This window comes from Adelges cooleyi, unplaced genomic scaffold (genome assembly GCF_023614345.1).
Source record: "Adelges cooleyi isolate 19-005CV unplaced genomic scaffold, UGA_ACOO_1.1 ACOO_flye_CR_arks_rails_tigmint_CR_PRNA_446, whole genome shotgun sequence".
NCBI lineage: Eukaryota > Metazoa > Arthropoda > Insecta > Hemiptera > Adelgidae > Adelges > Adelges cooleyi.
In genome coordinates this window covers 834,753-971,356 of record NW_026096129.1, presented here as the reverse complement: position 1 = coordinate 971,356, position 136,604 = coordinate 834,753, and the positions used below count along the sequence as shown (strand labels likewise).

Here is a 136,604-nt window from a genome sequence, read left to right as displayed (position 1 = left end):
ACCGAAATTATATGTATAGGTATTATTATTATAATAATATTTTCTGTTGTGTACAACACCATATTATGACCGTATAGATATTTGGAAAAAAAAACCTTGGCATTTTATTAGTATTGTTGGAGGGACTTGATGGAATTTTTTTTTGGGGGGGGGGGGGCAACAGTTGGCCACACTTCTGTCGCATTTAATTTGGCCAGTGTTGCCAAAATTATAATATATATTGGTCGAGTTAAATTACATCTCTTTTTTTTTTTCACTCTGTTCCTTCCAATCGTCCTGGAACGACCAAGAAGGGCGAGAGGGAGAATTCTAATTTGGAAAAGAAAAATCATTTAACCCCCCCCCCCCCGGCTGTCTGGCCGAGTGATATTGTTTTTTGTATAATATATTTTTCCATCCCTGAAATTGTATAAAAAGTGTAAAGAAACTCATTCATTCACTCGAGGACACTCGATGAGGTTGTTCTGAGGGGAGGCATCCATATATATATATATGGACTATGGAAGTCTTTGGAACGCTTCTTGGGATTTAAGAATTAGAGAAAACGAAGCATTGGTGGTTGACAACAGCTCGACCCAGTTAAACCCTTATTTTTGCGGTTAAACGTTTTGTACAACACATTATTCTGGTAAAAAAATACTGTGTAAAATTGTTAGTTATTCAAATCGACATTCAACGTGGCGGCGGCGGCGGCATTGGACGTATTAAAAATAATCAAGAAAGTATACTTTTATTATTGTACCCTGCGCCTCGTCAATTAAAACTGTAAACCGACTTACCAGCTCAATCAACTGTTCCCCCTTCCACGAAACAGATGTCAAGGATCAAGGATTTCCCGGTGTTGTCCATAAAGAAACCCACGGTTAAACAGTAATTAAACTTTGTCAGCGTTGTTATGCCTGGAAATTAAATGGACATATAAAATGTGAATTCAACATTTTGCTGCCTTCGATAGCAGCTGAGAAAGTGCTGTTTCGACAGTGACTTGAAAAGAGTTCATCCCTTCGTGGCAGAAGGTGTGACCTAGAATGGGACAAAAAAAAAAAAAAAGGGGGAAAATTACACTGCCCTTAGCCACTTTCTATTAGACTGTCATGTGTGAGCGAATCGTCAAGCAGTCAACAGGTATTCGAAAATGTTTTCATTATGTTGTCAACCAAGACATACGGGCTATAAATTATCATAGACAGGCGGATCAACCCTATATATAACCGTATCCACCATAAACACATTTTTAAGCGCGTTATTGGTGTCGGATACAACGCTTTTCAGTCAGACATTTGCCAATGCTACCATTACAGATTGCCAATTGATTGGCTCATCCCCAGTAGGCATATTGTGTTAATATAATCATGTTATTAAGTGTCTTGTGTGACAATTTTTAAAGGGGTACTCGACTATAGAGTAGAAGGATTGTCAACTTTCTAAACAGATCCGGTGGTTAATAAGACGGTGTCTTGAGTGTAGACGAACCCAAAATCAGAACTAGCAATTAGTTCAGATCAGCTCGGTTACCACCGGAAAACTTCTTTGGAAGAAATCTTCCATCTGATAGTTACTCGAGTGTTGTACTTGAGCGCGAATCTAGTTGGTTTTATTTTGATATTACTTATGTCATTTTAGGAATAAAGTATAGCAGCCATACTATACAAGTATCGAATGTAAATCTAAATTCGTTCAGCACAAACTATATTGTAGCATCCATAAAGTATGATCAAAACAAAAATTAATGAACAAAATGTGTACACGTTAATAAACGAGTCATCGAATAAACAATAGTTTATTCAGTGTTGTATCTATTAGTTTAATTATAGAAATGAAAATGAAAGAAAAAACACAGAAAAGCACTCAACGGATTGCTTTACAAATATATTGTGCTCGTAGCAAATCCTGTAGTGAGCTCGTCAGGCGTTGAAAATTAATAATTTTAAAACTGGACGTTAAAAAATTCAAACAAGCTGATCTCAGTTGAAATAAGCCGTATAAATTGACTGCCATTGATCTTGCTATGTCAAACCATAATGTCGGCACTAAATTCATGTTTCTCACACACACAGACAAATGGGAGAAAACAAATCCTGTATATCTGCACAATACGTCTCTCAACATCTCCGAATCTAATTATTCTTTAGGCATAATAGTATAATCTTTGTTAGACGGAATAGCCGTTATTTGAGACATTTTGACGGTGACTGTACGATTGTCATCAGCTTCTAAAGCGTTGTCGTTGTTGCCATTCGTGGTGCTTCTTGATTTCTTGGTAACGGGTAAAACCCATCAGATGGAAGATTTCAGGTTAACCGAGCTGACCTATAAGTGCCCACGGGAAGGGGAGGTGTTAACCTAACACAGGTTTCAATTTTGAGATCAATATTTTGGACGGAAAATAATCGTTTTGGCGAATCAGCAAACGTTTTTTTTAGGTTATACCCAAATGGATTGCCTTCTCTTTTGCACGATTCAAGAACTTAATACTTGGTGGTTATTTACCTTTCCACGATGATGGCCGATTGTGTCTAAGCAGATATCCAATTAGCCTTCTTTTTTTTTCTTTGCATTAATCTATGCATTCATTCACCTTTTGCGTTCGTCATTGTTCTGCTCTCAATGACTTTGCCCAGCACTGCTTGTGTTCAAGTTCAGCTTGTTCCTGTCTCATTCTTCTCCATCGCCTCCAGTCCGTCTCTTTCGTACCTCCCACGTTTCACAACCCTGAAGAACCCTTTAGATACATTTCTTATTGTATTACAAATAATTTCTTTATTGTTAATTTGTAAATTTCACAACAATGACTTGTGAAAGGCTTTGGCGAAAACCGATGCCGGATTAGGATTGCCCGCCCTTATTGAAACCACTCTCAAACTTAGCTGTCTTGCCGGGCTAGTGTATAGTTTTCATATTTCAATATCATCATTGCCGTCGAACAATTTGCATAATATTATCTAACCGACTGCTGGTGCTGGTGAAAAAAAAAATAAATTAAAAAAATTGAATTTTCCACCAGACGCTTTGCTTAGTGGGGGGTTGAGTGTTGTGTGTCCTCGCCTTTTGGCCATTTGGACGGGGGTAATTACTTATTATGGTAATAACTTGCTAAAAAAAACTTAATACTCGAGTCGGCCGTTTTTTTTTTTTATTCTTTAAGTGCAGGCAGCGAGGCGTCGCCCTTTTAATAATGAAAAAAAAGCTCAATGTTTTTAGAAAAAAAAAAAAAGGAAGATTGAAATCCAAATTTGTCTTGCCACGTTTTTGTGTAATGTCGATACATATTATTATTATTATTTATTTTTGTTAGAATTTACGTCAAAAAACTCAATACGACGATGGTAATCGAATTTTGTAAAAGAGTTTTCTCGTATCGTTTTTCGTTTTTTTATTATTGAAAATGAGCAAAAAACTGTTTGTCGATAAAAAAAACTTACCCTTTGGATACGAATAACAGCTGTTGTGTAAAGTGCTCTTAAGATTATCTGGGAATTTTGAAAAAAAAAAAATGATTTTGTGCTATAAATAAATACATGCATTAGAATATACATTATTTTTCTTGTAGAGATTTCATAGTTATTATTTTAAAAATTATAAAAAAAACCCTGTAAACGGATATATTGAACACTTGCATCGACTATTCCCCCTCCACTTTTTTTTGAAAACGATAATTTGTAATTTTAATTTTTCTATTCAAGTTGGAAGTTTACAAAACCTACAGAATTTAGTAATTACTTTATTAATACTAGATTGGTAATTTAAATGGACTAATAATTTGCCCAGATCTTTGCACAGCTGTACCTTTGCTAAGTGCATGGAGTGTGTAGAAATACAGTAAGTCATATGTAATTGTGTACAATTTCATTATAAATGAAGCTAACTTTTGTGTGCGGTTTAACAAAAATATTTTAGGATTTTTTTAATATTTTTGTTTTGCAATTACAAACACTTGCCCAGCCTGAACCTATCTATTGAAACGCTAATATTGGAAATCAATGGTTCAGATTTTCGCTACTAGAGGTCACGCTGACGGTATGACGTTCAACGCCTTCATACTTTGTCCTTGTAAAGTTATGTGATTGAGAATTTTTGTAATAAAAAACAAATTGCAGGTTTAAATTAAAAAAAAAAAAAATACAAAATTCACATTACATTGTCTGAACAGGGGAAAATGTGTGAAATAATTTTGAAATTGTTCAAGGCAACCGTTTACAAATACTCAAAAATATTTGTAATTTTTTTGAGGAATATGTTGTTGAGAAAATTAAATGAAAAACAAGCTGTATACCTATTTGGAAAAATTATTAATATTATAATGTACTGTACCGTGGATTTGTGTTGCTACAGCCTGTATGGAACACATTTAACTCCTTTTCTGTCCGTTATGGAAAAAAAATTCCTAAAACAGATGAGCAAATTATAAACGTTTACAAAATTAAATGTTTTATAATTCGGTCTGGTCGTTTGCGTCACGTTCGGTATTTATTTATTTATTTTTTTTTAAAAAGTTAAAATTTAAAAAATTGCCCACAAAACGTCAACTAATACACAGTCGACCCAATTTAATTTTTTTTTGGAAATTTTTTGTGTGTATGTAGGTAGATAATTAGATCACCTCCCCCCCTCCAATCTTAGACTTGGGTTATATATTTTTTAATTAAAGGGGGGGTAGAACGACCGTCGGGCAAAAAGGGTCAAAAACAAAATATGTGTAATTACATTTGGACTTACAAAACCGTCGATGCCGAAATAATGTTATGTAAATTTAACCGACAAAATCCTTATTTTTCTTTTTTTTTTGGAACACCTTTTTCAGCGCCAATCACATTATCAACAATATCATTATCTATTTAAATTTGAATCGTCGATGTTAATGTTTTTTTATTATTTATTTATTTTTTTTTTTTGTCAAATGTGGTATAAGAATTTAGTTTTAGAATTTTTCAACACTCGAGTTTGAGTTTAGCGTTTTAAATGTATAACCAAAAATGCCAAAATGTTAAAATATTACAATTTACGGGTTAAATTGGGGATGCTAACTGCTAATAACCCTCCTAATTGCGTTCCTAAGTTTGAATATTTATTTAATTGAGTCAAATTTTTTGTAAATCTCTGTAATGTGTATACAATATAATATTATATATTTTTTAAAACCTCGTTGATATTAATTTGCGCGGTAAAAAATTTCATTTCATGCCATAAATTGGTAGGTGTATTATAATATCGCTCTGTAAGTACACACGGTCGGTCAGGTGTGCACTTATATATATATATATATATATATATATAGGAAGAAGCACCAGTATACAATAATTATTATTACCGTTCTTCCGGCGAGTTGATGGCCGGTGTTTTTTTTTTTTTTTTTTTAATTTTCTTAAGAACCCGTCGCTTTTCTACTTATGTCTTATAATACAATAAATATATATATGTATACATATATCGTTTTTATTATTTATTTTCGAAAACTCCCAACAGTAATTTAAAGGGGGGGAGGGGGTGGCGAGGAGGGCGAGGGAAAAAAGAAACGATAGAGGGGGGACACGACGGATAAAAACCGTTCTGATGTATAATATATATTGTGTGTGTGCCACATCGAGAGACGGCGGCGGCGGCGGCAAAAATGCCATAGCGGCCAATCATCCGGCTCTCGTCGTGTACAGCGCCGCGATATTGGCTACACTGTTTTTAATAATAATAATATAATATAATATTTTACTGGTACACGACGGCGGCGGCGGCGGCAACCACTACGTTCGGGGGCTTTGTTCATCGCGGCCTGGTATGCCGTTGGAAACCGTGCGACGGCGGCGGCGTACCGTCGACGTCGTCGTTTTTCTCCATGTCCCCTTCCCCCCCTCCACCACGCACACACACCTCGCCGTGCCACCCGTCCGTACACACCGCACCGTCCACACACACCCGGTCCCTCTTGCCGCCGTTGCTTCATCGTCATCATCATCTAACCTACTACCAGCGCCGCACACCCGCCGCCGCCGTAGTTTCTTTATGTACGTATATAATAATATGTATATATATATATATATGTGTGTGCGCGCACACCGTAGAGTAGGACGACACGGCGGTGTGCAGCTGCCTGCCTGCCGACCGTAGGGGCCGGGCGGCGGCGGCTGCGGCGCGCGGGGCGGCCTATAGGACCGCGGCGTCCCGGCCGCGTTCACATTATACGGTCGGGACGGTGCGGGGGAGGGGGTACCATTTGCGGGCTATAGGACCGAACGTGGCCGCCGCAGCCGCGGTGTTGCTACCGCTACGCGTGTCGTTTACGACGGTGCCGTCTTCTGGCGGCCGCCGCCGCCGCCGCCGTCCCTTTTCCACCGGCAGGACAGGCGGTCCGCCAAAAAGGGTCGGTCTCCTCGAGCGACGGCGCGCCACCGGGCCGCCGCCGCCGCCGCATACCTCCGCGTCTTCGTCGTCGTCCACATGGTCGACGGGCGTCCCGCGTCCGCGACGGGTCCGGGGAATAACCCGGGTCGGATTTTTTCTGGGTACGCGGCAAACCCGTACATCGCTGTGGGGAAATACCAAACGTATGTTGGGTTTTTTCCAAAGAGATATTAGATTATTCAAAGTAATTCCTCGAGAGCCAACATTTTTTGTACTTGGTCTTCTTCTTCTTCTTCTTCTAAGTCTTTCCGTGATGGTCGCCGCGGCTTGAGAATTATTATTATTGTTCTTACATACTAGGTATTCTTGTTCTTGTGATTACGGCCACGGCGGCGGCGGCGGCGGCGGTGGTGGTTGTGTGACGACGGCGATGCTGTTTTGTGAAAGCCACTGCCGTCGCCGGTCAGTGACCGGACGCCCTCGCTCTCTCCGGCACCTAAATAACTGCAATGTTCAATATACATGTATATATATTTTATACATGTAACTAGTTGGCAACGGTTGCACGGTCGAGGCGGTATTACCATAATTTTTTTTTTACTTTTTTTCCTACCAAATCCGCAACAGTGGTAAAAAAAAAAATCAAATTAAAAAAAAAAAAAAAAATACCCACAGAGGTTCTTCCTGTATAGGTAGTATAATAGGTGCGCGCCCACCTGGCCCACAAAAGGGAGCGATGTGGCACTAGGTAGAGAGGACCCAATTTGTGTAATCCCCGACCAAAAGTCGGATAAACGTCGTGGAAGTCAAGAAGGAATTTTGCAATTTGAATAGATGAAATCCGGCCTTTGCCCGTATTATCAGTGATAATAATGATAATATGTAGGTATTATGTATGTATATTATTATTATTATTACAGTCTTAGCCCGATGGCCGATGGCTTTGTGTAGAGCGCAAAAAAATGTACATAATGTGTGTATAATATAAAAAAAAAAAAAATGATTATATCCTCAGCCTCAGAGACTCGACGACCTTCGTGATATTATTATTATCCGCTCACCCTCTCATTACCTTGACAACACCACCGCAAGAACAACGTTGAAGCCGTTCGTTTAATTTCCTCGTTTGATGTACGCAATTCGTACACGTTACATTACATTATACAGGGTGATGGGTTTTTTTTTTTTTTTTAAGTGATAGCCATTAACAATACCGAAATTATTGATAATAATTGAATTGTTTTTTTTTAACAAAGTGATGTAGGTTTTCCACAAAATTTTCCCCTACCAAACTGATATTTTTCTATAACGACTTGTGTTCTTGGTGAATACAATTTCAAGTTGGTTTAATTTCCGCCGTTGTTGTTTTTTGGTTGTGAAAAAAAAAACGATAACACATTTTGCTATTGTTGGTAAAACTGTAAACGGACATTTCTCTATCCATACTCTTTTCTGATATTATCAAAGTATAATGTAATTTCGTTTAATTCTTCAAATAACCTAATTTTTTTATCTATATTTTTTTCCTGTAAAGCCAGTGGGATAATTTTTATGCATTTTGTTTGCCCTCTGACTTGCCTATCTCAACACAGTTAAGCTGTAATAAATATTTTAAATTAAAAAGCTAACCTCTTCGGATTTAGTAGAAAGTTTTCTTTTTCGGTTCATCACAGCTCGTTTTAGACAATTTCGTTGAAATCAATTCAAAATTGATTAAAGTTGTTAAACTTTGCTTTAAACTAGTAAGACCTACAAAATCACTACATGTGTTGTAACTACACAGGACAAGTTTTTTTTTACATAAAAAATATTACATTTAACTTAGTTATTATTTAAATCCGTTGATTTTTAATTGAAAAAAAAAGTCAATTTCACAAATTTATTCATTTTACAAGACTATAATTCGACTTGAGGTTAGGTTATTACCTAATCTTCTAGAAAAAGGAAATTTAATTATAGCTGAGTTTATTTTCTAATAATAATATCGAATTTACAATGATGTGTTTTTATAAAATGTGATTTCGATTTTCCACACATTTTTACTTCCAAAATAAGTATTTAAATAAATATCAACTTTTGAAATATAAACGGCAGCGCATATATTTCATTAACTTGATAACCAGTTTTGAAAAAACTACATCATTTTGAAGTTATTGAAGTTTCTAGTTTAAGGCAGGAGGAAAGGTTGGGTGTAGTGTTGGGTTTATCTGCACACACTTCCCCTGCCTTCTTAACTTTAAGACTCTTATAACTTTCAAAATAGTCGTTAAAAACTGGTTGTCCACAAGTCAAAATTTTTAGTACATTATTCTCAATATTTAAACATTTTAATTAAATACAATATACGTTACCTTTTAAAAGTCCATCTAAAAATAATTAGTTTGGTAAATTATTTACCATATATACTTATATATACATTTAATAAACTAACTTTTGTTAAACTTTATCTTTTGTTAAATTGGCATGTGTTAAATTTTCAAGTCTTGCCCAAACGTTGTTTTATATTCAGGTTATCCACAGTACACTGGTTAGTGGTTATCGAATAAATGGTTACAACAGTAGCAGATTGTATGTTCTTATCACACAGGGTCTTATCAACGATAAACTGATAACGCGCATTTCTATTATCACCACTTTATTGCAAAACATTGATAAGAAAATTTAACTATACAAACATTTTTGCACAGCGATAAATGACCCTGTAATTAAATTACGGGGTATAAAGTACATGTTTAACGACAGATAAAATTTAAAACGTGGTTTATGCAACATAATTTATTTCAACTCCAGTGAAACGAGTTTATCTCTGTGAAAATATTCGGTGCAACCCGGCACGCTATAGGTATGTATTGTTGTTTTATACCTATTCGTGTTAGTTAAACAATTTTTTTTTTTTAACCGTCAAAGTTAATCGAATAAATTCGACGACTTATTTATTTTTTACAGCAGTCTCTCTCTCTCATTCCCTCTCATTTGATTTGCCACCAGCATTAGCAGTGCCCCCGTAATAGCGTTGCCCGACTATTGTGGAATAAGAAAAAATGTGTATACTAATGGCAGGAGGGGACTTAACCCTCCAGGGTTGCGAGACCGTCCCCTACGCGTTATTATAATAAGCGCGAGGGTAGTGGCAGGCGGCTGCCAGCACAACCGTCCTTTGTGCGTCCCCTGGTCTCCATCCTGCACAGTTTTAAATTTTAATTTTTCAAATCAAGTTCTCCGCTTGGATTCGCCGTGGGTAAATTTCAATTTGAGAAACGCTGTTTTTTGAAAGAAAAAAAAATGTCCATGGAAAAGGTTTATTCATTATCTTCTTAGTGTAAAAAAAACAATATGGCGTACAGGGCTCTACAGGGTGTTTTTTTTTTTCAATTATGGGTCACTCAACATCTCACTGGGACTTATCAGTAATTGAATTTTTCTTTTGCATAGTGTTTTCAAAACAATGTATATATATATATATATTACATCCAATAGTATATATTGTATTATTTACAGGTCCTAAGCAATGCGGTTTGATAGTTTAAAACGCAGAATAAACATAAGGGAATCTCAGAGTTTATCAAAAAAAGGATCAGACCTATTGAGATTTAGCCAGTGATGCCAGAACTCAGATATTTCCTTTTCTTCTATGATTCGTGGCTACACTGTTAATTTATTGAAATATATCGTACATCGACACACAGATATATATATATATAGTAAACTAGATTGTTAAGCATACATGCCGCCAGTAGAGATAATAATTGAAGTTACCATTTTCCGACATCTTTGTGGGAATTGGAAACTTATCACATGAAAATACGTTTACAACAATTATTATTCTAAAAAATAGAATTTCCCTACACCTAACAACAATGTTCATTAAGCCCATGTCAACATTTTATAGTTTCTTTTCTGTTTATTCTGTGGTTTAAAACGCGGTTTAGATAAAACGTTGACTTAGTGTGACCATATTCCGGATATCAAAATTATGAATTTTTTTTTTAACCGGTGGTCACTCTGAGTTGAGGAGGAATTTGTTTTGCTTATATCTTCAGCAATTCCGTTACTTCGATAGGAGAGTGCACCATCTGGTTTTATCTATTCTGTGGTTTAAATTTTAATAGCTTTTAGTATTAAAAGTTATTGTGTAAAAAACACTATATTCACACCTGTCTACCAAATTATTATCCGTTTTTATTTATAAAATATTTCTTTTTTTTTTTCTTAGACACTCACTTTGGGCAATATTATTTTATTTCATAATTTTCGCGGTAAGTACTTCGTAATAACATGTAGTTACCGCCATTTGTTTTAGTATCGAATGTGTATAATTTATTCAAAATCATTTGTTTTTCGCCTAATTAGTAATAATTCATCTTTGCGAAGATTTCGTACGCGTTTGCAGAAAATACATTTGAATCGTTGTACCTACTCTTAATTGTCTTTGAACAATTCCAAGATGAATACACAACACGACTGAACACAACGTAAACTCGTCGAAACGGTTATTATTTTTAAGCCTAAGAAAAATAAATATGGCAATAAATATTCATTGGAGAAGATCACCGAACTTCATGAAGAAGCTGGCGACGCAGCTAAAAGGTATGGAAATTGAATAGGACTGTTGACCACACATTGAGGAAATGTGCTGCAAAGCTTTAAAAATGTTGGATTTTGTCCAGAGAGCCGCAAACTTAAGCTTTTAAAGCCTCTGAAAAGTCTCTACTGTTACCTGGTTCACTCAATTTTAGGATGTTCCTAATATCTGGAGAGGTAGTAAAAATACTTGATTTGTAAATGTCTTATAATGGAAATCATAAATGTGCTCTGGGGATAGGCTAGGGAAATTCAGATTCTTCAAAACCCTTCAGACATCCACAGAATTTGAAAAAAAAAAATTAAATCCTCAATTTCTGAACTTCCCTAACCCACTATTGCATTACTTGTCATTTACTCAAACGCATTTCTCCACTTAAAATTATACACATCATCATATCACATATTTGTAATAATTTTATGACAAATATTTTCACTTGTAGCTACTTAAAATTTTAGCTACCTACACATACAAATGAATCTATAAAGCCAGAGTTGTGTAACATGTACTTTATATGGTATTTGCACCTTTTGCTGCGCCTCTCAGCTTATGGAGTCAGTTCCTAATCGCAATATGTAACACAATTTTACCTTATATTTTCACATTGCATTTGCATTGTTAATGGTAACATAGTTTAGCTTAAGTCATTACTAAAAGATAGTTTTACCTTCATATTCTATGATCAAGAACCGAACATCCATATTACTAAAATCAAAGGAAAATAATAGAATAACACTTAACGAAAAATAATTAAGAGTTGTACATTTTTAGTCTCTCAGTGAACATGCTTATTTTATGGATAATTTAATTTGAAAATAATTATAATTCTTGTTCTTAAATTTAAAAATTTGTTTTGCTTTAATTGTATGTAATCAAAAAACTAACAAATAAAAACAACGTTTATGTTTTCCAAAAATCTAAGGAATCAGTTGTGTACACAAAAAGAAAACTATTAAACAACATTGATGGAAGTATAAAAAAGCCAGTTAAGTCTAAAAAAGTAGGTGCAGTATAAAATAATTATTTTTGACTTAACAACAAGTAAATGAAATAGTTGTGTAAAATAAATACACGTCCTAATATTAGTTATATTATATTATTGTTTCAATTTTGTTGGTAGCCAACGGATATAGTGAAAATTAAAAAAAAATGTTCATTGAACTTGCTAAGTTATTAGCAAGTATTGTGTCAGCTTGATGAATAAATTCAAGTTAGATTAATCCTCGCCGTCATTGTTCTTTGTTAATAAAAAATAATAATACCAAATTTTTCTAAAAAAATGATAGTAATAAGATATGTATTATTGAACTAAAAATTAAGTTTCTTAATATGTTAATAGAACGTTATCTCTTTTGGTTTTTTGTTTTGGCGGAAATCAAATAAAAATTAGAAGTTCATGATCATGATCTATATGTATATAGATTATTACATATGTATTTATTACACAGTAAAGTCCAACGTTGATTAATCATGAAAGTATTTTAAAAAAATGGCGTTTAACTGAATTTTTATTCGAATCCGTTGGTTTTTAAATTAAAAAAAAAAGTATATATTTTTTTTCTCAAATATATTCATTGTACAAGACTATAGTATGATTAGGTAGGAGTATTTCCTTATCTTCTAGGAAAAGGGAATTGAATTGGAGTTTATTTTTTACTAAAGATATTACAATGATGTATTTTTTTTGTGTGTGCCTGTTCTGCTCTGTAACTTCAGAACGTCTGGACCGTTACTGCTCGAGTAGTCCATCAATCGATAAAACACATCTTCTTCTATCTGTAATCTGGTGTTGGTACTTTAACGAGAGGAGGAGGTGGCAAAGTTGAATAAGTTCACTCAATTTTTGTACATTTTCGAACAGGGTGAATACGAACGCGTTTATTATTATTGAAAATAACCGACTTTGCTTTATTGAACTGTACAGTGCACTAATAATGATTAAAGACATTCGTCTTGAAAAGATTCATTTGTGTAAAATGTATATATTTTCTTTTAAAAAATTAGACCGTTTCGCTCTTCGAAGGTTAAGTAAGCTAGTAGCAAGTGTAAGACAGTTGTTTCAGTCGGTTTAATGACTCGGGGGCGTTTTACCCGAAGCGCTCTAAAAATATGATTAGGGCTGAAAGTTTATTTTAATGGTTATACCTGCTACCTACAGCTCGCCGGCCGTAGTATTTATTACTGTATACCTTTTGGAAAAATGTATAAATTTGCATAAATTAATTTCGTTCGCTTCGTGCCGATGTATAAATTATTATATGAAATATTAGAGTTTTCGGTGTAATTAAAAACTATCGCGAATTTTCCACCGTTGTACATATTTTATCGTGTACAATGACAAAAAAAGGATAAGTCATTTTTTTTGGTTGTTGTTAGCAAAACAAAAATCTATACCGCGAAGAAAGTGTTAATCTACTGCTTTGAAACAGTAATAATATGTATGTATAATCAGAGTGACAAACGGTTTAAATATTTTTTTTTGGTTAACAAATAAACATTTATACTTAGGCACGGTACGTTTCTCATTTGAACTTTTTTTTTTTATTATTAGTAAAATATACAACCTGTACAGTTAAAAAATAGTACAATAAGCGTAATATGCGGTATTACAATAATTTATTAGCTGTGTATGGGCTTGTTTAAAGATACCGTCCAATGATGGAACTCCAATGGCTGGAAGGGTGGTGTTAGTATTATTGGTGAACAGGACCGTACACCACTTGCTTATGATATTGTAATAATATTAGCATATTATAAAAACCGTCTAAAAAAATTGCAGTTGCACGTCGATGGAGAATAATATGTCTAATTGTATGGTATTGTGGCTTGATGCGTTTGGACGTGAAAACCATTAGATTTGATTTCCCAGAGGCAGCAGTGGTCTGTCCCAAGTCCGGTAAATGGCAATCACTTGGGAAACGCTATTATTAGAGTAAAGGTAGAATTGAACGGCGTGTAAACAAAAGATGTAACAAATTTTTCGAGATACGTTTAGTAAATATAATTAGCTAGAAATATATGTGGCTTTTTGCTCGTATACATGGAAATTGTTTTTGGAGCAATGTCCCAAATTCTGGCGAAAATGGAGTTAGTGTAAATCAAGCGAAGAGGGCTTTATTTAAAGGCGGTGGTACAGCCGAGAAGCGGTCATAAATAAAGACATGCAAACGTCGTATGAAGTGAATAAAGAAATTGCGACGCGGATAGCGGGATTTGAGCGCGAGAGAGAGAGAGAGAGAGATAGAGAGGATTTGGCGGGGCCATGCCATTTGTATGGGGGATAAGGTGAATAAAAAGAAGAAGAAGAAGAAGAAAAATAGAAGATTGTCCAATTTAAAAAGGTTTACGCCATTCATTATTGTCGTGCGGCGAACAACCGAATATAAAAAAAAAAAAAAAGGCAAAATACGTTTTATTACTTGATGAAAAGTAACGCTTAAGTACACAATTATAGTTATTGATCATAATAATTTATTCGGACTGTTTGTGGCAAAACGCGAACGAGTGCTAAAGTTCCTTTGGCCAACACATTAAACATTTATGCGTTTCTTTGACCGTCTGAATATTTACTTACCCGCTAATAGGGTGATCGAGTTGTCTTCAGTGTGTCAAACGCGGACTATAATAATAATATTGTACACCCAAACCTGACAACAACCCTCGTATAAAGCACTACCAAAATAGTAACACTTAAGGTTGGATCGAAATCACCCGATAGAAAATTCAATCCTTAATTATTATGCGTTTCTCCAGTTTCGCCTAAACACTGTCAAGTAATAATTTATTTTATACTAAAATATCTACTAGCGTTGTGTTTATTATAATATCTATAATAATCCTATTAATATTTTAGTTAAAATTTGATTTTACACACTTGGAACTTAATTGATGGAAACGTAATAAATCAATGTTTCGACAAAGTGTCTAAGAAACAAGACACTATATTTATTGTCAACAAGAATTGACCACCGTTGATTCCATCTTAGGTTAGCAGGTACAATTTACCAATGTGAAGTTAACGTTTGTATGTATATATATATATATATATATTTGTTTAATTAAAAAAAAGCGAAAAACGTTGTGTGGGTAAATAAAGTTCTATACCTGAACGCTGTCTTCTAAATTAAAAAAAAAAGCCCAAAAGTAAACAATCCTACGGTTCTGACTTGTGTTGAATATTATAAGTAATCATTTTTAGCTTTAACTTGATATTTTGCGAAAAATCAGCGTTAAAACATATTTTTTATTGAATTAAAAACCAAGGTAAATCTCTTGCATGATTATAAAAACAATATTGTTTTTTTTTTCGCCTTTGTTTGATATTTATGTTATAACCAACTACACATTTGCACAGAATGGTTTTATTTTTTGTAGAATAATTTTATCACTTCCAGTCATAATAATAGTTCTCGCAGTCCTGTGAAAGTTTCAACCCCACTGGCTTTTTTTTTTTTAACATTACTGTTGTATTTTATTAAAGAACAAATCTTAATTAAAAAAAAAAATCCAATTTTGCCTCTAACTTTCTCAAATGAAAAAAAAACTTTGCAATTAAAGTTGACTGCATAGAAAATTGATGAATTTCACGTTTCGTATAAATGTTTTAGTTAATTAAGGATTTTTTTAATAAACTAAAGAATAAATATTTAAGTATTCTTTGAGTTCCTTATGAAGTGTTGTGCGATCCGAAATTACTATTTTTTATATTATTGATAATTTTCTTAGAAATTTCGATTTAATATTTATTTGTATTTTGTTTTAAAAAAGGTATTTTAAACATTGATCGAGTTTTTTGAGTTTGATATTTTCTTAATGAACATATTGTTAAAATAAAATGTAATTTGTGTGTGTTAATTTAACTATTTATTTATTAAAACTAAAAATGTATTACAATTTTTAAATAAAAACTAGAGTAATACATTAATGACCTAATTAAAAAATAATAATATTATACAATTTTTGAACAATTTCTTAGGAGGTGAAAAAATTTAACTTAAAGTGTGTTCTCGAATAATGAAATTCAATATTAACTTATCTACTTGACCGTTTTTTTTTGTAAATAAAACCATTAAAAAAAAATAGTTTGTAAGTATAAGTATGTTTATACAAACGAATAATATTTATGTTCTTATAACAAAAAATTGACTTACCTTAATTACAAATTATTTTGACAAATACTTAAATTGTACAATATTATTTAATAAAACCAAACATTATTCGAGGCACTAAATAAAAAATGTATTTCAGGTTAAAAATGTTCAGGTTTTCAGAGGAACATTAATTACCTAGCCACAGTCACCGTTATGTTGCAGTGTGGCCAATATTTGAGTTTGCGCCTTCACACTGGCATCACTGCAGCGGATCCACTACAAACATATTATTATATTAAGACAATTCAGCTGTACAACGTCAAAACACAGTATCAGCTGTATTTACCATAATTTTACAGGAGAACCATTTTTGTAAAATCATTCAGTCCTTCGCCAATGTGACTGTGTTACTTTACTGTTGTGCGATAACTCCTGAAATAATTGCGTGCGTTCCAAAGAGGATATTATAGACATATATGCACCATATTTTAGTACCTAAAACTGTATAAAAAAAAAATTAAATTTTGGGTCCTGTGACGTTGTACAGCAGCTGAATTACAGTGACATAATTTCAGAAATCTTTAATTCCAAAAAAAAAAACCTTGGTCACACTGGTCGACGTTTTGTCGTGCCGTTAAATCGGACATATTACATATTATTATTATATTTAGTCGTGTGAATACTATAAAATTAATAATAGTAAAATAATAATGGCCGATTACAGATGAACCGACTGTGTGTGTGTGTGTGTGAAGTTTATGCCTCTTACTTTTGTCGTAACAGTTACCCATCGGGTTGTTATGTCTCGAAGACGATATAATAATAATAATATTTATGCATGTGCGTTTTTCACCGTAGTAAAATATAATTAACAAACCGATGGATGGACACGAGCAGGTATTTTTTTTAATATTTTTTCCAATAAAAGCAATAATAATATACCTCTATATATCTAATATTATGTACTCTTGTCACGTGAATTTCGCAGTGTCGAAATCCGTATGGATTTACTTATTATTAATACGGCCAACTGATATAAACTAGGCTCTTACATATTATAATTATTATATTTATTGGCTTTATTATTGTGCATCTCGGCCAGAGTCGTGCAAATTCTTAAACTCTTACCGTTACTCGGATAAAACGTTATTGCAATCAATTATGTGGTACTCGGATAAACGGTGTTGTGTGTTAAAAATAACTAGTTTTGGTAAAATAAAATTGAAACTTTGAGAAAAATACTTGTATTTTGAACAACTGTTACGATAAACTTAAAAACGTGTAACTAATTATTGTATAAAATATTTTTACACGGGAGAAAAAAATCAATTCATCCCTTACAGTATTATATTTAACCCCATTTTCGCAATTTTTCGACTTTTGAACCTTTTGTCCATCATTTATTCGAACGAAATTAGTTTTTTCCTATACACACTGGTTTCTCATATATATATATTTTTTAAATATATTATAATATATTTATATTGTATTTATACAAAATAAAGTTTTAAAATAACAATACTTTGGCATAAGCGCTTGGAAACTCTTTAAATAACATGTTAACAAAATTATTCGATTTAAAGAATTTGAAATGATTAAAATTTTTCGAATAAAAATATTACGTTATTCGTATTATTATGCTGGGAATTATTCGAATAGCTTTTACTTGAGTAATGTGTTGTCTAGATGATGATTATTTAGATAAAGTTTTATGACTCTGATCTCATTCTAAAAAAATGTGGGCGATTTTTCAATTGGAGAATGCGTGGGAAAAAATGTATTTTGCATAATATATTAGAGCATATTACTTTTGGATATGAGAAAATATTATTATTCCTATTTTGCATACTTTAGAATATAATATGTATTGCATACTTGTCTAGGAGAAATCTATATAAGTTCATTTCTCGGGCTTATATTAACATGTTTTTTCTTTTCTGTTTGTTATCAAAAAACATTTTTTTTTCATGTTAAATTAAAAAAAAAACCATACACAAATGTTCCAAAACTTATTTCTAATTAAATCAATCGACCCCTTGGAAACTGTGTTCCTTTAGTTGTGATTGTATTTTCCCATAGATATCTAATAATATCTATAACCTTATACTACTATAGTCCGTAACCATGTTTTCAACTAAATCTGTTATCAATTACCAATTTAGCAATGACTATAAGTACAAACTATCAATATCAATATATATGATAAAATATACAGGGGAATATGGGGTACAGATTGGGGTAGTCGGTAGATTTGAATTCCATTCATAAATTAATTATTTTCTAAGTGATATGTAAAACTATGGTTGGAAAACAGTTTTGTGTAAGAACCAAAACAAAATCAATAAAATATAAAATGTTTGTTACTAAGTTGAGCGTTAAATTTTAAGAAAAATTAGTTAAAAATCATCAAATACACCTTATTCAGTATTATATTTGCTATAAATAAAGAAGGTGGGAGGTACCCCGTGGAATATTCATAATTCTATCTTTGCTCTTCATGCAAAAAGATAATTTTATATAAAATTTGCCATGAAAAAAAATAATTAAGAAAAACAACATGATATGATCTTCATTTACAAATCTACTCCAGTCTTCCCATGCTAATAATTGGCTTCATTCAGAACGGTAAGGGGGGGGGGGGGTTTGAAAAATGTATTGATCGGAGAATTCGTTGAAAAAATATTATTTTCCGTCTTAGAGCATAATATTATCTGGGAGATAAGAAATTATTTTCAGGCATTTTTTATGAGCATGTTTATCCGTTTTTTTTTTTAATGATGGACTATTAAAGAGAATATATTAACAATATTCGTTTGTGCATGTTAAAGTCAAACTCTGAACTTTTAAAAACCTAAATCAATCAGCTTTCTTAATTTGCTAGTCTTGTATTTTGGCTTCGGTGCGACCAAAGACGGAAATAGGACACGAAATAGACTTCCAAAATGTTTTATTTTTTTTCCCCCATATAAAGGCGTTATTGAGTAAGCCGCAAGCGTAGGAGGCGATTTCATTATAAAATCTCGATGGGATACATCCCTGTGGCCGGCGGTGTGCAAGGCATATAAGTTTAACTTGAAATGCTATTTCCAGAACATAATAGGTAATCCGTCGGTACCATGTTACCTATCGTTATTAGAATGTGAGAAAGGATCCGGCTGGAGAATCCTACGGTTCCTACGGCCAATCCCAAAGGCTGGCAAAACAAATTCGATTAGACCAGGTTTTAGATTGGCTCGGGTTGGACGGTAAATTATTTTGATAATTTAATTTTAGTCCGGTGTAGAATAACATTTTGCGTTGTGAGAGAAAAGTCATTTTCGGCGCAGGGCACATACGGGATACGGCACAGCCGTTCCCCGAGGGCGGTAAAGCTCAATTGAAATAAGAATTTTAACGAATTTATCCTTCTGCCGGACTACTTGTAGGTAGGTAGGTGTTGGGTGTCAATGATTGGGTTCACAGAGCTATGATACAGCTGTGGTATACTTATTTAAAAACCCACCCCGTGTCTGTCTGGTAAGGTCGGCGGACGAGTAGGGCTTGTGTAAAAACAGAATTGTGTTAATAATTAAAAAAAAAACTGCACCAGAAAATGTGTAATTTATTTCTTGTAACACAATTACTGGGCCTCGCTGAGAAAAACAGCTCATGTCGACGCTGTGAACTATTCTTTTGAAAGTACTAACAAAGTGACTGTTTTTTTTTTTTTTTTTTTTAATAAAACTTGTACACGGTAAAAGTTCCACGGCGTCGTCATTAAATGTTTATGAACAGCGACTTTTATCGAGTAAAATAAACGATGAAAGTTAACGGCTCAAATCGATCGGGATGATCATCGTTAATATTTTTTTAGCAGCGACGCTATTGTAGCAACTTCTTACATCACAACTTTTATCTAGTTGGTACTTTGTGTGGGTGATAAAAGTTGACAAAAATTCACTTCTTCGCCAATAAAATTTGAAAAAAAAAAACCATACTAGTTTTAGAGTTGCAACTTTTACCGGCTACGACTTTGCCAAAAAATAGGTCGGATAGACTTGAAATTCATAAGAAATATTTATTTTGTATGTCCCTAAACGTCGATAGTCTCAAATTTAAATCAAACCCATTTCCCACCCTCTACCTCCCAAGTATCAGTTTTAACTCTGCACCTGATTTTAGTACTTTCTTACTGTGCTGGTATGCACTGTGTGCTTGGTTTGAACTGTACCTATGTGATCTATTATCAATTTTTTTTTCAATCAAGTGCTATTATTTTGTGTATAAAACAGCTGTTAAAAAAAAAACCATCCTTTTGTGCAGTGACGCGGTAAAAAGTTCAAGATAATATTATATAATTATTGAGTATTTTTAAGACAACTATTGTATAATAAAAACAGTGTACTAAAACAGTATTATGTAGACTTGATAATATGAATTTGTCTAGTCTACGAAATTCCAAAAACCGGTTTAAAATTCGTTTGCCAATAGTAACATATTATTATGAATAAACCGAAATGAAGAAGCACATTAATATAATATTCTTGTCCATAATGTAATGTATTATTATTATTCGTACAGGTGTATGCAATCTGTTGTTATCAATTTGGACTTTGGCCGAACATGGACGTACATAGCATAGCATAATATTCTAATCTAGCAGTTGATAAGTGTTGTGAAAAAAGGAAGGTAACATCTTACCATACACGAGTGCTTCTGACACACAAGTAGTGTATGTATATTTTTTGTACGAATTGACTAAAAAAAACCATTTTGTTTGTAGTTTCTAAAAAATTAAAACACAAAAAAATAAAAATAAATATGTATAGTAGAATTTTAAAGAAGTCAGGTTTGTTAAGAGAAAAATGTATGAAAAGAAACTAACCAAACTGTGTACACAATAATATTGTTATAATAACATAGATTATAATGAGATGGGGTTTATGCGTTGATAACGAATTCTGCGGGATTTAATTGAGTTTACTTAAGGTAAATTATTACAAAATTATAATGACGTTCTTTCAATATCTATGCTAATGTGGTTTTGAAAATGTATTTATATAACAAATGAGTCAGCGAAAGAGAGATGGAGAAAGAGCATTTTATTAAAATGATTAGAGGTATACCTACTGTTTAAAGATAATATCTTAGTTATTAATGATACATTGAAATGTCGATTATTATTATAAAAAATTAAAATTACTCATTTTTTTTAATTCCTCGATTATTTTGATTAAATCCTATTTGTGTGTAGTAATACTTTAGTATTATTAAAGATGTTGAATATGTTATTTAGCATGTGATTCTTTAACAAAAAAAAAATAAATAAATACCGAAAGGTATTACTCGAGAAAAAAGTCTTAAGATCTATTAACAAGATTTACTCGGGTTTTATTTGGGTACATTTATTTTGCAAAACGGTTTACAGCTAATTCGTTTAGTAAAGTGCTGTTAGACAAGAGATAAAAAAATGAAAAAAAAGCTTTCCAATAATAATATTGAAAAATTATTTCGTTTTGACTTGGTAATATGTATTTTGTACACAACATCACAATAATAATATTATTATATTAAATCTCTTGTGCGCACCGTTTGTTAACTTTTTTATTTATTTTTCGTTAGTTTTTTTTGCTTTTATCTCCACAGTGCACAAGTGAAGGCTCAGCGATTTGTGTGATAGCTCTGCTCGTTGGAGGTTATATTTTGCCCAAAGAAATACATATTTTCTTTTTTAGTATAATATTATTGCAATTTCTCTCTCTCTCGAAAAGAATAATAAAATAAATGACTAGGTACATCGATTATTATTCCTAATCTTCCCAATTTAAAATGCATATATATATATATATATATATTTACACATTATTGTCACCTGTTTAAAAATGAGATAATAGCATACACTTAACAGAACTTTGGATTTACTCGTTCCAAACTAAACGTTATTTAATGGAACAAATGAACAAGTACAACCAGAATATATATAATTTACCAAAGAACTTTTTGATAAGAGTTCTGTTAATATAAGTACTTGCCAAAACCATAGGTGCGATTTCAATAAAGAATTTGAGAATGCTTAAGCTCTTCATTTCTGAGGTATTTAAATTTGAATTTGAATTAATGAGGTTAATACTTTTTTTTTTTTGAGCAAGGAAGTTGTAAAACAATTTACAGGTATTTTACAAATAAGAGTTATTCGCTTTGCTTGTTCTGTAAGTGTGTCAATAACTTTGTTTATGTTAATATTAAAATTGTCATTTATTTTTCTATTTATATAATATATTGGGAAATCTGCAAGTCTGTCCAGACTTGCTTAAGACTCATTCAAAAACTATGGGCCAAATATTTATTTTTCTTAAAGCAGAAAACGAACGTTGAAAAGATGCAAAACTAATGGGAAGTGTGAAAGGCCATTTGCAATTGATAAATAATAATAATACTGTTAACAACGCTGCAAAAAAATTTAAAAAAAAAAGTCCTGGCCAAAAAGTTCTGAAGTAAACTTTCTCAAAAGAAGTATACATACAATAATAAAAAGTCTAATAAAATAGTAAGTCCTTGCATAAACTGTTTCAAACAAAAGTATAAGTTAGAACAAGAATGTTTTCAAAATAAAAGTACACAGTTATTTTAAAACCCTAAGCAAAAAAAATGTACAAAAAGATTATCAACCAAGTGTTTGGTCTGCTTGAATTTAAATTGGCCGTTTAAGTTATTTTCCAAGCTTTTTCACGAAAATTGTCGCCGAATTCCTGTAATTATATGAAAAATCACGTGAACATACAAAAATACAGCCCGCAACTATTAGGACTTTTTATTATTATAATTATTATATTCTTACACTAGTGTTATGATAATATATGTATTTTTAATTTATACGCCTCGTATTCGGTGTAATAATATGTTTAATTATACACCTTAGGTTGTTTTTTTTTTGTATTTAATTATACCTTACGGGTTTGTTGGACTTCTGTTTTCTAGTCCTCGACGCCCACGACCTCGGCTTTGACTGTACATCTTAATTGGCGCATAAAGATAGATAAATCATTTTATTTAGCAATTAATGACATTTACAAAAAAAAAAAAGGATTACATATTATATTGATATTGCACTGGATAGAATCCTTGTTTTGATGGAAGAGAGTCTCTAAAAATTAAAATAATAATAATCTTACTAATGAGCAGCACAATATAGTACATAGGACATAGTACATGTTTCTACAAATTATTCATCAATGATTAGAGAAAAGAGAGAAAAAATAATAATAATAATAACGCCATTAATTGCTATTGTAATGTCTTGAGGTGTTTATTTTGGGATTTATGAGATTTTCAGATCTTGTGTTGTATGGTTATAAATAGCTGTTATTAATAATAGTTATTTTGTACAAATTAATACAATTTTGTTTATAATATAATTTTTTTTATGGATATGAAGTTTAGTTTCTGAGTATAATTGGTTTATGTTCTTATAGTATTTGAAAACATTTAAAAATATAGTTTAATTATTATATTTTAATGTTAAGGTGTTGTTTGAGAACTATGTAATTATTTTTTTGAAGAGTTTACTGCTTTTTTGTATTACCGAGTACCAAGTGTCTCCGGTCACAATTAGTTCTGTATCATTTGTACTATATATATATATATATATGTATAGTTCAAAGACACATAATGTTTAGGTGTAGTTTTGGAATGGAGTAGCTAAAAATTAGACCTAAGGTAGGCCTGGCGTGAACCTGTATTACCTAACCGACTGATTTTCCAAAAATCTTGTCAATATCACAATTTAATTAAGGGCAATGAAAGCCTGACTACTGAAGATGGTCCAATTTCCACTCTGTAAAGCGGGATGAGTCCTTTGGCTACAAGTCATGTCAGAAAGGGATTTTTTGAAATTTTCTTTTTATGCAAAAAAGATGTTTTTTACTATCAAACAGTTTTAAAATTAAATTCACATTAACTGATTCTTGAAAATGAAAATCTGTTTGCTATACACAACCTTGTCTTTTTCAAAGTAAACGAAACATTTATTTTTAAAATCGACTACTACAATAACCTTAAGAAAAAGATCTAAGGACTTTTATATTTAAATTGGTTGCTCGCTCTTAAATGTTGCCCAAAAAAAAAACCTTTTACAAACTGCCCTTTTCTAACTTATTAAAAAAAAAAGAAACCAAAAAACATGCTTAAGTAGACAACATAATAAATCTACATATACCTACATACAACTTAACATATAAATATATAATATACTTGCCAATATTCACTTATTGTGATTGTTGTCAACATCAGAAGTCATTGTAATACTATTTTTTTCATGAAATTTTCCTAATCGACACTGGTGGAAATAAGTAGAAGATTATTTGAAAAATTAATAGAACCGCATTACACATACCTACGTTCAATGTTGGCACTTAAGGCTCTAAAAAATAAAATAATTAGAATTTTATACAATTATTTTTATAACATACATATGATGGCTTAGTGCATACTTGTTATAAGTTCACTTGTTGATAGAAAATTTAATAGATGGAAAATTGAATGAGCTTTTTGTTTTTATAAAAGTTCTTAAAATCTCAAATTTACAATATTTGTCGCGGTATTTACATGTTTTACAATGAAAACGTTTCAAAACAATCTTATTAAAAAAATGTAATATTCTCTCCTGAACGATATCAACATTGGGTGTGTGGTTTTTTTTTTGTTCAGCTCGTTTTAGATGTTAATTTTTTTTATGATATTTCCGTTGTTGAAATTTAACCCAAACAGAAGATCTATGCCGACATCTAGCGGGGCAAAGGAAATCCGTTTCCGATGGACGACGCCATCTGTTGATTCGGGCAAGAGGTTTTGTGTGTATGTTGAGTTGCCTACCGTTAGCCCCTTGGATGAGTACAAATTAAATGTATACAATAATGGTATAATTTATTATATTATTGTCTTTTTCTGCTGTGCGAGGAACATTCGAGTTATAGGTGTCGTGAAAAGTGTTAAAAATAGTTATAAAAAAAAATTGTTAAACAAAGTGTTGCCGGTAAAAGTATTCAGACATTTATTTCTCATACTTAAATAAGATATTTTTAAGTATTAAATTGCATAAAAACGTACCATTTTCCACCAAAAGTTAATTTTTGTTTAAGTGGAAATAGTACGTTTTGACTGTAATTTGTCTGTAACTACTTTGTTACTAAATTTGTCAGTTTTACTTTACTTTACTTTACTTTCAACTAAATTAAAATAAAAACACATTTTTTATTAAAATGTATTGTGGAAAAAATGTAGTAAATGTATATTATAAATTATTTAGTGTCTACTAATTGAATTTCTCTTTATTTCTTTGAACTTAGTAAAATAAAATATGTACTCAAAATGAACTTGACAGTACTAGTCTTTTGTGTAATAAGGTATAAATATGAACCTTATCACACATAACAAGCTGTTTTTTTGGAAATTAAAAGATCAATAAAGATTATTTTGGTCATTTTCGACGATATTTTTTAACCAGAATTATTTTCGTTTAATACTTTTCTCATAATATTATTGTGTATAATAATTTTCAAAATATATATGCTAGACAAAAATAGTTGTAGGCTAATCATATACATATTATGTGCAGTATAAGTTTGCCCATTTGAAATCTAGTCTTTGTGAATTCCTATTTGGGTATAATTCTGATTTCACAAAAAAATAATGAAAGTATGCCAAGTCATAAAAAAATAGCTTTAAACGTATTACGTTTGTTAACGATTTCGTTTATATATTTAAATATATTATATAATAATAATTATTATTATATTATGTTTTTTATTACACACAAATATTTTCCGCATTGGCATGATCACCTCACTGTTTAAGATGATTTTTACAGTAAGAATGTACTAAAAATGATTATTTACTCAAGGCTACGGTACGGACATTGGATTTGTTTTTTTTTTCTAATGCTTTCGAGAAATACTTGGCCGGCGAAAATTCAAAATCCGCAAACCTTTTTTTGGACGGGATGGATCACGTTGTTTGTCTGTCACGAATTAACGCGCAATATGTTAGGGCCTTCGGCCGTTTCTTTCGGTAGGAAACCCTCGAAAGATTGTGCGCCCATCCATTTCTTCTGTAAAAAACAAAGCAGTCGTGTTTACAATATTATTAGTATAGCTGTTGGTCGAACGCACACAGAAATGTAATATAATATAATACGATTAGCCAATTAGTTAAATTATTAACCGGTAAATTAATCGACAAGGTCGAAATGTATTAAAAAAACACTTTTTTCATACTCCCACCTAACCTAAACCTAGCCAAACCTCACCTTTTATTGATTTGAATCTAACTAATAAAACTGTCTCTTATCAGAAACCATGCCTTATCACTAGTCACAGATTAGACAAAACCAGATGCCGGGCCAGTGTTACCAAAACACGAAAAAAAAAACAATCCTTTTGTTGTACAACGTGGTTGACAATTTTTTTATCAATCATCTGTAATGTTATCACTATCGACAATAGTTAATCACTAACAATTTCTTATCAGTTATTATTGTAATATTATAGTGTGTACAATATTTTCGGCATTAAAATGTTTGGCCCCAACGCATTAAGAGTAAACCAATTATTTAAAAATCGTTATTCGAAATTCTATTGTCTTACAATAAAGTGCACTATTATGTGGTTTGTATCTAATCTGTGATGCACACAAGCGTACCCAGAGTCGGCGCACGCCCCGCGTGGGTCGAAAAGCTTAAAAAAGAAGAAGATATTCACAGGAGACATGTAAGTAGTTTGTCTGGGTAGCGGACAGACACAACTTAACTTAACTGACCTTTTCTTGATACTGGTCGACCGCTTGTTTGCAACAGTCCAAAATGTAACTAGGATTGATACCGTCTTCGGCGCCGTCTTTGCGCGATTCTTTTTTTTTAAACTCGTAAGCCCACGACTTGACCATCTTCTCGATTTCGTGCAAAGGCATGTTCTCGGTGATTTTCACCACTTGTCCGTGCAGTTTTTCCAAGTCCGACCGGTACTTGTCGTCGCAGCCGTTCAGGTACATGCCGCTGTAGTGCTTGATCATGGTCTGCCTGAGTTCCCGGTCGGGGAAAGGCACGGCCACGAAATCGTTCATCCGGTCCACGACGGACGCTTCCAGCAGGTTGTTCGCGGTCAACAGCAACATTAAACTAAAATAACAATAATAATAATGAAAACAAAATTCCACGAATTCATTACCCAACAATAGCCCTTCTTCCTGTCCAAGAAAAATAGCAACCTTCGATTGAATTTCTGCGAGGGCTGCAATCCCCCCAGTCCCTCCTCCCCTGACCCCTGAGCCATTGTTATCAGTAATAGAGATAATAAATAGCCGTTGATAAATGTAAACTAATCAAATAGGTTGTACTCTTTTTTTTCTTCTTCTAAATTGTTATTATGTTAATTATTTATTCACGCACCTGTATTATTATTTTTTAATTTGTCTGGAAATATCAAAAACAGCTTTTCAACACTTAGGTCTAGTTTTATATTATATTTACATGTATAAACACTTATACATCACAGGTTGGAAACATAACCCGTCCGGGCGGTACTTATATAAAAATCGGTTTCTAAACGAATCCAACGGCTGTGTATAATAAATGATAATATTGTTGCAATAAAATTAGAAGAAAAATAGAGGTCAATTAAAACTCTAATGGTCGGTCGATGTTGGTAATTCTAGCAAAGATACTTTAGCAGAAATCCAGTTTTTTGAGTTTTTTAGTTGTACATAAATTCAATAAAAATTAATATTTTTGCGGGTAAATTGAAAACATTGGCTGTGCTTATATAAAAAAAAAACCACTAAGTTTTTTCGACAACTCTGCAAAAAAATGTTTTATCAATTTGTAAAATCCGAGCAAAATTTGTCGAGTACAATATAAGTATTAAACAATTTTAAATTTAATATTATAACTTAAAAAGATACCGTTCGCCATAAAAATGAAAAAATTTAATAATTCAATTAATTTATTTTTGATAAATTTATTGGCTTATTTGTTTTATGTCAATAATAGTTTTTAAAAAGAAATTTCAAATTTGTGTAATCAAATAGAACTTAGAAATGTAAATTTTTTTTTTTTAAATTAATTATTTTATAAATTTAAATTTATAGATTTATACTTAGATGCCAGACTGGAATATTTTTTTATTTTAAATTTTATAGTTATACTCATACAGCCAAACTTGTTTGTTATTATATATTAATTTTATCTTATTTTATAATAATCATTACAATGTTTTTAACTGTTTTAAAATAATATTTTGTCAGAAAAATGAAAATCAATTATTAATAAAACAAACATCCCATTATAAACTCTTAACAAATATCAAAACGATTATATAATGTTTAGAAAACATTTGTAAGCCATTTGTGTTGTTAAATATGTATATTTACAATATTAAATTGTATTTAAGAAAAAAAATTATAATTATTTAAAAAAAACATAACAATTAATAAACAATTTATAATTAAAAGTATATTTTATTTATTTAAAAAGTAGAGATTTATTTTTAGATAAAAAATGGCAAACATTCATCATATTTATATGATGATTTATCATCAGTATTTATATTTAAGTGTATAATTTGTTGCATAAAGAATAATTATTAACACTGATCGCTTTATAGAAACATTTGCACAATGAAAGTGAAATGCTTTTAGCTGAATTTTTTCGCATTGTTAAGTTAATATTTTTTTTTGTTCATACACTTGTTTTACCAATATTTTTCATTTTTTATTTTTCAAGAAAGTGATGGATTAGTTCGAATCTACAATAACCGCTCGACCAGCAGACCGCTTTAAACCGATAATACGCCAAACTATCGACGTTATGCCATCCATCAGACAAGTGCAGTATGTATAAGATGGTTGAGAATTCTAAGAAAACCGAAATTCCTACATCACCCACCAGATGGACTGAACGGATAAGGTTATTCACCTTTGTCAGGAGGCTAAGTTTTGAAATGTTAAGATCTTGTCGGGGCAGGATAAGTCGCGGGTCTACAGGAATTATTCAAACTGAAAGTGATTTTCTTAAGATATCTTCAGTGACCGAATCACTTTCAAATAAACGCTTCGATGCGAATCTGTAAGATCCGGTAGAGAAACCTATCGAATAAAATCGTTGTACACCTAATGGCAATACTATGTTTTAAAATGTGCTTACAGTATTGGGGTGGATACGATTATAACCTATTCAGACATGAATTTTTTTTAAATAAATACAAATAATGTCCAAAAAGTAATAACAAAAATGCCAGTATAGTCGGGTCGGGGCATGTAAACCTCAATTAGATTGCATGAGGTCTGTTTTTAAGGAGTTTTGTATAAAATATATGTATATAATAAATAAAAATAATGTCAATAAAGTAAAAACAACAAAATTATAGTAGTCGGCATCTAAATCGCAGGACCTTCACTTTTACACTTTCTTACTGTGCTGGAACTGCTGGTGTACACTGCATTAGGTTTGGACTGTGCTTAGTTTGAACTATGTGTACTCGGTCTGGACTGTTTTTGGTTTATCGGCAGTGCCTACCGTGTCTAGAGAATATTCGATAAAAATTTGTGACTAATTGGACTGTTTTAAAAAAAAATGTACGGTGTGTGTATAATTTGTTTCAGTGTTTTTCTCGGGAAGGGATGAAATTAAAAAATCGTTTTCTCAATAAAGACGTGTCTTGCAGGTACGATTTCTTATCTACGGAGCTGCTACACGAAGAAACAGCTGCTGCTACACACACCGTTGTAAAAACAATATCTTCTCAGGTAGGTGGTTGGTACTCGTCGTTAAAGCTTTAAGTAATATTCGTTATCCGATAAAATCGAAACATTTTTATATCGATAAGGTTAAGGTTTATCGACTTGGTTAGGCTTGAGTTTTTTTTTCTTCTTATGAAAATCATGTCCGCGAGGAGAACACATCGGCGGCGGTCGTCAACGACTCGCTGCTGTAACGGCACTAAAGTAATCTCGCATTTTATATCTCGGACTAAATCTATAATACTTTCCAATTAATTAAAACACACACATACACACGCCGCAGCAGTAGATCTAGGCTGCTACGGGTTTTTCAGGCTGGTTTTATATCATATATTATATATATATATATATATAGTGTATAAAATATATAATAGTTCTCGTCTTGTGTAAGTCATAAAGTTTTACAACTCACTTGTACACACACACACACACACAAGATATGTGCGTAAGTACACTGTGTGTGCAAACCGTCGTGACTTTCGCGGTTGTGTAATTTCTTTTTTTATGTGTAATTTATTTATATACTTAATTTTTAATTGTTTTATATACCTTTCCGGTTGGCGGGCGGTGCTTCCTGTGAACACCGCGGCGGCCCCTCTGAGGTGTTTGTCCGCCTGTTTGCCCAAGAACTCTTCCGACTTTTCCACAACGAGCATCAGGGGTCTCTTGCGGCGCTTGTCGATCCACTGGAACAGCTTGAGAGTTTCCTCCGTCGCCTTATGCCCGTAAGACGACACGTCCTTGCCGTCGACCACGGCGTAGTCTAAACCGGAGTTCATGGCCAATATCTATAAGGGGAAAAATCAAAAAAACTCCAACTTACTGGACTTTACTTTACCACACCACCGTAGTCACCTGTCTTGGCGGTCGCACGCCCCACCCCGTCAAACGTTTTTCTCTATTTACAATATTGTATCTACTACTACTACTACTACTACTCTCTGCTGCATCGCCCCCTAAACCCCCCTTTAAGGTCCTCTAAGAAGATATGAATACAAAATCAACAAAACAAGTATCACGACAAAACAGAATAATATCGTAATTGATTAGGTGCAACTTTTCTTTTTCAAAACCAACTTAAAATTAGAACTACGCAAGTAATTTATGAATGAAATTCAAATCTTCTTCACTTTATAATATTATTGTTAATGTTCGATATTACATCAGATAAAACAATTATAATAAGTCAACGTTATAATGTATTATCTATATTAAAAAACTACCTGTGGGTTTTTTTATATTTGTTTTCTTCTTAGCCTCGTTCATACAACTGTTCCTTCCTATAACACTCTATAATTACCTCCCCACCCCTTCTAAACAGGTTATTGTAATAATATTAATAGTGATGATATTGTTCACACAACTACCAATATTACTAATGGGATAGCCTTCTGACGGTTTAATTTACTGAAAAAAAAAACAAAGAAGTGACTACTAAAAATAGTCACACAATTTTAATTGAAATATCTTAAATCGATTTCCATTGGGCTGAAAAATTGGTACAGAATTGAACCATCCCTAAGTAGGCCTAAGTAGTTGAAGGATTTTCTCAAATTTAAACCTTGCTATGTGTTTTGTATAACAAGATAATATCTGATATTAAAAAAAAAATCACTATAAATTATTCGTAGGATATTTCTTTTATAACCATCGTAAAGTTCTAATTTTTTTTTTTTTTTATACAAATAATTAGGTCGAAATAAAGTGCAAGTTATTTAATGATGTCTGAAAAAAAAATGTCCTTTATATAAATATAATATTTTATTATTATCAAAAAATAAAAATAAATCAGTAATTTAAACTTGTCTGTGATTAATTAACGTCCAAGGATCGATGTATAAAGCTAGTGGGAAAAAAAGGTTTAAAAAAGTAGTCACGATGACTGTTATTTGCATATTATTATTTTAAGCTGCTCTTTTTCTACTCGGTCATAATATGTAGATGACCTACTGGGTTGTGTTGAAACCAGTAATTGAGCCATAATAATAATTAGGTACTCGTCCAGTGTTCAGTATAGGTACATTGACATTCAAGACGTTCAACGTGTGATTAGTAGTGACAATTTTTCGTTGGTTTTTACTGGAAACCGAATAGAATTTAATGCGGCCCAGTACGTTTCGGCTTTCTCCGGATTTTTTTTTTTTAGGTTAAAGAGGTTGTTTTACGCTACCAAACATGGTCAATAATCGTTTTGCTTTCGGTTGAAACGAGAATGTTGTGTGTGAGTAGACTAATTAATTTATTAGAATATTAGATAGTGTACAACGAGTGGTTTTGGAGTTGTAGAGTAATGCCCGGGCAAGCGTCAACCCGGTTTGTCTTGTATCTTAGTTAAGACGATAGGTCTTAGAATATATTTTGTGAATGAGAGATACAAGAAATCATAGTAGGTAAACTCAGTTAAGAGTACCCACACCTATTATGTACGACGATAGCATAGTCTTGCTTATAATATGTTCTGGCCAAACGTTGTTTAGTAGTTTTACAATATCTGGCCTTAATCGATTCGCTGGCAACATTTATCAATATTTAACATTTCTCATAAATCAATTTCCGCGGTTCGCCTACTTAACAAATTCATATCCTAATATATCCTGCGACTTGATGTATCCGCATGAAGTGTGGATACTCTTGACTTTATTTTGATAACACAATCCCTCCACGATGGCGTCAGCACTAAGTGTCACACTTACCATGTCACAAAATGTAATTAACTTAAAATGGGGTTGTTTGTATGTGTTTGTTGTTGTCGTGTGTGAAATTAAGTGTTTTAGATACTTTGTACCCTTCGCCACCGCACCTAACACCTATAAGTGATTTTGTAATTTGCAATTATAGCGTTGGAAAACGCTAAAAATGAAAATGAAAATGTACACTCAAGAGTTGTGTACCTACTTTGGCAAACGACGATTTTCCATTTCCCGGCGGTCCGTACACCAAGACGTTTTTGAACGGTATCTTCGGATTTTTGGCGGCCGACTGCGCGTACTGCGTTATCGTCCTAAGTAGCAACGGATGCGTTTTCTTACAAAAAATAACTTTTACATTAAAAACCCATCTCTCTTACGAGCATTTCGTCCGAGTCTTTTCGGTCCACACGAACCGGTCCAAAGCGGTTTTCGACCGATTCCGCTTGTTCGCGTTGTTGGCCGTCACAATGGGTTTGCTCAGCCATTGGTAAACGGACGTGACCGATGTCTCTTTGACTATCGAAGGTATTGCTGCACATGCACAACGTATTACACAGTGTCATTAACGTGGTACAGACCTGCGAGGAGGCCGTAGACCTACCTACCGACAAGGGAGAACTTGAGCGGGCTCAAAGGCTCTCGGCAGGGTTGGGCATTATTTAGTTAATATATATTATTTTATTTTAATGAAAGTCGATTGTTCATAACCGGTCGAATGACGAATTGAATTAACTGTAAATTTGTCAATCGTGATTAACATTTTTTAACCGTGTTTGCTTTTTATGTAATACTCGTTCGATTAGGATAGTTTAATTCGTTCGTATTAATCAAGTAGTTTTATGACGCCAACAAATATTTTTCACAGTTTTTTTTTTATACATATTTTGTACATATTCCTCGAGTTTAAGTGCATAAAAAAAAAATATTTCTCAAATCAATAATTACTTTATTCGTGTGTACCAACAAAAAGGTTAAATTTTCAATCATGATTAATTTAACTATTACCCATGATTAATATAGTAGTAAGTAGTAACCGTTGTTATTCGTAGTTAATGTATCGTTTTTCTATGTTGTAATGCTCGTTTGATTAGGATAGTTTAATTAATTTGTATTAATCAAGTAGTTTTAGGGAAACAAAAAACACTCAGCATAAAAATGTCTTATTTTTAAATCTGTTATCACTGTCAATTATTTAAAACAAATTGCTGCTACAAACAAATATTTTACACACAGTTTTTTCAATATTTTTTTTTCAAACACATTTTATACAATATATTCCTTGAGTTTAAATAGATAATAAAAACGCTAGTTGCTCTTTATTTCCTTATTTAATCGTCTGCGAGAAATCATATTATATAAATGGAAACCTACAGTATGGCTACCTTTTCGACAGTGGTACAAATGTTTAAACGAGGAGGGGAGGGGGGAGGATAGGAATGTCCTGTTAAGAGCAGTAGCGACTTGTCACGCATCACAGACGTGTGTCTTACCCCATTTGTTATGCATGTACGTCTTGAGGCTTCGGACGGATTTGGTAGCCCCATAACCGGCCACGGCCAAAGAAGTAGCCGCCAAGCCCAAAATCACCGCCGTTTCTATTTGATTGACTTCGATTTGACCGTCGTTTAAGTTATAGCGAATCCTGAAATTTTGTCCTAGCTTTAATACAAGTCGAGTCGTCCAGCAAGTACTATTAGGGACAAAAATGTATATGCTTGAATAATTTATACCCATGTAAAAATCACACTTAAGTCTTGTCCATGTTCAGGTGAAAATATTATACTAAAAATTAGTTGGCTTTTCTATTTCATCGACAATATATATTTTATAAGTGATAATTATTTTTGTTTTATTGAATATTATTTATTTTATTTCAACATAACTATTATAGCTGTCGAGCCGTAATATTGTTCAATTAAGACTTATAACATTTTCTAAACAGAAATACAGTTTTACAAGGTAACTTTTAAAAGTCCAATATGTTTAATTTACCTATTGAAAACCAAATGATTTAATGCAAGTTATGCAACTTAAGGAAAATGCAAAAGTTTTTGCAAACCCTTACAATATATTATAATAATTAAAAGGTGTGAGTTTTTCCTGAATTACTATTTTTTATGGCCGTCATTTTTAATATATTTATGACCTATATAGACATAGTTAAATGATTACCTTGTATCAGCTAAGTACAAATCGTCAAACTGTTTTGATATAACATCTTAAATTTATTAAGGACATCAACATTCATCATTATGAAAATTACAAATTTTTTTTATTTGTCTATTTTTTACTGATGATTTTTCGAGTTCTTTAAAGAAAACATTATAAAAGTTTACCAATAGATTTTAAACTTAAAGAATAAACAAGTTTTGTATTTTTATAATAACAGCAAACATAAATTTAACCTAAGAATTAGCGAGCTAACCTCAATTTTTTTTTTGTATGACTTATTATATAAATATAATTACTAATCTTGTGTATAATTTAAAAAGCTGTTCTTATTAGTAAATTTTCCAAAATATATGTTATTGCGAGATTGATATTTTTAGACTTGACGCAGAACTGTTATGAATTATTATTGAATCTCTTAGCATACAAATTTATCTAAAAAAATATTTTATTTCTGTATAACATTATAAATATGGTGTATACAATATTGTATACAACATGTGACATTTTCTGTTTCTAACTAAAATACAATAATTTAACTCAGAAATAACAATTAGCTCCCTCTGTTATATAAAATAATAGTATAATACATATTAAAATGCACACGCATATTACATTGGAGCAGAGGTTGATATACATATTTTATTAAACTACTAACACTTTGTTGAACTGGGCAAATTTAGAAATTTCAGTTTAGTCAATATCAAATATACCAAGTGCCGTGTCACATTCTAGTATAGTACTAAGTATTAACTATAGTATTAAAGTATTATTATTATTAGAGGGATGTGTAATTGTCAAATAGATATTAACAATTTGACTGCCAGAGCCAATTTAATAGGATATATTAATTAGTATCTACAGTGGGTAAAAAAAGTCTCCGTACACTGTTGTCAAATTTTTTCAAAAACATAAAATGATAATTTAAAAGTTGATTAACTTCATATTTTTAACACACTTTTATTCAGAAACATATTAATATTTGTTTTTAGAAAAATAGAGCATATATATTAATTAGTTTATTTTATACATGTATATATGTACAACAACTTTGGAAAATAACAGCAAAAAAGTCTCCGTACATTTATTGATGTGTATGAATAACAGATAAAAATAGTACCGGAATAGGGAAAACCCGTATGGACTGAGAGTTCTACATATCAACGAGCATGGTATTATTGTTTTTGTAGCCATTAAGAACAATAGACATACGCTTAGTCCGTTTTATTCAATTCATATTCGTAAATTAGTAGTTAAACTAAGAGAAGATGGTAATTCTCTCAGAAATATTGCACAAACAATAAATAAATCGCACTCGACTGTACAATATATTATAAACCGATACAACGAAACTGATTCTTTTGAAGATCGAAAACGTACTGGTCGTCCCCAAAAATTGAAATCACACCAAAAGAGGGCCATTCTAAGGACAATTGTGACGGAACCAAAAACCAGTGCACCTAAACTGGCTGGTATGATTGATACTGACTATAATGTGAAAGTTGTGCCTCAGACCATTCGTAATGTTATTAGAAACGCAGGATATAAAGGTTGTGTAGCTAGGAAAAAACCCTTTATCAGTCAAATAAATAAAAGGAAACGTTTAGATTTTGCGAAGGCACACATTCATAAGGGAAATGATTTTTGGAAATCTGTATTATTTAGTGACGAAAGCAAGTTTAATATTTTTGGTTCAGATGGGCGAGTTATGGTGTGGAGAAAACCTAATAAGCAGATGGATTGCAAAAATTTGTGCCCAACGGTAAAGCATGGCGGTAATGTACTAGTTTGGGGTTGTATGAGCGCTGCAGGTGTTGGTAATTTGGTATTTATCGATGGTATTATGGATCAACATGTTTATTTAAACATTTTGAGAAATAACTTACATGCAAGTGCTGAAAAACTAAATATTGGCAATTCGTTTATATTCCAACAAGATAACGACCCAAAACATACCGCGAAAAATGTTAAAGAATGGTTGTTATACCGAGTACCAAAACAACTTAACACACCTCCACAATCATCAGACATGAACCCTATAGAACATTTATGGGAGGAAATAGGTAGACGTCTTAAAAATTACCAAACTCGAAACAAAGAACAATTAAAAAATGCAATACTAGAAGTATGGAACAGTATTGATTCTACTGTTACGACAAAATTAGTAGAATTAATGGGAAAACGAATGCACGAAGTTGTTATAGCTAGAGGAGGGCCAACTGACCATTAATAACGATAATTATTACAATATATCATGTTAAAAATATTTATGTTATTTTGTACGGAGACTTTTTTTGCTGTTATTTTCCAAAGTTGTTGTACATATATACATGTATAAAATAAACTAATTAATATATATGCTCTATTTTTCTAAAAACAAATATTAATATGTTTCTGAATAAATGTGTGTTAAAAATATGAAGTTAATCAACTTTTAAATTATCATTTTATGTTTTTGAAAAAAATTGACAACAGTGTACGGAGACTTTTTTTACCCACCGTATCTATTCACTTAGCACTTATTATTTATTTTTTAAACTGTTATCTGACGCTTTCAGCATCATATCAGGTATTCAGAGCACTCGACTATAGCTGTTAGTAGTGTATTGGAAACTTAAGTATATTGAGTGAAAAACTAGCTGTAACACTTCTCAACGGGTTGAAAATATGGTTTAAGTGTAATTTTTTTAGGAGAACATTTTATATATATTTTTTTCCCCCGCCAAAAGGGTCGTTGGCCTAATTCCATTTGGCCGGGTACCAACTTGTTTTCGAAAAAAAACAGTTTATTATTATTATTATTATTGATAATTCCTTACCGGATAAAGTCGTCGACCACCCGTTGTGGTGGCTCGCGGTCAGGGTGTTCTATGTAGGGCTCAAGTCCTTTTATAGACTCTAAGTCAATGGGGTAATTGGTGCGCAAAACGTTTTCTGAGTTTTGAAGTTTTGCCCTTTTTCCGCCGTCCCACAGGGAAGACACGTATCCGAACAGGAAAAACATATTATCTTCTCGTGTCGTTTCTTATCGTTTTTTGAAAACAAAGACAATAATATTATTAAACACCGCGCGGCCGTCACGACTACTCGTTTGGATTGCCAGCCGTTTTTTCAGCCAGCACACAACATAATATAAATATTATTATTATTATGACGGTACGGTTTGTGTGTTATTATCGAGTTCATTGTTGTTGTTTGTTCAACAGAAGAGAGCCGGGGTTTGCTAGTTTCGACGGTTTTGTTTTCTATTTTCTTACCTTGCCTACTCTACACACACACACACACTATAATATAAGAAAGATTCTCGATGAGATAAGATGAACAGGCAATAAACGAATGACAGGTATTAGCGTAACCCATTGCCGGTGTAATGTCTTTTTTGATTTAGGCGATTGGCAGTCAGTTTAAGACCAGCAAAATGCCAACACAGCGGGTCCATACAGCAATTGTTACAACTGAAAGTGATGAAATAACTTTCAAACAAACGCTTCGGTGCGAATCTTACTGGATAGTAAGAATCCAGTACAGTCCAGACCAAGTGGATATAGTCCAAACCAAGCATACAGCATACACCGGCAGTCCCAGCACAGTAAGAAAGTGTCAAAATAAAGGTCCAGCCAATTAAGATATAATTTAAGGGTAACTATGGCGATACATTGTTCTAGACAAACGATCAACCCTATAACCGTATCCACCCTAATACTGTAAACACATTTTTAAGCACATTATTGCCATTAGATGTACAACGACTTAATCGACAAGTGTCTACCATTACAAATTCGCATCGAAGCGTTTATTTGAAAGTGATTTGTAATATGCGTGTGGTTTTTAATATGTATTATACTATGATGTTATAATACCTAAGAGGACTTCAAGAAATAAATCAGTACTTCAATAATTGCATTATCATTTACATTTGTATCGTTGCGAGCATTAACGCTACAAAAATATACAAAATTACATTTACTTAACGAATTCAAATTTCGAGTCTTTGGTGGGAGGGGGGGAAAGTTGCTTACTATAATATAAACTTGAGTTGTACTGTAGGCGGGCAAGTCGAATGTCTTGTATCCAAGTGAGCAAAAGAGCTTCGCGAAGATGTTTTATTTTATTATTGTCCAATGAGAAGCCGAAAAGCTATTTTTTCTGAACTCTTAACTGAATTATACTTTCAAAACGCATAACCCTATCCCTTATGTGTTAAAAAATCTTGTGTACTAAAAGCTTTTTTAATGGTAAAGTATTATTGTATAGTATTTAACTGACGTTTTGAATTAAGAATAATTTTCTGACCGTTTTGACCTGTCGATAACCAGTTTTGGATAATATTTACTTTTAAACTTAAATAACCTTAAAAAGTAATCGTCCAAAACTGGTTATCGAGCAGTAAAAATTTGCAGCAAATTATTCTTAATTTAGCCGGGAAAAAAGCTGAGATAATATCATCATAATTCATATATTTATATAATCCAATTCATAGGGATGAGGTTATATTATTATGGTTAAAAAAATGCCAAATTTGGGCTATAATAACTAATAACCGTGTTAAAAGTATGGAACATTTAAAAAAAGTCTTAAGAGGACGTCGTACCTTTTAAAAATAATGATAAAAACATGTTCATGGAAAAGCGTGTAGTTCAAAGCGAAATGGTCATAGAAAAACAATTTTGAGACTATTAAAAAGAAAAAAACATTAGGTAGGCGCTCTTTCGTCAATTTTTAAAAAAAACTTAAATTTTACCTTGAATATAAGCACTTAAAAAAGTAAACAAAATGCCAGGATTAAAATATAAATTGTTAATATTGGGTATATATATATATAATAATACAAAAAACAAAGCCGAAGAGAGGACCTAGATAAAGTTCTCATTACTTTAAATATGTAAAAAAAAATGTTCTACGATTATCATTTAGTCAATAATAAAGATATTAAGATGAACATTTTTTTTCAATTTGCTGTCAAGTATGCTTTGATAGTCCGGACAATAAATTAACCACCAAAAAAAAAGAGCCCTAATTACTGGTAATTACACATCACAGTGTGTAACCTTTGAGCTGAGATGTTGCAACAGATTGCCTATACCTAACCTACCTTATGACGTCCCCTTCATATATTTTATTATCTTAAGATGTATCGACTGTTCCGCATAGTTCTTAGTGAATCCGGAATCACCCTGTATACAAATCGGTTTTTCGGCTTCATCCTTTCGTAGGTACATAAGCTCGATGTACAATGTGTGTGTGTTATTATATTGTTGTTGCCAATCCGAACGCCTTAAGCCGCGCGTCGTAAGTCTCTTTCTCTCGATGGGTGGAATTAGATCTAGATTGACGGTGGTCTCTCTTGCCGGCCGGCACGATCTCGCACCGCCGTCAACCCGACGGCCTCGGGCATTGCCTCGCCGCCGCCGCCGCCGCCGCCGAACGCCGTGATGCGCGAGCCGGTGACCGGCCGGCCGCGAGCCACCACCACCACCGCCGCCGCGCCGTCGCCCGCCCTTGCGGTACTCCCACCAATGCCACCGCAGCGGCCGCCGCCGCCGCCACCGTCACCACAGAAGCACAGCTCCGGGCTGTGTACTCCCGCTTTTTGCCCGTGGTTAGACATCGGTCGTCCGTCGTGCCTCCGAGCAGCCGCCGTCATTACTGCTAGTCGCGTTGCCGCCGCCGCCGTCGTCGATTTGATATTTTCACGCGTCCCGTCTAGTGCGTCCCGCCCGTGTACACACGCGAGCGTGCGAGTATTGTTGACTTACAAAAAAAAAAAAAAAAAGGCGCTAAAACTTTAATCGACATTTTTCTCCCCGCGTCGAAATCGGAATATTGAATTAAAAAAAAACAACAAATTTTGTCCCGTGCTATGCGTCAAACCGCCGCCGACCCGTCGTATCGGCGCGATTGAAACAACGTCCGACATCATTATCACCGTGATCCCTCCGCCGCCGGCCGCGGCCGCCGCTTGTGGAAGTTGCACATGCGGCGGCGGCGGCAGCGGCCGTCGCCGGCGTCCCGTCGAAGACGACACCGGTGCCTGTGACTACGACGACCGCCGCGGCCGGATGGCGGCCGCGCCGGCCGAGAACACGCAGGATAAATGGGTATGGCGGCCGCGGTGGCCAGCCCGGCTTACGGCCGGCGGCGTCCACGACGCGCTCGCCACCGGCCGACACCGCAGCCGCCGCCGCCCGGTGGCCCCGGCCACCAAGTCGCCCGCGCCGCCGTGGTTCGCGGTGGCCGTCGCCCTAGTGTTGTCGTCGCTCGTCATCAAGGTACGTGCAAAATTCTTCTCAATTTTTTTTTTGTTTTGATTTGGCCGAGAAATTTTTTTGATTTTTCGAGAAAAAAAAAAACCGACTACCGACCGCCCGTGTAAGTGACGTATACGATTTTACGGCACGCATTTACACGGTTTTTTTAATAACAATGTACACGCCAATACAATACATAATAACAGTAATAATAATTAATATTATGTTATTACATTTTGCGCGCTCATCTCTAAACGACCATAATAATAATAATAATAGTATTAATAAAAAAAAAAATTGTGTGTAGATGCTGTTTTTATTATTATTATCATCATCTCAACGTCTCATTGTAAGACGTCTTGTCCTTATGGTAGCAAGTGCACTGCGCGATAATCGTTTTGCATTGGCCACCGTGCACAGAGAGCACCGTGCGAAATTTCAATTATTATTATTGTTATTATTATTATATAGTGTTTTTTTTATATCACATATACAACTGCCATTACAACCGTTTTTTTTTTTTTTAATGTATACGATTACAATTATTATTTTTTTTTAAACGGTCGGCACGCAGCTCCCACAGGATGTAATAACGATATTATTATTATTGTTATATTCTTGTATATTATAATATATACATATATATATATATATGCGTGCGCTTATAGTAATACAAAATATAATAGCCGTGATAGGATAGAGATTAAACGAGGGAAATAAAAAAAAACCTAACCATTCGATTCGGGTAATTTCGTTAGACACCTGCGTGTGCGTGTAACGACCAATAAGTATTAAAAAAAAAAAAAATCCGTCTCATAATATAAAAAGAATAATCTTCATATAGTGTCTGTGTCTGTGTGTGTGTGTATTGATTTTGTTAATTACCCAATTATTCGTCTTGCCTTTAAACGTGGCATCTATTTAATATTTTTCTTCTGATTTTTCTCAAAAAAAAAAACTGATGACCTGATATTATAATATTTATTTATTTATTAGAGCGATCTAATGTCAAACGGCGTTTCCGGTTTTGAAATTTTTTTATTTATTACCCACTTCGATAAACAATTTCAGGGTTCTTAAGCTCTGCATTTTTCCTGTATTAAAAAATTTTAGTCAATGAGCTAATTGGCTCTATGTTAATTACAGTTTAGTTATGACGGACAGGAGGTATATGTGCCTGGCCAAAACTAATAAAAAGGTAATAGTCATTACTCATTTAAGTATTGTACTTGTTATGTATGCCTCACACACATACACACGATTGATGTGTTTATAATGTGCTGTTGCTGATGATGATATTAGTATTATGCTTGTAATCGTTTCCTGTAGGTACGTTTCCACCAAAAGGATTGATTGGGTTTTTAGATGAGGATTGGTTTTTTAAAAATTTTTGTAGGAAATTCTTGGTGAATTTTGATCGTTTGTGGTTTCTTTAAAATGTATTCCTTTGGTTTAAAAATAAATCTAATATACACAACTTGCGCAGTCCTAATTAGAATACGGTATGTGTTCGTTGGTATATATATATATATATATGTATAGTTATATATTATTTTTTTTAAAAATTAAAACGATGATCGATTCTGAATATTTAACTCTTGGTATTGTTATGCGGCCATATTGTATCGCGTGGAATATTAATTAGATCCGTTTATTATCGACTATAGTACCTATAATTATAATAATAATATTGTCCATTGAAATAATAATAAAAAACTTAAATGAGTATTTCTTTTAAATATAATTTCGAGGCTGAAATCAAATTATAACTATTATTATATATTTTTTTTTAATGTATAAAATACACTTGCTGCACTTTCCCAAAATAAATTTCAGTTAATATTCAATTCCTATTTTTAATTTTTTTTTTTTTTATTAGACTGGTGTCGTCAAATCTGTCTAAAAGGTCTAAGAATAAATGTCATCCGGAAAAGACTAAATGTATTTGAATTTTTCTTAAATATTAGAAAAGTAAATTTTTAATAGCTATTTCGCTAGTACACATTTCCTTAAGTTCAATCGGTAAAGACGTTTGGGAAATCTAAATTTGTACAAAAATACTTAGGCACAATAGTTGTGCATGTTATATTGCGTTTAAATAAAATATAATACATTTGTTGGACTTTAAATTGCTAATTTATAGTCAAAGTTAAGCGTTTTTTTTCATCAGAAAATTTTACATAGCTTTATGTTGTAAAATAACGTTTATACGATTTTTCAGTGGCTTAAATAGCGTTTTTGGATTCCAATCATTAATCAGGTTAGATTTGGATTTAATAGATTAGGTTGTGGTTAGATTTGGATTGGATAGGTTAGGTTTGGGTTAGAGTTATATTGGATCATGGATAGGTTAGGTTAGGTTATTTATGTGTTTAGATTAAATAGGTTTGTTTAGGTTAAATTTGGATTGGATAGGTTTGGTTGGGGTTAGATTTGGATCGGATCGGATAGGTTAGGATGTGGTTATTTATACATTTTATATTAAATAGGTTTGATTAGGTTAGATTTGGATTGGATAGGTTAGGTTATTTATATATTTGGACTAAATAGGTTTGATCATGTTATATTTAAATCGGTAAGGTAAGATTAGGTTACATTTGGATTAAATAGATTAGGTTGGGGTTAGTTTTGGATTAGATAGGTTAGTTTGGGGTTAATTTGGATTGGATAGGTTAGGTTGTATTTAGATTTGGATTGGATAGGTTAGGTTTCCCCCTCTTTAATTCTGGTAATCATTTGTATTATCATTATTTTTTTTACATAATTACATTTGAACGATTCCGTTCAAACGGGAAGTGACCTCTTTTCTCAGGCGCATTCCGTGTGTACAACCCAACGATTAGGTACGTTTATCACGTCTCGGCGATGGTTTTTTTTTTTTTAATAATATAAACGGCCGTTGCAAGGTACATGCATAGATATTATACACATACAGATATACAGATATACACTGTAATATTATTATTATTATTATTATTATATAGGAACCGTCGGCCACGGACGGTTCTACCGTTTGATTTTCGCGTGTGCACTTGTCAGTGTACACGACATCGTTTGTGTTAATAAGCTGTTTCTGCTGTTGCTGCTGTTTATTATTATAAGGTACACCTAACCTACCTGTGTACGGTCGGACGAGGTTTAAATAATAATCGGCCGAGTCGTGTTACGTGCGAGCGATTAGAATAAAAAAAAAAAATAAATAATAATATCCATATGGGAAATAATCGTTTATATTTTTTTTTTTTTGTTATACCCGTATTCGGCGGTATCTATGTGCGTTTTTAAAAAAAATTAATACAGCAATTATTCGCAATCTTTATTATAAAATATCATCATGGGCGAACCGACGGCGGCTTTTTTTTAGTCTTCAAGACGATTACAGAGTATATGTGTGTGTGTGTTTGAGTGCTTGCTGTAGTGGAACGCCGTCTCCGGTGAACAGCGTTTTGTGCACAAGCTCCACCCACCGGAACGAAATTGCCCGCTTTAAGCCCGGCCTACTATTCTATTACAATAATAGTGATAATAATACAATATAATATGTATATACATATGTATAATGGATTTTCACCGTAAGATAGGGGGTGGGGTCTCCCCTCTATCTATCTCTCTGCTATTCGTCTCGCCCGTCGCGTACGGCCCGGTGGTTTTTCTTTGATACAATAATAATAACAATAATACTTACATCATATTGTTATAGTACACTGTACCTACACCCTATTTATATTGGGCGGCAAACGAGTTGTGTTACTGTTTACACCGCAAAATAGGCATGTTAGTTAGGACTTGGTTGTAATAATACCTACCTAATAAGTAGACCTAATAACTACCTAATAATATTATCGTGACAACCGTAATAAGGTTTTAGAATAATGTCTTAATTATTGTGTACAGGTAGTGTTTTTGGATAAACGTTTAGCCCGATTCCGTTGAGCTTACAAACTTCACTATTTTGTCACTTGTTTAATAATGTCAAACTTAATGGCCACACACCCAACTCAACAGGTTCCTTTTAACACGATAGGTAATATAGTTAGGTTAGGTTTGGCTTGGGTTAGGTTAGGTTTAGGTTTGGTTAGGTTTGGGTTAGGTTAGGTTTAGGTTAGGTTAGGTTTGAGTTAGGTTAGGTTAGGTTGTGAACCAAATTACATTTTCAACCAAACGTTATGTTTATTCGGTAAAATCAACCAAAAAATTAGGTTTTCACATTTTAAATTTTTATATCACTTGAAAGTCGAACATGTTTTGAAATTTCAGCCGAAAAGTTTGAAATATAGTCTATTAACAAGATAGAGAGTATTAAATATTGTCTGTTAATAGAAAATAACAATCTACGTCCTAAATATATAGAAATGCATAAAAAAAAAAAATAGAAAATTTATTCGAAATATAAGAAACCTTATTCATATACGACTACCAAAAATATTTTAATCAGGTATTTAATTATTATTTAAAAACCGTAGCACCGAGTATAAACACATTGGAGGTAGTTTAGGATTGCAGCCTTAATAAGACGAAGAAAATGTGGGAGATTTAAATTATTCGAAATTCGATTTGGGTATGCAACAGCAGCGGTGTTATGGTCTGGGTTAGGTTAGGTTGGACTGTCATATTTATATATTTTGTAACTATCTTCAACACTTTGGGAGAACAGTTAAGATAATAATATTTGAGTAATAGGTATGCTGAAAAAAATAGAGACGACCAATTTTTTTTTATATAGAACTTACATTTCGTACCTATACAGATATAGAATTTATTAAATTACATATCAATTGAATTAAAATTTATATTAATACTATAAATTACCTTACACTTTAGCTCCTATTACCACATCTCAAAAAATAAATAATTCCAAATTCATAAAAGATTTATAAAATCAGATATTATGACATTTTTGTTTTAAATATACGTTAAAAAGCCAATAAAATACAATTTAACGTTACTGTTAAAGTTTTAAAAGTCTATAAAATATAAGATGAAAGTCCTATCACTGGATAGCTTCCCTACTCGTAGTAATTTCCAAGTCATTTACATTGTCAACATATTTGCTTGTTGTATATTTTTCTTTATGTACAGATTGTGAATGTTATTTAAACAGAAAAAAATAATAAGGTAAAAATATAGAACATTTTTTTAAAAATATTACAACAAATTTAGCCACAAGTTAGGTTAGGTTAGGTTGCAAGTGTTGCTCGAGTTTTTTCTAGACTTTAAATATTGTCTACTATTTCTCATCTATGTTGGTCAGTTTTTTTTGTACATTTTTTTAATTTTTGTGTACTCGTTTATTCATATTTTGTCAGGTTAGGTTATTTTGTATATTTAACTTTACCAAAAGCCGATTGCGGTTTATTAGTATAAGCGATGTATATAATACATTTATAGTAAAATAATTTGTTTGAAAATAGAAACGTTTTCAAAAAGAAAAAAACTTAGAAAATTAAAAAAAAAAAAATTATTCCAAGAGAAAACCAGCTAAAACAATCACCCTGTATACAAAAATTGCGCATTGTAGATCATCATATATTATATTATATTTTTAATCCTATTCTAGAAAGAGAGCACCGTTATCGCGCAACGCAAGGCACGGCAAAGCAATACGTTGTCGACGGCTCTTTTGTTTCTCGAGACGATTTCTCGACGACCGCGTCCGAGCGATACCGTCGCGGCGGTTTTTCGTTTTACCATACACATAGTATATACATATATACATACATACATAATAAATAAAATATAATAAATCGCGCTCAACAAGTGGTCGTGATGAACCGGCGGGACGGACACACGTGGTGGCACGCACGCCGGACCGGCGCGCACTCGTCCCGGCGGCACACGTGCACCGCGTGCAACCCGCGGTCCCCTCCCCCCCCCTCGAGGGCATCGCGCCGCCCGGTGGCACGTTTTGTGTCCGTTTTCGGTTAAACAATGTGATGCCCGGTGCTCGAGTCGATTATTGTTATTGTTATTGCTATTGTTGTTGTTGTTGTACGGCATAGATAGGTACTACATCGCCCATCATCATATTATCAGCTTTTTTATTTTACAAGTAAAAATTGAAAAATCACTTTGTCATTTATCATCGTACCTCTCTCTATCCGCGCGCGTCTTATCTCTCCGCCCAAAACAATCGACAACAATAGGTGTCGATTGTCGTCGAACGAGATGACCGAAACGACCATTAGCCGTGTACAAATTACACACCTCTCTATAATCGCCGTGGGAGACCGATACGGGACAACAGCGCCTACATTCGTGTAATAAATAACGCTGTAAATTATTATTATTATTATGACAAATTATAATATAGTGCTTGCGTTTGACGCGCGCGCGATTAGGTATCTGTCGTCGGCCGCCGCCGCCGCCGATAGGTAGGTAGGCGCGGGTATACGTATGGGTACCACCCCGCCGGTAGGCAGTAGGCGTTTAATCGACCGCGTCGACGGCCGGCCGTCGTGTACACAATACACATACGACGACGATGATAATTATGCGGCGGCCGTGTAAAGGATAATTTTGCGCTGCCTATCGTCACGACCGTCACGCGAGCACACGCACCGTCCGACAGTATTCGGTATAGTAATAATATGTACTCACGCCCGCGCGCCGGTTACACGGGCACATTTGTCTCGTTACGTAACGCGACAACGACGGCCGCCCTCGCGACGAACAGCGGTCCTTTGAGTTGGGTAAAGGCGATTTTTTATTTATTTTTTTTTTCTTCAAAATATCGACCTAATATGTAGTTATTAGGACCTAGTTTAGTCGTTTAGTCAAGTTGTTTTTTAGGACTAATTAGGTTTGGTTAGGTTAGGTTAGGTTTGGTTAGGTTTGGTTAGGTTTGGTTAGGTTAGGTCAGGTTAGGTTAGGTTAGGTCAGGTTAGGTCAGGTTAGGTTTGAGAGATCTGAGTTTTGGATGAAATGTCTGAGAAAAAACGGCTGTCTCGGCTTTCTTGCCGATTACAGATCTTGCTGGCTATTGTCTGGCGGGAGTGTTACTAGGTTATGTCGTCTGTGAAAGTATAACTTGATCGATTAAAACAAAATCCAAGATTGCTTAAAAAATTATTTTCTTTTACCTTTTTTTAAACGAAAAAAAAAAGCTTATAATTGCGATATTTAAAATAAACCGGTCGAGACGACACGGATAAAGTTTTTAACTTTCAGGTGATATATATATATATGTAACTTAACCGTAAGTCGATTTTTGCCAGAGCCGTATCGAGAAAGCCAACTCACGTTCCACGTGTATATTTTACTACATTTTTCAACACTTTCACTTCAACTAAATTGTTATTTTCATCCCTTATGCGTAAGAGAAGTGTACAGTCGGTTTTTTCAATATGTTTTTAATTCCATAAAAGTAAACAAACATTTTTAATACATTTTAGCGTTTGAAATTTTATTTTTTCTCATTCCGTTCATTTGCTATGCCTTTGGTAATGATATTACATTTCTTCCTATTTCTTAGGTTGGCAAAAAAAAATAAAACCGTAGCCGTCACCGTGTAATATTATCTCAACACGTTTCATTGGACAATGGGAACATAAATATGGATTTTATGGGCTACTGTTTTTTTCGGACTACTCAATAAATATGTGTATTATTATGTTTACAAAGTTATAGCGAAACGAACAGAACCGTGTAAATGCTTGCAACGAGAACAACTGAAAAAATTACAATTATTTTTTAAAAAAACTATGACGTTTCCTAATAATATCCTTATTGTGAATTTCAATTTTAACTATCACAAAATGTTTCACCGCAATTATAGCATAATAAATTTCAGCGAGACACATTTTTTTCGAGCCACTCTGTTAATGTTTCTTATGTGTATGTGTACCAATAATGTGGTTGTCAATAAAATTGTACCTATACCCGTCGTCTTGACTCTCATATTGACTCTACTGCGCAGACAACAACAACAGCAGCTATGTATATGCTCGTCTTGCGTTTAATTAGACCACCTACGCGGGCTCGTTAAATCGTCAATTAAACCGACTAATGAATAGAAAAAAAATCTCTCGACTATAAAAGTTGGATTTTTTTTTTCCAAATCTAATTTAATAGTTTTTTAGTTCAATACGTCTTGTGTTGAGAGTTTAAGCGCATAATATTATTACGTTGTTATCCGATTGAAAACGTCGGTAACAAAGCAGACACACAGATGCAAGATTTGATAACTGATTTATATATATTATAATATACGTATCAGTTGAAAATTAAACCTTTTGATAAGATGTAACACACACACACACACACAAACTCAGGGAGACTTTTTTCAAACTCAAGTCGTGGCTTGTATTAAACTTTAATCGGCTTGCTGCGCGTTAAAAATGAGAAGGTAGATTTTTCGGAGAAATATTTTTAATTTTATTTGTAAAAAATATGTTTATGTAGGTACACGTGTTTAATTTTTTAGCTCATTAGTGAATGAACTGTATCAGACAGGGTTTTGGTCAGATTAGGTTAGGTTGGGGAATGAAAAATGTGGCTTTAGTTGATAATTTTTTGTTTGACTGTAAAAAACCTAAATAATTTTCTAAATTAATAGTTTGTATCCTCTTTCTTATTGCCTCTTATTATGAGTACTTTTCATCACTTATAGTTTAAGAGAAAATCAAGCGTTATAAGTAGTGTTTGAACATTTCATGAAATATAAAATTATTATTATTTTTGTTTTTTCGTCTTGTAAAACATATTAAAATATATTTCACTGACGTACATTTTTTTCTCATTTTTAATTTATGATATGTCATGTTATATACAACATTTTATAATAATTTTAGAAATAATGAACATATTTCTTTCGCTATAAAATTTTGTTTTTTATTACAATCAGTCAAAATGTTTTGACGAGTGGCATTTTTTTTTACTGCACTTCAGTTGCAATAACAGCACGATTTTTTTTCAGTTTTATTATTTTTTGTTTCTTTTAAATTTCGAAACACTTTACACTATACTTAATCGAATGTAAAAGTTAATGTGGCATAGTGATTTCACGTTGAAAATTGATATTATCTATTGTTATCTAATTTTTGATATTTATTTCAACTCAACTCAATAAAGGTAACATAGCATAAACAATGGGTAGGTATCATAAATAGTTAGCGATTGATTAATATAATACAAACGGGTTGATTACCCCTCTCTTTAACTCTCTTTGAGCAAGCTTGTGTAATTATCTCCTAAATTAACAGGCAGTAGGACCAAATACAAATCCATTATTTCACAACATTCTGAAATATTTCATACTTCAAACAGTGGTTATAAGACAAGACATTCGTAACACTCTTGCTTTTTTTTCAAATTCAAATCATTATACATGGGTATATACAGGGTATGAAATCCCCATCACCTGTTTACAGTATAATAATATTATTATGTTATATTAAAGCCAAGACAAATCCATCTATCGTCTCACCGTAAGCACCGTGTGGGTGTCCTATTCGCAACCGGCAAAAGGTGAAAATTATTTTATACAAAAGGAGTCGGAGATGGAGATAGGTTAGGTTAGGTTAGGTTAGGTTAGGTTTAGTTAGGTTAGGTTTGGTTAGGTTAGGTTAGGTTAGGTTAGGTTAGGTTAGGTTACTAGTCGGAGAAGGAGATGGGCTTGCGTACGAGTCCGCGACCACTGGAGACGTTTTCACGTGTGATATAAATATAAAGATATATAGGGATATATAAGGATATATAAGGCTGTATAGGGATGTAGAAAGGATGTATAAGTATATAAGGTTGTATAAATATATGTATAAGGATATAGTGGGATATTAGGATATATATAAGGATATATTTTCGCTGGGTTTTTTTTGGTAACGCTGTATGGTAACTGTCCGGTTTGTGTGCCAAAGAAAAGACATAAAAATGTCAAAATAATTAACAAAAAAAAAAAATTGAACAATTCAATCGCATTCTGTACATTATAAATATGCATAACAATATTATGTGTGTTCTATCTTTTTTTTTTATGTATACAACACCTACTTGTCGTTAATAATATAAAAAACTTGTGCGTTTTTTTTTTTTTTTTTTGGTTTTCCCCACCACATGCAGGACGCCAGCGCGCTGGGCTTCTTCGAGCTGCAGATACTGGAAATCGAGAACTACCGCGGCCAGCTGGCCACCGGCGAGTGTTGCGGCAGCGGCGGCGCGCCGTCCCGGCCGGCCACCAACTGCATCGGCGCCGCCCAGTGCAACACGCTGTTCAGGGTGTGCTTGCGCGAATACCAAAACCGCCAGCCGCCGCCGCCGTCGTCCGGGTCGGCGGCCGCGCAACCGTCGGCCGCCGCCGCCTCAGCCGCAGCCTCAGCCGCAGCCGCCGCCGCCACCGCGGTCGTCGTGGCCGCCAACGCCCCCGCCGGTGCGGCCGCTCAGCTGCACTGCTCGTTCGGCAACACGTCCAGCCCCGTGTTGGGCGGCAACTCGTTCACGCTCACGGACTCCGATTCGTCCGACAGCCGGGGACAGCTGTCGTTGCCGTTTTCCTTTAGCTGGACGGTGAGTAAACAATAAACAACATTACATAATCGTGATTAAGTCCATATAATATATTATACATTATAATTAATTACAATAATAATAATAGTTAATTAGTTACCACCGGCCGGTAGTAACAAACAACGACGACGACGACGACGACGACAAAAGCGACCGGACCGGATAATGGTTTTTCAACCACACGCGCGTTGAGTCGGCCCAAGGTCGGTGCCGACCGGGTAAACCGCCTTTTCCAATTAAAATTAAATGAAACAAACGAATAATATATATATATTATTATCATTTTGTTTCCCCAACGAGGTCCACCGCCACATTGCGGACTGTAGATGGATGATATTTATTTAGTTATCGTGTCAACGTTTTATTATAGCAAAAAAAAAACAAGCCAGTTAGGTTAACTGTAACTGAAAGTGAAAAGCCAGTCCGCTAACGGCTGTAAGTGATATCTCAATTTAAATCTTAAATTGTAATTTGTAATTATTAGATTAGTAATAAGAATTATTTTTAGGCAGTTAATTTAGTTTTTCGACTATCGCAGTATCTTTGTCATCGATTTTAATTATTTTTTTTCATCTAAACATAGTTTTCTAATTCCAAAAACATGGCTTACTGGGTGGTTTTAGAGTAAAAAACTCATTTAAATTTATAATAAATGTTCTAGGTGAGAACTTTTTCTATGTTTTGTTGGAAACCAATTTTCGATAGTTGGTTTGGATGTGGAACAATATGGCATAAAGAAAGGGAATATTTTTAATTATTTAAATGTATTTATCTTAAAATTTAAATCGAATTCCAACAAAGCATAGTTAAAGTTCTCATCTTTCAAACAATTTATAATTTATATCCCTGCGTGCATTGTAGACTTCATACCATTGGAAACACAAAAGTACTATTTTGGTGCTATTATTTCGAGGTGCGACGTCCCCTTAACGCTATATCTATAACAGCATAAATATCTTGTAAGTTTTATGAATTAGTTTCAGTATTTTTACTGTATAATAAAAAAAAATCCTTTTGTAGGTAGAATAAAAATACCACTTTTGAAGCACAATTTTGCGCCCCTGGCGTAGGCACAGTTCGCCATACCCTTGCTACGCCACTGATTATAGCTGTAAGTGACGTTGTAACTGAAAGTGAAAAGCCAGTACACTAACTGTAAGTGACGTTATTACAACTGAAAGTGTTGAAATCACTTTCAAATAGAACGGTTCGCCGCGAATCTGCCGTTAGGTTAGGTTTAAAGCACAGTAACAGTAAGAATAATTCTACATAAGTGTGTACTGAGTAGTAGTAACACAAGGGGGCTTGGGATTTTGGAAAAAAACCTTAAAACTTCAAATTAGCGCTACGTTTATTTGTACTTCGACAAGTCTCCCGGTGAAAAATAACAATATAGGTATTTCGAAAAGCGCCAATTTTAAGTTTTAAGGTTTTTAGTATACCAAGCTCGTCCCCCTCCCCCCCCACAACCATCTACCCATGAGTAGTAAGTGAGTATCAGTGCGTTTACAGATAAAAATACAAATATCGATAAAAGCGTTGTGTCTAATGACAATAATTATGTGCTCGAAAATTAATTTTTCATTGTAGACACGATTAGGGTTGATGTATTGCCATATCTGATATCTGATCACCCGGTACACCCTCAACTATCCAATTGGCGCTCTCGATTTCAAAAGGCCTATTTCCATCACAACTACTACATTTGGCAGTTGACCCATAAAATTAGTTGAAAGTAACCTATATTTATCAATTTCGAATTTCAAGTCCAATTTCAAATTTCTAAACCGCAAAGCTCAGAAAGCGTATTAGAAAACAATTGTGGTTTTTATCTATGAAATGTATACAATATATACACAACTCTTCCTTCCTATAACTAGCGATCGTTCGACATTCCACCGCTCTGTACAATAAGGAGGACATTATATAGTTATTGTTTGCCCATAAACCGGGCAACAGCTTCGCTTATAATAATAAAAAAATACTAACGATATTATCTATAGTAATATCGTCATTAGGGATAGCCAACAACAATTAGCGTTAATAGTGTTTGATCGAGATAAGATTTCCAATTGTAATTTTGCTCGCTCTGGCCGACGGCGGTGGGCATAATTTGTTTTCTGTACTTGCTCTCCGTGCTTGGAACTGTACACTATATATTAAAATCGGCGTTGGTGGTATTTTTTTTTTTTGAAAATATTTTTGTATTCGTTTAACGTGTTACAATATTATAATTCGGTAATCGTGCGCGGTCAAACATAAAACAAACCGCGCCGATGATTTAGTAAGAGCTGTTGCTGCTGCTGCTGCTGCTGATGCCGTCGCCGTTGTTGTGGTTGTGTGTTTATAAAAAAATTAAATATAATATAATATAATATATAAAAAAGAACCGACCCGAGCTATCGTCGCCGGCAAGTCAGCAGATTTTTAAAAAACCCGTTTCATTCCGGGAATACATATTTAAATGCCTCTTTCTCCTCGTTCCGTACACGTTTCAAATGGAAGTGTATGTTAAAACGGATAATAATATTAAATTAATAATATTATAATACTACTATAAAATAATCGATACATATAATAAAAAAAAAAAACAACGCGCCGAAGCTAAAAACCGCGCGTTGGTCGGCAGAGTTGCCATTTACATATTTTATTGACATGATAATAATAATAATAACAACATAAGTGCGACCCTTGGCCGGATATTATCTATATATATAATATATGTGTGTCGTTTATTGTGAATTATCTCCTTGTAATTGAATTTTTTGAATAACGGTGGGTTTTTTTTTTGTTCACTAAATATGACTCAGTCAAGCAAAAATCAACTCAACTCAAAAGAGGTATAGTCAGAGCCAGAGGCTGTAAATGATGTGACTTTTCTTTTCAGGCTGACATTCTTGCTTGGTCACAGCATTTGTACATTGATGTGAACCTCACCCCCTTTTTCTTTTTTTGAGGAAAAGCTCACCAAAGTCGTTATTTTTGGACTTGCACACGTTGAGACCTAACCGGAAAGCTTTTTTTTTTTTGGGGGGGGGGAGCGGTCGCCCTAGACGTCCGGGCTGGCCTATTGACACTGCGCCGAACATCCTGTATATGTACGTACACGCGGACGATTGTGTGTTGTCTTTCATGTTTTTCCAGTTCGGTCCACTTAATAGAATATTATTTTTTATTATCCCGGGCACGACCGTGATCGTGTGTGCCTTCCATAATGTGTTGTTATATAACCCACATGGCCCCGTCTTTATCTTAATTAATTAGACCTCTCTCTGTCCCACTATACGATACGCCGGATTTAAATGGAAAAAAAAAAAAATAAAAAATAATACCCTTCGAATTTTCTTATCCTTTGACGTGTACCTACTTTATATATTTATTCTTTATCTATTTTTTTTTATTTTTTGTCCATTAATATAGTTAAACAGTCACGACTCTCGCGGTGGCGGCCCGTGTAATCTGTGTACCACGATTTCCACGTTGACCGGGGCTCTCCGGTATCAATCGACAACCATCTGACTTAACTCTCCTATAGTGTATACCTGTACAAGGACGCAACGACAGTATTAATAACCGACCAATCTCTTTTTTTGGTAGGTGTGGGGGGGGGGGGGGGGGGTCGTTAGCCGTGTGTGCACTAGAGATTATCAATAATAATAATAATAATAATATTGTCTTAGAAGTTAATCGATTGACGCATCGCTTACACGTCTTATAGAGAGATACACATATAGATAGTATAACATGTACACCTACCTATAGGGTTAGTAACGGCCAAGGTGATATATTATCGACGGATTTGAATAATTTTTCGATTCCTTCCACCCTCCCCCCCCGCCCTCCTATCTCGCTACAGGAACACACAAACATACCTACCACAACAATGGTCGAACCGGTGACAACAATTTATACCGATTCGATTATATATATATATATATATATATATATATATATATTAGGTGTATGTTCTTTTTTTATCCGTTTCATTTCAGTATTTATAGTGGATTCGTTTTTTTTTTTTTTATTATTATTACCTATTTTGTTTTTTACCTCTACCTATACTCGTTTATATAAATTCATATATATATATATATATATATGTGTATCGGATTTTCGTTAATTGGCTCGGATCTCACAGACACTTGGCGGCGGCAACCGGTCTGTCTCGTCTTCCACAACCGCATAAGTTTTATACTTATACCTACACACACACACACACACGCTTATATGTAGCTAATATTATACTATATACCAACACATACCTCTTACATATATTCTATATATTATGTATGGTGTAAGGCCGCCGTGTGTGTCCGTCTGTCCGTCCCCCGGTTAATCTACCACACGGGGTTGACCGCCCTTAATTAAAAACCATTCGAGGGTATAGGTGTAGGTTTTGGACACCTGCACGCACGATATATTAGATATATTATGATGATATTGTGTTTCCGGTTAAAAATTAAAAAAAGACAATAATCTTAAGAGGGAGCTTTTACATATTATTATATGGTATACCTCTACCCGTCGCGCAGCCGGTCAAAATAATTTCGTTTTGGTGTCCAATCTATTATAATAACAGTATTATCTAGAATATTCATTTCCATTGTCCGTTGTATACTTAAAGCACAGCTATATACTTGTATAATAAACTAGATTCGCCGAGTGTACCATTTTCCGCCATCTTTGTGGGAATATAAACCTTATCACATGTTTACAGCTGTTATCACTGCTTACAGTGATAGATATAATGGCGTGTATAATTTGTAGATACTTTGTTGTAATAATTGTATTTGTTATCACACTCTTATAAACCACATAACAATTAGCCATTAACAAATTTAAAAGTTATAACTTATTTAAACAAATATATATATTATAAAATACAAACCGTAATATCAACACACTGAACTGATAGTATTAAATATATAAGAAAAAGTAAGGTTAGGATAGGTTAGGTTACCCTTCTGCTTTTATCTATTCTGTGATGTCGTCACCGTCGACCATCGTTGAACAGCTACACTCGTTATCAGTGTTTCTTATCGGTTTAATAATGTTATTTTCGGCACCAAAATCGAAAATCTATTGTCACCATTACTATGATGAATAGTATTATAGTTTATTAATAGCACTAACCGGTTTCATTTGATCAAAGCTAGGGTAGCAACCTGTAGTGGTGGTGGTGGTGGAATGGTGGTGTTGTCGGTGTAGGGCAAAGACGACGATGATGGACACAAGTATTTTCGTCGTCGTCGGGCCGTTAATTGGGTCTTTTCCCGCGAGCGCGTGCTCTTTGGTTTTCTCATATTATTATTTCCTATATATTTATTTTATATAAATACCATTTATAATATATAGCACGAGACACTGGTCGTCGCATACCGCTGTGTGTCGGTTTGGCCGAGGAATTTCCTGGCGGTGGTGGTAATAGCGACAACCGCCGTCTCGGCCAACAGAGTCGACCTGAACGCGGTATTTTTCCACCGATTAATTAGTGAATTCCACCAGCGTGAGTGCCTTTCGTCTCTGACGTGTGTTCTTCCTTTTTGTATTTTTTTTTTTTTTTTGTATTTTCTTATACCGCCGCCGTCGCCATTATTATTAATTTCGTTTGGCAATTTTTTATTATTTTTTGCCACAAAGCCAAGTCTGCAACGCCTCCTACTCCTCTAAGGTCTACAGACGGTGTGTGTTCACATGAAAATCAGGACACAACCGGCGATATTATATTGTAATTCCTACCATGCGGTGTTGTTTTCGCCAAAAACTGGCGCCATGAATGTTCTATGTTCAGTAAATTGGGGGCTTTGAAATAGTTTAAAAACACTACAAGCGTGTTCAAGGTGCACCAGTCATTAGATTTTTCCCCGATTCGAATAAATATAAAGAACAAAAAAAACAATTATAATTATTTTACATATTATATATTTAATACTACAAAAAAAAAAAACAGGATTTACATGTTGATTTCAAGTGTTGTGTAACACGTGTTTTCGGCATACGTACATATTATTTATTAATTCATCAATTAGTTTTCAAAAAAAAAAAACATAATTTTTGAGATATTTTTAATAAGCGGACAAATGAGGAACAACCCAATTAGATAGGCTTAGTAGCCTGCCAGATACCATTCATTATTACTTAGAAATATCAAAAGTCAGTGGCCGCCAGTGGCTCCTGTAATATATTATGTGATTTTCCCTTTAGGCTATTTCGGTTGCAATGTAAAATATCATTAGTTTTAACTGCACCGTACTGGGTAACTGTATACTTAGGCGTCAGTGTCCTCAGGGACACCGGACAAATCCCGGTTGGCCCTTTGATCAGTAGGCACATGATAATGTTCACAAAGCCTCGGCCAATTGTCACATCTACTACTAGAGATAATAATTTAAAACATTTTCCGATTAAATAAAAGGATAAAGACAATATAAAAAAAAACAATAGCAACCAGCAATATTGGACTAGCAATTAACAGAATTTACAAGAGGAAAGAGAGTAGAACAACCTAAAAGAAAGATTAATTAAATTGTAAAGTCGGTTAGGGCTTCGGGGAAGAGAGGATTGAACCGGAACGACAGGCGAGGAACTTAAATAAGTATTCTGGATGAATGTTTTGAGAAGAGAGGAAGTTAAATCGGATCTGGGAAGAGTCTTTGGTTGCGGTCAAAGCGAGAGAAGTCGCTAGCAAATAATAACTTTATCTACACACAGAGAGGACAATACGGAGGAACATGTAGTGTTAAGTGAAAGACGAAAGGCGTGGGACGATAAGACGTTATGACCTAACCTAACCTAACCTAGGGAGAAGGAGGAGATGACATGTTTTTGTTTAAAAGGAGCTTTATGGCAGCGGTTGGTGCAATTTCTATATTACACAACTTAGTAGCCCCGTAGTCCGTCCGGCTGCTGCTGCTGCTGCTGTTGTTGATTTATATATATTATTCGTGACATTATAATATTTAGATATAGATAAATAACCGTATACGAAACAACGTCTCTCGGACCCGATCAGACGCAACAAGAATAAGAATAAGAATATAATTATTGTCTCGGCGACGTCGCAGGAGTTAATTAACACGTACAGTTACGCAGTGCAGGTATATATATATAGGTATATCGTACACTGTCTGTCTTTATATGCGGTCGGGTTTCGAAATCTTCGGGTTTAATCGAGGTAAAGACACTAAACCAAACGTCTTTGCGTGCTCTCGGAAGTCTCGGAAGAGTGTGTATACACATACAGCGGCTTTGTGGTTTGCGTGCCATCGGCGTTCGTGCAAATTTAGTCATTTATCAAACACACTCTCCTTAATCCTCCTTCTCTCTCTGTATGTGTGTGATTTTAGCGCATTTTTTTTTTTTTTTTCGAGGCCTTTGTTGTTGCGCATGCGATTCTCATTATACGCACCTAAGCACATATACATGGATAGGCGGTCACGTCAAAAAAGATAGGACGGGATAGATAGGACGTGTGTGTGTGTGTGTATCCGCGACCGAGGAATAAACGCGCGTAATTAACAGAGGTAAAAAAAAAAAAAAATGGATAGATTTTTCTTTTTTTTTTCTTTTCTCTCTTGAAATCTGCCAGACAAAATCCGATCTCGTTATTTGTGGCGTACACCAATAAGCAAGCAAGCAAGTATAGTAAGTATAGTGAGTGCCCAAGCACCGCTCGCACGTTCCCCACGGGGCTTATGTATGTAATGCTCACGATTCTTCGCGGTGTCGACCCCCGTGGACCCAAATGGGTTCTCTCTGTCTGTTGTATTGTGTACACTATAATATAATGTATACCGGACGGTAATAATGTATATAATATTTTCCAAGTCGACATCGACATATGCGGCCGGATACATGCCCTATACGACGGAGGGTAGGGGATTGGTTGGGGTGGTCGGCCCGTGGATTATGCCTATTGTTTCAACCCCCGTTGACCGCGGTTTTTTTTTCAAAGTGTCCCTCGCGTGCACTTCACGTTGTATTATATTGCCAGAAACACTTGTTAGGCTAAGGACGATAGGATGAACCGTACCGCAGGAAACAATATAGCGATAATTTCGGTCGTCCCCCGGTCATCGGTTTTTTAATCCGCCAGCTGCCAGCCAAATTTTTTTTTTTGGGGGGGTGGAGAGTAGTCTCTCTGTATATTGCGGTCATTGAGGCATCGAGGGGTTATAATTTCATAATATCTTGTGGATTGTTGCAATGAATATAGTGTGTACACACGGACGATTAATTATTATTATTTAACGCGGTCTAGTCGAGTTTGAACGTGTTTGAATTTTTTAATGTAATTTTTTTTTTTTTATTGTTTTTTACAACGGCGCAGGGGTCTTGCCGGCCACACACACATACACACACGTGGCCCGACGACCCCTTGCCGAGGTTTCGACCGAGAGGATAGCTGCTGCGGTTTTTTTTTTTTTTGTTTAACGATAGGTATTAACAAAAAAAAACCGTTCAAATCGCTACAAAATATTATTATTATAATACGGACTTCCCAAAAAAAAAAAAACGGGCGACGATGGGCAATATAATAGCCGTTTAAGAGGAGATGATGGTCTTGTATAAAGTAGTAGCGACGGGTCACATTTATACGGTTGCGGTTATTGTTACACCACTACACAGCTATATTAAGTGTTATTATTATCGTCATCATCGTCGTTTCTTATATGTATTTTTTTTACCACGTCTCGGTTTATTCAATGGCATCATCGTCGACACCGGTCAACAGAGAGCAATCGCCGCTATCACCGTTTAGAGCTGATGTTTATACAGCAACCGTTTTGCTATAAATACGCCATATATTGTAAATTCGGTGTATAATATAATATGGTTTATTTGAAGCACTCTGTGTAGTCGTGGGAACGTTCTATGGCCACCGGCGTCCGGTCTGAATTAAAAAAAAACCCGACTCGACTCTAATACTATAGTGATATATTATGCTTAATAATTTTTTTAAATGAACAAAATAGTAATATAATAATATGTTCATTGTGTATAACAACTTGGCGCGAAAAAACCATCGACAAGTGGTGAATGGACCACGTGGAACATAATATTATATTGTATACATAGGTTTTGAGGTTGCCTACAGAAGAAGACTGGGATTTTTCTCGACTAGGAAACTAGGTTGACTATTAAGACTTTTCGTTGTTCACACGGATCTGTCAATAAAAATGTACACAAAGACCTTAAAAATACACTTGACCGGTTAGTTAAATGAGTCCAAAAGACTCAAAAGAAAATTGCATATGACGATAATTATTTTCTAAATACAAGAAAACAATTTATTTTTAATTTCCTTATCAGGTGGTACTGTAATAATTGTTTACCGTCACGTTTTACTCTTTTTCATCGCATCTTCTTATTAACGTGTACAAATTGTATGGATTGTGAAGTTATACATTTTTTGTATAGTAGACAAATATGTAACGTTTGAATGGGAAATGCTTACACACACTGTGGCGTAGATCTCTTTAACTGGTTGCTATACTAATTCAAAGGTTTTGAATGCTTAAAATTGTCATTTCGCCGGGTCTTTTAATTATACATAAGCGCGACTGGACTTACATCTTTAGGTGGTGCTAAAAAAACGCATACCTGACCGAACACAATTATTCTCATCTTCAAACCATTAGATACAAAAGTAATATAGTACATTGTACATTGTTTATACTGTATGCGTACAAATTAAGGATTGGGGTTTGAATTTTTTTGGGGGGGGGTGCTAATTTCACCAATTTTGTTCGGTTGGCCGTTGTCGCAAGTAGGTTTTCTGCTTGGGCGTGCGTTCCATAGGCAGCAGCAGACTTTATTCAGAGATCCGGTATAGGTATTATTTATTATTATACGGTCTCCGCCGTGAGCTTGTAAAAAATTATTCTGAATGCTGCGGACTAGGAAGGTACACGTAGAATATTAACTCATAAACCGCCGTAAAGTAGTACTTATGTGTATATAAATAAAAAATAATAAAAATTAAACGTGGATATCGTTATTTTTTTTATTATTATATTATTGCTATTATTATTTCACTTACCCTTCGAGTACGCGTACCGAATAACGTATTTTTATCGTCCGCGACTTGTAATTGTTGTTATATATATATATAATATATTTTATTTATACTGTTTTTTTTTCTATTTAAAATTATTTTTATCGTACTTACGTCGCCAACAAGTCGGTGCAACTACTACTTACTTTTTTTTTTTTAATTACTTCCACGACCGGCCACCGACGGCACATTATTATTATTATTGCCTATACATATTAATATTGCACTAGATAAGCCTGGAGCTTGTTGTCCCCCTTGTGCGTACAATTGAACTGTCGCGTCAGAGTTTTTTTTATTTTTTTTTAATAAATTTATACGGAAAATAATAGAAGTATACTTGTATGAAAAAAAAAATTTTTCTTTTATTCATCTTACTATCCGCAGATTATATTATTATTACCGTCGTCGTCGTTGTTGGTGGCGCCAGTCTTGTGCGCTTTTTTCTCGGTATATACCTACCTATATACCTGGCATGATATATTTATTATTATTTTCCGCGTGTAACCACCGCGCTTGTAATAAATCAATCAAAATCCCCCCCGTCGCATGTATACCTACTTGGACCTATTGTCTCTTCTTCTACATGTGTGTGGTGTGTAGTACCTCTCTAAGTACGGTGCTGCCGTTCTTAATGCGTACAGACTTCTCATCATTCATCTCTCCAACGTTGCACACGATTCATCAACCGCGCGCGTTTAATTACATTCTCGGTGTACACTTAATAGGCATAATAGCCCCGTCTTGTATACCGTCTTTAGGTAGGCAGGTAGGTCTTATACCTGTACATGCGTTTGTAGGTAGTCTGTGGCTCATTAGTACCCCGGTGTACACCTATACAGCTATAGGTTTTTTATTGGAGGAGATCTCATTCAATCGTACCCCGGCCTCGTATACACGAGGTCGCGTGGCGATCATATGTTTTTTTTTTAATATTAATATTATTATTGAAAAAAAATTGTCTCCAATTTACCCTCGGGCAAATAGTATGGGTTTGTATACACATTATATACCGTTTGTATGCCGTTCGATAACGTGCAATTGACGGTGCATATTCAAACGTCACTTGTACTTATTATGTACAAGGCGAATAGTGATTATTATTATCAATTGAAACTTCTTTTTGCCGTCATCCGTCATCCGCGTGCGGTTTCCACACAGGCGCATTATATACAATATGTAATTTATGCACGAGCCACCACCACCATCCGATATTATGTTTTATACCTATACATATACATTATACTTACCTGCCTACACCTAATTGTACAGAAACCGATAAAATGTAAATAGCAGGATGACGACCACGGTAGTAGGCATAGTCTTAATAAAAAGTGTGTATATATATATATATACAGTCTTGTGGCGAAATCTTTCAAGCTATGTGGTTGTACACGGCCCGGTTGTATTATAATATATTATTATCTTCGATCACGGATTACTATTAGATACTATTTCAATGTACTTGTAAGTATTATACACATTTGTGCTGCTGCTATACATATACATACATTAATGGAACACTAGTAAAAAAAAAAAAAATAAAAAATGTCAGATGGTCACAAAGCTGTCACCACCGCGACCACCGGTGCCATCTATCTCTCTCTCTCTCTCTCTATGTCTCTATGCTTTATCTCATTTCAATATCTAAGACGGTTTATTTTAATAATACTAATATGTTATATTAACATTCTATACCAGCTGTATGGTCGAAAATTTAAAAAACACTCGACCAGTTCGTGGGTGTGGTAAATACGAGATCAATATACATATTATTATTATTATGTAAATATGTATATTATTTTATACAAAAAAAAAAAATAAAACCAATACCTTTTCGGCTAAAACATGTCCCGTTTTAGGTTTAATACATTCGGTGTATGTATATGTAAGGCATATAAGACATATTAAATTATTATTTAAGACAACGCTGTGAACGGACAAGAATATTATTAAGAATATTAATGTTGTTATTATTATTTTTTTTTATCCGTCAACGTTTGTTTGATGAGTTTCTTCGATTCGATTTAAATTTCAATTGATACCTGTTATTACCTACAATTGAAAATTATATTTTATATTATTATGATGATCTGCAGCTTCAAAAAATAGTATATTTTATTATTAATGTTAGATTTTCGCTTGAATAGTTTATTTTTAAATAAAAGAGTAAAAAAAAAATTCTGCATGGAAATCATTATCTCTTTAAACACTTTAGACCGTTTTAATAGCAATAATAATAATAATGTCTAAAGACAATGTTCTAAGAAGGAACAATCATGTTTAGGCAATAAATCATCATATTAAAAATGTTTTTTTTTTTTTATATAAAATATTATGAAATACTGTACTCAAATGTGCTGCACCGAATATAGTTTTTAATGCAAATGGTGCCCTTTATTTAGTTTTCAGACTGATAATAATAATATGTGCATTTCAAGACCAACGACTTGTTCTGCCTTATATGGATAAAAATTAAACACCATGATTCATAGTTTGGCGGTCAACTGTCCATTTTTTTTTTGGCTCTCAAAACTATTTATTTTACTGCCAATTAGTGTATTTCAAATGAAATTTTTTTTTTTGTAATTCTTTGCGAATGAGTGTACACCAACAAATGCTTTTAACTTGACAAACGAATCGAGCAATTTATTTTAAATTGGACGTAGTAGGAAAAAAAAGCAATTATATACAAAATTTAATGACATAATAATAACTTGTGTTAACAAATGTAACGCCATCAGCTAATCATTGGCGGTGTACATAACGTTATTTCGTTTGTCGTGTCATTTTCCGAATTGTGTAATAATATGAGAATATAATATTTAAAATTCAAATACTGACTTATGCCCTTCTCGGCTGTTATGGTTTATTACAATCAATAATTAGTATTCACGTTTGATAATTTATCGACCAGACACTATGTCGGACCGGACATTATTGTGTTACATTCTAATTATAAGAATAATTAACATCTAAACCGTTGGGTTAGGTTAGGCTAGGTTATTGTCGGAACAGTGACCGTGTTGTAATCGGCTAGGCCAGAGAAGGAGGCGATATTTGCATTGTATTTGCTAACATTTCAATTATAAACTGCCAAACTTATGTTAAAAATATATACTTTAGAAATAATTTACGCCCTTTCTCGCCCAGAACCTTGAACAATTGAGCCATCCGTTGAGATAATATTGACTGGCCCACGACAACCGTCTCACCCTGTATACTAAACGCTTAAGATTCGGATCCGGGATGCGTGAAAACGTTTTAGGAAAAATTCGAAATTAATTCAGCGTTCACAGACTTGGTCGGCCGAGGTTCGCGTGTAAGTGTATAATAATTATACGTGTAACGCAATTAAGCCGTTTACGTATGTATATATCAAATATACCTACCTATATTATACATCTTTAAAAAATGTTATCGTGACTTCTAGACGGTCGTGCGTGTTCGACCTATTGTTCTGGGCAACGATCGAATTAACATTAAAGATAATAGTATTGTTTTGTATTATAATAATAATTTCCAAAATTGATATAATACATAAAATTCGTTTCTTACACACAAGCTTCTTCTGTAGATCCGCTCGGGCAAGGCGACCTTAAATAATAATAATATTATAAAACGCAGGAAACGTTTTTTTTTTTTTTACCTCGTTTACACCACCTGCGAAGAATAGGTGGTTTGGTTCGGTTTAATTAATCCCCGTATTCATTCGGCCATTTCGTTTAATCCGTTAACGTCAGCCGTCAACCTAACCTAACCTAACCTCTCCGGGGGAGGAGGCGGGGGAGGCCGGGGGGTGTCACCGGTTACCCGTGAATTTAATATACAAATATACTAAATAATTATGACGTTATACGATTATTATTTTTCGGCATGTTTGTGTGTGTGCCCGTACGTCCGGCAACACGGTAATAGGTTAATACCTCTAATATAATCTCAATCTTGGACTTGGACGGCGCGGCGGCGCCTTATAAGTGTACTTACGCCTTCGAGATGTGTTATTGTGTGTGTGTGTGTGTGTGTGTTCGTGGTGGCAGCAAGTGTTATTATCGAGACCTCGGCACCTTATTATATTATTAGAAAAAAGTGATTATGTTATACATATATAGTTGTTGTTTTTTTTTTTTTTACTCGTTCGGCTGCTCGTCATCGCGTCTCGTTATGAAAAAAAAAAAAAAAAATCGACCGAACGGTTTTAAACAATCGGCCCCGTGCGTTACCCCGTTGTAAATAGTAATTATTATTATTATTATTATCGTGTACATGTGTGTATTGGGGACTTTGTATATACCTAGTAGTTTCTCTGTTGTGTCTTCTCGAGAGAGAGAGACCGACGTGATTCGGTGTGGGGGCCGCCGCGTGGGCTGTGCAGGCGCACAGGGCAATTAGGAGACCTCGGCGTGACGTAGCGGAAAAACACCGTCGCCGCCGTCGCCGCCGCCGCCGACGGTCGGTTAGGTCGTTATTATTATTATTATTATCGTTATTATCATTATCGTCATCGTGTGTCGAGTAGTCGAGGGGGTGGTCGGCGAGAACAAGTAGAAGAAGAAGAAATAAAACCGAGTACGAGACGTTGTATAGAGACGTACAGAGAACAAAATTAAGAAACGGTGCGAGGCGGTGGTTGTGGTGGTGGTGGTGGTGGCCGCCGCACGCGTCCGGACGTCTTGTCATCCGCACATTATGCTGCACACGGTGGTGACTTGGCGGAAAAACGGCCGCAGAAGAACTACACGGCTCTTGTTAATACTACGGTCGTGATTAGACGATTACCTTTGCCCCGCCGCCGGCCAGGTCCGGATAGTGAGTAATTTTCTTCTATATTGGGTTTCCACCTAAGAAGAAGACGGACGAGGTATAAGAAGGTACGGATATGGGTTGTGCGGAGCGAAATCGCGTGCGTCGTGCCCGGGTTGGAGAAAATCCGATTTATCGTTTTGTGTAATAAAACTTATATTATTATTATTATGATAATATTGTGTTTTGTCTCTCGCGTGTATGATTTATCGTCAACGGTGGTCGTCGAGCGCGCGTTCGCGACACGGTCTCTGGGATGTCAACGTCTCGGAGTCGCTAAGACAGAGACGGAGAGAGCGAGCAAGCAAAAAAAAAACCATCATAATAAAATAATATATTATAACCTACCTAACAGAGTATTTTGTGTGTGTGTGTGTATCGATAATCGTAACAACGACGATAAATATTATTATATTATTTTATATTATTTATCGCCGTAAGTATACACGCGGCCGTGTCTTACATTGACCAGATCTTTCTTATATTATACACACATTCACGTATTGCATGTACCTATTATATATACCTACCTACCTACCTACCTACATATAATATATATATATAAAATACAGTATAATATTGTACGTCGCCGGAGATCCGAACCATACGCTATTGGTTATTTTTTTATTATTATTAATCTAAGTCATGTGCATAAAGTAGAGAAAAGTAACGTTTAACCTGCGCTTTGAGGACAATCGCATAAATATGTACACTATGTTATAATATTATTATAGGTAAGCGCGTGTACATGTGACCGTCCGACGGGGTTGAACACTTAAAACAGACACGTGAAAATGTTTGCCTGTATTTTACAATGTTTTTTAACGTTTTTAATTCCCTAAATATGTGGACAAACGGTTTTAAACAACGTTACCGTTTGAATTGTATTGATTTTTTTATTAATCTGCTCGTTTGCCAAGACTCGTGTGAAGATTTTCAACTATGTTGTCAATGTTCTTTGGTATTATATTACTAGTAGCCGTCACTATATAATATTTGAACCGCTTGTCTATTACTATTTCAAAGAATCGGTTATACATATTATAATATTTAAAAATAATAATGTGTTATCGACGGGGGTCAATATTATTATTCAATGGGGCAACTCGTTGAGCTACTGTTAAATTCAAATCTTTACAAAGTCATAGCAAACGAACCGATTATTGAAAATTAAAAATTCAAACGACAATTTAATTTTTTCACTACCCATTTATCGACTTGAAACAATGGGTTCACGATGATGATAAAGTTTATAGTCTTATTGCGTATGAGAAATGGTGTTGACAATTTTCTGTATACTTAAAGTTCAAGTATAGGAAAATAATAATTTTAAAAATAATAATTTTCCTCCAGAAAACGAGTGTCTTACATCAGATGGATATGGCAATAACGATAATACATAAATCACCTCGTTTAAAATATATTTTTTTAATTTTGAAAAAACTAATTATAATAATTTCGTTGGCACTACTTTTATTAGCCACCTTATCAATTTCTAATCGGGTCTTCATCTTTTTCTGTAAACATAACCCCATATACAAGTGAGTCCAGTGAATCTTGTGACAAGGTACCTTCTCCTTGAGTATGATTTGACATGGGAATTTCAGTTTCCAGAAACCACATAATCCAGTATTCACTTTTTAAAAAAAAAATGATTTCACACAGCTCTATCAACTTTTAAAACTCAAACGGTAACAAATTTGCTGACAATTTTGACTGGTCATTAACAAGTTTTGGATAATTACTTTTAAAGTTATTTATAGGTGTATCTACCTATATCTACCTAGTTATTTATACCTATATCGAAATCCTTGAGTACCAAGGCATTGAAAATAATCGAGTTTTTAGTGTTACAAAAATAAAAAACATGCGTACACCGTCAAACCTGAAGTGAATTGCAAAATATAATATGTTTTATAATAGAACACACAACGTCGTTGTAATAATATAATATAATAATACATACATACATTAAACAAGCGAAACGAGATCTAAGTGTGCCGGTTTTTCACCAATATAGCATCACGAAAAACTAATTTTTCAAATATCAATAGCTGTATGGCCCATGACGTCGAGGACCAGTATCTCGATATTGTTTTCATTCACCCGTTTATAGGTATGTCGCAATCTTCAACGTTGTATCAATTAGATTTAAAAAACCAAAATTTTTATTTAAAAAAAAAAAAAATACCCGAAACTTAAGGTTTTCCAAGGAGTTGCATCCTAGATGCGTTCTGATAAAAAGTCACAAGACAACAAACGTTCAATAGATTTGACACTTTGATACGAGGTGCTTTTGGCGTTCAAGTGGAAGGCCAAGACGTGAGCCTTTTGCAAAGTGAAAACCGAGTAATGTTATTTCCGGTAATGAGCGCAGAAAAAAGCCTGTTCAAGCCCAGCTAGTGTTTTGTATTAACAAAAACAAAATAATCTGGTTGCCGCCAACTGTACCCACTCGAGGAACTTATATGGTCATTATTATTATTATTTTTTTTTTTTATAACAAGTCCTTTGAAATATTATTGTTGCATTGTTTGTGGGTTAGTCTGACTTTGACATGTTAATCAAAACGGATCCGGACAGATGTTCCCACGGGTGAAAATTATAGGTATATATTAATCCGATTTTATTTTATATCCGTATCCAACCGGCGCAGCATGGCTTAATATTATTGTTTTTTTGTTGTAATAATATAAGTGATTCATTTTTGTTTCGCCCTAAACATTACCAAAGTACAGCACATACACAATTGAGTAAAATAATTGTAATTAATTTATGTTCATTTTTTCTGTTACAGAGATCGTTTACGTTTATATTGCACGCCATGGACTACAACAACTACACGGGTGAGTGAATACATATTAATATATATAAATTTTTTTTTTTTTTGGGGGGGTAGTGGCCTCTAAGACCAAGTCTGAGTACTGGGCGCATCATCGTTGTATATACACCTGGACTTTTAGACATTGTGATATAGCTTAGTTTCATTTTCCCAAACCCTAGTTATAGCGGTTATTAACTAACCTTTTGTTTTTAGTCTGGTATCAATCTCTAATTTTATGTCAAAATTGTCATTAGTTATTATTGACACCAAGTAATCAAAGTGGGATATTCTCTTAAATGAAAATGCCATATCAGTAGCCACACATTGGCTCGATCAAAGTATTGAAAATTCGATCACTATTATGATAATATGTATATTATTTAAGCAAATTTATACCTTTTGAAAAATCTCTATTTAATTGTAATCTAATCTAAATAATAATTAACGTTAATAAAGTCCATCACCGTACACGATTAAATCGAGAATCTCCTAATTCTGCCGTTTTCTACTTTTATTCTTATCGGTAATTAACCTCTCGTCTATTATGTTGTATTCTGTTTTTATATTGGTTTGTAGACAGGGATTTTTCCTCAGTTTTTATGAGTTTCCACACAACACAACTTCTTCAAAGTTAGAAGGCTAACAGTTGTCTGGCCTAGCGCAAATCCTACGGTGACATTTATACATCTCTAGTAATTATCTTTGGAATTAAGTTAAAGAGAACGGGTGTTAGCTGTTGTGCTATGTAAGTGTACCTACACACATATTATCATATCTTTCGGTGGTGTGTGATGTCGTTATTGGCGTTGGTACACACGGGTAAAGCTCCACCTCCCCCCTACAAAAAAAAAACAAAAAGGGGCGTACTGACCGTAGTAGTAGTATGCCTAACTACTAATATGCTCGCTTAGTAATTATGTTATTTTTCGGTGTGTGTGTGTGTGTGTTATTAAATCGTCAATAGGGACGGCGACTCTGGGCTCTCGGCTTATTATATTACATTATATATTAAATATATATTATGTACGTGATGATGCCCGGGATAATAACGGCGGCGACACGACCCTCTCCGGCCGCATGCTCGTTTAATGAGAAATATATAGAGGCTCGTACCGCATCCTTTCGTCGCGGTAGTTACCGTGTGGTCGTCGCCGGTCGTCACGTCCAATACCATAATATACTTAAGGTGTATATATACCTATATATATACACCTACATATTATAGATGTTCACAATACTCCTTATAGTAGTGCTGTGCAATACAATTGTACGTTTTCGTTCCGATTTCCTCGTCCAATTCATTATTATTTCGTTCGGGCGTGTAGGAATGTTTTATATAATAATAATAATAATAATAATATATATATATAATTCGTCTTCTTCTTTCGGGGCTATCTTTTTTTTTTTCCAATACACCATCCGTACACGCCCGCGGGACGAACCGAATATTATATACACTTGTGACTTGTGTGTGTGTGCCGGTTGCAGTGACGACAACGACGACGATGATTCCCATTGTTGTGTCGTCATTAAAAAAAAAAAAAGGGGTTAGCTAAGGTGTTTAAAAATTCCACATTACGTTTTTTATTATTATTGTGTATACCGAATCGAATCGTTACCGCCTTGTTTTTTTTTACCATCACACACACATAATATATGTATTAAATCTTTCCGATATAAATTCGTATATGCGTTTTGATACGCTTGGCATACCTATAATCGTCATCTACCTTGGGTATAATACACAGGTACATACGTACCTATAAATACAAGTGTATATGTATATCTGTATGTGTGTCTGTCAAAAAATCATTTGTCCGTCGTCGCCTCTCCTTCCGCGCTTCTTACAACTGAAAAAAAAAATGTATAATCGAAATCATTTCTCAGAGGAAAACAAGAATGCCGCGCCACCGCCACTATAGGTGTCGTTTATTATTATCATTATCGTTATTACAATAATATCTAACAATATTAATAATATAAATCGAAATAAATACATCGGTGCACACATTGTGTAATCTTTTTGCAATAGATTATTCCAAAAGTAATATAATATTAAACGCGGTTAATTATTGGTTATAGTAATACGATGATGACGAACGTTGCGACACAGATCAAATAAAACCAAAAAGTGCACTCCATAATATAGTAAAACAATATATTTAAAAAAAACTCTAACGGTTTTTAACTTAACGCAGTAGGGCCAAATTAAAGTGCCGGAAATAATGTACACAATGTTCACAATAATAACGTAAAGTGATAAGAATTACTGATAGCAATTAGTCGGTTAACATTTCATTGACCACGCTGTAGAACAGAGCCGATAAGAAACACTGATAACGATGATTGATAGTGATAACAGGCCCCGGACACTGATAAAAATTAACACCGTAAAGATACTTATCACACGAAAACGCGTTGGCCATCTTCTAATAATTATAACATCATTACAGACGTTTGTTAGAATGTTTTTGGCCACACTGTAGAAACTTTCAATCCTTTTTTCTCTATTCGGACTTAACACACAAGTCGTTAAACGAGGCACCGTTTTAAGTTCTCCGCTTCGGACCAATCGTTAATTCACAATATTGCACGTTGGATTATCTGGTCAATCATATCCAAGTTGGAAATTAGTGTTGCATACAATGCCCAGATGTCTGGGCCGGTTCTTTTTTTTACATATCAATTATATATAAATATATAATAAGGTTAGGGTTACTACTTGCGGGGTAGGTATGTTTTTTTAATTTTTTAATTATAGCCTGCGGTACAAACGCGGACGAGTGTTCTAATTATTTGAGTCGTCGGATCCATTAGCCCGAGTCAATGGACCGAGATTTAAATCTCATTCATTATTATTATTACATAAACCCGACCGTTAATGACACAGTTACAGTGTTAGTTTTAATTAAAATCTAGTAGCGATAATTGTCGCCGAATGGGTGTTCTAATTGAATTTATTACCATCGACATACGAGAAGAACGGTTTTTTAGAATAAGCGTGTGTCGATTCCACGTCGTTGGTGTAACAGAAAAAAAAATTCTTATAAATATTTAATAGGAGAGAAGTTATAATAGGTATAAGTAGAGGACACGCCTCGTTAGGTTAGAGCTACAGCTTAAAACGTTGAAATATTAATCGGTTTTAGTCTCATAAATCTCTTATCGTCTGATTTCTCTATATCAGTATGTCTTATCAGATGACTCCCGCCATTCTGATCAGATTTGTTATCTGTTGATTTCTTCAACATTTTCACGACTGGACATTTCTTTTTCGTCTTACTCTTAGCCTAAATATTTTATTTTTGTAAAAATTAATGTAGGCATTTTGAAAAGCACCGATCTCCGTTAATGTAAGTTAGACTTACATCCTATACATAACCCCACTCGGCTGTAGTACTTTTGACACATAGGACGGCAGCTTTTTTTTATTTGACCCTTCAAGCCGGTTTGGCACCGCCGAGTTGAACTATAAGTTTTCCCTACACAATGGCCCTTAATGATTATTACTCTCCATAGTTTTATAGTGTCAAGGGTCACGGTTTTTGTAAAATCATCGCCTAATCTCCACCGTGGGGTTTCCGCGATTCGGGAATAGGGAAAACGGTTGTGGTGTTTTTTGTCTGGGGCTACTAAACTTCACATGTCCGGTCCGAGGATGATTGTGCGTTTATACTCTGGAGATAGGGTAGCTGCAAACGTGTGTGTGTGTGTGGATTAAACACAAAAGACCAATCGGTGAGCCGGAGTTAAATGAAAATTGCGGCGCAGAAGCAAATTAACCGAAAGCATCTCCAGTCATAATTGAACATTTTTACGACCGCCAACGCTTATTAGTTATTATTATTATTATTATTGTTTTTTTACAAATCGATCGTAACTCGTATTGTGTTTTTTTTTTTTTTTTTACCGCTATTCATCATTAATTCCATTACCGTTGTTGCGTTTTCACAGGAAGCCTGTCGGTCATCGAAGAGGCCACTTACTCGGGCATACTGTTGCCCGGCAACGAGTGGAAAGCCCTATCCCATCTGGGCCGCACCGCCCGAATGGCGTACCGGGTACGCGTGCAGTGCGACAGGTTCTACTACGGTCAGACTTGCACCAAGCTCTGCAAACCCCGGGACGACCGGTTCGGTCATTACACGTGTGGCGACACGGACGGCCGCAAGGAGTGCATACCCGGTTGGCAAGGCGAGAACTGCGACAAAGGTGAGTCCAAAGCAGTTTTAAATTACCCGTGAATCTTCCTGTCTCGCGAGAGAACGGTACTGCGCAGAAACCAACTCCCGTTTAGGCTTGCACATGCGTTTTGGTTTCTGCGCAGTATCGTTCCCGCGCGAGACACAGTGTTCACGAAAACACAGGTTAGAGGTGGACAACTTGAATGAAGTAATCAAGAAGGCGAGCGACAGTGTTACCACCGTGCCCAGTACCTAATTGTGAAACAATTTGCAAATATGTACTACAAAAATGTAATTCCGTTATTCCGGTCACACTGTAGCTCGCTCACTGGCTTACATAACAATATTTCACTTATTGCGACCCCTGGTATACAATCAGAGTTGTGCATTATTCGAATAAACCATGATCTATATAATCATTTGGATAACACATTATTCATATGAAGATTATTCGAATAACTCCAAACATCAATATTAGTTAGATAGCACAGGCTTCTGGAAATCTACCCTCCAACTTCTCAATTCCAAGACACTCCAATCCCAATCCAATTTAACATTCCAAGTATCCCAAATGGGTCCCCATCTCAAATCAAAAAGACAAATCCTCGATTACACCTATTTCACCCAATAACAAAATAACCATTTCCACACAAAACTCACTATGTATAAATGGCTTCTAAGACCTAACTGGCCTTGGAAATTTAAATTTGATATGGTGTATTCTGTCTGGTCTCGGAAGAAAGTATACCCAGCGTGTTTTTCCTTATATTTAACCGCATAAGAATATTTAGACCGTAGATAAAAACAAAGCAACGGACGGGACGTCATCTCGTATGGACGTAGCTCGCAGAGACAAAGGAAACAACAAATAGAGATTTACTGTGTCACACTGTTGATAAGACATAGAAAGTGCCAGCTATATGAGAAGTGGACGGGTCATGCGAACGCTTCTACCGTAAGGTTAGGTTAGGTTAGAAAATACTAGACAGTGTAGTACACACCATAGTAGTGGTTAGAGTATGGTTATAGTAAATCTTAAACGTAAGTTGTGTGTTGAAAATCAATAGACTATGGCATTTGCAAGTTGCATTGTGTTCGCAGTTAGGTTGATGATTCTTCTGTCTGTTATAAATTAGCAGATTTCAAACATTACGCTTCAGCGTGTAAGCTCGTGTCGAAAATTTGGGCACATTGCGATGGACTGCATAATCTTTCTAATAAGGCTTGAAGTATTTCGCTTACAAAGAAAATACAATATTATAGGAAGAACCCGGATAATTTCCAATGCAATTCTATTAGTTTAATAGATTTTCTTTTAATAGGATATATATTTTTTTTTTTTTAAAACGAGCCTAATTTTCCATAATTAATTTCATTCTAAGGTCTCCTCCATTCATAACGAATTTCACTGATGGTGTAATAATAATATGATAATGATGATGATGATGACATCGAGTACTGCACCAATACAACTAGTTCTTGGCATCTAATGGTATAGAACTTGTTTGCCAATTACTAATGTCATTAAAACGGGCCGATTTCGTGGGAACTGATGCGAGAAATTCGATAGTTGAAAGCCGGCGTACCTAACTACTATTTTGCATTAAATAAATTAACTAAACAACTCAAAAGTATATTCGCTAAGCAACTAGGAATTGCATTTAACTGTTAATTTATGAAGATTCGGTCGCTGAACTAGGTATTTTGGCGCGGACTCTGGCGAAGGACTACCGATCCGAAGGCTAAGATTTGGGGAATGGAGGAGAGGTTAGGAGAGGGAAACCGTCTAGTTTACCGTCTATTATAATTATTATCGGCGCACGACATATATTGGAAAAAATAACTATAATATATGGAAATTAAATTATTATAAAATCTTGCTGATAGTGTTGAAGGGGGCGGGGAGGGGGGAATCGAAATTCCCATGGAAAAGTAATTATAATAATATTTTCTACTCGTTTTGATACCGATTATATTTCATACCTATGCTGGTCTCCGTTTTTATATTCACACAACCGCGTGATCAAACCAGTTTTCTCGGTCAAAACGCATTGTCCGTATAGTATGTATATGTATATTATATTGACTGACTAGGTATATATACTTAACAGTGTGTAAAAAAAAAAAAAAAATATGCCAACACGGACGACAACACGTTTTGTGTGCACCAGGGCTACACCGTAGTATATAGCACTTGGGTGCTGCCGCGGCTACTTACTTGGGTTAAGCCTATAAGTGTAGAAATCGTGATTTATACACATATTATATGATACCGTTTGCTCGAGCGATCATTATAAAGGACTTCCTAAAAAAAAAAAAAAGTTTCCATCACGAAGCGGTACACCAATTATTTGGATTTGGATTTTGCCGCCATTCCAGGTTAGGTCGGGTCGGGTTAGGTAAGTTATAATATTATTGTATTCTCAGTGTTTGCTTTTTATTTCTGTCCACCTTTGTCGCCGCCATTAAATTGTGTCCCGCGGTAAGACCGTGTAAAAACTAAAAAATAACAATAACAATATCCGTTTCGAAAACAAGGGTAACCCCTTAAGTATATAATATTCTATAGACGTCGTAGCCATACCGTAAGACAGACGGGTGTGCTCGTCGTGTCCCGGTCGTCGTTACTTTATTTATTAGATTGACATTGATGTACTACCTTGACTACTACTGTTTGTGTGTGTGTGTGTGTGCCAATAATACTATCTCATTGTATAATGCCCATAATATTATAATATAGCCGGTAGCCACAATGCAGACTTAGGTATAATATAATAATGTGTACCTACCTATCGTTGCATACTATTATTATTATCATCCATCCACCTATAATAATAATAATAATAAATATAAGCACAGACCACTAGGCTCGTGCCTCGTCTCGAGTTTATCGTGCTCGGCATGTTTTTATTTTTTATGTAAAATAATAATACATATATATATATTATATAAATTGTCAATCAAAGTGTGTGTGTGTGTGTGTGTATGTGTGCCCTCAAGTCCCATTGAAGAAACTCAAACGAGAGCGTTTCTTCTTCAAATTATGTACATAGACCACATAAGATCCGAGTCTCTTTATTGAGAAGGATATTCGACGATTTTCCAATATATTTACTTGTACTCGGACTCGGTGCTCTACAATAATTATTGTGCACATTATACATTATATACAATTTATATACATATTTTTTTTTTATCCTGACCACTATAGCTATTAAAATATAATAACGTCACCGCCTCGACATATTTTATACGGTTAACGGCGATGCACTGCAGTACGTGCACTGTATAAATACAACGGTTACATGCGGTTAGTGTGCCTGTGCGGTGGAGACTTGGGAATTAAATTACACTTCACCATTATAGTAGTATACCTATTTATGTAAATACCTATACCAATATTATTATTAAACATTCCGACCGCGGCTGGTATGACGTTTATTTAGCATAAACGGTTGAAATTATTAACGTGATGATCGTGATGATAGCGAATGGGTTTTCGCTTTTTTTTTTTTTAAACGTATTTATATTTACATGTATAATTATTTGTAATTTTTTCCCAAAGAGTAGTTATTTTCTATATCGGTTAGGTACGCGGAAATAACCACTCGGCGGTGTACCTAACTAATTATTATTGTAGTAAAATTTCACTGCAAATATCATACACATACCATGCATATAATTATTATATTATCTAGGATTGGCCTTGAAAGCGCCACACATATTATTATTGTTACCATTATAATATACAGACCGTTCAATCGGTTCGTTGTACCGGGGCAACGTCTCGAATGATGGTTGCGTTTAAGAAGAAAGCTCTATCGCGTATCCGGTACAAATGGAAAACTTTAATTCATTCGAGATAGAGAAATGTTGATTCTTAGCTCACCGGAAAGAGCTTGTCGAGAAGATACAAAATATGAACTAAAACCATTATTAAAGTTTTTTACCGTTAAAAAAAAATTCATTAATTTTGGCTATTTTTCTTTCCACGAAGCTATTAAGTTTGAATCTAATTGACTTGTTTGTTTTTAGTTTTACAAACTGTGTGACAAAATGCTTAATAAAGTATTCTTATTTTTTGAAAAATGTCATCAGTTATTATTGGATAATCGTTAAACAATTTTTTTTTGTTGCTTTTCTACCGACTTAATAACGCTTGTCGTTTTTGAATCCCTTTTTTTTAAATATTATACCTAATCTTAGCTAAGTTTTTTCACCCTTGGCCAGTTGTGCCATCGACCGTTGTTAATCGACTACTTGTTATCAGTATTTCTTATCAGTTGACGTTATCATTGTACACGATATTTACAATAACAACGTAAACTGATAAGAAATACTGATAACAAGTAATCTATTAACGACGATCGGTAGTGATAACATTACAGATGTTTGATCAATTTTCTTCGGCCTCGCTGTACAACGGATGGATTATTTTTTTCATTTTTTGGCCACACTGACTGCTGAGACTTAATAGTCTCAGCTTGTTAATATTTTTTTTGATTTTTTCTGAGTGCACTATCTGTTTTTTTTTAATCTGTTATTATATAATACATATTATATTATATTGTCACTTCCGGGAATTCCAATCAAACGTTTTTGCTGGTAATTATCAGTAAGGTCTTGTTTTCAACATTGGTATAAAACGAAATATATGTGTATATTTTGCCGAATAAATACAAATTTAATTTAACTTATCAACGCGAGTGCCAATGTTTTATAGATATAATTTTTTATATTTTATTTAGTCAAGGTAATACTAATCAATATAGTATGATAATAGTGTATCCGACAGCTTTTATTGGTTTATATTAATTGTATATTATTGCGATTCGCTGAAAGTAATTATCTAATCTAAGTTATTCAACGAGTCTACATCATGTCGCATTTATAAACTGCACTAGGTAAGGCCGGTGACTTTTAAGTATACATATAATTTATTAGAGTTCTGTCATAGTCCGTATTGTGTTATTATTATTACTATTATAATTGAATTAATCTTTTGCTATTGTGAGTACCCGGCGCAGCGGCCATCTTGTGTAACACACGGTGTGACAATGTGATTTGGTTAATACGTTTGGTGGTCGTCACGGTCAAATTAAAAAAAAAAAACCCTTTACAATAGCATAGACTGTACCCGTGTGTAACAACAGTAGTGGGGTGATAGTAATTATTATAAGGATGAAATACAAAAAAAAAAAAATTCCTAAACGAATTAGCTCAATGTCTCAATGTATCAAATCTTAAAAAATACATATAAGATTATGTACTTTAGTGTGATATTGTAGTATAATAGGACTTGACCGATCGAAAACCCATGATGTACTAATTACAATACTAATTATTGCTATAATTAATATACTTATATTAAAACGAAATTTTTTTAAAATTTTTTTTTTCCAGCCGTTTGCAAGACAGGCTGCCATCCGGTTCACGGCAAGTGCGACTATCCCGGCGGTTGCGAGTGAGTATATTTAACTATATATATAATAGATTTATTGATATTTAGAGATAGGAATCACAGCAAAACAGCTTATGGATATGTCATTGGAATGGAAAAAAAAAATTGTTTTTCTATGTTACCTATTATAATTATTATTAATTAAAATAATGTCGCCATTACGATAGTGAACGACTGCAATTTGCTTAGCTCTCCTATAGTAGGTATACCTACTTATGTTGTGGAGGAATATTTATTACAAAAACGTTTTATCCACAATAATTTATTCCTGTTGAAACTAATTGATACCATACAAATGATACCATTTTTATTTTGCTTTAATATAAAATATATTTTAATTAGTAAATAAAATTATTGTAAACCTGTTGGATTTGTTGATACACACGGTTACGTGGCCGCAGAGTAATTTTCTAACAAGTTGTCTATTAAAATTTATCGTTCAACCTTTTTTTTTTCAATGAATTAAAATAATATATAGGTCCGGCGTGTGTTATTTTAATGGTTCCGTGCTAACAGATCGTAAATTATTATATTGCGGTAGCGTTAAAAAGTTTTAATATCATAATATACAAAATTGCAAGGCTGGCCAAGTTTAATGGTTTATGGTATTATATACGGCCGTCAGCTCCGCACAAGCGTAGAATGATATGAAATATATTTTCAAATTAATTTAACCAATAGAATGTACAACGTTATATTATTATTAATTGGTTCGTTTAGTTGCCAGTTGTAAAATATTAAATTGACACTTTCTGTAATGTAACAATATTTCTACAGGGAGATCTGAAAAGAACAAACTAAAAAAATAAAAACCCTGATAAGATATAGTAGAACGTCGTTTTTTTGTAACTATCTATATTATTTTTTAATGTAAAAAAAAAAAAAATAATCAAATTATAACCATATTATCAAGTTAAAAACACATCATAAATCATTAAAACATCATTATAAAAACAATACCATAATATTTTATTCGCATCGAAGCTGATAATTAGTTAAAATATGAATGCTTTACTGGACTTAATTCCGACATCGAAACCAGCATTTTCGATTTGATGTTTTACAGTTATAAATTAAAAAAAAAAATCGCTTCGAAAACGCTGTTCGCATACAAGAGCGATGATGTGTCAAAATTTGTACTTGGCCGACAACCAGTTTTTTGAAAAATACACTTATCGGATTATAAACGTTTAAACACACGCTCGAATGTACGACTTACCGATCTTATTACAGTCTTAACTACTTTCCTGCGCTTATAATACGCTTAAAGAATATCAATAATAATTTATAAAATACTAAATAGGTATAATATAGTATAACACAAGTGTTGAAGAATTATTTTCGTATGTCAAACGGTCGGGCTTTAATATATCATGGTAAAACATGTCGAATGCAATTTAGAAATTTTTGGTTTTTTTTTTATATACTTATGTATACTAATCCGTCCAATTTGGTAGCCGTTTGTCGGTAAGTGAAACAGCTAAATCGTTTTTGTGGTCGGTTAGGAAATATAATATACAATGTATATATACATGTATGTTATATATATAATGGTATATCTACAAGATAATATACTAACTATATAAACCAGTCAAGAATATATTAGATTTTTACCCAAAAACAGTTTACCTAATTTTGATTTATTGTGTTTGAACGTTGTTAACTTGTGCTTTTTAAATGGTAACTTTTTTTTTGAAATTGAGAATATTTTGCTGAAAATTTTCACTGGTCGATAACGGGTAGTTTTATGAATAATTACTTTTAAAACAGTTTAAGATTAAACTTTGGGACGGCAAAAAAGGATGTAGTGAAGTATTATTTGTAGGGCCAAATGGTGAAATAATTTTTCCAACAGTTCTCTCTTAGTGGGCTCTCTCGCATTAGATATACATTGATATCTCGCTCTGCGGCGCGTTGCCGTGCATCCTGTGGCATCCCAACCTAACCGGGTAATTTGTTTTGCTTATTTTTCGTTATAGTGAAAAATTAAAAATAATTTATAACAAAAAAACATCCACTCGACGGTTGATAAAAAATTCGGATCACGACCGCGAAACCCACACAGACCCGCGTGTATGCGGTGATATTATATATATATATATATATATTTTTTTTTATATTACATTATGTACCATCTGCATATTATATTATATTGCTCTGTGCTGCGGTGTGTACACTTGCTTGCCGGTGTGTTGGACTCGGGCCAGCCGCGAACCACGAGGAACTTTTCGGTTTTGTTTTCGGCCGTGGGAATAAGGAATCGCGTTCTTCTTATAATATGGTCTTGCCCCCGTCTTGTCGATTCGGCTGCTATCGCTCTCTCAAGGGGCCGGCCCGGGATACGCTGTCCGAATTTTAAACGAACCGACCGCCGGTGGAATTTCTTAGTCAGGTGCCTTATGCGCTGTGTGTGTGTGTGTGTGTACCTTACCTCTCGGCACTAAGAAGGTCCCAGGCCGGCTCTGGTCGTGTCCGCGTATACGATTCTCACGCATGTCCGCGCCGCCGGAGGAATACGAAATTTTCTGTGTGGGACACACACTTATAATAGTACACTATACCGATGAATCACACACAATTGTTGTATATTTTATATTATTGTTTTCGGTTAACCTAGCCGTCGTGGACGAGCTTGAAATTTAAATAAATCCGTGCGTATGGGACAGGCAAAACGTTTCCACCGCTTAAAAAGCTTACCAGCTAAAAGCTGGTACGATGCGGATCCGAGAAGCTATTGGTACGGTCTATTTACAACGGCGTTTTAAATTTTTGTCGCAGAACCGACTTCTTAGGCCGAAAATAAAAAAAAAAAAAAAATCACCCCTTCACCGTTTAAAATCTGGAAAAAAACCGTAAAAAAAATGTACATATTTTTCAACTTATCACAGACCGCAGATTCTATACATAAATCTGTACGATAAGCTCATGTGATAAGAGAATAAAATTGACGTACAGGCTTGTTAAGAAGTCACCACTTATTAGCAACACTTATAATTTGATTGCTTAAATTATTTTCTTATTTTTTTTTCTATTCTCTTTCAGTTATATGATAATTACTGTAGACCCGTGACCCAATCTGGTTCCCCCACTATGCCCTGACCTCACTGTATTGGTTTTTTTAAAAAAATATTAAGTAATTTTAATTGTGTTTTTATTAGCCAAGTTATATAAGTTGACCTAACCAAATCGATACAATTCTCTTTTGCTTTTTATACATTCAAAATATACAGTAAATTATAAATTATATTAATTCTACCTCTCATAGTGCCCTCCCCCGCTTGAAAAAATGTCTGAATTCAACACAAGCCGCCTTAGACGATGGTCTCGTTTAATAAGTAAACACCTATAGGTAAAAAAAATTGTCAAGTCTCCTGTGCACACACACGTTGGTCGTTTAGTCGATTACGTCCAACAAAGCTGGATTTTTTTTTTATTAAATTTTTTTTGTCTTGTACAGGTGCCGAAAGGGTTGGCAGGGAGAACTGTGCGACCAGTGTATGACCTATCCGGGATGCAAGCACGGTTACTGCAACGGCACGTCTTGGCAGTGCATCTGCGACATCAACTGGGGCGGTATATTATGCGATCAAGGTATGTGCTTTGTAACATTATTATTATTATTATTATTAAGAGTGTGCGAATAATATATTTGAACTCGAATAACGCGAATAATTTAAGATTACTTATGAATAATTCGCCAATAGAATAGTTACACTACATTTTGGTGGCCATTATTTTTTGCTCATAGTTGTTTTAGTATTTATCTATTCAAACGGATCTGAGCATCTTGTCGACTTAAGAAGGTATAATTTCAGTTTTAACTTATTGTTTCTATCTAAATACACGGTCTAGGTGTTGAACGAGACTCTTAGAGGTTTGTTTTATATTAATATAATTATTATTATTAATGTTTGATATATTTTTCTGTATTATCCTTAACGTATGCGCTTTAACGATATTACTCCAATGGAATCAGATTACAAAATGCAGGAAAAAAAAACAGATTCCAAAATGTCCCAAAACATACATATAATTGGAAACCCCCCCAAAAAATTGATTATTTTCATTATTCGTTTTGTCCGCTGTTTTAAATAACAAGTCTTTGGAATAAATACAAATTGAAGAATCTAATCAGACATGTCCGTTTTGATCAACAATTTGTTTTTTCCATGGAAACAAATAATACAAATCTCATTTTTTCCCGCCAATGGCAAACAAACGGGATGGATAATTTAATTTTGATCGGATAAAATAATTATTTACAACACAATATCGTTTTTATAGTGTTATTATATTTTAATGATATTATGAATATTTTTTTTTCTATCACAATATACAAACAATATATTATTTTACATATTTAGTGCCTTTTTTTCCACCGTCGTTTCAATATCGTTTAGCTGATATATTCGAAAAACTAAAATAGTTATTGAAATAAAAAAAAAAAAAATATCTATACCTATATAATATTATTTCCTCCGTATACAAAATAACAGCTATATTTTATCTGATAAATTCTCATATATATATATTTATAAAATGGATATTATTTATTATGACAGATCCGTTGACTTATGGTGCGGTACAATGTAGATAATGATGACGTTAACCGTGTCCGCAGACGATAATTTACTGTAATATTATGCCGAATTGGAGATTTATCATTTGTAACGTTTTCAATACGGTTGTAATTAATATGAGGTTGTAAAAGTGTAAACACCACAGTGGAAATTAGTGCTACAGTTTAGCAGTGTGCTCGTGCATAGTCGTCAAGCGGGGTCGACTAGGTAGATATATAATGCTAATTATAACCGACTAGTTGAGCGAAGGAACAATTATAGGACAGCTATAAGACTACTCTGACTAAATGTTGAAATAGTTTATATTGAACCGCCATTAATATTGAAAAAACCGCCTTGGGAAATAAACGTTTTAATAAAATTATTCATTCGATTTTTGCCAAATTGTATCTTACCAAAAAAAAAAAACTATTACCACAACACTATTTCACAGCTGTATTTTCCCAAAGTAATATAATAAACGTATTGCAGTTAATTAGCTTAGAAAAAGTAACTCGCCCGGGTCTCTCTGAATGCAATTAAATATCATATTATATACATATATATTACACATAAGTGTTAAAAATCTGTGTCCATTAGTACTTTGTGATCAATTAAGTGTTATTGCTGAGTAGAATCAAACGGCTCAGAAGTGGTCGGTGATAAAATTTAAAGTAATTGAAAATGTAATTAACTCTATTAACTTATACATTACCAGGTGTCCGTTTGAGGTTAGGTTAGGATTTTCAATATTTTTCTAACTACTAGTTTTCTTATTTTTTTTTTTTTTATGTATATTTTATTACATATTTTGATCATTTTCGAAACAGGCCAAGTTAACCGTGTACATAAAAATTAAATACAACCTTGTGAATAATAATAAATGTCATACTTGATCGTTTATAATACTTGTGATCTAACTATACACGACTTGTGTGTTTGTGTTTTGGCCATTGAAAAAATTAGCCTCGATTAAAAGGGTATTTTTGCATAAAAAAAAAAAAAAATGTAAAATATTATAATGTGATCCGAATGATTTCTAACCTAACCTATTGTTGTGTGTGATTGATCTTATTTTTTTTTTTTATCATTTACCATGTACTATTATTATGTGTACGACATGTAGTGGATAGGTACATATATACAATGTAGTAATTTTTCAAACGACCTCATATGACTAATCCATTGTCGACACCCTAATTTTATACGGATAAAAAAAAAAAAAATATTCAACCTCCTCTAACCAAACTAACCGAAGTGGCCGGTCTGTACAATTCTAGCCGTCGTTGTATATTTCAATGATATTTAATATTATTATTTGATTTTTTTCATTTGATTTCAATCGCGTTGCACGACACTTGAACGACCGCTATAGTGTAAGTCCGTATCGAATGATTCATTTGTTGTCAGTGTGTGTGTGTGTGTGTATCGTTTCGTCTGATACAGATCACATAATCATCCCCTACCGAAGGGCAACCCTTATAGGAAAAAAAAAAAAATTATCGTTCGATTGTTGTCGAATAAAAAACCTACCTATCCTTTTGAATTTTGTGAAGGGTAGCTGTAATATACACATTTATATATTATGTGTTTATTTCTATGAGCTCGACATGGACGTTACGCGTTATTATTTTTTAACACGAGGCTCAAAGAATTGTTACTAAAAAAAAAAAAAAAATGTTTTTTTAATTTTTCCATACACCGTCTCCGGTCCATTTATCGCAAAACCAAAGTCAATGTGTCTGTGTGTGTGTTGTACATAATAATAATGGATCGCAAGCACAGGGCCAACGTGTTGCATTTCACACTATCGATCATTCGGTGTTTTTTTTTTTTTTTTAGTAGGTTTTTGTGTCACAGGCCGCTTAAAGTAGTAATAAAAGGGCTGGCAAATAGGAGAGGGGAAGGGGTGTTTTTTTTATTTTAACCGGATTATGTTTCGTTTTTTTGTCAAGTTGTAAAATAAAATATATGTATTCAAATGCATTTTGTCATGTTTGTCCGTGTCTGAAATATCTGTTGTAAATTTTATCTATCAGTAACAGTAATTTTAAATCAAAAAAGCCAGACAAAATGAAATTCGAGTTCTTTGGTTACTTTACAATGTGCCATGCAGATTTTCATTTAAACATTTCAGTTTCTTGTAGCCGATACAATAAAATTAGGCAATTTTTTTACATAAAAAAAAGCAAAAAAAAGTCGGTTTCCTACACATAACCCGGTAAAGTCGCCAAAGAACTTGTGCATATAACACGCAGAAGTTAATTTATACATCTGAACGGTATGCGTAAAAAGTCTTGGACTTATACCGACCGGTCGAATGATGAAATTTATCAGCAGGTTACTTGGTCACTTTTTTTTTTTTCGATCTGATGTAGTTGTTGTAATACACGTCTTACAGGCTCCGGTCTGCGTTTAATGTGTTTACCGCGCGTTCTACATATTAATATTAATAATAACAATATTAATACCCAATATGTTAGAGCAATTAAAACGGCTAGTAAAAATAAAAAATCATTATATTATAGTGTACACGTATAACACACTATAACAACTCTCTCTCCCTCTCTCTCTCTTGACGACTTTACACACACACACGGGCATCTGATCGTGCGGTGCTACTAATTAGGAAATTGCCATAAGTATATTTTCTTGTTACATATTGGCTTGTAATAATAATAATAATAATAACGAACGGCAGTATATTATTCGTATTAAACACGGGCACGACCGGGTGTAGCGTTTTTTTTTTTTTTTTGCCCGCCCCTCAAATACAATTTATATATATATATAATGTAATATAATATAATAATCATATTCTGGGACGGTCTGATCACGATTGCCTGTCTCTCTCTTTCTACTCTTTCGCCGCCGTTGTCTTTGGTGAAAACGAGTTTTTTATAATAATAATAATAATAATAAATATAACACACAAAATATGTAACACACTGTACATCGGGTACATACACAGTGGATCCGCCGGAGACTACCTACCTACCTGGTCGGGGCGGCCTGTGCATTTTTTTTTTTTTTTTTTTTTTAATATTTATTTTTTTTTTTCTGTTATACAAACTACCGTCGTTTGTTAATAGTAATAATAACAACAACGACGACGACGATAATAACGCACACAGAAATGCATTTAATTTTCTCCAACCCTATCGGTTCGGTATCGCGTCGGCTCAGCACGATCTTCGTGTATATAATAATATTACGATGAACCTATCTATCTGTCTATATACAGATACTATATGCATTTGTGTGCACAGAAAATCAAATCACACAAACCGGGATCCCCATCCGGGCGTAGGTACACCCCGGCAGTAGAGTACCTGGTGTATGGTTATGAGATATATTCGGCGTTTCCCTATTACTTATCGCCCGGTCATTATACGGCCGGGTCGTGCCGGGCAACACCTCCCCGACAAAAGCGTATAATACGGTCGGTATGGTACCCAATGGTATATATATATATATATATATATATATAATATAGTAGGTATACACTCGAGAAGACCAGCTAACCAAGCCGCTAATTTCCACGGTTATTACCGCGATTGCCCGTGTTTTGATGTACGCGATAGACACACACACACACACTCATATAGTTACCATATATTATATTATTATTATTATTATTAGATGACTGTTATATTATTATAACGGCAGCGGTGGCAGTCGCGGATACGCAGATGGACGGAATAGATTATTATAACTTAATAGACATTTATATTAAAAAAAAACAAAATATGTCCGTTCTCACGAGCTGTGCTCTCGTATATTACCTTCTAGTAGATATATACTATCACAGATTGAAATATAAAACCAGATAGTGCACCGGACAAATGTAAACAAACTCCAATAACCTCAGGTCAGTGTGACCAAAAAAAAAAAAATACAATCCTTCTGTTAGGTAGGCACTACTGCGTCGAGTTTGAACCAATCAAAAATCGTTATTTGTGATAATCTATTGTTTTCCTATATATATATATATATATGTCTGTGTTATCGACAAATTTGCATGTGATAAGGTTCTGATTTCCACAAAGATGGCGGAAAACGGTAACTTCAATTATATATCTATTGGCGATCTAGTTTATTACATACTTCTATATCTGCGATAAACTCGGTTAACTGGAGTTAAGATTAAACTCTGTTGCATAGACCATGTTTTAAATTTTATCTGTTGTTAAAAGTATATGTATATAGTTTCAATGTTTTGCGTTAAAGCGGTGATAACGGAAATGCGCGTTATCAGTTTATCGTTGATTAGATCCTGTACGATAGTAATATCAACTCTCCTACTGCCGATACCGTTTATTCGATAACCAGTATACTGGTAATAACCCGGTTTAAACCAATCAAGACTGCGCCACAGTCTGGTTTTGTACAATCCGCGATATTGTGTTATAATCGTATCTGATTATTATTATTATTGTCACGTGTGTTAATTTTTTACCATTACATTTTTCCGTGTTCGCAGACCTGAACTACTGCGGTACTCACGAACCTTGCCTGAACGGTGGCACATGCAAGAGCACGGCGCCGGACAGGTACACGTGCACGTGTCCCGAGGGATTCAGCGGACCCAATTGCGACGTGGTGCTCAACCCTTGTGCCACAGAACCCTGCCTGAACGGCGGCAAGTGCACCACCGTCAGCCCCCCGGCAACCCTGAACCCTTCGGCCCCGGGAGGCAGCCCTTCGCTTCAACCCCTGCCCAAACAGTTCCACTGCGAGTGTCAGCCCGGCTGGACCGGCAGCACGTGCAACACCGGTAAGTCCAGAAATAGCTTCAATGATGGGCAACAGGTGTATTTATCATAATGTTATTTCACTGTTGAAAAAAAAAAACCGTTTCCGAAGAGGGTCTCGTGGCCTGTCACGTAGGACGAACAGTCCAACCGATGGTTACTAAATAGATACGTATGCGCGCCACAATACAACATATTACACTTGCACGTCAACAGCCGTCAATGTCGATAATCAGTCAAAACCGTTTACCGGGAACCACTTTGTACAGACACAATGACTAGCTTCGGAGTAACCGCACAGTCGTCTTAGGTCGCCTTAGCCCCGTTTAAATTGGCAATATTAATTATAAATTGTCTCGGCCGTAGCGGTTAACAACGACTTATGACTTGGCTTTTCGTTAAAACTATAATTCACAAAATATATACCTATGTATACAAGATTCATTCTCATCTTTCTTTGATTTTAACCGTCTTCAAGTGTAATAATAATTCACTATTCCGCTGTCTTTCCCGCATGCTATCCACACATTTTTATAAAAAAAAAAAAAAAAATAGACCGTCTTTTACTACTATACGGCGTCTTAAATGATTTACTAGCTTGTCCTAGATTAACCCCTCTGATCGTTCCAAATTCGTGCCCGTGCTTTGTCATGGAGTAAAATATATATATATATATTTTTTTTTTTTTCTGATCACGACACCGACTTTGTCTACACGCTTTCAGGAAATACCATAACAATAATAGTGTGCATAGTCGTTAGCGGGCGGATGTGTAGGTTTCACGTTGTGATAAGTACTTACTTAGCTGCGTGCAGAAAAAAATCAATAATTACACGACCATTGTTTAGCTTGGTTTTCTGTCAAATTTGTTTTTGTCATTTTAGTTAATGCTAAAGACATTGACGGTAAAATCATAATATATTATAAAGATTTCCATCATCATCAAAGCAGAGTATAAAATTATGCAAAGTTATAGCGTGTGGCCGTACTGGACTAGTGATGTGCTACTAGGAACACTGCCCTACCTCTTGGGAATATCCTTAAAAAAAAAAAAAAAAAAAAAGTTAATTTATATAAGTAAGAGGAGTGTACGGATATATTTTAATAAAATATTATAATAATGTAGTTTATTTTATTTTGGTTTTTGTTCATTTTATTTGTACATATACTTGTAAGGTATTAATTTTTTATTTTGAAAGATTCGTGACAAGTTGTAACTATGTTTTTTTATTTACTGTCTAACAGATAGACAGTGTAAATATGTATAAAAATAAAAGTAATTATTCAAAATCCAATCTTTATACCGAAGACTGACATTGGGTGTACAAGTTGAATTCGGTTTTTATCCAATATATATTTTTGGAATTACCAAAAACACTTCCTATACAATTTTTGCGCATTTAATATTTGTATATTCGAATAATTTATAAGTTTAATTAACTGTTCAAACACTGTCTTGGGAATATTCCGGGAATTTGCACACTGTACCGGCGGACATACCTATAACTATACTATACTGGACTGTGGTTTTTTTTTTCTTCTTATAATTATTAATACTCCAACCTCGTGATTGCGGATTAGATAACGCCGACCTGTCTCTGTTTGGCCGTTGGCCGTTGCCTCTGATCGATTATCATTTATCATATTATAAGTGGCGGTCGTTATTATTATTATTATTATTTATTTATGTTTTCTACTACAAGAGAGCCGTACTATAACGGTATTGCGCAAGTCCGGTGAATCGGCCGGAGACTTTAACGACCGCACACACCATCGTCGTCGTGCCAGTCGTTCAAGTGGGTACTTGTTTTTTTTTTTCATTTTCGTTTTTTGATGGCTCGCGCCATGACTTAACGATTATAAAATAATAATAAAACACAATCGTGGTTATTATTATTCAAATTTAATTTAATTCCGATTTTTGAATTATTTCATACGCATAAAGAGAAAGGACGACAAATAATAATAATAAAAAAAAAAAATGTATATAATTATATTTTTATGTGACACGCCATCAACGGTAGTGTATATGATGATGGCGGTCGTGTGTGTGCGCGTCTGTCTGGTTGATGATGTGTGTGTGTGTGTGTGTGTGTATTGTTATGGTAAACAACCGTCGTTGGGATTATTTTATCAAGTCATCGTACCTATACTTACCAAGTTGTGTGTGTGCGCGCGGCCTCTTCACATATACTTATACAAGAAGAACAAGCCTACGCACTGTACCACACGACGACGACGACGGGCGATGACAACTCACTGGCGGGTGTTTAACAACAACAATAATAATAATAATAATAATATAATATATATATAAAAAAAGAGTATTTTAATTGCGACCACAATGCGACGCATTCTCGCCGGAGACGAGGCTCTGCGGCCGTCTCAGCTCGCCGTCTTGGCGTTCCCCTCGTCCCACTTGTTTCAATGAATAAATACTATTGCTGTGATATACTAATCGACGATCTGTTTGTTGTTTTGCCCCTTCTGTACAGAAATCGACGAGTGCGCATTGATGAAACCCAGATGCCTGAACGGCGGCACGTGCGTGGACAAACTCAACGATTGGGCTTGCTTGTGCCCGGACCGCTGGCGAGGACTTCAGTGCGAAATCGGTAAGAAAACCCGCTGTTCTAATTGCATTTCAATCTAGTCGTTGCCACCAAAGTCTGTCGATATTTGACTAGTAGGCGCAAATCGCACGCACCTGGTCCTAGAACATAATATATTACATACTGTTTGAGACATTAACATTCTGGAACAGCCGTAGGCGCTGTCGTTCATGACAAATTACACAAAGAGAATATGTAGGCGCTCTGTACGTTTACAACAATAATTCCACAGCCATGGAGAGACCACATATATCTTAGGCCTGTTAACGTGGAAGGGACTAGGACGGCTGTGGCCGTTATCTTTACCGAGTGTTGGTGATCAAATCGCCGAGTTGTGTTCTCCCCCCTATAATATATTAACCGTGATTATGAAAGCGTTCCACAACCGTTTGTAAAGTAATATATTTTTGGTCGAACAGTAAATTTAGGCGTTTTATTGTGCGTTTGGGAATGCGATTAAGAAGTTATTTTTCGCAGGCATCGCCGAGTCAGGCTCTCCGGTCGTGTCAGCTATTGTTCTACACTACTATATTGTGTGTACAAACTTTGTTGTCTGTCTGCGTGTATATGTGTGTGTGTGTGTGTGTACTACTCCAATAACAACCGTGTATATACATATATATGTAGTGATGGTCGTAAGTATCTCGGTTGTGCGGGGCTCATCTCGTCGGCTTGCAATCTTTTTTTAGTGGAACCGCTCGTTTGCCCCCCCTCTGTGTGGGAGACCACCGATCACGGACACGGTATAACCCGGCGCAAACGAGAATATTACGTGCCGAGACGGATAATAATTATTATTGTTCTCTGGCGTACACAATCCACATGTACATACACAATGTGTACAGGTATACGCACACTGGATAATATGATAAACTGCCAGACCGAGGGCCGTTAAACGTTTATAATTTTTCTATATCGGAAACGACTGTGTGTGTGTCTCTCTCTCTCTCTCTCTCTCTCTCAACACACACGCGCTTGTATCTTGTGTGCAGAGGAAGTCTCCTTTGATGTGTAATATTATATCTTGGCTTGTGTGCGGCAGACGTGGACGAATGCGAAAGCCAGCAGAGGACCAACAGCAACATCAACAATCAGGCGACGTGCGGACCCAACGCTATCCAGTGCAAGACCGACCACAATAACGGCACACGGTGCGTTTGCCGCAAAGGCTGGGCCACAAACGCCGTCAACAACAACGGCAACGTGGCCTTTGGCCCTTTGGGTTGTCCGGTCAACGTCGACGATTGTGCGGCACCGGCTCTTTGCATGAACGGAGGCACTTGCGTGGACTTGGTGGCATCGTACGTTTGCACTTGTCCGGTCGGCTACACGGGTAAGACCAACGTCGCTTTTGAATATTAACCTTTGCGCGAATCGACAAAGGTCGGCGGAGGAGGGGCAGTGGGAAGAACTCTTAAACTTGTACAAACTTCCTTCCTTCGATCATAGTATGTCATCCAGAATTTAACTCTCTTTGTTTAGTTGTTAATCCTTGTATTAGTTGAGGCTCTCTGTGCTTCTCAATTGTAACCCAATTCTTTCAGGTCCTTGTATTTTTGTTTAGGTCCTCATCGTATCTTTTAATCATGTCTTTACTAAGCTTTCGTGTCTTAGCATGTGGCCTATCATCTTATCTCTTCTGGATTGAATAATTTTCCATCATAACTCTAGTGTGTTGTTAAATTATTGTGTCACAGGTCAACGGTGTCAGACTCAGATAGATCCTTGCGACAGCCTCGCGTCTGCTAACCCTTGCAAGAACGGCGGCGAGTGCGTGCGCAGTCCCGGATCTTCCAGACCTTACTCCTGTATATGTCCGCTGGGTTACTCCGGCGACGAGTGCGAGGTATGTCGTGCACGAGCCCAGCCGTTGATCGATTCTCATCCCTCTCTACCATGCTATGCTCTGTGTTTTTCAGATCAACAGGGACCACTGTGCGCCCAACCCTTGCCGGAACGGCGGACAATGTCTGAACACGCCCGACGACTATTACTGTCATTGCACCGTGGCGGCCGACGGTTCGGCGTGGCACGGCAAAAACTGTACGGCATCCCGGAAGAAGACCGGAAGTCCGGCGACCAGCACCACTAGCAGCAGTAGCAGCAGCAGCAGCAGCAGCAGCAGCTCCACCACGACCGTCCGTTTGCCGGCCGTGATCGTTCATCAACAGGACACGTTCAGAGGTGAGTCACGGGTGTATAATATTTTTTGAGGAATCCGCCGTCGATCAATCAATCGGCCGTGATCTTTGGCTCGCGGAGACGTCGGGGAAGGAAGGGAATGAGGGGTTCTTAATCCGGATTAACCGACCGACGTTAACGTGGAAACGAATGATAGGGCATAAAACGTACGCGGTTCTTAAGACACTAAAGCAGCTGCAACACGCGGTGCAATGCGCGCTAATACCGCAGTCGCATAATCCTCTGGTCACCCGTGTCCGGGCGAACCGATCCGAGGACCTTACGATAAGTGTTTGGATGCAATCTAGTCTTGACTCTGATCCAAAACAGATGCACGATAATAATATTGTTCACTAAATCTCAGCAGAGACCTCTGGTTTCGTGGACCAACGACTCGTTGGAAAAACCTGCCAGCATAAGGGCGCGTAGAGTCTATGAATCCAGCGAATTGATTCCTCAAATCGGGGATGGGGCAGTTTACTTGCGAAAAATGCGTGCCACGTTTCTTACCTGAAACACAGTGTGACTAAATGAGACGGGTTAAACAAATTGTTCCCATTCACAGATTTGTGAGATTGCTGCTTTCTGCATAACGCCGCCATTCAATTGCCAGAACCCGACCAATCCACATGTAACCTGACCTGACCTGACCTGATCTGATCAGATCTGATCCAAATCTACCTTAAAAAAAAACCTTACACTAAGCTATTTTTTTGGGAATTTCAGCAAATCGGTCAACGCAAAAGCGTATTCCGTTTGTTAACGCTGGCTGGGATTGTCTCTACCGATTTGGGTGGGGGGGGGGCAGGCCGGGTTTAGCGTTTCTCTGTTGTCCGAGGCTAGTCGAATCATTCCACACCGACTACACGTTGTGTACCGGATGCATTCCTCGTTGGTACAAGCCCCCTTCACTCGGATCTGGATTAGGAGAGACCCGCCGCCGCTGACAGACGCGTGATTCGATACAATATTATTATTATTATTGGAAAACACGGTCGGCGCTCTAAAACAAAAATAGTTTTCCTTTTTTTTTTTTTTTTTTACATGTACCCATATCGATTTTTTACGTTATTTATGGGCAAACCGAAAAATAAATACGCGTCACGCTGAGATTCCGGGCAACAGGAATCCTCTGTGAGCCGACGTCATCGCCAGCCCGGCCCGTGATGTATATTTGAATATAAATTTGAAACCTACTAATAACCAATCTCTCACGGCTTACATTGCCGTGGCTCGTGAAGAAACCGTTCACGATTTCTTCTCGGTATACACATAGTGGTGGTGCTTATACACAACCGCGCATAATATGCATATACAGCGGGGGTCTAATGGGAAATGTTGGAAGAGAAGTATTAAAAAAGAAAAAAAACAACAATCGCCGGCCACGTTGTGTTCTTGGTCTTTCGGCTCCACACAGACTAAAGGAAGAAACACATAGTCTTTTCGGCTTGGGCTTCCCGCTGACTCTGTGGTCAAATCATCGACGGCGGTGGCGGTGGTGTCGGACGGCTATTATTATTATTATTACACACACACATAATATAATAACAATTATTATTTTCATTATTATAACAACATATTCTTTTTTTTTTTTATGGATATTATTCCGGAATTATAACGATTTGATCAAACAACAAACAACAGTTTCCAACCAAAAAAAAAAAAAAAATCATACTATAATTCGGTCGTGGAGCCGTTTTTTTTTTTTCTGTACAGTTTATGTCTATGAAAAGCGCCTTTTTTTCCCTATGTTTTATCGCAATCCGGATGGTGTGGGATATCCTATGTGTATGATAGTAATACAAAATATATTGGTATAAACGATAACAGGGTATCTGGCACGGGGTCTCGCATTAATAACGTTATACCCGTTCGATAAATGTCGACAATAATAATTATTGTTGATTAAAACTTGGAAATGTTCAATCGAATCTGTTTGTAATAGTATACACACAAAATATACTAAAATATTACCAAAAAATAAATGGAAAGGATACAAATTCGCTTAAATTAGGTAAACTTGAAATTAGAATAAACTCTACATAATCAAATAGTAAGAAGTAAATTGTAGCTTAATTCACAATATGTAGAAGGCGTTGAACGTAATATGTTATAAATAATTAAACTTCACCGAAAAATAACAATACAATTTTCGGTTAGGTAACTCAACATATGGATCGCCTGTATTATATTGATGGCCGCCATTTTGTGAACAGTTAATGTTTTGTCCGTGACAGTGTATCGTGGAAGAGTAAATAGGCATTTTTACTTTCCATGAAATCTGTACACACAAAATGGCTGCCAACGGGGTTTTGACGATAATAACGGGGGGTTGTTTTTTTTCTTCAAAATCGTTCTCACATGTTCTGATATATTTTGCAGACACCGAAGACCGCGAATATTATTACTACAACAACAGTCCGCAGACTTGTGCCGACTCCAGGGTGTGCTTGAACGGGGGCACTTGCGTTTTGGGCGGTCCAGGAGGAGCTGCGGCCGGAATTGGAGTCGGTGGTCGGCGCAAAGTGCCTTCGTACCGGTGCAAATGCCCCGAAGGATACCGCGGCCGACACTGCGAATTCCGGCAAGAAGACTTAGGTAACAGACCGAGTGATAAAAATGAAAATATGTGTAAAAAAATTGACATTTTCCCCGTTTTGTTTTGCCCACACAGATTTTCCCAATCAACACGGTGGCGGTGGCGGTGGTGGTGGTAAGAGGCCAAAAGTAGAGTACGACTACGAAGAGATGGTCGACGACGACGACGACGACGACATAGCAGACAGCAATAGCAACGGTGAGCATTGTTAATAAAGTCGCATAACGAGCACTTTCACCCAGAAGGAACAGGGAGAGAACTTGCCCGAAGGCGCAACACCCTTTTTTGGAAATAATTGAACGGCGGCAAAAGAATAAAGACCGAGAGAGAGAGCCGAGTGTGTGTGTGTAGGCTGTGTTTCTTGGGTCCAATTTAATGTTGTGGAACCTTTTTCAAATAAGTTCCAGAAATAGAAAATAGAAGAAATACGAAAACTTCAAACTATGTGAACGTGGTGTTAAGTGTAATCGTTGACACACGTTTGATTGTGACATTGAAGTTTGTTCTAATCTCTTGTTAATTTGGACATTTTTTTATAAAAATAACTGACTAAACCTAACTTGAAATCCAATTCCATCTAATCTAATCAAATTGTACTAACCCAAACCACCAACCCAACAAGGCATTGAATAATGTTACAGCTGTAAATTTCATTTTATACAACTTTAAACTTAAAAAAACACAATTGTTAAGACTTGAAAATATTTTACATACAAAAACAAAAGTCTAATGTTTTTTTCTTTATTTCGGTTCAACAGACGACGCTCAACGAGCCACCACGTGCACAGCGTCCATGTTGAACAAACACTGGCCGGCGGCCGGCGCGGACCAGAGATGCAACGAGTGCCGGTGTACGACGACGGCCAGCGATGAAAATTTGGACGACGACGACGGCGACGTGGACGACACGCCGAGGGTGCGGTGCACGAACTTGTGGTGCGGTCCCAGGGATTGCATGAACTACCCTTGCGCCGCCAACCAGGTGTGTGTGCCTTTGGAGGACACCGTGGCGGACGTTTCATCGTGGAGACGTTGTCTGCGAGCGCCTTGCGCCGATGAACCGAACCGACACCATCACAAACGATTCGGCCGCTGCGTGTCCAACGGCGACGAGAGCGTCCAATCGGTGTGGCCGTCAGCCGCCCGTCACTGTTGGCCGTCCAACGGCGGCGGCGGCGTCGACCGACAGGACAACGGTTGTGGCACGCTGTCCGTGACGTTGGACGCGAAACGTCTGCGTCGCGGCACCACCACCGGTCAAGTGTGCCACAACATGCGCCGTCTTATATCGCTGTCTTGGGCGGCCGACAACAGCTACGCGGACGGCCAACACTCGGCCGCGACGTTGTACGTCATGTGCGAGCCGCTGGCCAAGACGGCCGACGAACTGAACAGCGACCGCGTTACCATACGAGTGGCGGCCGTAAGTATTGCAGATTTCCTATTCTTAAATTTATTGTATTCATCGACTTGTCGCCTGACGCTAGTGGTTTGTTTTTTTTTTTTCATTCGAACAGGCCGTCGCACAAACGCAGGAAGCCGTCAAGAGCGGTCTGGTGCAACGCGCCCTGGCCGTCCTGTACAAACAGCTGCAGAACGGCACGGCCGTGAAAAACAACCGAGAACAGGTGTCGTCGGCGTCGCTGGCCGCGGCCGTCGTCAGGGTACAACCGCCGACCAACCGGCCGCCGGCGTCCACTCAGTTCTCCGGCCAGGCCAACGGTGACTACCAGTACTACTATTGGACCGGCGTGGCCTGCGGTTCGCTGACCATCATAGCCGCGTGCCTGTTGCTCCGGTTCGGTTACCAGCAATGGAAGAAAAGAAACGGCGGCGCGGATTGCGCGGCGTCCACTTCGGCCGGCGGCAAGAGCAACGCCGCCATGTCCAACACGACGAGCAACAGCAACAACAATCTCATGTTGCTCGTCCAACGGCAAAACGAAGAAAACCTCCGCCGGTACTCGGCCGTGGCCGCCAGCACAAACAAGCTCAACGGTGGCGGCGGCGGCCTCAACCCCGCGGCCGGCGCGCTGTCCACGTCGTCGTTGAACTGTTCCCGGATCAGTATCGTCCACCCGCTGTGCCAGCAACCGGACACCGTGGCCAGCGGCGGCGGCGGCGGTCTGGAAAAATCGTCTTCGGCGGACGACAAGACGGGCGGCGTGGACAGCAACGCGATCGCCGCCGCGGCCGCCGTCGTGAAACCCGCCGCGGCAATAGTGGCCGTCGCGGCCGGTAGTCCGCAACACCATCAATTGCACAGCGCCATACCGCTGTGCAAAAAAACGCAAAACATTGAACAACAACAACAACACTACAACCACCATCAATATCACCAACAACAACAACACCACGTGCTGGTCCACCCACAACAAACGGCCGTCGTACAGCGCACCAACAACGTGGCCGGCGTCAGACCCATGGCCAATGGCCACGGCCTGAAAGACGACCAAACGTTGACGGCTTTGATTTAAACTATAAAAACGCTAAAAAATGATATTATTATTATTTATATTTCATTCACAAGCGATAAATTCTACTATAATAATGATATATCGTTATTGATTAATTATAATACTGATATATATTATTATTAATTAGTTATAATATATATATTATATTATAAAATTATAACTAATTAATTATACTATTGATATATATATTGTTATTAATTAGTTATAACGTAATATATATTATAACTAATTTACTATAATATTGATATATATTATAATTAATTAATTATAGTTATGATATATACTATTATTGGTTGATAATAATAATATATTATAAATATTGAATACACATACCTATACATATATTATAATATAATATAATAAGATAAGCGTGCAATTATTATGATATATATATACATTTTTTTTCTAGTTAAACGACGATTATTTATGTTTTATTTTTGCGAAAATTACGCCGATATAGCTTAATTTTAATTTTAATTTTTTTTAAACTTAATTTAATAAACTCACTATTGTAACAACAGAGATAATACCCTCCCTCCCTCCCTCTGGCCCAACCCCACCCCATCCCATCCCCCGTGATAAATAACCTTAAGTATAAAATATATATACATATGTATTTTCTTTTCTCGTACATCTTTTTACGGATAACGAATAGTCCTAAGCAAAACGATATAAGCATACACTAAGCCATGACATTAACATAATAATAATAATAATAGTATTACAAACAGACACGTAATCGAGATACGCTTGCCATTTTCAATATAGTTGTAACTATTTTTTTTTTTTATCACTCACTTGATTATTATTATTAATTTTTTTTTTTTTACCTTTTTTGTATACCCTTCTTGTCTTTTATAATATTGTGTTTATTGTGAAAAACCCTAATTTTTTTTCTATTATTTTTCTTGTAAATATTTAAAAACATTTATGTAAACATTAAAAAAAAAAAATAATAAAACAAAACATTTTACATATTATTTGGGGCTTAATAACATTATTTTTTTTTTTTTGTTCACTTGTCATCAAAACTCTAGAACCCCTTAACGAAATCAATGATACCTCTTAAATTACACCAATCGGTCGAGTTGCACATCTGTCGACACACACTGTCCGACTCCCTGATTATATAAACTTCCTCAAACAACAAACCATCAGATAAATTAAAGCAACACTATTAACAATAGATATCGGTAATAATAAAACAACAAGTATGTATAATAAACTTTTTCAATTTATTACTAAAAAATCAAGACATTTAAAACATTGAAATCTTAAAATAAAATTAACTGGTCAAAAGCATATTATTACACAAAAGACAATAAAAAATATCATAAGGTTTAATACAACTTTTGCTCCATATATTTTATATGAACCAACCTTGAAATATAATAAACATGTTTATCTTAAGCAAACTAATTTTTTTTCTTTGACCGCATACTGGCGTCTTTTTCGGTTCTTCACTAAGGATTTCATCTTTTTCAATGAACCTAGAATTGAGAGAAAAGTTAAAATATTAATGACATCACCTCAAAACCGTTTTATTTGTTCAATAAACAATAAAAATTCACTTACCAGAGTCTTTAAAAAGTCTGTAAAATTGCGATCCTCTGCAAAGGATTTCTCTGTTTCTTCTAAACGTTTTCAACTTGCAGCATACAATTTTATCAGCTAGGCAAAACCTTCTCCATCTTTTCGACACTTTGCAAGCGGTGTTAATGTCTTCTCCTGTTAAATAGTCACTGCAAACGAATAAATATGTGAATAACAATACTTTAAATAATTTTTAAAAATAATATTGTATCATTGATTGAAACAGGACTTACCGAAAAATCATGGTTGATATTTCCACTGGCAATTCAGATATAATATCAAAACGCATACTCGCTTCTGAAAACCACGAGCTCTTCAGGCAACTTGTAAAAAACATTTTGAAGCTTTTCGTTGTTTACGGTATCACTTTCGGCAACCAACTGAATTGGGCGATGAGCATCGCCGGTTTTATATAAGTCAAAATTCCAAAATGGCCGCCATCTTGTATAAGTATCATTGAAATAAGCTGGGGAAATGGTGTGAAATTAAGAGATTTTGATCGCCCTTTTAGAATTATTAGCATAACCAAATAATGTAGTTGAATACCAAAAATAATATTTATTATTATTTAAGTAAAAGGCGTAGGTACTAAAAATATATATCATATTAGAAGAAACGTCGATCATGGCACGTTTGTATCATATTTATACTTCCAAGTCACATCTAAATGATCATATATTTTGTTAAACTATTGCAAAATATCGATTACATAATTTGAGAGCTAATAAATATTGTGTAATGATTACATAATATGCTCCTGTTTCATTTCCAATTTAGGCAGACGTTTCGAGAAAAAAAAGGAATATGCGTCTCTAGATGGCTTATACTTAAAGTCACGGCTCTGTTACAGACATTGTCAATACAAATTAGCAAATAGCTTTTATTCGGGTAATACTTTTTTTAGGCTCGAACATGTGTAACGATATTTCCTACCTCGGACGTGGATGCAGCTCTCACGATGACTTCATCTATTTTGGGCTTTAATTTCTGACGCCAAGGAATCAGTCAACAGTCAGTAGTAAAAATTCTATATCTTGCAACCGCAAATTAAACTACTCACGGTTTGTGACTGTCTAAGTAATAGATTAGTATCATAGTTATAGCAACTAGATAGATTCCCTGGAAACTTCCACGTGAGCTTGGATCTTTTACATTATTCGTGTTCTACAATAAACCAATTTACAGCGACAAATAATACGGATAATTAAAATCAAACGTAGGTTTAGAATATACTTATACATTACTTATAGATTTATCCACTTATCTATTTCATTTCCAATTTGCAATGGCGTTTTTGAATAAGAGTGGAAAGTCACTGTTCGGTTACCGCATCAATACTGAATAGGTCGCTCGATTCTTTTCTTTGTTATAACACGTTCTTCGGTGGTTGCGATATTGTTTCTCCATCATAGGTCAAATATATGCACTTTGTCTTCTCGACTGCAGAATTTATTGTTCAGTGGTACTTAACAGGGTGTTGGTTTTTCAGTGCCGGTCAAGAAACTCCATATACGTTTTTAAAACGCGTTGCGACAATGAATAATCTAATCTCCAAACTAGATCTTCTTAATGCCTTTGTTGCAATTCTCTGGTAGTAAGTACGAACCACCACGATATTTAAAAATTGGTTAATCTGAGTAAATTAGTAATAAAAAACCACAAACCGAAGTATTTGTAAACAGTGAAGATTTGTTTATAACCTTGTGCAACCTAATTTTTTTTCTTTGACCTAATATTGGCTCCTATTTTGCTTATGATTAATGATTTAATTTATTTCAACGTCCCTAGAAAATAATGACAATAAAATAATATATGGACAACAGTTATATAGTGACACCGCTATAATTTTCTGATCAATAAAAAATATTATACAGCATAACGACACTTGTACTTGACTTTTCTTGTAACAACTCGTATGCATGTCTTAACATTAATCTATGTAGGTCACTAAACATAACATAATATCAAATTATACGGGTTTACATTAGTTTAAAAAATATCTAGTCTTCTTTATTTACATATTTTAATTGTAAAGCAATATTGTTATTTTCGCATACAAACGAATTGGTTCTAACCTAAACATGACAATATGAATTAGCACCATTATACTAGCTGGTTTGTCTGGAACGGAAATTGCATCTGCATCCACTTAGATTTTTTTAAAAATTATCATCCCACCTATTACATTGTGAAAAAATGGTTGGTAGTCTTTTTGTAAACATTTCAAAACATTATGTAAGCTTAAAACAAATAAAGCAAATCATTTTACACATTATTTGAGGCTTAATAAAATGTACTTATTCTTATTCACTTGTTATCAAACACTAGTATCTAACTTAAACGACGGACGAAATAAGTCAATCATAATTGACTGTCTCCAATTGCCTAGTCAAATGCTGTTTGTATTATTCAAGTGCGTTTGCTCATATCGTTGATAACTGAATTTAGTCTGTGAGACTTATAATCGACTATATTTGTATGCCTCCTTATGTCCAGCGATAGCTGAAAAGAATATAGTTGTTACAATACACAAAAATTGTTGTGTTCACGCAATCAAAGCGTAATTGTTACCACTAATTTGGCATTATAATATTTAACTTTTCACAGCCAATAAGGTAATAATGATTATTTTTTTTGAACATTAAATTTGTTTTTGTCATGGGCGTTTTTACCAATGGTATGGTGCGAATCACTCAGTGCATTTCTTAGAACAAACGTTTGTCTTGATATTTCTCTAATGTAGTATAAAACCAATAAATAATATTAGGCTGATTGTTGTCAAACATTACAAGATAAGTCTTATTGTAAGATTTGTCTTGGGTTAGTATTATAAAATAAAAGTTATGTATTTAAAATGTAGTTTTTAACCACATTTTATTATAATATACTACGTTTGAAAAAGTTTTGTTTCACATAGGAACACCATACCAGACAATTAGCAGGCTGATATTTAGACATTTCTTTCGGTTTTAAACCATTGCATACTAGTCTTTGAAGTAAGGAGCACCAGATACTAATTTTTTTAAATTTCATTCGAATTTTAAAAAAAATATGTTCTTTAAGCAAGAAGCACACTCGCTTTTTTAGTAGGACGTTTAATTTAATACCACTAAGAATGGTCTTGAGTTAATAATTATAAAAGATTAGATGTGTATTAAAAAAGAAGTATTTAACAGAAGTTTTTTTATTCTCTAAAATACAATTTTAACATTTATTGTATTTTGTCTATGGATTAAACAGTAAATTACTATTTAGAAATTTTAGCTTGCATCATAACAATGGTTCTAATAATAATTATTAATTTCTATAATTATAATTTATATATAACATATTTTAGTTTTCTTATTTTTAACCAAAACAGTAACATGAAAACTCATCAACGCTTGCACACTAGTGAGACACCACACAAATGTAGTGTCTTTGCAAAATCTTTTTTTTTTTAAATGTAATGTCTGCAAGAAAAGTTTTCACCATAGAACTTACCCGGAATCACAATAAGTTATTTACACATTTGAAAATCAAATAGAAGATTTTATATTTTATTAGACAGTTTACACCACTTTGTTTCCATTCATATGCCAGGATTTCAGACAAACTATTGCATTTCATTTTTATGTCAAATCACGTGAACCAATTCACACCGTGGAGACATTGTGCAATTAATGTAGCGTTTGCGAACAAGTTCTTTACCATTTCTGATAGGTAGAAAATATATTCTACTTCACTACATTTAGACAAGGTTTTATTATTAATTTCGGTACAACTATACGTTATAATATAACAATTATTAGAAAAACTGTCACTATACTATAGATATAATGATATGAACTTCTTTTTGAAACAATATATTGAATATCATTTAACAATTTAATAAGACAACTCTAATTGTAAGTCATTTTTATCTTAAAATCTAAATACAAAGTATAAGTGTATCGAAGCACAAAATTCAACATACTAACAAGGGAAGATCACAGTGAAAGAATGACGGATTTTCTTCAAATTCCGAATGAATGTTAATTATGAAAAATAAAAAAACCTGTGAGCGTTTGTGGCAATGGGTTCTAGTTCCAGAGATAATCGACTGAAATTTTCTTAAAACGTTGGCTACCAAGCCATTTTTCATAACACTCTTTCAGTGTACCATGAGGGCAGTCGGGTTTTCTCAGTATATTTTGTCTTTAATGCAATACTGACGCCGTCTACTTTTATAAAATTGTACCAAATACCGTTAAAGCGTCTTGAATACACATTATCTACCTGTGATAACCGTGGGAGTGCTCGGGTTCTCTCAAAAAACAAGAAATTTGATATTTCATAAAACTGTGGCGGCCACAGTATATGTATAGTATTTCTTACTTTACTAGTTTTACCCTTAATAAAAATGATATAAAATGTACCGTCGTCGGTCTCAGATCCCTTTATCACTATAATAATTACACAAAAAAAAAAAAAATTAAATACATCTACATTGATAACCTATTATTTTTTAGAGGAACTCACAAAAATATAATATTATTTTTGTAATACTACATAAATTAATACAAATTTATTTTATCATTTAGATTTCTATAATCATTTTTTAAAACTGCAACTTATCTGATTTTTATACTAGGTCGTAACATTGACAACCTGCTGAGCAATTTACATTAATAAACACATTCTATTTTTTTTATCTATTAGTTGTCAACCAAATAAATGTAGTTGTCGAATAACGTTTTTCAGTTTCTAAAACATTATCCAACAAACTGTAACCATGTCAACGAACGCGCATATATATCAAACAAAATTTCAACATCTTTTTTTTAATATTCTAGTACAAATTGTAAGTACAAAATATTATGCAACGCTGACTTTCTCATCTTCTCCTTCTGATGTGGTCTTCTCAAGATGGTAATACAACGAATCGAAAGTCGCAGGCTCTCCCAATGTAAAACCATCATCCCGAAGTCCCATATCGCCAGCTGCCGGTTCACCTAAAGTCCGAGGAACTTGGCCAGGTGAAGTTGACGTCAATTTGACACGGGCTGTGGATGCATCGCCGAACGGTGGTTTATCGAACAGCCATTTCATGACGGATTCCTATTCTATGCTCAATACATCCGAAGTGAAAATGCCAGAAACGACGATCGATTGCTTTTCAGGCATCTGGAATAGTTTGTTCAGCAAAATCTGTCAAAATCTGTCTGTAGCGTGTAGAGAAAATTGTGCGTAGTGTAATGGTAGCAGGTAAATGACAATTAAACGTATTTAAACGGCGAAATTCGTAAAAAGTTGAGCAGCGATATCCGAGTAGCACCGACTTGAAATGGCAAAGGCAAAAAACATCTAACCCGACGGACCAGGGATATGAAGAAGCGCCTGAAACTTCCCAGATTTCCCGTCGGGAGTCGTTATGGAAGCGAGGTATGAGAGCCGCACACAGACGATAAACTTCGCTTAGCAAATGCGTTTCTCATTTTCTTCTCACCCTTGTACGGATGTATATTTGTTAATTATGATATTTAGTTTTATTGTTCTCTTCATTTTTAGTTATTACTATTTTTTCAATTCAATTTTCCCATAAAACTGTCGGTTTTTTTCGTTTGTTATAAATGTTTACTAAACTTTAAAATTCTTGTAATCATTTATTTGATTTTAATATATTGTTTATTTTTGTATATAATTTCGTAATACAGGTTCATATATGAATACATTTTTGATAATTAATTCACAAGGTTTATTATTTACCATTTTTTTGGCTAGTTTTTTTTTTTTAATATTTGTATGTTGGTATTTTATTTTGTTCTTTGTATTATTTTTTGTTCATCTCAATATTTACAAATAACGTTATTTTTGCATATATCTTTATTATATACATATTTCTTCTGTCCGTGTGTAAGTATGCAAACTCCTCCTAAACGGCTGGACAGATATTTATGAAATATTGTGTGCGCGAAAGGTTTAGATTCACAATTTGATCCGATAGAACATGTTTTTAAATATTAAATAATTAAAATGATTAATTATGATTACCAATAGTATCAATAGTTACCTATACATCTCTACGGTTTTTCATACCACAGGGATACAGTGATCCGATCAGCCGATTGTGTGTCTATTCTTATAAAATAATTTCAAATAGACGATTTTGAGTAGGCTACTTGATCTAGTTATGAATTTCTTTTTGGTATTTCTACGGTTTACTTTCCGCACCGGCCCCGCCCGACTGCACCACACCTAGTTTTCGCTGGCGGCCGTAAATCAGGTAAATTTAAGATAAAGAGTTATTTTCAAAGTCGATTATCTCTGGGACTAGAACGCATTGGCACAAGCGCTCGAATACAAGTCTTTTTATATTTCATAAATAAAATTTGTTCGGAATTTTAAGAAAAACCGTCACTCATTCACTGTGACCTCCCCTTGTTAGTGAAATCGCGAAGAAAACCACAGCCCGAAATATGTATAATCAAACTTATTATTAAAGGGTAAGACAATTTATGCGTTGATAAACTTGTATTTATAAATATAACAAAATACATAGACTTTTCTTGTAACAACATGTGTACATGCCTAATTAATCGATGTTGGTCATCTAACAAACATAATATCAAGTCATATGGTTTTACAGTTGTTTAAAAAATTTCTAGTCTTTCTTTTTTTTTACATGTTTTTAATTGTAAAGCAATATTGTTATTTTTGCATACAAACGAATTGGTTTTTACCTAATCATGACAAAATCAATTAGCACCATAAAACCAGCTGGTTTGTCTGGAACGGAAATCTGCATCTACTTAGATTTTTTTTTTAAATTATCAGCCCTCCTTTCACATCATGAAAAAATGGTTGGTAGTTTTCTTGTAAATATTTCATAACATTATGTAATCATGTAAAACAAATACATTTTACATAATATTTGAGGCTTAATACATTGTACTTATTTGTATTTACTTGTTATCAAACACTAGTACCTACCTTAAATTACGGACGAAGTTAGTCAATGCGAATGCACTCACTGCTTTTTTTAGAACATACGTTGGTTTTGATATTTCTCTAATGTAGTATAAAACCAATAAATAATATTAGGCTGATTGTTGTCAAACATTAGAAGCTAAGTCTTAGTAAAATCGAAAAGAAAACAACAGCCCGAATCATGTATAATCAATTTTTTTTATTATTATTAAAGGATAAGACAATTTATGCGTTTATAAACTTGTATAGCTTAACATTAATTATTTACATATAATACAATCCATAAACATAGTAAAGACTGGTTTATAGTCTGAAGCAACAAACTTTTTTTTCTTTGACCGCATACTGACGTCTTTTTCGTTTCTTCACTAAAGATTTCATTTTTTTCAACGAACCTGGAATTGAATGAAATTGAAATATTAATAACATTACCTTAAAATCGTTAAATTTAATTATTATAAATTAGTAAATTCACTTACCAGAGTCTTTAAAAAGTCTGTAAAATTGCGATCCTCTGCAAAGGATTTCTTTGTTTCTTCTAAACGTTTTCAACTTGCAGCATACAATTTTATCTGCAAGGCAAAACCCTCTCCATCTTTTCGACACTTTGCAAGCAGTGTTAATGTCTTCTCCTGTTAAATAGTCACTGCAAAACGAATAAATATGTTTATAACAATATTTTGAGTAATTTGTGAATAATATTGTATCATTGATTGAAACAGGACTTACCGAAAAATCATGGTTGATATTTCCACTGGCAATTCAGATATAATATCAAAACGCATACTCGCTTCTGAAAACCACGTGCTCTTCAGGCAACTTTTAAGAAACATTTTTGAAGTTTTTTGTTGTTTACGGTATCACTTTCGACAAGCAACTGAATTAGGCGGTGAACATCGCCGGTTTTATATAAGCCAAAACTCTAAAATGGCCGCCATCTTGTATAAGTATCATTGAAATAAGCTGAGATGGGGCGAAATAAAGAGATTTTAGTCGTCCTTTTAGATAAATTAGCATAACCAAATAATTTAGTTGGATACCAATAATAGTATTAATTATTATTCAAGTATAAGCGTTGATACTAAAAATAAATATCAAATTAGAAAAAACGTCATTCATACCACGTTTATGTCATGTTTTTCTACTAAGTCAAATTTAAATGGTCATTAATTTTGTTATACTATTGTAATATATCGATTACTTAATTTAAAGTCTACTTAATGATGTATAATATGTACCTGTTTCATTTCCAATTTTGTTAACGTTTCAAGAAAAAAAATTAATTGGTATAAACCTTTAGAAGACTTATACCAAGTCACGGCTCTGTTACAGACATTGTCAATACAATTTAGCAAGTTGTTTTTTATCAAGTAATACTTTTGTTTTAGGTTTGAACATGTGTAACAGTTTTACTTACCTGGGACTTTGATGTAGCCTTGATGTCTTCATCTATTTTGGGCCGTAATTTCTGACGCCAGAAAATTTGCAATCGTCAATAATAAAATCACTATTTCTTGCTATTTTAATGTGAGATAAAACGTTTAAGCAAATTAAACTACTTACGGCTTTTGACTGTCTAATGATTATATCGGTATCGAATAGAACAGATTATTAAAATAAAACGCATGTTTAGAATATATATATATTTACATTGCTTATAGATGTATCCACTTACCTATTTAATTTCCAATTTGCAACGGTGTGTTGGAATAAGAGCGGAAAGTCACTGTTCGGTTACCGCATCAATACTGAATGGGTCGCTCGTATCTTTCCGTTGTTAGAATGCTACGGTGGTTGCAGTATTGTTTCTCCATCGGGAGTCAACTATTTGCAAGTCGGTTTCTCGATTGCAGAACTTATTGTTCAGAGGTACTTAACGTGGTGATGGTGGTTGTAAATTTTTATAGAATATTCTTAAGACATAGTACCACCGTTTGTCTATCATTATTTTAAAATCTTTTATAGTGACTATCTAGTTGTTAAAATGTTATCGCCAATTGGACAATGCGAATATAAATATGAACTTTATGTACTACCGGTTTTGGTAAACCGAAGAAATATGATTACAATTAAGAAGAAATGTAGTATCTTCGCAAAGTCATAGCTAATGAACAGATAAATGGAAACAAAAAATTCAAACGCTAACATATTTTTAAATTTTTTGTCTACAAACGTTTGTAATTTAAAAAGTATTTTGCCATTAAAAAAAAAAAAAAAAACAAAAATCCCCTTTTTTGGCTTATTAAGATTGCTGATATTATCATATCATTCCTTATAATAACACAATCAGACATGTTTTTTTTTGACACCTATTTTAATTACTATTTTTAGTAAGAAAATGTATTAATTATTTTCCTGTAAAAAATAATAATTCCTCTCGAGTTTTTATACACGTTTTACACATACAGTTTTTATCCAAGATCTAGATTATTGGAGAACAGTGATATAATGATGATTATTTAACATATTATAATGTCACTAATACATGTACAATAAGTAATACTTATATAGTTATAATGGATAATTTTTAACCTTTTTTTTTATATATATTTATAAATTTCAAGTAATATTTTTATTATTGCATACAAACGAATTGCCCCTTTCCTAAAAATGACAAAATGATTTAGCACATTACATCAGCTAATTTGTCTGAAACGGATATTGCATTTGTTTCAAAATTATCATCCCACCTACCAAAATTTCGAGCTGAAGTTTAAACAGATAAATATTAAGAATAATATCATTAGGTAAAATGGCTACAAAAACATACAAACTAATTATCTTCAAGTAGAATTTGTGTCTGGGTGAGAATATTCACATGGTACACCCCTCAGCGATACTGTTTAAGAATTCATATAATCCAAGTGGTCAGTTTTTTTGCCAACAACAGAAAACTACTGTCGAGTAACCTGAGTGCACAGTCGACCGTGATCAAGGAAACAAAGTTGCAACTACCAAAAGGTTTACTAGAACATGGAAAAAAAAAACAAGAGACCTATTCAGTCAATATACGCTAGCCGAACAGTAACATTATACACTCATATATTGGAAATGGAGTAGGTATGTAGAAATAGCTATAAGTAGTGTTCTAAGTAAGTTCTTAACCTGCATTAAATTGAAATATCCATTCATTATGCAAATATATTAATTAGACACTCACAAAACGTAGGTAGTTTTATAAACGTGTGTATTTAAATTAAATTACATTTTTAATAGACTTACGTTCTGGAGTCGAGAAACGAAGTGCAAATAGTTGACCAGTAATGGAGAAACAATACTGCAACCACTGTAGGGCGTTATAGCAAAGGAAAGAAAGGTGCGACCCATTCAGTGTTGATGCGGTAACCGAACAGTGACTTTCCTCTCTCATTCCAACACACTATTGTTAATCGGGAATTAAATAGGTAAGTGGATATATCTATAAGCAATGAGAATATATATATATAAATTCTAAGCTTATTTGGAATTTTAATTATTTATTGTATTTGTTCAAACCTTAAAAAAAGTATTAATAGCGTTGGAGAACATTCAATCAGGATGATGCCTTTGATTTTTCAAATGGAAACATTATTTTTAATTCTATTAATTTGTAAGTATTGTAAGCAAAACATTTTTGATTTTCGGTTTTTAATTTTTAGAATGTCTAAAACTGGAGAACTATTAAATCATCGTATAAGATAAGTTTACACATAAGTTTTGTGTCTAAAACTACAAAATCAAATTAAATATGTCCTACAGCGGGTGGCTTTATAAAACTTTTATAGTAAAAAAAAAAAAAGCTGCTATAGTAGGGTTGAGAAATAGTGGGAACGGCGAGGTCGAAATAATGATTTTATTTTAGACGATGGAAAATTCCTTAGCATCAGAAATTAAAGCCCAAAATAGATGAAGTCATCAGGCTACATCGCCGTTCGAGGTGAGTAAAACTGTTGTACTTTTGCAAACCTTAAATAAGTTTTACTTGATAAAAAGCCATTTGCTAAATTCTATTGACAATGTCTGTAACAGAGCCCTGACTTTTAAGTATAAACCTTCTAAAGATGCACATTACTTTTTTCTTGAAACATCAGCCTAAAATGGAAATGAAACCGGTACATATGTAATCATTACACATTTTTAATTAGACTTTATATTAAGTTATCGATATTTTCCAATAGTATAATAATATATTTGATCATTTAAATGTGAATTCTAAGTATAATTATAAAATATGACATAAACATGGTATTAACGAAGATTCTTCTAATATTATGATGTTTATTTTTAGTATCTGCTTTTTACCAATTAATATTATTATAGTATCCAAATAGACTATTTCGTTATGCTAATATTTTTAAAAAAGGCGATTAAAAACTCTTAATTTCACTCCATGTCCCCAGCTTGTTTCAATGACACTTGTAAAAGGTGACATTAAAAGATTGTCCAATATATTGCTTAGATTATATTTTCTTATTATTTTATTCTTATTTACTTTTTCATTATTTTTTTCATTATTTTTCTTTACTTTTATAGTCAATAGTCAACGGAAGGTGGAGCGCAGTTGTGTAACGGATGTAGCTAAAAATAATATAAAAGTCCTTATAATAATACAAACAGACGTGTAGACATCTATTTGAATCTCTTTTTTCAGTAAGAAAATTTATTTATTATTTTTTGTAAAAAATAATAATCCTCTTGAGTTTTTATACACGTTTTACACACACAGATTTTCTCCAAGGTCTAGATTATTAAACATATGATGTTCCTAGTACGTCATGTACAATGTATTTTAATGTGTACAATAAAAAATAGTTAGTATGCATAAGGCAACGAAAGGTACATATGTAATCATTAAACATTATTAATTTGACTTTCAATTAAGTAATCGATATTTTATAGTTAACAAAATATTTGATCGTTTAAATGTGACTTGGAAGTATAAATATGATATAAACGTGTCATGAACGACGTTTCTTCTAATATGATGGTTATTATTAGTTTATTATACGCCTTATACTTAAATAATAATAATATTATTTTTAAAGCTAATAAATCTATAAGGACCATCAAAAAATTCTTTATTTAACACCGTCTCTCCGCTTGTTTCAATGAGACTTGTAAAAGATAGCGGCCATTTTGGTATTTTCACTATAATAGCACCGGTGATGCTTGCCCCTCAATTCAGTTTGTTGCCGAAAGTGATACCGTAAACAAGAAAAGCTTCAAAAATGTTTTTTAACAAGTTGCCTGGAGAGCTCGTGGTTTTCAGAAGCGAGTATGCGTTTTGATATTATATCTGAATTGCCAGTGGAAATATCAACCATGATTTTTCGGTAAGTCCTGTTTCAATCATGATACAATTATATTGACAAATTACTCAAAAGTATTGTTATAAACATATTTATTCGTTTGCAGTGACTATTTAACAGAGAAGACATTAACACCGCTTGCAAAGTGTCGAAAAGATGGAGAGGGTTTTGCCTAGTGATAAAATTGTATGCTGCAAGTTAAAACGTTTAGAAGAAACAGAGAAATCCTTTGCAGAGGATCGCAATTTTACAGACTTTTTAAAGACTCTGGTAAGTGAATTTACCAATTTACATTATTATAATAAATTTAACGATTTGAGGTAATGTTATTAATATTTCAATTTCTTTCAATTCCAGGTTCGTTGAAAAAGATGAAATCTTTAGTGAAGAAACGAAAAAGACGTCAGTATGCGGTCAAAAAAAAAAAGTTTTGCTTCAGCTATTAACTATAATCTTATCTTACTATGTTTATGAATTGTATTATATGTAAATAATTAATGTTAAACTATACAAGTTTATAAACGCATAAATTGTCTTATCCTTTAATAATAATAAAAAAATTGATTATACATGATTCGGGCTGTGGTTTTCTTTTCAATTTTACTAAATCTGATTCTTATACTATGACAAATGCGCATAAAAATCAAACAAAATTTTAAGCTGTATTTCAAGCTGCAATAATCGTCAAACTAGTTGAGTAAAGACAGAAAATTACATTTTATTAATTAATCTAATACAAATATAAACAAAAATAGTATACAATTTGTTTTAAATATTATAGTTCTACAAGGTGTCCCGACACACAACGTATAAGACGTTGTATAAGGATCACTGTATCCCTGTGGTATAAAAAACCATAGAGATGTATTGGTAACTATTGATACTATTGGTAATCATAATTAATCATTTTAATTATTTAAAAATTAAAAACATGTTCTATTGGATCAAATTGTGAATCTAAACCTTTCGCGCACACAATATTTTAAATATCTGTCCAGCCGTTTAGGAGGAGTTTGCATACTTACACACGGACAGAAGAAATATGTATATAATAAAGATATGTGCAAAAATAACGTTATTTGTAAATATTGAGATGAACAAAAAATAATACAAAGAACAAAATAAAACACTAACATACAAGTATTAAAAAAAAAAACTAACCAAAAAAATGGTAAATAATAAACCTTGTGTATTAATTATCAAAAATGTATTCATATATGAACCTGTATTACGAAATTATATACAAAATAAACAATATATTAAAATCAAATAAATGATTACAAGAATTTTAAAGTTTAGTAAACATTTATAACAAACGAAAAAAACCAACAGTTTTATGGGAAAATTGAATTGAAAAAATAGTGATAACTAAAAATGAAGAGAACAATAATACTAAATATCATAATTAACAAATATACATCCGTACAAGGGTGAGAAGAAAATGAGAAACGCATTTGCTAAGCGAAGTTTATCGTCTGTGTGCGGCTCTCATACCTCGCTTCCATAACGACTCCCGACGGGAAATCTGGGAAGTTTCAGGCGCTTCTTCATATCCCTGGTCCGTCGGGTTAGATGTTTTTTGCCTTTGCCATTTCAAGTCGGTGCTACTCGGATATCGCTGCTCAACTTTTTACGAATTTCGCCGTTTAAATACGTTTAATTGTCATTTACCTGCTACCATTACACTACGCACAATTTTCTCTACACGCTACAGACAGATTTTGACAGATTTTGCTGAACAAACTATTCAGATGCCTGAAAAGCTATCGATCGTCGTTTCTGGCATTTTCACTTCGGATGTATTGAGGATAGAATAGGAATCCGTCATGAAATGGCTGTTTGATAAACCACCGTTCGGCGATGCATCCACAGCCTTTGTCAAATTGACGTCAACTTCACCTGGCCAAGTTCCTCGGACTTTAGGTGAACCGGCAGCTGGCGATATGGGACTTCGGGATGATGGTTTTACATTGGGAGAGCCTGCGACTTTCGATTCGTTGTATTACCATCTTGAGAAGACCACATCAGAAGGAGAAGATGAGAAAGTCAGTGTTGCATAATATGTTGTACTTACAATTTGTACTAGAATATTAAAAAAAAGATGTTGAAATTTTGTTTGATATATATGCGCGTTCGTTGACATGGTTACAGTTTGTTGGATAATGTTTTAGAAACTGAAAAACGTTATTCGACAACTACATTTATTTGGTTGACAACTAATAGATAAAAAAAAAAGAATGTGTTTATTAAAGTGAATTGCTCAGCAGGTTGTCAATGTTACGACCTAGTATAAAAATCAGATAAGTTGCCGGTTTAAAAAATGATTATAGAAATCTAAATGATAAAATAAATTTGTATTAATTTATGTAGATATTACAAAAATAATATTATATTTTTGTGAGTTCCTCTAAAAATAATAGGTTATCAATGTAGATGTATTTAATTTTTTTTTTTTTTGTGTAATTATTATAGTGATAAAGGGATCTGAGACCGACGACGGTACATTTTATATCATTTTTATTAAGGGTTAAAACTAGTAAAGTAAGAAATACTATACATATACTGTGGCCGCCACAGTTTTATGAAATATCAAATTTCTTGTTTTTTGAGAGAACCCGAGCCCTCCCACGGTTATCACAGGTAGATAATGTGTATTCAAGACGCTTTAACGGTATTTGGTACAATTTTATAAAAGTAGATGGCGTCAGTAATGCATCAAAGACAAAATATACTGAGAAAACCCGACTGCCTCATGGTACACTGAAAGAGTGTCATGAAAAATGGCTTGGTAGCCAACGTTTTAAGAAAATTTCAGTCGATTATCTCTGGAACTAGAACCCATTGCCACAAACGCTCACAGGTCTTTTTATTTTTCATAATTAACATTCATTCGGAATTTGAAGAAAATCCGTCATTCTTTCACTGTGACTTTCCCTTGTTAGTATGTTGAATTTTGTGCCTCGATACACTTATATTTTGTAATTCGATTTTAAGATAAAAATGACTTACAATTAGAGTTGTCTTATTAAATTGTTAAATGATATTCAATATATTGTTTCAAAAAGAAGTTCATATCATTATATCTATAGTATATTGACAGTTTTTCTAATAATTGTTATATTATAACGTGTAGTTGTACCGAAATTAATAATAAAACCTTGTCTAAACGTAGTGAAGTAGAATATATTTTCTACCTATCAGAAATGGTAAAGAACTTGTTCGCAAACGCTACATTAATTGCACAATGTCTCCACGGTGTGAATTGGTTCACGTGATTTGACATAAAAATGAAATGCAATAGTTTGTCTGAAATCCTGGCATATGAATGGAAACAAAGTGGTGTAAACTGTCTAATAAAATATAAAATCTTCTATTTGATTTAAAATGTGTAAATAACTTATTGTGATTCCGGGTAAGTTCTATGGTGAAAACTTTTCTTGCAGACATTACATTTAAAAAAAAAAAAGATTTTGCAAAGACACTACATTTGTGTGGTGTCTCACTAGTGTGCAAGCGTTGATGAGTTTTCATGTTACTGTTTTGGTTAAAAATAAGAAACTTAAATATGTTATATATAAATTATAATTATAGAAATTAATAATTATTATTAGAACCATTGTTATGATGCAAGCTAAAATTTCTAAATAGTAATTTACTGTTTAATCCATAGACAAAATACAATAAATGTTAAAATTGTATTTTAGAGAATAAAAAAACTTCTGTTAAATACTTCTTTTTTAATACACATCTAATCTTTTATAATTATTAACTCAAGACCATTCTTAGTGGTATTAAATTAAACGTCCTACTAAAAAAGCGAGTGTGCTTCTTGCTTAAAGAACATATTTTTTTTAAAATTCGAATGAAATTTAAAAAAATTAGTATCTGGTGCTCCTTACTTCAAAGACTAGTATGCAATGGTTTAAAACCGAAAGAAATTCTAAATATCAGCCTGCTAATTGTCTGGTATGGTGTTCCTATGTGAAACAAAACTTTTTCAAACGTAGTATATTATAATAAAATGTGGTTAAAAACTACATTTTAAATACATAACTTTTATTTTATAATACTAACCCAAGACAAATCTTACAATAAGACTTATCTTGTAATGTTTGACAACAATCAGCCTAATATTATTTATTGGTTTTATACTAACATTAGAGAAATATCAAGACAAACGTTTGTTCTAAGAAATGCACTGAGTGATTCGCACCATACCATGGTAAAAACGCCCATGACAAAAACAAATTTAATGTTCAAAAAAAATAATCATTATTACCTTATTGGCTGTGAAAAGTTAAATATTATAATGCCAAATTAGTGGTAACAATTACGCTTTGATTGCGTGAACACAACAATTTTTGTGTATTGTAACAACTATATTCTTTTCAGCTATCGCTGGACATAAGGAGACATATATATATAAGTCTCGCAGACTAAATTCAGTTATCAACGATATGAGCAAACGCACTTGAATAATACAAACAGCATTTGACTAGGCAATTGGAGACAGTCAATTATGATTGACTTATTTCGTCCGTCGTTTAAGTTAGATACTAGTGTTTGATAACAAGTGAATAAGAATAAGTACATTTTATTAAGCCTCAAATAATGTGTAAAATGATTTGCTTTATTTGTTTTAAACGCTTACATAATGTTTTGAAATGTTTACAAAAAACTACCAACCATTTTTTTTTACATGTAATAGGTGGGATGATAATTTAAAAAAAATCTAAGTGGATGCAGATGCAATTTCCGTTCCAGACAAACCAGCTAGTATAATGGTGCTAATTCATATTGTCATGTTTAGGTTAGAACCAATTCGTTTGTATGCGAAAATAACAATATTGCTTTACAATTAAAAATTGTAAATAAAGAAGACTAGATATTTTTTAAACTAATGTAAACCCGTATAATTTGATATTATGTTATGTTTAGTGACCTACATAGATTAATGTTAAGACATGCATACGAGTTGTTACAAGAAAAGTCAAGTACAAGTGTCGTTATGCTGTATAAGATTTTTTATTTTGATCTGAACTTTATAGCAATGTCCATATTTAATTTTGTCCTATTTATTATTTTACTGTCATTATTTTCTAGGGGGACGTTGAAATAAATTTAATCATTAATCATTAAGCAAAATAGGAGCCAACATTATTGCAAAGGAAAAAATTTTAGGTTGCACAAGGTTATATGAAAAAACCAACACCCTGTTAAGTACCACTGAACAATAAATTCTGTAGTCGAGAAGACAAAGTGCATATATTTGACCTATAATGGAGAAACAATATTGCAACCACCGAAGAACGTTATAACAAAGGAAAGAATCGAGCAACCTATTCAGTATTGATGCGGTAACCGAGCAGTGTCTTTCCACTCTTATTCAAAAACGACATTGCAAATTGGAAATGAAATAGATAAGTGGATAAATCTATAAGTAATGTATAAGTATATTCTAAACCTACGTTTGATTTTAATTATCCATTTTATTTATCGCTAAAAATTGGTTTATTGTTGAACACGTATCATGTAAAAGAAGTTTCCAGGAAATCTATCTAGTTAGTTGCTATAATTATGATACTAATATATTATTTAGACAATCACAAACCACGAGTAGTTTAATTTGTGATTCCTTGGCGTCAGAAATTAAAGCCCAAAATAGATGAAGTCATCATGAAAGTTACATCCACGTCCGAGGTAAGAAATATTGTTACACATGTTCAAGCATAAAAAAAAAGTATTACTCGATAAAAAGCAATTTGCTAAAATTGTATTGACAATGTCATGTAACAGAGCCGTGACTTTTAAGTATAAGCCAGTTTAACAAAAACAGGTGCATTTTATGTAATCATTACACAATATTTATTAGCTCTTAAATTATGTAATCGATATTTTACAATAGTATAATAAAATATATGATCATTTAGATGTGACTTGGAAGTATAAAAATGATATAAAATTGCCATGAACGTCGTTTCTTCAATATGATGGTTATTTTTTTTTTTATTTACTTAAATATTATCATTAGTATCCAACTACATTTTTAATTATGCTAATAAATCTAAAAGGGCGATCAAAAACTCTTAATTTCACTCATTCCCAGCTGGTTTCAATGACACTTATACAAATGGCGGCCATTTTAGAGTTTTGGCTTATATAAAACCGGCGATGCTCATCGCCCAATTCAGTTGGTTGCCGAAAGTGATACCGTAAACAACGAAAAGCTTCAAAATGTTTTTTACAAGTTGTCTGAAGAGCTCGTGGTTTTCAGAAGCGAGTATGCGTTTTGACTTTATCTGAATTGCCAGTGGAAATATCAACCATGATTTTTCGGTAAGTCCTGTTTCAATCAAATGATACAATATTATTTTTAAAAATTATTTAAAGTATTGTTATTTACATATTTATTCGTTTGCAGTGACTATTTAACGGAGAGAAGACATTAACACCGCTTGCAAAGTGTCGAAAAGATGGAGAAGGTTTTGCCTAGCTGATAAAATTGTATGCTGCAAGTTGAAACGTAAAGAAGAAACAGAGAAATCCTTTGCAGAGGATCGCAATTTTACAGACTTTTTAAAGACTCTGGTAAGTGAATTTTTATTGTTTATAAACAAATAAAACGGTTTTAAGGTGATGTTATTAATATTTTAACTTTTCTCTCAATTCTAGGTTCATTGAAAAAGATGAAATCCTTAGGAATAAACGAAAAAGACGCCAGTATGCGGTCAAAGAAAAACATTAGTTTGCTTAAGATAAACATGTTTATTATTTCAAGGTTGGTTCATATAAAATATATGGAGCAAAAGTTGTATTAAACCTTATGATATTTTATATTGTCTTTTGTGTAATAATATGCTTTTGACCAGTTAATTTTATTTTAAGCTTTTAATGTTTATTAATGTTTTAATGTCTTGATTTTTAGTAATAAATTGAAAACGTTTAATATACATACTTGTTGTTTTATTATTACCGAAATCTATAGTAAATAGTGTTGCTTTAACTTATCTGATAGACTGTTGTTGGGGAAGTTCAGATAATTAGGGATCCTTTGGAAACTAGACTTAGGTGGACGGCACAGAATAATTGATATCATGTTCTGAAGAGTGTGTCGACAGATTTGCATCTCGACCGATTGGTGTAATTTAAGCAGTATCATCGATTTCGTTAAGGGGTTCTAGAGTTTTGATAACAAGGGAACAAAAAAAAAAAAATGTTATTAAGCCCCAAATAATATGTAAAATGTTTTGTTTTATTTTTTTTTTTGTGTTATTTACATAAATGTTTTTTAAATATTTACAAGAAAAGTAATAGAAAAAAAATTCCGTTGGTTGAAATTTATTGTGATTTATTTCTATGTGAATCGATAAAAAGGACAATATTAACTCTGTACAATAAAAATGTATTGCTTCAGACTATAAACAAGTCTTTACGATGTTTATGATTGTCTTAAATGTAACTAACAATTATTATGTTAAGCTATACAAGTTTATCAACGCATAAATTGTCTTAATCTTTAATAATAAAGTTATAACAACGGAAAATATTTGGTGTTTTTAATACATAAGAATTAATAGAATTGATATTGTATTATGCCAAGTTCTTTTAATGTAACACATCACTAAATACAGTTTTAATTATTAACTTATAAATATCGTGGTGGTTCGTACTTACTACCAGAGAATTGAAATAAAGGCATTTAGAAGATCTAGTTTGGAAATTGGATTATTCATTTTTGCAACGTATATGGCGTTTCTCGACGGTCATTGAAAAATCACCACCCTGTTAAGTACCTCTGAACAATAAGTTTTGCAATCGAGAAAACGACTTGCAAATAGTTGACCCGATGGAGAAACAATACTGCAACCACCGTAGCATTCTAACAACGGAAAGATACGAGCGACCCATTCAGTATTGATGCGGTAACCGAACAGTGACTTTCCGCTCTTATTCCAACACACCGTTGCAAATTGGAAATTAAATAGGTAAGTGGATACATCTATAAGCAATGTAAATATATATATTCTAAACATGCGTTTTATTTTAATTAACTGTTCTATTCGATACCGATATAATCATTAGACAGTCAAAAGCCGTAAGTAGTTTAATTTGTTTAAACGTTTTATCTCACATTGAAATAGCAAGAAATAGTGATTTTATTATTGACGATTGCAAATTCTCTGGCGTCAGAAATTACGGCCCAAAATAGATGAAGTCATCAAGGCTACATCACAGTCCCAGGTGAGTAAAACTGTTACACATGTTCAAACCTAAAACAAAAGTATTACTTGATAAAAAGCAACTTGCTAAATTGTATTGACAATGTCTGTAACAGAGCCGTGACTTGGTATAAGTCTTCTAAAGGTTTATACCAATTAATTTTTTTATCTTGAAACGTTAACCAAATTGGAAATGAAACAGGTACATATTATACATCATAAAGTAGACTTTAAATTAAGTAATCGATATATTACAATAGTATAACAAAATTAATGACCATTTAAATTTGACTTAGTAGAAAAACATGACATAAACGTGGTATGAATGACGTTTTTTTCTAATTTGATATTTATTTTTAGTATCAACGCCTTTTACTTGAATAATAATAAATATTATTTTTGGTATCCAACTAAATTATTTGGTAATGCTAATAAATCTAAAAGGACGACCAAAAACTCTTTATTTCGCACCATCTCCTCAGCTTATTTCAATAATACTTTTACAAGATGGCGGCCATTTTAGAGTTTTGGCTTATATATAACCGGCGATGCTCATCGCCCAATTCAGTTGGTTGCCGAAAGTGATACCGTAAACAACGAAAAGCTTTAAAATGTTTTTTACAAGTTGTCTGAAGAGCACGTGGTTTTCAGAAGCGAGTATGCGTTTTGACATTATATCTAAATTGCCTGTGGAAATATCAACCATGATTTTTCGGTAAGTCCTGTTTCAATTAATAATACAATATAATTGACAAATTACTCAAAGTATTGGTATTTATATATTTATTCGTTTGCAGTGACTATTTAACAGGAGAAGACATTAACACCGCTTGCAAAGTGTCGAAAAGATGGAGAAGGTTTTGCCTAGCCGATAAAATTGTATTCTACAAGTTGAAAACGTTTAGAAGAAACAGAGAAATCCTTTGCAGAGGATCGCAATTTTACAGACTTTTTAACGACTCCGGTAAGTGAGTTTAAATTTATAAGTAACAAATATAACGGTTTTTAGATATTGTTAGTAATATTTATTTTCATTTAATTCCAGGTTCTTTGAAAAAGATGAAATCTTTAGTGAAGAAACGGAAAAGACGTCAATATACGATTAAAGAAAAAAAAGTTTGTTGCTTCAGACTATAAACATGTCTTTACTATGTTTATTAATTGTCTTAAATGTAAATAATGAATATTATGTTAAGTTAACAAGTTTATAAACGCATAAATTGTCTTAACCTTTAATAATAAAAAAATATGATAATACATATTTCGGGTTGTGGTTTTCTTTACAATTTCACTAAGACTTATCTTCTAATGTTTGACAACAATCAGCCTAATATTATTTATTGGTTTTCTACTACATTAGAGAAATATCAAAATCAATGTATGTTCTAAGAAGTGCAAATCGCACCACATTATTGGCAAAAACAAATTTAATATGTTCAAAAAAATATTCATCATTACCCGGTTGGCTGTTAATGATTTACATTAACGCCAAGTTCGTGGTAAAGTTTACACTTTGATTGCTTAAACACAACATTATTTGTGTGTTGTAACCACTATATTCTTTTCAGCTATCGCTTGAAATAAGGAGACGTACAAATATAGTCAAATACAAGTCTTGAAGTCTAAGCTAAGTTATCATCAATATGAACGAACGCACTTGAAAAAGTTGAATAAACTTTTACCTGTGGTTATAGGTGATAACTAGGCAACAGTATACAGCCAATTTTAACTGACCCATTTTGTCCGTCGTTTAAGGTAGGTACTAGTGTTTGATAACAGGGGATAAAAAAATAAGTATATTTTATTAAGTCTCAAATAATATGGAAAATGTTTTCGTTTTCTTTTTTTTAAATGTTAACATAATATTTTATAATCTTGACAAGAAAACTAACAGCAATTATTTCACGGTGTAAAAGGTGGCAATTTCCGTTACAGACAAACCAGCTGATATTTTGTGCTGAATTATTTTGTCACATTTAGGAACGGAACAATTCGTTTGTATACAAAAATAACTTCCAATTACGGATAAACTTCATATTTGAATTGCCTTATTATTTATGCGTAATAACTGACGCTCAAACTCAGGAAATTCTTGCTCATCGACAACTTGTATTTAATCATTGTATTTTTTTAATATGTATCGGGCCTCGGTGGGTCATGGCAGGAACCGTTGACCCGGTGTTCGAAAACAGATTGGTTCGTCCGTAATGGCGATTTGAAGTTTAGGGGGGGGGGGTAAAATTCAAAAATTGAATTTTGGGTACACCCTGTATATTAGCACTGGTGTCACCCGGTGTTCGAATTTAAACCATAAATTTAATTCGAAAAAGTGTGTTTTAATGAAAATGAAATCGGTACGGTGTCTTACTTGGCAACACCTATGCGGTAAGACGCATGCACCAAACTCTTTGTTTTCAAATTCTGCGCCAAGCATACTATTGTAGAATCGTGAACTGAACCTGGCCATCTAATAAAAATATAATTCAATTATTTTTTTACAAAGAAACTAAACGATTTATGTTCATAAAGTTTTAAACAAAATTAAGACATATGCTGTTTGCCTAGCTACTAAATTAGTTAAAATTACAAGATTACTAGTACATACAGGTTGTACATTGATGCTGAAACATCCTTTCCTGTATCGAAATTAGAATATGTGAGCAATCAGAAGCAACTATAACTTTTGGAAAACCTCTCATTCTATAAAATGGCTGATAGTATGGCTGCTTTTTGAGGCTACTTATTATTCTCAGATTTCCTTTATCGATTCCAAATATGTCCAGTATAAGTTTGTCATGTTTTACTTTAGCAAACGCCTTTTGATAATCAATAAAACACGCGTGTATGTTCTGATTGCCATCTCTGGCTCATCAAAATAACACATGTAGGCTGAAAATAGCCTGTCTTGTGTGCGCATAACATCTCTGTAACAAAATTATGTGCTGCTCATTTGTTCTTCAAATATTCTAAAGATCCTCAGATGAATTATTTTGTTTAATTTTGTATTTAAATAACGAAATATTTTTCGTTGCTAACCCAAAATAAACACTTCATCCGGTCGCCATGAAACTTTGGGAAGTGGTTGAGTACACTCCTACGAAGATAACTGGCATAGTACTTTTCGAAAATTCTACCCCTAAGGGTGGCCTCAAACTTAAATTTCGTACTCTAAATACGAAATATTCTTTGCACACCTAAAATAAACACTTTGTTTGCAACCACGGTAACCACGGCACTCGAGCGAATGGTAAGTGACGATTAAAGGAACAGGCCGATTATATGTGCAACGATTCTGGGGACACTTTTCACTGTTGGAACGGGATCTGGCACTGGAACTGGGACCCCTGAGTGAGAGGGGGACATAATCAATATAATGTAATGTAGATATGTAGATCCAAAAAAAGGTCAAGATAGGGTATACTAAACCTTTACAATATACAGACTGGAGTCCTGATTTTTTTTTATCTTATTTGTATTTACTTTACTCAGCCCTGGCAAACTAAATCCCGGGCAACGCCGGGTCGGGACAGCTAATAATCTATAAAAAAAAATGATAATATTAACGTTACATTGAACTGTCAAAATATTCAGCAAAATTAAAAGTGAATAAAATATAATCGTTATCATTAAAATGGGTTAAGTTCATAAGCATTTAACACACTATACAGATTGGGTTATATTTTTGAAAAACCTATCAAAATAGTTGGTCAAACTATTGTGTAAGTATGAAAGTGTAAAAAATATTTATTTTAAAAAGTCTAATGGCCTATACTAGATATTAATATTGGCTGCATTGTATAGCTAACCAATCACACCTTGTACACGAGTACACACGTATAGATTTAATAGGCCTAAATAACCGTTGCTAAGCGGCCGTTTGTGGTATTATAAATCGGTTTCGTTATGTTATTTACTTAACCGTGATCGAGTTAAATTATCATGTACCAAATTCTCAGAGCAATTTTATTTTTGCTGACCATGTGGTTTGACGGTCTCACTGATGGTGCGTTCAGTGTTGATGACTACCCAAGTTCGGGTGATTTGGTAAGCAAAGATTACATAGACAAGCTTGACAGAGATAACAAAAGAGAGATAAGGACCTTCGACAAAGACGGAATCGTGGGCGTCACCATTGTCACAAATAGCTCTACAATTCAAGTCCATGGATATTTATTATGCTCTGAGTACGAGTTGAAGAACGCGACGTTTCCAAGCTGTCAGCACGTGTTGATTGGGGCTTCTTTTGTGTTATTGCCACAACTTCAAAGCATCAAGGTACGTCATTTCACATAACTAACTCAATTGGAAGGTATTTTTATGGTTTAAAAAGTCGACCACTCAACATGGATGTGTAGCTACAGGAGCTTGAAAAATAAAACAAGAATCTTAATTACATTACAGAGGCAATAAAGGCAAATCATTCATCTTAATCTTAAATCTTTGATACGTGTTAGTTCAAACAACTAGAAATTTATATGTATATTTTTTTCAACTTCCTAATATAAGTACTATTACCGTTTATTTAAAAATGTGTATGATTTTAAATGTTTGCACAACTATAAGATTCTATACATTCACCTTTTTTCTCCCGGAGGCCGTCGGTTTTTTATTATATTACTAACCCAACATTCACCATATAAATTTTAATTCTGGCAATTTTAATTGCTCGCATTTAAGGTAAAATTTAGGATTTCTAAAAAAAACGACGAGAGAACTTAAAAAATGTTCTTCTCTTTTTGAACAGTACTAAATTATTTTTCTATAAACATATTGATGTTTAAAAAATAAAATAAACGTTTTATAGAAAATTATAGTTTTCTTTTTATTGTCTGAAAACATTACTATTGTACAAAACTTATTCATCAATACAAAATTTATAGTTCCATTATAGAAAACTAAAATACATAAAATTATACAAATTGTTTAGGTATAGGATTTTAAATTATGTACACAACTGTGTATTATATAATATAAAAATCATTTAGAGAGGCGTGAGGCTTTAAACTTTGATATAGCTTTTCCCATGCTCATGAGCTTAACGGTACCATGACGAAGCCATGCTATTGCTGCTATTACAACTTTGCTGTTACTAAAATCATGGAATCTTGTACGGCCGACATCTATAACTAAAAACATTGATTGCCTTAAGTTTAAAAATAATTTATGTTTACTTTACCACAAATAAGTTTATTTTAATGCAATTTATTTAGGAATTGTAGCCGAGGCCCTTTTTCCACGGAATGAGAGTTGGTTACAAAGTGCATCGGTTTGAAGATTTCCAAAAGATTGTGGATCAACCATTAATAAATGGTTTGTCCTCTTGTCCTTTAAAGCTTTTCAATCTGTGTGTATCTTTTTTTAAGACTTCAATATTTTTCAATCAATACAAATATTTGATTTTAAAATTTCAGATAAGCTTCAATATTTTCAAATCTTTTTAAGGAAACACATCGCTTATATAAGCGTATATATTATATATAAGCATATTTTGTCTATAAGCATACGCAAAATTTCTGTTTTGGTCACTTAAAAATTTTCATTTTAGCCGTCATTTATGATGCGCAAAATCTGTATGGTCTCTTTTGGAAGGCAGTGTAGTAAATTGTTAATTCACTTGGTATCTTATATTGTATTGTTTTTTTTCTAGTTGTTCTTTTCTGGTCCCCTATAGTGGCAGAACATATAATTGTAGTTAAGTAATAATTAAGTAAATTACAGCAATTCTTGCTACTTGAGATAAAGAATATAAGTATCTAAAACCACTTATATCATTGAGTCAAGTGCCAGGGGAGGCAATATAGCTTAATGTCGCACACTGTTAAGACTGTAGCATTTATGAATAGAGATATTTATTACACCTATATTTATTTTTACAGGTGTGTCTGAAAGGAAATCCCTTCTCAAAGGCATGTCAGAATTTTGATAATATAAGGTATGTTGACGTTGACGATTTCGGGTTCATCCACCCTAGGTACGAACCACAATATAGAATTGGCGACGTCGCTGTGTTACGTTTGGACGATGGACTGAACAGTCCTCTCGATAATCCAAAAAAATGGGTGTATCCAACCAACAATCTTATGCTGCAAGATGTTCCCGAAGAATATTACGGTTTTGGTAAAATAAATTAAGTCGAGTCATTATAGTCATTGCCATCTGGTTCCTCAGGGAGGTCAATTTAAATACAATTACTCAAGTTTGCAATATATATGGTGACGATTTATTGTAAGGAAGCTGTGTTTGTGATCTTTCTCAGGTGTATTTACATTTAATATTTTACTCTTTAATTATTTTCCGTTTCAAATTTGTGTGTTTGATTTTCTATCTTTTTTTCCTGTTTCCGAAACTATGTATTCTTAATCAATTAGCATCTGTATTTAATGTCTCTAAATACCTGTCCAATGCACTGTTATAAGTCGAAAGGTGTTTATGATTAAATAAATAAATGAATTGTCTTAGCAAATAGTATAAATCATCTTGAAAAATTTCCATTTTGTACACGACTCACAGTATCAGCAATGCTTTTTCTTCATGACGCCATCTATTGCTGTCCTATGCATTTTCGTTTCTTACAACGATCTAATCCTCTTGGATAATCTAATAGTGGTCAGTCGGTGGTGTGTAAGGGAATTATATAATATTTTCTTAAACTCTTAATACTTAAACGTTTGCTTATCTAAAACCAATTTAAGGATTTTGACAAACCAAATTTTAATCTTATTTGTTCGAGGGTCTTTCTTCGAGGGATTAAAAAACCATTGAGGAATGTAGTTACTTTACTATGATGATAGAACAAGTATAGCCAATGACATAAGAACATGGGACCTCTACTATGCTGGAACAAGGACTCGCTGAGATATAAATACTTATATCTTGAAACGAGGGAACTGACTGACTGATTACTCAATTACAAATGCTGAAATTTATTCTTTTTAAAACTAATTTTGTAGAATGAGGTCTCAACTATTCGGTAATCTGTATATTGCTTTCGATGATTGTTAGTAATGGTTTAATATATAGCCTTTGCAAAGGACCATATGGATTTCGCATGGTCAAGTACAAAATGTTCACGCTAGAACTAAACTCAACCGTATAGGGACAGAACTGGACAGCCGCAAAATCCTGCTAAACAAAGAAATCGACTTAAATACCTATTTTCAAGAGACCTCCACATCAGCGTTGGGTTCTGTAGGGATAACTAGAAGAGTGTGTTCGAGTTAAAAATAATCATTTATGTTTGGACGCATTCCACAGGTACGGCTCACCCGCATGCGATTAAGTCGTTGCCTAAGTATAATCATTTTACAAATGCTGGTGTGGAGTCTCCTTAGAGCGGTATGAATTCATGTTTCGCATAAACTAGATACCGATATTTTGACTCTGACCAGTCATCAACAGTTATAGGAACTTTGATTTCGTTAACATCAATGTGTTTGGTTCCAGTGACAAATAGACGTGGTGTAACACGTTGGAAAGAATCAATGGCAGAGAGAAACACGTCGCTAATGGATCCATTTAAAGACAAACATCCATATCCCGTATTAGACGTTTGTAAAAATGTATCTAATGCACCTAGGTATTACTTTGGTAATGAATTAGGACCATGGCGATCCTTGAATACATCATGGAGATATGATTTTGCCCCCATAGGGTAATTACAGTAATTATTGTTATATATTTATAAGTAGAGTATAAAATCCCATTTGTAGAATTTGTTTTTTTTTTTGTTTGACTTCATTGAAAAGTTAAGATTCAATCAATATAGAAATACTAAATTTTTACTGGCCTATGTTTATCTCATCAGTTCTATACTTCCCGCCTGTCCACACTTATTAACAGACAACACATCAATGTACTATTGGAATCATATTCCCGTAATAAACCCCAAACTTAAGATAAATAATTAAAGTAAACCGACATTTCGTAGTCCTAAGTTGACAAAGTAAGGACATATTTAAAATGCGTACAATATTTCCTCAATAAAAAGTCAAATGGTTTATTGTTTAATAATTTTTTTGAAAATTACAGTTTCACCCGATTTCAGACGTCCGGGGCCGATGGTTTGACATCGATGGATTGACCATGATTTTCGCATGAATTATTTTTTTAGTATAGAAAATAAATGGGAGGGTTGTCAAATTTTTTTTTTAAATTAAGGGTCACCCTTATAACGTATATATTTTATTAACTTTTTAAGTTGAGAATTATGTACTAAAAATTTTGAATAGTCGGATAACTAGTTTAGAAGTTTCAAGTATAGTGCAGAAGGAAAGGTGAAGTGTAGTATTATTTTTATCTGCGCGCATTTCCCAATTGCACTTCCCCTCCCATCATAACTTTAAAAATAGTTATCCGAAAATTGTTATCAAGCAGTCAACATTTTTAGTACATTAATCTCAATTTAAAAAGTTATTTAAATAAATATGTTACCATTTAAGTTTCAAAAGTTGCTATCAAAAATACTGATTTAGGGAGGGGTTATAACAAAAAATTGATATCACGTTTTATAAAAACATTAAAAGAAAAATCAGTTATCAATTAAACCTAGTGAGATATTGACTAGTTTACAATAAGTGGAACACCCTGTATATCTACAGTATGTATACAATTTAATTATATATTTTATAGACCTCATACATGTTATACATTTGGTGCTGTAATTATGTACGACAACCGTCGAAATCTCTTTCCTGATCATGGATTATTAATTAACATAGAACGTAACACTGTTTTGGGAATTTATTCTTTTGAAAATCCACTTTTATGGGACGGATCACGAGCTATGACTACGCCTAAAGACTCGACGGTAATAATGGTCCCTCAACATTCTTGGGCTAGTAAGTTTTCTATAGTACCTGGTATAGTACTATGGAAATGATACGCACAAGTTTTATGTAATTAAAGCCATTAAACAAAACTTGTTTACCATGTTAAAGCTTATAAAGTTATTAATCTTCAACAAACTAACACGTTCGTTTGCCAACAAAAAACCACACATCAATTTAGATAAACAAAGAGTTAAAGTGTGAATTAAAATATAACCTAGTAGTTTTTGTTAAGAGTGAAGTTCAGTTATTATAAAAATAATTAGTTATTTCACTAACTAGTAGTTGGTTAGGTTATCTTACCAGGTCTCTGAACTTGGAGGTCTACAAACCCTAGCAATTTTTTGTTTTTTATTGACAAAAATTGATACAAAGTCGCCAATCAGGCGAACTCAGAAAGTGTAAAAGTATTTACTAGGTAATTCTTCTTCAGTCTAATTTTTTAATCTTAAGCTGAAAAGCGCTAAATAAAGCACCAAAAAGAAAATTATCTGCCACATCAAGAGAAAAATACCTACTAGGTATATATTTTTTTTTGTGTAAGGTTGTTTATATAAAATATTCAAACTAAAGATTACCCAATTACATGCAGAACTTTTAATTGATATACTACTATAATACAATTTTAAAAGTTTCAAATCACCTGTCAAGCCTATGACATTAAAATCTGCTGTTGCATTAAAAAAAAAAAAAAAAAACCTTTATTTTTTCTCCTTGTTCTGGACATAATGATATTTCTCACTAACGTTTTGTTTTACCACCTTTTATTTATTAAATCGCAGGGCTGAAAAACCGACCATTATTGCAACCGGCTCGCAACTTCGATCCACGCCTTTTCGTACAACACTTTTCCATCGTTTCTTACTACTTGCCGTGGATTTATTTCGTTGTCAAAACCGACACGGAAGATCTGATGATGGGCGATACGGACGAAGAAGCCACGACCAGCTCGACAGGTTCATCAACTGACGACGGAACGACAGAGATCACCACGCCGATACCCGAGATGCCGGACATATACTACGAAAGTGATAGAGCGTTCGACGGTATTGTGTACGACGTTAACCCTTGCGGCAAAGCCGTTTCTCACCTGCAGTCACCGTGGGCTTTGTGGATCACCGCCGTCTGTTGCTCCACTCGGATACCGACCGCCTGGGCGTGCGGTCGATGGTTTTAACTTATAAACAATAAACTTGTACTGGCTTATTTTTAAAATTTTACAATACAAAAAAATTAACGCACTGTTATTCGGCCATATGACCCCGAGGTTACAAAACACTACAGTCTTATTATTCACAACGATTAACGATATTCGATAACCGAGTGAAAATGTGAAAAATCGTGATCACATTGTATAAATACATTATGAAAAGAACCATTAAATTTCTTATTAAACCCTATGAGATATTGAATGGCTTGCGGTAAAATGATCTCCGTGCATACCTACATGAAAGCTACACTATGACTATGAAGTTTTTGCGATATTCCGTCGTAAAATAAAAAAAACGACAGTTCAACATGATATATAATACTCTTTGTTTGCTTTAATCGCACATGTAGATATTTTTTTAATTCCAACTTAATATAATATCAACTAGAACAACACACTAAGATACGTTAAGACAATATATAGCACGCTTGATTTGTGATATATATGAATCCTTCACTGCAGGAATTTTTAGCTTCGATGCGAAATGTATAAGGAATAATTATTTCGTTAGTCCTCATACGCCAATAGTCCCAAATTTAAATTTTACTCATTCCCCTTCTCCCTAGAGAGAGTGCAAGTTTTTTTGGTTTTTTAGCCGTAATTTTAGGACCTTTAAGTTGAAAATTGGTCAGTAGTTAGAAATCATATATATCCATAAGATATAAACGGAAAAAAAATTCGGCACTACAGTTTTTCTTTAATTGCCGGAAAACTGTGTTTATCGCAAATTTCGTATATCTTAACTAAAACAAATAAAATCTTAAAATGTTTTAATCAAATCGTTACAATAATTTCATGTAGTTCTATGCAAAATGATACCATTAAGTTTTGCTCAAGTACGTATTTTGGGTTTCAATTAAAATTTTTCAAACAAACACCAGATGTACCAGATGTGAGAAACGAACAGACACTAATAATTATTAATATTTGCAAATTTTTTAACCTCTTTGATTGGAGTTGGGTATTTTACACAACTAAAATCTAACTTACTACTTTTCTATAGTTTTTTTGGTAATGGTATATATTATGTTGAACCTTGCAGCGGATTTACATAATTAATTTTTAGTTGTAATCCATGTATACATTTAAGACTCCACCCCGAACCGTTCGTAATAAAATCGGACTCACATCTGATCCTGATGTTGTGAAAACATTTGAAGTTTTGAAGGCAATATCTTTTATTTTAAAGCTTATTAAATTTTCGTATACACATTCAAGGTACAAGTTAAATTTAATTGAAGTGTTTTGACATTCTTCTTTGATTTTTGATAATAAAAAAGATGTGGCGTATTCAAAAAATGTAGTAAAGTCTAATAACACTTTTTATTCTGGTACACAATTAATCGAATGTTAAAAGAGGATGAAAGATAATAATTATAAAGCAAGGTGATACATTATAGAAATTTTATTTTATAGAGTCATTTAAAACGTTTGATTTAAATACCCTGGGGGGTAGGGGGAAATAAACACTCGGATTAATCATCGCCTGAACTTGGGTTTCGTCGCACCAATCTTCTTTTATGCCAAAAACGGATTCACCAAACGGCTTTTAATGTATCCCAGCTTGAACACACTCCACACCATGCTTCCTTCTAAGGTGTTGGTGAATTTTGTTGATGAGAATTGTATGGTCCCAGTCTAGAGGACAATTGAGCACCTCAGGGTATTTTTGGTTTGTGACATTTTGAAACTATGAAGAACATTTTTTTTTTTATTATATATTTATATGAAAGTTTACAATTAAATTACAAATAGGTAGCATAACAAAAAAAAATATATATATTTATTACAAATTTATATAAATGTTTACAAGCATGTTTTAATAATCAACTTAAACTTAAGTACTTAATTACTTCTCTTAAATTATTTATCGTAATATTTCTTAACATTTGTTACGTAAAAAAACTTTCAAAACCTTCTAAATATACATTAACATTTTAAACAACTAATAATTAACATTTTTTTTTTAAAAATATTTTCCCCAATAGTTTTAATTATTTTTCTAGACATTCTATTTATTTTATTATCTAGGTCTGTTACGAAAATGTGCCATAAAATGTGAGTAAATACTACAATATAATACTTACAGTGGTAGGTAAGCCACCTAAAAAAAATTATACTACTATATAATAATAATAATTCACTTATAAATTTGGCTTAACAGACATAACTTGTTATAAGCTTCGTAAACATTATAATGACTAAAACGAAAACAAACAAATTGTTAAAAAAGCTTAGTCATGCGGTTGGATAAGGTGTTGTTTACTTAAGAAACTTACCTCCACTATCTGAAATTAAAGATTATTTAAGATTTACCTGCTTTAAAAAACCCCACGCCTAACCCAACTGCATGACTATGCTTACGATAAATTTTAGTAATTATACTAGTATTTAAAAACTATCAGGTGGGGATACAAATCAGCCTTTTCTTAGATCCAAACGTACATTAATAGTGAGTTTCAAAAAATTCCGAGAGAGGATGAACCAATATTTCGTTCGAATTTGGCTTTTTCATACATATATAATATATTGAATATATATTATATAACCATAATGTATAACTCATTTGAAGAGTTATTTCACTGTAAGTGAGTGCATATACGCATTAGGTTATTTATATTGATATAATTTATTGATTATGGTTAATATTTATATTGTTAAATCGCAATCTGTCAGAAAAAAAACTGAACTATCGATTTTCAAAACGATTTTTGTCAATAGAGTGCAATAAACACATACAAATGGCATATATATTTTTATAATAATATTGATCTTTCCTAATTTTGCCATATAAATAAAAAAATGCATGCAGTGAAGGATTCATTTATTTTACAAACCAAGCATGCTATATATTGTCTTTACGTATATTCGTTTGTTGTTTTTGCTGATATTATATTAAGTTTGAATTAAAAAAAAAATACCTACACGTGTCAGCGATTAAAGCAAACAAAGATTAATACATATATTATGTTGAAGTTTGAACTGTCGTTTTTTTTTGTTTTTTGACGGAATATCGCAAAAACGAGTTGAAAACAAAATTTCTCATTCTAAATCATATTATTTAATATTATTTATTCTACGTCTATTGTGTCATTAGCTTAATTAATTTTATATTAGCTTAACTATGTTGCTAATAAAAAACTAAATCTGTTTTATTTCATAAATAAAGCAAAAAGTGTTGTGTTTGTTTATTTATTTCGGTAACCTTGGGGTCATAAGGTCAAATAATAGTGCGTTAATTTTTTATATTGTAGGTCGGGTATTATCATTTTACCATCATTATTTTTATAACGATTTTTATTTCAATAAGTATACGTCGTTACTTATATGTTAAAACAAACAACCGCTCGCCCATTCGGTTGATATCCGAGTGTATGTACAACTAGGGTGTACACAGGGCTGAGCAACAGATGGTGGCAACCCACAAAGCCCACGGTAACTGTAAGTGAGAAACGGCTTTTCGCAAGGGTTAACGTCGTACACAACACCGTAGAACGCTCTAGCACTTTTACAGTATATGTAACTTCTTCGTCGGTATCGCCCATCATCAGATCTTCCGTATCGGTTTTGACAACGAAATAAATCCATGACAAGTAGTAAGAGACGATGGAAAAGTGTTGTACGAAAAAGTGCGTCGATCTTTTTGGCGATCAAGACGCATTGTTGGTCTGTATAACCGTTTATCGGCGGTTAAAAAAATAAAAGGTGATTAAACATGAAATAAACCTACATATTGTCATATTCAAAACAAGGTGAAAAAATAAAGGTTTTTTTTTTTTAATGCGACGCTTCATAGGCTTGACACGTGATTTAAAACTTTTAAAATTGTATTATCGTAGTGTTTCAACTAAAAGTTCTTGTGTAACAAAAACTACTGGGTTGTATATTTTTTTTAATTCACACATTAACTGTTTGTTTATCTAAATTGATGTGTTGTTTTTTGTTGGAAAACGAACGTGTTAGTCTGTTGAAGATTAATAACTTTATAAGTTTTAACATGGTAAACAAGTTTTGTTTAATGGCTTTAATTACACAAGTCTTGTGCTTATCATTTTCTATAGTACCTAATATAATTTTCAAGTTTGAAACTTACTAGCTTAAGGATGAATAGCCAAATATTTTATGGTCGATTCTTTAGGCGTAGTCATAAAATCTTAAATTGCATAAATTCCCATAACAGTGTTACGTTCCATGTTAATTAATACTCCATGATCAGGAAAAAATCTTAACGGTTGTCGTAATTAATTACAGCAACAAATGGATATGTTGTCTGAGGTCTATAAAATTTATAATTAAATCGAATACAATATGTAGTGTATACAAGTGTGTTCCACTTATTGTGAACCAGTTAGTATCTCACTGGGTTTAATTAATAACTGATTTTTTTTTTAATGTTTTTATAAAACGTGATCTTAATTTGGGATTGGGGGTGGGAATTATCTCTGGCACATAATCAAAAAACTTGTCACAAAATACGTGTCACGCTGTTATCTGATAAGAGATTTGTTGTGTTCACAGTGATCAAATTATAACTGAAAAAAAGTTCACTGTAATTTAACAGCTATTATTTCCTATAAATTGTTTTTAAGGCTTGATATTATAAAAACACTAAAATATAAGCCAGAAACTTGATATGTTTACTAGCCATCTTAGATATTAGCTTGTTAATGTACTATTTCATTATCTATAATTCCACCACTACTGTAAATTTATGACATGAAAATGCTCTTTCGTGGTTGCAGACTCAGCTGAAAAACTTTTTTTTTCATATTGTCTTTATACAATGTGATCTCAATGTTTCAGAATTTGTTTTGTTTTTACCCTCCTCCCAATTTGGTGTTTTTGATAGCAACTTTTGAAACTTAAATGGTAAGATCCATTTTTTTATTAACTTTTTAGTTTTTAAATGAAGAATAATGTACTAAACATTTTGACTAGCCGATAACCAGTTCGGATAACTATTTTTTAAGTTATAAGAGTTCAAAGTTATAATACTACACTCCACCTTTCCTCCTGCCCTAAACATGAAACTCAAATAACTTCAAAAATAGTTATCCGAAACTGGGTATCGACCAGTCAAAATTTTTAGTACATTATTCTCAATTTTAAAAGTTAATAAAATATATACGTTATTAGGTTGGCCCTTAATTTTAAAACAAATTTTGAAAGCCCCCTCCCCATTTTTTTCTTTGCTAAAAAATAATTCATGTAAAAATCATGGTCAATCTGTCAATGTTAACCCGTGGCCCCGGACGTCTAAAATCAGGTGAAACTTTAATTTAAAAAAAATAACTGAACATTACGCCATTAGACTTCATATTGAGGAAACATTGTAAGCATTTAAAAAATGACCTTACTTTGTCAACGAATGACTGTGAAATGTCTGTTTACTTTAATTATTTATCTTAAGTTTAGCGTATATTACGGGAATATATGATTCCAATAGTACATTGATGTGTTGTCTAATAATTATTAGTGTATAGAAAGACTGGAAACATTAACATTGACCAGGAAAAATTTACTACTACTAATTTAACCGAAAAACCGGCACTGTATAATTTAAGCATAGTGTAAAATAGGCAGTGCTCGAATTGGAACAAAAATTGAGGACGGACGCTAGTTTTAGTACATAGAACACCGTTCCATAGCAGATACATTTTATAGTAACTGGTGGGGGATTTCGTCCCCCGCACCCCCTGCACTGGCACACATAGTAAATTAATTAATGAACACAACAACAATATTATAAGATTTAAACACTTATTTTTATTATCTATGAGTGGTACTTATTTTACAGATATAAAATTATTTAAAAAAAAATAAAAATAAAAAATACAGAAATAAATATTATTCATTAATTAAATTCCACAAAGACTTGTTAGCAGTTTCTTCATTTAACTAAATCTTTTTAGGACAATTTGAACGAAACTTGAAGAAATCTTATCGCTTTAATACAATGATCGGTCCGATTGAAGTTAAATGGGTAGTTTTTGACGGAAAAATTAACTAAAATGGCTTTTACTCATAGCCAACATTATTTAAGTTAAAAATAATACCACGGAGCTCATACAAATTACCCGTTAAATTAAATGACATGGTCGAAATTTATTAAAACCACTTTTTTCTTAAATATTGCCTATACAGAACTCCTTAAAATTGGCCCGGTACCCAACAGTCTTAAACAGTTTACCATAAAATAGCTAGATATCTAAAATGATCGTAAATTCTTAATTTTTTTATCAGAATAGGTATGCGTTTGAGCATTTAATAGTTAACAAAAGTCAAAACTGTACAAAACACTCGACACTTAATAATTCAAGTATAACTGTAAAACTATTATTTATTACATTTATTTACTTTAAGTTCTAAATTACTTTAGAGAGTAACATTGTAACAATTATACAATAAATATATTACTTATTCACAATTTTTTTTTTTTGGCTCTTTGGGGTTGGACCCCCAACCGAGAGTTCAATTTTTTGTGCGATTTGAATAAGGAAAATTGTAGCCTACTGGTGGTTTCCAATGATTTTCAAGCAATTGTTTTTTTTAGTGAAGTCATCAATTGTTGATTTTGAATTTAATACTATTCCCATACCTAAGATGAAATTGTCCATAGTACCTTGCTCAACAG

At 33.8% G+C, this 136,604-nt stretch overlaps 2 protein-coding genes across 2 annotated transcripts; one reads left to right on the top strand and one right to left on the bottom strand.

The window, feature by feature from the left end:
* Positions 1 to 27,812: 27,812 nt before the first annotated feature.
* On the bottom strand, positions 27,813 to 37,635 carry LOC126842129 (ATPase family AAA domain-containing protein 3-like). Its single transcript, XM_050579020.1, has 6 exons — positions 37,451 to 37,635; positions 33,953 to 34,104; positions 32,840 to 32,993; positions 32,668 to 32,773; positions 30,322 to 30,560; positions 27,813 to 27,831 (listed from the first exon to the last, which is right to left on the bottom strand). Exons 1-6 carry the CDS (start codon positions 37,633 to 37,635, stop codon positions 27,813 to 27,815), a joined length of 855 nt encoding a protein of 284 aa, XP_050434977.1.
* Positions 37,636 to 51,181: 13,546 nt separating this feature from the next.
* Positions 51,182 to 97,989, top strand: LOC126842127 (protein serrate; the record flags this gene model as incomplete). Its single annotated transcript, XM_050579019.1, has 14 exons — positions 51,182 to 51,379; positions 69,034 to 69,082; positions 73,015 to 73,272; positions 78,648 to 78,708; positions 82,163 to 82,296; positions 87,748 to 88,041; positions 90,514 to 90,633; positions 91,673 to 91,963; positions 92,328 to 92,476; positions 92,550 to 92,814; positions 95,194 to 95,409; positions 95,486 to 95,608; positions 96,169 to 96,833; positions 96,928 to 97,989. Coding segments are annotated over 14 exons (3,783 nt in total), but the record flags the coding sequence as incomplete, so codon positions are not given.
* Positions 97,990 to 136,604: the final 38,615 nt, after the last annotated feature.

What these genes read in the sequence shown, in the direction of transcription:
- LOC126842129 (XM_050579020.1), bottom strand. Translation starts at nt 37,635, where the DNA reads ATGTTTTTCCTGTTCGGATACGTGTCTTCCCTGTGGGACGGCGGAAAA. An exon ending in GTGGTCGACGACTTTATCCG is followed by an intron (nt 34,105 to 37,450) that starts GTAAGGAATTAT and finishes ACAAAATTTCAG; the next exon opens with GATTCGCTATAACTTAAACG. An exon ending in GAAAATCGTCGTTTGCCAAA is followed by an intron (nt 30,561 to 32,667) that starts GTAGGTACACAA and finishes TTCCCCTTATAG; the next exon opens with ATATTGGCCATGAACTCCGG.